Genomic DNA, 132,512 nt, shown 5'->3' on the forward strand with positions numbered 1-132,512 from the left:
TGAAATTAAACCAATAACGTAACGTTATTTTCATTTTGGTGTACGAACAATAAGATTACCTCTAGTTTCCGAAAAGTCAAATTGAATATGGTATTGTTTTATATACACTTACATAATTATGTTAAATTTTGTATATTTATACACATTTTTATTTTGTCGCATGCTTTTTTTAATTCAATATTGCAATTTGATTTTGTAAAATTTACCAGATTTTATTTGAATAGAAAAAAGAATGCTAGGTTTTAAATCCTTAGATATGGTCGCTACAAAGTCCAAGGAGTTGTGAAGACTTGATCTCATGCTTCATGGAGCCTCTAGTTTAAAATGTCACAATTTCAAATTTTCATTCATTCAGCCCTTTAAAGGTATTGTTACGATCAATCCCACGATCGATCCATTAATTTTGGCATGTCATTCGGAATAAGTTATTATTTCAGTTTAGTTATAACAAGTTGATGCATTCGTGATTAAGAGATCTTAAAAAAGAGAAGAAATTGATAACTGGTTAAAACTAAGGGAAACAAATAGAGATTTTAAATAATGTTGGTGATAGTTGTAAATTGAGGTGACACTTCATGGTTGACAATAAAAAAAAATCGTAAAATTTCTGAATCTTTTGGTTTTTTTTCAACAATTTTACATATATCCATCAAATGATACTATGAAACGTTCAACCAAAACTCATCGTAAATACCAGGACTAAATTTTGGATATACGCCTATATGATTGTTATGAAAAGATGTTTTTTATTACATCTTTAATTTCACGTATTTTTGCAAATGTTGTGAAAAATATAAGCCTCACTGTGCCTGTCCTAAAATATATAATTTCGGTTTGATTTATTGCATTCAACTGTCTAGCTAAGGGTTCAAATTCAAGGAAATTCAACAACATTTTGATTTTGGTCCCTTATATGACACTTATACAAGTTAAATTAACCTAGATACTATTCTGTCAAATTCTATCAAAATTGCATTTAAGGGCACTTTTTTACACAATTTTCTACAATGTAGTTATATTTACATAAACACACCAAAATGATTTTGATAAATATTGGAAGACATTATGGAATCAGATGGGGTTGGTACCAAAAGGACATTGAAAACTGGTACATTTTAAATTCGTGATAAAATGAGAATGCAATGACAAAAGACAACAAAAAGACAAACTCATACAAATTAACAAAAATCTACATATTCAATATTGACAGAAGACTGCATGAACGACACGAAAAATAACTTGGATGATCTCAGGCGTCCCGGGAGGGCCAGCAGATCCTTCTTCCTAAGTGTCAGTCGTGAAGATGTGTGAAATAAATGAATGGTAAATCGGCAGCAACTCTCTGATTGTATACGGTTTAAACTACTTCTTTTCCCTATCTTTTCTCGGTCGGTCAATGCTTAAGCAGGAAAACCCAAATGTCAAGGTTTAAATCGTTTAGTAATTGATTGTTTCAGATTTTGCAATGTTTGCAAATCAATGTTTATGTTTTCGGAGTCATCTTTTTAAATAACTAGCAATTATAAATACATTGTTCTACCCGACATACCTCGTAATCATTAAACATAGTTGACGGTCATATATATATAGTGCATATCAGTGTGAATAATTGACGACAATTTATTATTTGATTCACAAAATGACTTCAGTTGGGTATGTACTTTTTAAATTTATATTGACGTTTTTAATAAACTTTTTGTTAAGTTTCCCGGTTGACGCCTTTATATGGTGTTGATTTAAAGGAAATTGAATTACACATTTTTTTGGGGTGTAACAAATGTACATATGCTGTGGTAATTTGTTTTTTTTATAATTTATTATTTTTCTTCATGGATCTACAAGTATCAACATATATTTATATTGTGGCACAACAAGCAGACAAATGAAATAGAAAAAAGCATTATAAGCATTCTATGAACTAACACTTAGAAATCTATGGATTAAGTCTAGTAATAACATTATCATTAATATAGTTATAGTAGTGCAGGAAATATATATGAGCATACATATGGTATGGTATAACAGTATACAGATAATTTCAAATGCTCATATACATACATGTTAAATTTTAATTAATGACATTAGCCCAGGGGTTCCAGTACAAGTTGTGTTCTTCCACACTTAAGTATTTTGAAGAAATATGTTTCTCTAAAATCAAGTTTTCTTTTATGTAGTTTTGAAGACCTTTTATATTAGGTTTTATATCTTGCATCTTACATCTGTAAATAAAGTACTTCGTCAGTAAGATAACTTTATTTTTAATAAAGTTCAATTTACAATTTTCATAGAGGCCAAAAATGACAATTTTCAAATTAAGTGGAATTTCGATAAGAACCTTATCGAAAATCCATGAATTTAGATTGTGCCAAATGTCGGCTACAATATGACAACCCCAAAGTAAATGTTCTATAGTTTCAGGCTCTTCCTTGCAAAATGTACACAAATTACAACTAACAAGCTTCATTTTAAAACGTAAAGCATTTGTCCCTAAAATATAATGAATAATTCTATATTGAAACCAACATAACCTAGTGTTTTTTGAAACCTTGGTAACACACAAGTGTATTTTTTTCCAATTTTCTACAACTTTGTTAAGAATACCTTCCCATTTTTTTTCTGCTACAAAATCTGTAGGTAAGATTCCTTGATTTAAAATAGTATACATGTCCTTTGAGCCCTTTTCGGACTTGAAGTAAATATTAATATTAAAAGGTATAATAGCCTGATGTTTTTTTTCTCTTTCAGTGTTGATTCCAATATCTTGTAGCCACTTTTTTAGTGCTAATATAAGTCCATAAAACTGTAGAAACATGGATTTAAAATTATACATTATTTCAAAATTTTGATATGTTAATATATTTCCATGTTCATCTAACAGGTCGTTTACAGTCCATACCCCATGGTTTGCCCAATTTTTATAGTAAACGCTGACATTATCAATTTTGATATGTTCGTTATGCCATATAGATGTAGAAATGACTTCCTCAAAATAAAATGGATGTCTGAGTTTTGACATAGTTTTCCAGGCATGAAAAACTTCATCCCAAAATTTGTTTTTTGATTTTTTAGTAATTCCAAAATAAGCCAACTCTGTAAAATTTATATTTTGGGTGGAGGTAAATAATTGAATCCACTTAGATTTTGACTTTAATAATCTTCTAACCCAAGTTAGTTTTAAACCTTGAATAAAATTTCTCAAATTAATCTTTTTTAGGCCCCCTCGGAAGTATTCCTGACATAGAAGGTCCCGCTTGATCTTGTCAGGCTTATCATCCCAAATGAATGAATAAATTTTACTATTAAGTTGACTTAGCATATTATCATCTGGTCCTGGGATAGACAGGAACAGATGATTAAATTTTGATATAATTAATGACTTTATAATTGTTATTTTACCAAATGGGGTAAGTGACTGTTTTGACCATTTTTGTAATATTTTTTCTATTTCTTGTATTCGAGGAGCATAATTTAGATTTAACATTCTATCTAAATCAACACAGAAAGTGATACCCAATAATTTGAAGGTACTGAAACCCCATTTCAGTCCCCACTTTACACATATTTTGTTGACTATGTTTTTTACTACCTATCCATATAACATTTGTTTTGTCTAAGTTAATTTTCAGTCCTGATATCTCAGCATAGAACTGTAATATACGGAGGGATGCATCCAGCGAGGAAGGCGACCCATCTAAAATCAGTGATGTGTCGTCTGCATATTGAGACAAGATATACTCTGAATCGTCTATCGTAATACCCTTTATCTCCTCACTACCTCTTACCAAAATGCCTAATATTTCAGCACATAGCAAGAAAAGGTAAGGAGATAAAGGATCACCCTGTCTACAGCCTCTCTCAACACGGAAAAAGTCTGACAGACAGCAGTTCTGGGTGACGGTAGATGTAATATCATTATAAAATGTTTTTATCCAGTTCATAATAGAGTCTCCAAAATTTAAATACTTCAATGTTTCAAAAAGAAAGGCCCATGATATAGAGTCAAAGGCCTTCTCAAAATCAATGAGTAATAATATACCAGGGATATCATTTTCTTCTGTAAATTGTAAAATATCATATATAAGTCTACAGTTCTCCCCAATAAATCTACCAGGGATAAAGCCTGTTTGATCAGAATCAATAATTCTGTTTAGAACTGACTTTATCCTCTCAGCAATACAACTAGAAGCTAGTTTGTATGTTGAATTCAAAAGTGTAATTGGACGCCAATTTTTTAAGAACTGTTTTGACTTGCCTTCTTTAGGAATACATGTGATAACTCCCTGCCTCTGTGTGACAGACATTTCCCCTATCTGATAAGAATAGTTTATTGACCTCAAAACAAACTTTCCAATGTCTATCCAAAATACTTTGAAAAATTCTGCAGTAAAACCATCTGACCCAGGACTTTTATTATTTTTCATCCTTTTCAAAGCTTGTGTTAATTCAGCAAAGGAAATTTTACCTTCTAATGATTCTTTTTCGATATCATTTAATTTAGATGTCAAAGATGGTAATTCCCTTGATAGGTTTACTTTTTTAAGACATTCTTGTCTTTTGTAAAGTTTCTCATAAAATATTTTTGATTGTTTTAAGATTTCTTTTTGATTTTCTACTACAGTATTTTCCTCAGTAACTAGTTTTTTAATAGTTTTATTGACAAAGTTTTGTGTTTCTAAATTACAAAAGAAATGTGTTGGCCTCTCTCCTTCTTCAATCCATTGGGTTCTTGACCTAACATATTGACCTTTAACCTTGTTCTGTCTCAAAATTCTAAGTTGACATTTTTTGGCTTCTATTTCATCAAGAGTGTCCTCTATACTTACCTCATTTTCTAAATTTTGTATCTCCTCAGTCAGTTGGATTTCCTGTTTTGTCCTTTCTCTTTTTATAAATGTTGAATAAGAAATAGTCTTACCTCTAATCTCAAGAAGAAGGGTCTCCAACAATAATTGATCATTAATTGAAAAATCTATTTCTAAATTATCAATACAATGTAAAGCATCCCCTCTATGCACTGGAATTTTATATTGCTCGACTGTGTTAGTAATTTGTTGTTTTATTAGTTTTACATATTCAGGATCTTGAAGGAGAGAGTTATTAAATTTCCAGAGGCCTCTGCCTTTTATAAATTCATTTATTTTTAAAGTTAGAATCACTGGTGAATGATCTGACCTGTAGCTATTACCAATGTTTACATCACAAATGTCATCTATAAGGCTTTCAGAAATCAAAAAGAAATCTAATCTAGATTGTTTAAAGGGGTTTTTCCTTCTCCATGTAAACCTTTTAACATCAGGGTATATTTCTCTGAATGGGTCAACAAGATTCTTATATTCTTTAATTTCTAAAATTTTCTCTCTAGATCTTGGATTGTTTATATTTATATAGTTATGGGTATCAAGGTTGAAATTTTGAACAAGATTAAAGTCCCCACAAATAATACAGAGCTGATTTCCAAAGAAATCTATAGCTTCTGTTAATTTGTCATAGAAGCAGGGAGTATCAATATTCGGACCATAAACATTTATCAGAGTAAATCTCTTATCTTCAATATTAAGATGCAATCCCACCAGATTGCCATCTCCGTCTTTTTTAACTTTGTGTATTTTATAGTCAAAATTATTTTTAAAAAGTATAGCAACTCCTCTTTTGTTTGAAGCAAATGAATTGAAAACACAATGGCCTTTCCATTGGTTTTTTATCAAAACTTCATCTTGTTCTATAAAGTGTGTATCCTGGAGACAATATATATTTAAGTCTTTTGAATTAAGATAATCAAAAATATCTCCCCGTTTTTCCTTCATGTGAAGTCCTTGACAGTTATAGGACATTATTTTAATGTTTTTTCCTTCCATCATAATATTTGTTCTTCAACTGTGAAGTATGATATTTGTAAAAACAAAGGAAAAAGTAGTTCATGCGAGACATCAGGACTGATTTCATAATATTTCACTTCCTGAAAAAAATACTCATATATATGCCAAATACCAGAAATCCATGTTTTGTAAAAAATATATACATAAAATAAACAAACAAAAAAGAAAAAGAAACCCATTTAAAATATATAATATGAAACTAAGATATTTCTAATCTTAATGTAGATTTATCTGTGTTCTAGGGGAGATAACTCAATTTGTTTTAGATCAAAATTAGGCCAGACTAAGTTTTGTACTGATCTACATAATAATATATACTACATCTCAATATTTAAACACCATTTCTTACAAACTTATAATTAATAAATTAGGTTTAAACATTAAATAATTGTTTAGACAAAAGAGAAGAGATCACACAAGAAGCACCTCAAAACCACAAAATGTCCATTGTTTCTATGCTTCCTTATCTGATCTGGTCAAGTTTGTCTTATATGTTTATATCACATCACTACAACATGTAAGGTGTCACTTTTCATCTTTGGATTTGAATAAGCATACACAATTTGTTAATTAACTATAATTGAGATCAAAAACTAAATATTCATTTTTAAAGCTCACCTTAAGGAATAAATTTCTATCCCCTTTCGAGTATTGAAGGTACAAAATGTACATGTTTTATTTCAATCTTAATGTTTATTTTTAAGAAATGTAGAGTCTTTATATATAAAAAAAGCACCCCGCACATCCTCCAATTATTTAAATACACACTTCTTAAGGTGATCTTATAAATTCATACGCATTGAAATAGACTAAAGCATGCATTTTCTGTAATATGTAAACAACTGAACACAAAATGCGGAACGAAAGAAGCAAAAAAACAAAACAAATCAAATTATAACATATAATACCTATATGTAAGCTAAAGCATGCATACATTTATTCAATATAACAATAAAAGCTAAGAAAAAAAGCTAATGTATCAAATAAAACTAGTCAAACAAAATAGAGCAAAAATAAAGAAGCAAAATTTAAAATAAAATGTAAGCCAAATAAAAAAGCAACAATTTTTTTCTTCTTCTATACTTACTACATGAACTATCAATCTAAAGCCTGTAAATAGAAATCTAAACAATACAAATTCTTGTTTCAATGTAATATATATAATATTTTCTAGAATTCATTATTAAATTTATATCTTCTTATATTCTTAGTTAATTTATATACTCAATAGTATTATATATTATATATGACATTTTATATATATAGTAACCAGTTTTCATCTTAGAATAGTATACATGTATATACAAGTATATAAAACTGCAGTACAATAGTTATCCCCATGTAGACCATTCTTCTGAACTATCTTTACGAGTCTCTAATGTCATGTGGGCCCCCTTTGCTCGAATTCTTGTTTGTAATTTGTCCCTTTTTCTTATTTTGTATGCATTGTGCGAAAGTAAAAATCTCTCCTCCTTCATTGAAATTGGCAGATCATCAAGTATGCGTATTTTTTTCCCTTTTAAGTTGTGCGCGTTGGACATGATGAGTTGCTTATCCCCAAAATGCAGGAAACGAACAATGATAGGCTTTGGACCTTTCCCATGTGTAGGGACTCTATGTGCATTTGCAATGGGTATAGCATTAGCTTTTCTTTCATCATTATGCATGTCTTCACTGAAGAGTTTCCTTGTTATAGCATACACGTTCTCATCTTTTTTGGTGTCGTTTATACCATATATCAGTAGGTTATACTTTCTATCATGTTTTTCTAGTAAAACAGCTTGCTCTTTAAGGTCATCAATTTGCTTTTGTAACTCCATTTTTTGTTTTTCAAGTTTATCATTCTCTATGAATTGAATCTGTGCATCCATACCTTGAACACCTCTTTCGAGCTCTGTGAAATCATTACGAAGAGTGTTCAGCTCTCTGTTGGAGGTTTCGTACTTAACATTGAGCACATTTACATCAGCCTTCACCTCGTTTATCATACTTGTCAAGTTACGTTCAACTTTATTCAGCTGTGTAGAAAAGACAGTAACTTTCTTATCTATTCCCATAATAAGGGTCTTCAAATCATCAAATTGTTCTTGTGATGCCATGTTGGATTATAAAAGTACAATTTTATAGTTTTATCTGACTACTCGTACTGCACTACAGTACACTCAGCACGTACATGTATGTGTAACGGTTTATTTCTTCCTCTGGGATATTTTATCCTGAGGATAATTTGTCACGGTAATTTTTTTCCAGGCATGGTATTTCACAGGTAGAATTTATCCAGAGGAGTGAAAATCTATCTGTGTTATGCGGATAGTATGTACCGGTATATATTTGCCGTATCATATTTCACAGAACCTTGTGAAATATACTCCCATTAACTAGTATGTAAGTTACTCGCAATCAATATATACCTGACTTTAATTATAAAATGTTTCACAAAGGTAGAACAAATTTGCATAATTTATCAAAGGGAGGTAATTATGAGCAATTTATATTTTTAAAGATATTCAATATAATATATTCCTGAATCTATTTCATAGTGAAATTTTTTTTGACTCTTATTTTTTTATATATTCATTTATATATATAAGATGACTTACAACATAAGTTTTTAATAAGACAGATATTATTTCACAGGTAAATACTATCCAGCTGTTAAAATTGCCTGTGTTCCAATATATTGTTATGCTATAATTTATCTGATTTCCATATAATCAACAACTACATCTTTATCCCAAAACTATTTATATAGTTAAAAATATTATCATAATCAAATTCTTCCATTACTGTTAACATTAGTAAAGCAACTATATTTTTACCTTTACGTTTTAATTTATATTTGTACTGAGATCTGAAAACTACTCACTTTTACATGCATTCCACTTACCTTATTTAATCATGGTATTATTTCACAATTACCATCTTTGAAATTATTTCTGGTTTTCTTTCTTATGTTTAATGAAAATTTTCTTTAAAAAAAAATGTTATTTACTTGATTTTTTTCAGGAAATGTTCTCAATGATTATTTGTGCAATAATTCCCATCAAAATACTTTTTTTTATTTACAAAATAGGTCAAATTCAAATATACTTTTAATATTTCATAGTATTTGTAAAGAATAAGTTTTTTCTAATGGCTATTCAATAAGTTAACTACCCAGATAGAATTTCACGGCAAAGGAAAAAATATCCCAGTGAAATATTTTCCTCCGGATAAAAAAATAACAACAATTACTGTGACATTTTTTCCTCCGGATCAAATTTCACCCGGATATAATTTTGCTTTACATATGGTGTAGTTTTCTTTTATGTTGAGAATTGTATCGTTTATAATACCACTCTGGTTGTATGTTTAAAGAAAACCCTAGGTGATGCCAAGGACTGTATATATATTTTGTCTTTGTTTATTGTAATAATATAGAAAAGTAAAAAATTACTTCATTACTCGTAACGGCTTCGTTGTGCCCAGCTCATCTGCGGTGCATGGATATGTGCTTATATTGCCTAATATTGACGAGACAGTATATAGTTATGTCAATTCATTGAAACAAAATCATCTGTACCACTTATAAAGACTCTACATCTCCGTAATATCTAAAATATCTCAAAATGTACTGCTACAAATTTTTGTTCATGGGCGCAGCCATTGGGGTCCGCTCGACTTCTCGGCTATGGTAATTTGTTCTATGAATCTCATGTTACACAAATTGAAAGATACATACTCAATTATTTTACAGCCCTGCCCCTGAGGAAAAGGCTGCTGGAAGTAAGTATCGGTAAAACAGCTATATACATAAAAAAAAAATCGATATTTTTTTTATATAAAGACATGTTTATCGACCATTTTTTTTGTCTGCACAAGAAAATAAATGACAGAGTGTATAATAAAAGTATGAAAAAAGATAGAAAGAAATATTCCGTTTCTATTAACTGTTCTTCTGAAACTCTTTAGTTTATACGAAATTGTCAAAACAAGATGCAAACAAAATCCTATTTCAATACAAAATTGTAAATTCTACATAATAGGGTTTTAAGTTATATCGATGATATATTCCCCAATCAATTTTAAAAATAATCAAGTTCTGTTTTAGCGGTAGTACCTCCTCCTTCGTCAGAACAGAATGGATTAGTAAAGGATCAAAAACAGGCCGAATTCGTAAGGTAAGAAAGACTAATTGTCTGTTTTTGCTTCATTGGATGTTCGTTCTGTACCAAGTCAGGAGTAGTATGAAAGTTGTTGTCCATTCCTTTTGTGTTTGAGCTTTTAATTTTACCATTTGATTTGGGACTTTTCCTTTTTGAATTTTACTCTGAGTTCAGTATTATTTTTTTTTAAACTTTATTTATACTGCACGATTTGCTGCAATATAATTAATTTTGTTATCGTTGAATTATAGTCACATGAAATTGGATTATCCGACAGTGTTCTTGACATGATTTGAAAAAGGCAGGGTGCTAGTCAGAAAAAAAGTTAATTTTATGCGTAAATAATAACCACGCATTTTTTTTTATCGCTGTCACAGATAGAATCTTTTTTCTCTAAGAACTTTTTTTTAATAAACAGTAAATGACAAACTAAAATGATCTGATTCCAGTGCTCCTACGATTGATGAAGAAACAGTACGCAAGGCGTTGTTAGACTACGCAAGTGACCAGTGTTGCTGGGGTAAAGGAGCAGCACGAGATATGAAAATTGAAAAACTGGAGCCGTCTACTTCTTATCATGTAAGTAATATGTTTGAATAGTTTCTTTTTAACTAGAGAAAAACATTTTTGTTCCATATGTCCAATAATTTATTTCGTTTTTTTATATGTTTTTTTTTCTTTTTCTTGTTATACTAGTTGTTACAGAAAACATGTATACTATTATTGAACATATTAATTAATAATATGTGCGAAATATGTTCGCATTTCAACTGTTAAAGAATTCAAGAATTACAAACATGCCAAACTTTTTCAGTATATACTGGAGACATTCACAGAAAGCAGAAGAATAGTATTGGATTATGTACCACACTATAGTAAGCAATTAATTTTCCTCATATTTTTATTTCCCATTTATGAGCATTATGTTTTCTGATCTGTGCGTCCGTTCATCCGTCCGTCATTTCGTTCGTTCGTCCGTCTGTTCGTCTGTCCTGCTTCATATTAAAGTTTTTGGTCGAGGTAGTTTTTGATGAAGTTGAATCCAATCAACTTGAAACTTAGTACACATGTTCTTTATGATATGATCGTTCTAATTTTAATGCCAAATTAGAAATCCCCCCCATTTCCACGGTCCATTGAACATTGAAAATGATAGTGCGGATGGGGCATCCGTGTACTAGGGACATATTCTTAATTAATCTGAATTCAAGCCAGTTAAATCTATAACTTTCTTTACAATAATTCTTCTTTTTGATTGATTTTTCAATTATTTTTATAGTCGATGAGCTCCTTAACAAGTCTTGTTATTTTCCAACTTGCGTATATTTGTAGATGTAAGGTTATTTTGCTGATCATTAGAAGTTAATGCAACAGTTAACTGATGTTCAAGTGTCCAAAATGGATTAAGAAAATGAATGAGAGTAACAAACAAAAACGGAGGGAATTACCTGATCTCGATAGTGAGAAAAAAGTAACAACACAAAAATACTGAACTCCGGGGAAAATTTAAAAAGGAAATCCAAAATCAAAAGGCAAAATCAAAAGTCAAAACGCATCAAACGAATGGATAACAACTGTCATATTCCTGATTGTCCGAGTGCAATGACTAGGTTCGCTTCTCCTGCTAATCATGAATTACCCGACAAGCGATGCCACAAGCAGTAAAATTGTTGCAATCTCTTAAACTGCAGACGAATCATATATTTAAGATCTCGGTCTTCGAAAATATATCGCTTGTGTGTGGAGACATATACCTATGGTATCAGTCAACCAATTCGTGATGGTGACCGTAAAATACAAGAAGTTCGATTGAGTTCGCCTCATAAGTCTGTTGACGCAGTTAACGTATAGGATCACACAATTGTTATTGAAATCCGTATAGTTCGAACACTCGTAACGATAGCGGTATTTTTGTTTTACTTTTTTTCGTACATTTAGCAAATAAAGTTGATGGACCTGCAAATGGGCAACCTCCAGGACCATGGGAAATGCAAGCAAGAACCCCAACGATGTTTGAAGACGACTCGAGTGAAATTGCCATCCCACATACACATTACGTTAAAGTATGCATTGATATTTGTTAAGCAGAATATATCCGTTTCATAACAAGGGGACAAGAATAAAAAAAAAAACAATAAGGATCAATAATGTCTTTTATATTTCCCCCAGTCGTAGATTACCATAGCCGTATTTGGCACAACATTTTGGAATTTTGGGTCCTCATTGCTATTCAACTTTATACTTGTTTGGATTTTTGATCTAACTATTTTGATCTGAGCGTCACTGATGAGTCTTATGTTATAAGCCTAAAATGTTTGAGAACTATTTACACCACTGTGTCGATGCCACTGCTGGTGGTCGTTTCCCCCCGAGGATACCAACTGCGTAGAAGTCAGCACTTTGGTGTTGTAATGAATTACAATTATATGGTCATTTTTTATAAATTTACTGTTTGCAAAAGTAGGAACTATTCGAAATCCAATTTTTCTTATCCAAGGCATAGATTACCACAGCCGTATTTGGCAAATTATGTACAATTTTATACTTGTTTTGCTTTGTAACTATTTATGAGCGTAACTGATGAATAAAGGCAACAGTAGTATACCGCTGTTCAATATTCATAAATCGATTTAAAGAAAACAAATCCAGATTAAAAACTAAAACTAAGGTAAAACCATCAACTATAGGAGGAAAACAGCGAAACAACTGAAACCCTGAAGTGCATCAAAATCCTAAATGACAATGCAACGAACAATCAGTCAATAATTGCCATTTTCCTGACTTGGTACAGAACATTAAAAAAAGTGGTGGGTTGAATCTGGTTTTGCCGCTAGCCTAACCTCGAGTTTTTATGGCAATGTTAAATATAACACTTAAATGACAACATTACATGACAGGTTTACAAATAAATGCAAGAAATATTCAAGACAGAGAAATACACAAATAAACATTACAATATAACATTCAAACATGGTAATAGTAACCAGGCTTATAATTTAAAACACTATACGTGTGTTTCTTCTACATAAGACCCACCAGTGACGCTCAGATCAAAATAGTAGAGAAAACCAATTAAGTGTAAAGTTGAAGTGCATTTACGACTCAAAATTCTAAAAAGTTGTGCAAAATACGGCTAAGGTTAACTTTGCGTGGGATTAGAAAATCCTAGGTATTTAGAATAATTCTTAATTTTGTTGCAACTAGTTAATTTTTTAAAATGACCATACAATTGATGTTCATGTCTACACCGATGTAGTCACTTATCACAGAATAAAAACGAACATCACGTATAACAAACGAGGACAGAACATAAAATAGCTCAAAAGAACCATGTGTTTTCACCGATGAGTCTTATGTAGACAAAACGTATTAAATTATAAGCCTGGCACCTTTGATATCTATTGATTTCATGTTGATAAGAATAATGTTTTTTTTTCGTGTAAAACACAATTCTATCTCAAACATAACATTGACTCGGAATTATAAAAATCCGTTCAACATTCCTTTGTAGAAATTCTAAAATCATATCATTTTCATCGTGCATGGTGCAATACTATTATTTTCTGTCTATAGGGTTCAGAAGATACCTAGATTGAATTGTGTGTCTGAGTAAAAGACATTAAGTTGAAATTGTCTTTCTGCTTAAAATAAATTGAGATGTATTGTCGGTCTGCGTTTTAATGCTTTACGGAATCGGATTCAAAACTTTCGGGGGTACAGAATGTGCTCAAATCCCAGTTATTAATTTATCCTTCCATTCTTATTAAAAATATTTTCAAAAGCTGGGATTTATATAATTTATTTTGCAATCTTGATTAAATATTTGACACACACTTTCGCTCGCATACATATTGATAGTATCATAAACAATACCAGTTCTATATAAAGGCAACAGTAGTATACATGTGTTAAAAAGTCATAAATCGATTGAGAAAAAATAAATCTGGCTTTCAAACCTAAACAGAAGGAAACACATCAATCAATTATGAGAGAATAACAAAGAAACAACAGGAATACAGAAGTGCAACATTCAAATCGTCAACACACATAGAAACGAACAATTTGATAACAACTGCCGTATACCTGACGTTTTGCAAGTTTTGGGAGAAGAAAGAAAGAGAAAATAAGTCGTTTTTCATAAGTTTCCACTAGCATTTGCGCATTACGTTCATTGGTTGTGAAAAATTGTGTTTATAGTCTCATGAGACGACAGAAATGATTCAGGACTTCCATAATTAATGATTCAGGATCGATTTCGGAATTTACTATATTCGAATTGTGATGATTCCGAATATTTTCAGGACCTTCTTTTAGATACAAATATTTTGACCAAATCTGCCCCTCATAGCATGTTAATGTATCCAATAATAATAAATGTATCATTTATAAATCAAATGTCTGATGTCTTAATTGATCTCAAAAAGTAATGAATTATTTAATAATAATTTGCATTGCATTGCAGAGTTGTCACACTTGCGGGGCAAGCGGAAAGGTTGAATGTTTTGTATGCCGTGGAAGTGGACATGTGAGTTTGTATGACGATTTTATGGGGGTGGGGGGCTAGAATGAAATTTAAAAAAAGGAGTTTTGAGTAAAAAAAAGTCAGGATGAGACACTTTGTAAAAATAATGCAGGATGACAATTTTCGTTAAAAAGAGTCAGGATAAACTAATAAAAAAAACTTTTTTAACTTTTTGGGTTCCCGTGTCTACATGTTGCTGTTGTGCCGTATCATGCTGATTTCAAAGTAACTCTACCAAGTCTTAGAAGTAAACTGTTGTTTTATTTACAATCATACCACATCTACTTAATAACAAATATGGTGTTTATTTGGAAATGTATAATAGACAATCTTTTAAATTCTATGAATGAACAAGTTTTGGAACAAACCTTTCAAATGTTCAAATATACAGGTGAAATGTAATGGTGGTTGCAGTGGAAAAGGTGAACAAAAAGTTTATAGAAACAGCGCATGGGTAATGGAAAGGTGTAGTAGATGTAGTGGAAGAGGTGAAATAAGGTATGTAACATCTAAATATATTACTGGCTTATGGAATATATTGGGAAAATAAATGGTGAAATCCTGAATATAGAATTTAAAGTTTTACATCAAATTTGTTAATTAGTATAGAAAAGGTAGAAAAGGGGTACATGTATGTGCAAAGTTCAGTTGCTATCTTTTTTATATATCTATGGTGTCATTGATTGATTTAAAAAAAAAAACACAAAAGTAGAAGAAATGAAAAAAAAAATTGAAGCGTACTGAAGAAAAAAAAAACCAACGAAAATGTGTCGGAATATGTTTTCAAAAGGAAACAGAAAAGCTTGATTTTTTTTCACAACATGCTAGTATTTAGATATTTGGCTGTAAAAGTTAGAAATCGATTGCTAACTAACTATGAAAATAATTATGTTCACTTTGATTACAGTTGTAGCAGTTGTGGAAGTAGCGGAAGGAGAACATGTACCAGTTGTGATGGTCACCTCCAACTATTATGGTTCCAGAAACTAATCATTTCTTGGTAAGATGGTATAATAATATGACTAGTTATATTGGTTGGAAACATATTATAATAATATAAGTGTTTTACAACATTTGTTATAATCTTAGCACACTCTCTAAGTACAAATCCCGATAGATGACCACTTAGACCATCTTGATAAATACATTTGGCTAGTTTGGATTTTTATTATGTAACCGCATATACAGTAAATTAACACTTCATGCATTTCGTGCGTCCTAATACTGCAAGGCATATATATGCGTATAAGGATATATAAAGGCAACAGTAGTATACCCCTGTTCAAAAATCATAAATCGATTGAGAGAAAATATATCCGGATTACAAACTAAAACAAAGGAAACCACAATAACTACAAGAGGAAAACAACAGACACATTGCAGTATATCTTATTTTAGTTTATTCATTAATTACTATGTTACATGGGATTCACAGGCGCAACAATAGGGCTGAACATGTTGTGGAAAAAACAAGCCTTCCACCAGAGATGGTCGCTCATGCGTCAGGATCCATTGGGTTTGAGGACTTACAGCAACAGGTATATAATTTCTTAATTCCATTTGAATTATTTCCAAACTTTTGCATGCAATGGATTCAAAATACGAACAAATGTAAGTGGATCATTACAGAAGTACATCTTTTGACTGTTTGTCGTAAATAAATATGTTTCATCTATGCATGGGTGTCACTTTTTTTTTAACATGATATGGAAGGACAGTTTTACTAAGAATTATTTGATTTCAATAATAAAGGAATATTATAAAATGTTTTTGTTTGAAACATAATTAAAAACGTTTTAGAGGTAACCGTTATGATTGGATAATGCAAACATATTTCTAATATCAACTACTTCATAACTGAAGCGCAAAACCGAATGATAGTGATTGTGCCGATGTCAAATACATATTAATGGCTTATTATATTTATAAGAATTGATTGAAGAAGTTAATCGATGTGTAAACTCAACCGATTGATAACTCATACAAGAAACAAGGCTTATACATTCGTACGTCAAACACACGTTTCGTCTACACAAGTTCTGTCAGTGGCGCTCTTATAGTCATAGTTAATAATCATACTTTCAAATTATGATAATCTTAAACACTTTATAAATGAGTTGCGTCCAAAGCACTTTTCTGATTTTACATTCGCCAGGAGCTAACAAACCCAAAACACTGAAAGCCATTCATGATAACTTGAATAAATAAAGGAAATACTAAAGTAGCAGTATACCGCGGTTCAATAGTCATGAATCTAATAAGCGAAAACAAAACCGGGTTTTAAATCAAAACCGAGAGAAACACATCAACTATAAGAGGAAATTAACGGAAAAACAGAAACACTTAAATGAAACTTTAGAAGATATATCACTAAAACGAATATGAAAACGAGTAATACACCCCCCTAAAATATAAACTCTGCCTGTGTGGAGCTTGAACCTTCTATACTTAATAATTTCTAAAGTTTTGAACAGATAATTTATAATAGATAAAATTGAATGCGCAAAAAGTATTACACGATAAAAAGATAAAAAGATTAACAGCACGTACTTAACAAAATACTTGCCCTATTGTATAAACAGATACGTGTTAACTTATGAAACGGGGGATACGTTTTGAAGCCAAATAATACGACTTAATATACAACTTTGCTACACTTAGTTTTGTTTGGCGGATTGATAATATTTAATCATGTACAGGACTTTTCGTATTATCATTGAAGGTACTTCCATTGAAAATGTTTCCAGAACCAGAGATAAACTCTGCCTCCCAAAGACTTCTAGGGGGACACAGGTTTCCAGATAGACGTATATTAATGCAAGTAAGATTAACGTTTTGTTCTATAGATATAGGAAGATGTGGTGTGAGTGCCAATGAGACAACTCTCCTTCCAAATAACAATTTAAAAATTAAACCATTATAGGTTATCAACGTTTTATGAAAAATTCGATAATATATTGTTTGTTTCAAGTTCATATACGATATTTAATTAGGTTATGTACGGTGTAAAATGTAATGCGACTGTCATACAAGGAATACATAATTTGTTTTCAAGTTGTTTGATGTATTGTAGCTTTTTATTTTGCCATTCGATAAACAACTTTCCGTTTTAAATTTTCCTTGGAATTCTGTATTTTCGCTATTTTCCGTTTTAGATGACATTTCATACTTTTGTTGTGCACACATTTCTGTACTTTTATTTTATGTGAATAAATAATGTATTTAAGAACAAATCAAGAATAAGAGATTCTAGTCAATGTTTTTTTTATATGTAGCGTCACAAGATCCGCATCATTGCTGTTACCAAATGCACATGTATATACAAGAATAAAGACATGACTTACTACGTGTTTGGATTGGATAATGATGTACACGCACCTGATTATCCACAACAGTCATGCTTTGGATTTATTAATTGTCCAAAATGTAGCTGGGATTGCTGTCCCGAAGAAATAAGGGAAGATAGGGACTTTTTCAGGGAAGAATGTTCAATTTTGTAAACACAAATGAACATATTTTGCCATATCTGTGAAAGATAAAATATAGCTGAAATAGATGTAGATTTCGGTTAAAATGTAGTTTCCACAAAATGTCTTTTATATTTGATAGGAAAATATTTACCTTTCTGCTCTTGTTTCGTGTATCAATTTGTTTTGATATTTTTACAATTTCATCTCTTTACGTAACGTGTTAACTTATGCGTTGTACTGTTGTGTTGTGGTTTTTAATGCTGAACATTTGTAGATATGTCATAATAATACGACACGAATTCCTTATGACATTAAAGGAAATTATTGAACTTATGTATACCTATATACCAAATAAAATCCTATGTTAACGTGTGTAACATTAATTGCAACTTATCAACAAACCAACAAATATTTTGATCGATGATTACTGATCGATCACTTTCGCTATTTTGGGTTGTGGTGCCAAAATTTACCCATGGTGATCTTGATGAAAATCAACGCAGAATCATAGAACACTTCAAAGTAAGTGAAACGATAGAACAGTGTTCATTTTCACTTTTTTATATATATTTTCCAAGCAATTCCACTAGTTAAAATATACAATTACATACTTTATGTCAAAATTGGGGATTCTGATTGGTTTATACGAGGGAGACAATTCACTCTATCCCATGAAAAATACGCTATTACTCTTCAAAAACTTAAACTCGCTATACTAAATAGGGATAATGGTTATGTACAATGTAATAGACACCAATAACAGAATATTAAGTATATTAAAGTAACTTACACATAACTATAAGGATGAAAAAGCAGATTGTTACCCTCGAAAAGACATTGTCAACCGTGGCTTTGCCATGGGGTAACAATCTACTTTGTCACCCTCTCAGCTATATGTTTTCATATATTATTTTCTTTTATTTGAAGTATCTATTGATATTAACCATAAATTGTAAAGGATGTGTGGTATGTTTATTGCCTTTATTTGTTTGATTTTTTTTATAAACGTTGCACCATTCAAATTGCATTTTTGTGATTGTTTTTTCAAATTCACTACCTTAAAGCACGATAACATTGCAAATATGTCTATGCTGAAGTATACGCTTCTGAAAGCAAAATCAAGTATTCCTTGGAAAGGTGTATTTTGTATGTCATCAAATGAAATGGAATTAACTATTTTTCTTCAAATAAATATTTTCCGTTTATTTTTCGTCCTGATAACTTTTATAGGGCAATTTTTATGTAAAGAGCATACCCTTGTTAATGAAGTTCGCATACTGTGAATATAGAACACTTAAAAATGAAAAGACTGAGCAACTCGAACTCTTCGAAATCTGCCGAAAACTTGGTGCGATCTAAGATGCTCATAAAAAGAAGGCAGATCCTGATCGTGTTGCCAATGTAGGTACATAATTCTATATAAGACGCATTCAAATTCACTACTCAGCTCTCTGGATTATAACTCATGAACGTCTTTTGTAGACGAAACGCGCATCTGGCGTAAAAACAAAATTAAATACTGTTATCTATGTTAAGTTTATTTGTATAGAACTATAACTGATCGAGGTTTCTTATGAAACACGATTATAAATATTTTACCCAAAAAATATGTCAATGAAGAATATACTGAAAACTGGAAGTAATTAATGTAATGATTAACATGAATGGTCATCAAAAAATAAAATAAGTTTGACCTTTTGTGAACACAATGATGATACGGTGTTAATTTTACCAAAGTGATAAAGTAATTTATGTTGATTAATGGTTTAAAGACATGAGTACAAAGTGGTCACGCAGACTGATGATTTTTTTTCAAGTATTTGGAATTCTTTGAATTGCATCTATATATGGAGAAAAATGATATCATGTAGCATTTACTTCAAGAGATAGTTTTGATTAAAATTTTGTGTAAAATAAATCTATAAATTGGAAAATTTATGTAAACAACCGAACCTTTAATGTAAAAATTTCTATTTTGTTTCACAATATGCATCATATTTTACAACAACGATAACAACAACTTACCCTTTTTTTCACATTGATAAAAAATTCCTGATTTATATAAATCGATTGTTTTGTAACATTTGGATTTTAAGTATTGAAGGCACTTTTTTTGAAATTTGATTGAACAACACGTGTCGACAGCATACCAAATTTTACCAGTTAATGATATATATAGAAATAATCATTCTATATATTTTAGACATTGTTTCAAACCTAACATTGTATATACATGAGATATAAATTTACAATCAATAACAGGAAAAAATATCTTTCTAAAAAACAGTAAAAAAATAGCGTATGGAAGAGTATTACAGCAAACATATATTATATCTATCGTCGAAGAACACATGTTAAAAAATAACATTTTGAGGTACAATAAAGATACTTTTAGTATATAACAATCATTTAAAAAAAAGTAAATCCGTGTATTTACCATGTTTACTACTAGTGCCAGTTAATAATTTATATTTCACTATTATGAGTAGCTTTTCCAATTCAAATACAAAATTGTAGAGGGATTTTTTTGTTGATTTCAGAAACTGTTGCGAGTTTTTAACAGTTTTAAAAAATCACAATAGTAAATGCATGTAATAACGCCTGATTTACAGTTCTTCAACATGATTCGCTCAATTTATAAAAAGTGAAAATACATGCTAACTGGTTTTTTTAGAATCGTTTATAAGCAACATACATGCACAAATAAATAATAACACATTATGGAGACTTAAGACCTCATAGAGTATATATGACATGTACATCTACTTACAAGAAATGGAAATAGCATATACATATTAATGCCTTCTAAAAAGGAGTAGGTCCGGTAAGGACCGATTTTGACCTCAAATTTCAGGTTCATCTGACGAAAGATTTTGACCACTTTTTAAACACTTAAGTGTCTATTTCATTTGAATTAATAAGTTTATGTGAAAGATTTAAACTGATTGTCATTAAAAACGACCCGATTTAGGCTTTAATATGAAAAATCTATCAAATATGCCGAAAAATGTAACTTTTCAGATAGTTTTCGTCAAAAATGGAAGTGGCCGCATCCGTGTTCATCCTCAATCTTTATATATATAATGTATTATCATAAAATACAACTTACACTTTAATATTAAGGATAAACACGAATGCTGCCACTTTCGTTTCACACGAAAACCGTCTAAAATTTAACTAAAATGCTAGATTTGTGAAGATTTCAATAATTTAGCATGACTTAATGGTGCTAGTACCTGCTATCTGTGCATTGTATTGTCCAAAACAGCCCATATTTATGTAGCAGAAGCATCCTTCTGTACAATAAATAACTAAAAGTTTACATTTTAACAATTTTGTAAAACTGCTATATTTTGGGGCCAAAAAGGGGTCTTACTGGACCTACTCCTTTGTAAAAACCCGAAAACAAAAGTATTACAGCGACCACTAATATCGTATTATACTTTTAAAACATACTATGTTGTTAAGTCAAAAAAGGATATTGCAGGCAATGGACGGGTTGGGGTAATAAACAAAGACTGTTTGCAAATCTACTGACTAAGTATCATTTGTAAAGAAAAAAATAACCCTTATTTGGAAATTAAAACTATGCCCAAAGCTTCAAACAAAAACAAAACTCTCAAATACATTTTCTATTTGTCATCAAGTGACAACTTATCGTTGTGATGTGAAAAATTTCATTCAAGATTCAAGACAGACGTTGCTCAAAGAAAACTTAAAACAATAAAACAACATAAGCAAAACGATGAATAATATCATATATCAGAGCCATGATATCAAAACATCTACTATATATATGTTTATATATAATTCGTCTAAACATCAGCCCAACAATGTTAGATCTGTAAATTTGCTTTAGAAAATTGTTTGTTCTTCCCTCGGCAGAATTCGAACCCTGCAACTGATATATCGACGCGCTAGACCACTTGGACACGTAGGGCTTCACAACAATAAAGCGTCAGTTTCAATCTAGCGTTGTAATACAGTACATGATATTTAGGGCATGAAGATGGAATTGAAATAGTAATCATATATGAATGATTTATGAAAAAAAGATAACAACATGTAAGCTAGAGTACAACAGCAAATATAAATCTACATAATTACATGAGGACAAACACAGACTAGGTTACATATTTATAAACAGAACGACATAGAGACTGATAGTGTGGATAAAAAAACCTTTATGAATGTCTGTTGATTATTAATCATATGAAAAAATAAAAACCAGATTATTTTCTATGAAAAAAAAAAACTACGATTAGTTACTTCACTCAAAATTTATATACTTGGCATGAGACAACACTTATCGAATTGTATACTGCTACAACACAGGAATCAGTTCCTTTGAATTAAAAAAAACGAAACCCAAATTATCTTAACAGAATCATAAAAATAGGCAGACATTGTCTGTTCACATGCTGAACATTAAGATAAAACGAGGAACATGTTGAAGACTATTTCTTTTATTATAGGAATAACAATATTTTCTACTTGGAATTTCATTCCTATCATACATTATATGTTTTTATATATACTGTAAATAAAGGCAACAATAGTATACCGCTGTTCGAAATTCATAAATCGATTGAGAGAAAAAAACAACGGAACAGAAACACAACATTAAAATGTAACACACACAGAAATGAACTATAATAAAAAAATTGCTATTTGTCTGACTTGGAAATTGTTTACAATTTTCTTTTTACAATAACCAATGTGAGAAAAAAAATCAAAATCAAATACTTATATCATTTGGCAATGTATTACAAACAATACAATATCTATTTGGTAAACACAAATACTATTAAATATACAGGTTTCAACTTTTATATTTAATGCGTTTCCCTCAGTTTTAGTTTGTTACCCCGATTTTGATTTTTTTGTCCATGAATTTACGAGTTTTGATCAGCGGTATACTACTGTTGCCTTTATTTACAATAAAAACTAAACAATTGTTTTAATCTTGAGGTTGTTTAGAATCAAAGGACATTTTAAGCATTATTTTCTATTAAAAATGCCGCAATATGACTGAAAGAGGTTATACATGAAAACAATCTTCTAGTTAATGGGATTATAGACAATAGTGTATACTGTTTCTCCGACATTTTGTGATTGTCAATTTGTGTGCACTTTAATTACATATTTGAAAAATAATAATTATGAAATAACTTTCATTAGTAAACATATATATTAAGACAATATGCGCCTGTTTTCACATCAGCAATATGTTTTTCTTTGTAAACATGATTCCTAGTCCTTTTTCATTTTGTATCAAGCTTAAGAATTTCTAAACAAAACAACTTTTACCCTACATCGTGTAAATCATTTTGAAATATATTTAGTCCCACTTCATAAATCCTTAATTTGTAAATATTCAACTGAAGAAACAAATTAAAAATACCAGTAATCTCAAATGGATGGCTTCAAATTGTAAACTGTAAACCCATCTTAAATATTATAGATAAATAAGTGTCAGATACAAAAGTTTAATAAGGTATTAGGAACCAAGTGTATACTCTGTATATCACTTTAGTAACAACAAATGAACTGTTAAAATAAGTAAAAGTATATGTAAAGTTTTTTAACGATTGAAATATCAAGTAAATGATTAATAATTACACGCGGACAAAGGTTTTGAACAGCCGACACTTGACGTTTTACAGCGGCAGATGTCTTCCTACTGTTACGCTGATATGGCATTACGTTGTATATACCCATCGATAGATTTACTTTCTTCGTTTGCCACCTGAAGTGAATCTTCTGCTGATGAATATATCTGCCCAACATTACTATCTCCTGTATTAGAACAGGCACTTCCTTGATCATTTACACTAAATTCACTATTCAGCAAATAGTTTTCGGTGATATATCCGGACCCAAATGAGTTCTCAACTTTTCTTGTGTCATTTGACTCTGAAACATAGGATGCTACATTTTCCTCTTCAATCAGGTTACCATTTAGCATGTTTCCCTCTGTGATGTATCCTCCAAAAGTTTCACTTTTACCTGTCCAGTTATCCATATTTTCCGTTAAGTGATTTGTTCCTTTAAGATCTTCCGGGGCCGGTTCCATATTCAGTATTCCCAAATCTATGTCTCTTAAGTAACAAGCACCGTTCAAATCTTCTTGAACTCGTTCCCTGTTTGAATTCAAAACACCTGGATTCCTTATATCTTCCTCCTTAAGGTAACAGTTACTTATAGAATCCTCTTGATCTTGATCAATGTTATGTTCAATTACATCCTGACATCCTAACTTTTCTTTCAAATCATCACTATCGTGCCGATTTTCACAACCAGCTGTCATCCGTGGAGTTAAAATATCTAGTAACTTAGGGTTTTCCATGGCATCGAGACGATGGTATTCTACTACTGTTGAGCTACCTGAATTATCAGAAGTGAGTTGGTGTCTGGGTAATGAAAGGCCTAGATTATTCACGGCTTCTTTAGGAAGATAACCATTGCTTATCATACTTATGTCAGAGTCCTCTTCATTGGCTTCAGTCAAATATAACAAACCATCAGGTGCTTTATAATTCTTTGTGGAATCTATACTATAGTTTCTACTATTTTCAGTGGCTTGGAGGGTCTCTGTTTTGATATATGGTTGGTCCTTAATTGGCTGTCCACAAGTTTTTGACATTTGAACTTCTGGCTGATATACATATGGATCACTATCAGACCCAGATTCGAGCACAATATTTGCTGTAACATTGGACTCTTTTTCAACATGCTTTATATAACTGTCTGTATTTTCATTTTCTGAAAAAAATCAAATGTGGTGGTGAATATACAATGGTTGTAATAAAATAAGCTCAATCATATCATTAAACGTGTCAATATTTATATAAAACACTTGTCATTTTGATTGTTTTTCAATCTTATGTATTTACACAGTACAAATTGATTACATGCCTACTGCATCATACAAACTAGTCTTCTAATATAATAAAATTCAAACTTGAATGTTATTAACAGGATTGCAAGGAAGAGATACACAAACAGATACCCATACCAATACATCAATATTTTTTTTTAGAATACTGAAATAAGCATAGGAAAGTTTGCATATCCATTAATGTTCAAAACAGCAACCAACCATTATCCAAGGAATCCATGTTTACTTGAAAAACATAATGTATGTACAGGTGATTACTTTGTAATGCACTCATGTGGAATCAATCACATGATATACATGTTTACTTTATTACAAAAAAAAAATTGAAGATCAAATACAATAATAAGCATGAATATATTTTTTTACATTTTGTTTTGCCCTAGTGATTTCTTAAATTCCACTCTAGTAACGTACATAAAATATTTCTTTACTATTTTTATGGAGTGGAAAGATATAGAAAAATAGAAACCTGAAAATGACATGTCAATCCAAAAATTAGAGTGTGTATTCGTTTAATTACCACATAGTTTATGTGTGGGATATAACGTCTTCTCGGATTTTATCCTCTCATCCTCTGCACTCAAAGTTGACGGACCAGTGATGTTATTAAAAGCGTTTTCTTGTCTTGATGATGCAGTATCAGTATCTAATGCCATTTTAGAATATTCTGGGCTACATTCTTGTTGAGAACTTGTTTTATGATCGTCACTAGATTTTTGATTGCTGTTTACTCTTGTAGTTTCTTCTGGTAGAGGAAATAAATTTAATTTGTTATCTACTGCAGGAGATTGTAACCCATCTGATGCCAAACTACTCCTACCACTGTCTTTACTTAATTGCGATGAATATGGCAAAACCTACAATTGAAAAAAAAAAGTATTCCTCAAAGGCGTTTGCATCACTATTATTTAAGATGAAAAAAATCACTTAAATACATCTTTTGTGACAAAAGATAATACATAATGTCATTTTGCGTAACCACTATTGGGTCTTTGTGTATCGGGCATAATAAAAGTTTTTGTTTATTCTACAAGTTATGGTATATTATTCTTCAAGTAATTTCTTTTTGTTAGCCACTTACGTGTGCTGGCTTTCGAATTTAGTCCTGGTATCTATGATGAGTTAATTTCGAACAGTTTGTTTATTGATATAATGATGCAGTCCGCATTTACCTGTTTTACTATTTACACGTAAAAACGTCCAAGTACCGTACCATATAGTGTGGTATTCCAATGTTGTTTCTCAATGGTTTTTTTTATTAAACCATGAGATTGTTGTGATTGTTATTGCAGCAATTGATAGATTGCTATACCGGACATTTTTAACTGCTTGTTAATATTAGATTGCATTCCTATACTTATCATTATAAATAAACTCATCATAGATACCAGGACTAAATTTAGTATACGCCAGACGCGCGTTTCGCCTACAAAAGACTCATCAGTGTTGTCAACGGCTGGACCGAATACCAAAAACGCTAACTGTTAGCCGGACATTCTGTCAATTTTATTAGATTTTATATAAATGAGTATTGGAATCATTTATAATTTTGTTTTATTTAAAAATTATCATTTTGGTAATACATTTGACAGATCAATTATTAAGTATTTAGATTGCGATGTTCATTTATCAAACATAAAATTAATAAGAACTCAAACAATTTGTCTATCAGCTTGGGGCATGATCTTAAGTAAACATAATTAGTATACATAATTTTTTAAACAGTTACTTTAAATCATTATTTTATTTTTGATCTAATAGTGCGAAGACCTACATCTGAATGTGTAATCTCCATCGGAGAAGGGTTTGCCATACTTCCAACGAAATGTCAACTCTAAAATTATGAAATGCAAGTCAACGTGAATGAAATTAATGAAGTTAACCGGTTAACCATGAAGAGCAAGATTTGCTTACCCTTTCGGATCACCTGAGATTACCAATTTTTGGTATGGTTTTTGTTTTCTATATTTGTTGTGTAACTTTTTGCTGTTGTTCTTTTTTTAGGCCTTGGCATTCTCAATATTTATTTTCGACTTAACAGTTTGAATGCTTCTTTTGTATCCTTCGCTTCTCTTTTGCTTTTAACAATGTAATTGATAATATTTTGAAGGCATTAACTGAGTTTTACTATTTTTGCTACACTTAAACTTTAAAAGAGTTCGGACGTTTTATTTGGATTAGGAATTTTGATTAGGGACATTCCGTTTCGAATTTTTCTCGGAGTTCAATATTTTCTGATTTTACATTTTACCGAATAGTTGATTTTACAAATCATATGTTGATATCATGTCACAAACTCAGGTTCAACCCACCATTTTTTTCATAAAATGCCCTGTACCAAATCAGGAAAATGGCCATTGTTACATTATAGTTCGTATCTGTGTGTTTTACATTTCGGTGTTGTGTCTCTGTTGTGCCGTAGTTTTCTAATATTTGATACGTTCCCCCTCAGTTTTAGTTTGTATCCCGGATTTTTTTTTCTCTATCGATTAATGAATTTTGAACAGTGGTATACTACTGTTGCCTTTATTTATCTGGTGTTATATCCCCGCTCGGCACAATTGGGAAAATATATCTGTCCGTCTATCACTTATCTTTATTTTCATCAGTTGGTGCAGGTCAGTAATCTGCAATTATGTATATAACTTATCTAGTTGTACCAGGAGAACGCAAAATAACAAAGAAAATTTGATACCTACCGTATTTCCGATTGATATATTTATCTTTGGAGTGTCTATATCCAAAGGTCGTTTAATTTCCCTGATACCATGGGCTGTTCGCCTTTAGAAAAGAAATCATTAATTATCTTTTGTGTAAAACAATATGCACTGTTAATTTTACGATACCTGTTTGAATAACTTTTTAAATGTTTGTCTGAAAATTACAAGCCAAAACAAACAACAACAACAAAAATCTGAATAAGATTTAAAAAATTTATGTTCCATGAATAATATTTTGAAAATAATAAAATACATACTTATAGATAAAAACAGCTCCAGCAATTGCCAACATGAACAAGAAAGTTCCCCCTACTGCTATACTTGTTATTTCCGACGTTGCCAAGTCTGAAGCATAAAAAAGTTAGTATAAATACAATATGGACAACCATAACCCGGTACGTCATAGCCACTTTTAATGCAACGTATCTGTGCAATTAAAAGATCCCAGTTCGGTATACAGGACACAATTATTTAAACTAAAGATAAGACGACTTTATTGTACTTGAAAAATTAGAACCGCGAAAGCATGCCGTAGTGTTTACAGAGAAACTAATGTTGAGTCAAATATGGTCAGTTTTTTTGGTTGTTATTCTATTGGATAAGTTTTTGTGTAAGGAGCACAACCATATGAGTGAAGTCCGTATAAGGTGAACTTGCACATACGTAACAAACTAGATCAGATATGTAATCTTTATTCGATGAATCAGATGGTGCGTTCCTGTAGATGATTCGAAATTGAATTATCATAAGTAACTGGTTCATTAAATAGCCATGGGATTTTTTAAGCGTAATTTGAAGTATATGACCTGGACAGCGGTAAAGGGAAGTTACATACATGCATATAGCAAACAGTTGTTTATTTCACTTAGCTAAAAGAAAACTTCCGCAACCACAAGTGTTCTTCCTTTCACAAAAGTACATATGAAGTATATGTGCTTGAGTATTCATAAGGTATTGACATTGAATAGTGATTTCAATTCGATTGTATCTTAAGTAATTTATTATCTAACATTTATATACACATGGAAAAAAGTATTGCAACACTTTGATGGAATATAATAAAATATTTGTAACATAATATTGAAACATAGTTTATGATATCATGGGCATTAGAACGAACAATAAATGTATGAAAAAAAAAGTTTTATCTAATCACAATTTTAATAACAAAATGAAGTGTTTTTTGTACAAAAAAATGCATTTTACAACTTTGACTGTAGTTGAACTTTACAATGTCAGGCATTTCAAAATTAATCTCAAGATGAATGTTCACATCATTGTTGATCGTCAGACGCCAGAGAATTAGTTCTTTGTGTACAGGCTCCATTCAAACGGATAACCGCCTCTTAACGTCTTCTGATTCCTGCCATAAATTGATTCAATTGTTGCCAAGTTAGCAGCAACCATTAATGATGAAGGGCATTGTTTATTTCATAACGTGTTTGAACTGTGGTGTCCGTTCGTGCACTTTGCGCCCAATAGTGTCCCATATATGGTCGATATGGTTCAATTCCGGGCTACGATCGGGCAAAGGAAAATAAACCGAATTCCATTAGAACAATGGATCTTCCTCCACGATGCTAATTCTAACTTTGGCGAGCTCTGCACTACATTGGATACGGACAACTGTGTGTCTGAACGTAAGCAAAGGTCCCCGAAAAGGTCTTATCGCACGATAACCAGGAGCGATGAGTTGATCTCGAACAGTTCTTGTTTAAAGGCTCCTGCATGGCCACCACTTTTTTTTTTGGATTGTATTGTATGTAATGGGTTTCAATCTGACCAACCTTTATTATGCTTGATTTTCCCAAGTTAATGGTACAAAAGGTCTGCTTGATCTCGGAAGGTCTTTAACATCGTTTGTTGCCTGATTTTTATTCTCAAAACGACCTATAGTGGAATGGTGATGACCAACAATACTTGCAATTGTCACAGCGAAATACCTACTTTTCCAGTGCTGATAATCTGCCATCTTGCTGCAGTTAAGAGTTGTTGAGGACCCATAAAAAGGTCTCAATCACACAACTTTATAAACTTGGTTATTTAAAGTGTTGAAAACAATGAGGATAAAAAATATCTGTTTTGTTGTTTATGGGTACAGTAGCTGCATTTGCAGATAAGACATTATCGAGTCGATATTTATTGATTAAACTCAGGTGATATTTAGATAATGGTTAACTAGTTCTAATTCAGCAAATTATATCCCCAAAAAATAATGAGTGTTTTTTTTAATTTCAATTTCAATTTGGTGTTGCAATACTTTTTCCATGTGTATAGTTAAGAATTGTCATGACTTGTAACCTTACAATCATAGGTTGTTAATATTTTTTATAACGTGCACCAATGATGATGGAAAATAACAAAAAATATGTCTTCTATATCGTATCAGGGCTTTTGATATAATATTGACTTGAAAGACATCCATACGGTAAGTATGTATGCATACAAAACGTAAAGAAATCAACACCTTATTGAATAAGGTTTTTCTACCGGAGGTTGGTGGTTCTCTCCAGGCACAATGCAATCATTTAACAATAAAAAAAACTGACCGCAACGAAGTAGCACACTTGTGGTGAAAGTAGCATAAAAACCAATCAACCAATCAATCAATCATAATTTCAATTTTATCCATATTCGAAAGAAAATCTATATAGATGTTTCAATATTTTATTCTATTGACGAAATAAATATTACAGTCATTGAATAGCATTTTAATCTAATCACTATGATAGGTACCATTATTTGTGGGTTGTATATACACCATATCACTGTAATCACTAATTCTTCCATCGCCTGTTATATGCTGAATTTGAACACCATATGAAGTTCCCGCCTTTAGATTTGAAATTACCAGCTTAGATGGTTCAGTTGATGGAATTTCCAATACTTTTTGATCACCTTTAGAAAATTAAATTATACCAAAATACATAAAATAAGATATTACTTATATAAAAACTTAAAATACTTAAAAAAAAACGACAATGCCATGGCTAAAAATGAAAAACACAAACAGACAAACATTAGTACACATGACACAACATCGAAAACTAAAGAAAAAGCAACACGAACCCCACCAAAAACTAGATATGATGAATTATTCTTTTATACAAAATGTATTAGTCATTAGTTCATAATAAAACAAAAAATTATGTAATAAAAATACTTAACTCCAAGGAAAATTAAAACGGAAAGTCATTTATCAAATGTCAAAATTAAAAGCTATAACATTGTGGATTAAACCTAGTTTTTTATTGCAAGATAGACCTCAAACTTTTATGACACAAACAGTCACACAGAATTTCATTATATTGACAACATTGTGTGAGCAAAACAAACAGATATATAGATGAAAAAAATTTATAGTATAGCAGTCAACATTGTGTTATCATTTTAAGCTCTATAAAACAAATAACTATTTAAACGCAGGGAAACAACTGGCATATATACACTCAATAGAGTACATTGGCAAAAATGAAAGACAATAATACAAATAAAATTGAATATATTACATTAACAAAATGAAAGCATTACAGAAAACGAAACCCACCTGAACAGTCAGTGGTACCTTTGCTTGCAGTACACCATGTTACTTTGAAAAACTCAATGTAAGGGGAATCCCCACACTTTGGGTCTGGCCAATCAACTGTTATTCCGTCTTCAGGAAATGCCAGTACATCAACTTGAGTTGGAGGAGACGGAGCTGAAATTAAAATCTGATTTGTTTTTAATTTAAATACAATATGTAGACTCGTAAGAAAATTAAAGAGGCACTAGCTGTCAAATTCATGTTCACCGATTTGACAAAAGTTCTAACATTTGATTTATAGCAATGTAAAACACTTCGTTTCGTGTGTAGTTTATTCTAGGAGCCATACAATTCACTATCGATTTGACCTCTGATGACCATATTGAATATAGATATAACTAGATTAAGTAACTCGTGCAATTTTTCTAAGTCGGTTTATTTTATATCAAAGATTAAAAATATGTGTTTATCATCCTTTTTAACTGTAAAAGAATGATTTTTTTGCGGATTAAACCAGTCAATCAAATGATTTATCTTTATTTCACTTCAATGTTGACATTCTTTTTCTTTAAATACCTTTATACACACAATTCATGTGTTATCCATCTCTAGATAAGGGCTTAGATACAATGGGGTCGAATTATTCACATGCAAGTGAGTAGTTCCTTATTACTGTTTCTTAGTAGATTTTTGACAAAATTAAATCATACTGGTTGCTTACATCGAATAGTTATTTCACTATTTCCCTTTCATTATTAATTGAACGCAATAAAAATCTTATTTTAATTTTTTTCATATATCTATTAGCTAGTGCCCCTTGAAACAGTCATGCTTTTGTTAAAGATTAAATTTATTGATATCCTCCTTGTCAGTTCTATCTTAGTTTAACACATAACTGCTCGATATTTCATAAGGTATTGAGTCTAAAACGGATATGGTAGAACATTAAAATGCAAGACCGTTAACACGCAGTAAGCTTTTTAAAATCAGTAAAAATAATCAATTGTCCATATATTTTACAGACGCTATCACGAGTCGGTTGACCATTATAAAACAACCGTTTCACAGATGATATCAGATATGTTCCTGATGTCGTAACTACAATCCAGTTCCCTTTTCACGAATGTGAACAACCGAAATGGGCTATTTACTGGGTTTGTAATAACCTGAGCAACACGACGGATACCATATTTTGAGAAGAATCTTTCTTCCCTTCCGTTACATCTGAGATCATATTCCGTTTCTAATGGAGGTTCGTGCTGCTTTGTCTTTAGTTTCCTATGTGTACTATTGTTTGTCTGTTTGTCTTTTCTTTTCTTTTCCGGGCATGGCATTGTCAGTTTATTTTTTATCTATGATTTTGAATGTCACTTTGGGATCTTTCGTCCCTCTTTTTCATTAAAGATACCCAGATCAAAATTTAATTTAACTAGAATGTCAAATAGATATTTGACAATTTTCAGTAACATTTAATAAAAGAAACCAGAAAAGTTAACACTTATTTGAGTTTTGATCATTATATTTATGTTCATCCTGCTATCATAAATTCTGCTCTTAGATTATAAATGACACATTCAACAATTGCACTCTATCCAAATGTTTTGACAAAAATACCAAGTAAACTTATGGTCAGGAAATAAGAAAAGGTCAAAACAAACGCCCAACTATATAAACCCAAATGGAAAACAAACTTCTTACTTCTGACATTGTATTTTCTTATACTTAAATCAGAAACAGTGATTAAAAGCTTTAAACGACTTCCTCTTTTTAAAATAATCTTGCGGTATTAATGAAAGAACATTTTTCCTTTGAAAGACAACAAGAACATAACGATTGTTTTAGAGTTATTTGTGTGTAAGGCTTCCTTCATTAGCTAGTTGGTAGAAGATAGGCGAAAAATGCCAGCGGGACAGTGAACTCATTGAGATTTCACAAAACATCTTCAACCCGGCCGCATTTTTTGCGACTGTCTCAAGTCAGGACAGTCTGGCCTTTTTTCAGTCTTCTATGTTTTTATTTTCAGAGTTGAGTGTGACGTCAATTATCGCTGAGCTAGTCCACATTTTCTTGTTTAAGGCCTGCTGATGTCCGCTCCCAGGTGCGGAATTTCCCCCTGTGTTTAAGACCAATTGGTGGCCTCGGCCTGTTTTCTGCTCTTATGTCGTGTTGTTGACACATTCCCAGTTTCCGTTGTAAATCTTATATAAGGATACGAAACAAAAGTCAATCAATACGGTTTACACAGATATGAAATCAAATTTTACGGAATTTTTCAAAAGTTTCGTTATATATATTTCAGTGTTGAATTAGATTAGATTTCAGTGATTTTCCGTAATAAAATATTTACTCTTTACTAGATTAAAAATTTGAAATTGTCATTGGAATGAAAACAATTGTTAAGTTTATAGGATTTAGAGTACTTTAGGTACGTGGGAGATTTATTTCCCCGAGGGTATCAACAGCCCAGTGGTCAGCACTTATTAGTTAACTTGACTTGAGTTATCATTGATATGTTCATAATTATAAATTAACTGTTAACAAAATTTTAAAATCTTGAAAAACGAAGTCTTTTCTACCTCAGTGAAATATTACCTTAGCAGTATTTGGCAAAACTTTTAAGAATTATTGGTCCTCATTGCTCTTCAACTTCGTACTTTCTTTGGCCTTTTAATAATTTTGGATTCGAGTGTCACTAATGAGTGTTTTGAGGACGAAACGCGCGTCTGGTGTAATTGTAAAGTTACTGGTATCTATGATGAGTTTATTCAAGTAGATTTACATACCTAAACCTGTTAGATAATAACAGTCTTCCCATTTAAATCCTGAACTAACTTGGTCGATGTCAGACGACACACCAAACCTATACTTCTTATCAAACTCTAAATGGTCGATTGCAAGTAAGTTAGAATTCATTGGTGCCCTAATCCATTCAATATCAGTCTGAAATAGATAAATAGATACAATAGATAAATAATCTGAATAAACATTCGTCTGACATGAATCCCTGTAAAATTTTGTTATTAAGTCCTAGAATCAAGGAGGAGAGAGAGATTTATTTTCTATTCCATTTTCTTTAAATGTAATATATAAAGATGGTGAACTGATTCGATAAGGTAGGTTCAGGTACACCATTTCCCTAAAAATGACTGTAAAAAACAAATGATACTTTGTTACCTAAACCGAAATGTGCACTTTAATTTTACTGTATTTGTCCTTTTCAACCATCTTTTATTCAAGCGTCACTAAGGAGTCTTTTGTAGACGAAACACGAGTGTGGCGAAAATACCAATTGAAATCCTTGTATTTATGATAAGTTTATTAATGGTTGAAATAAGTTGTAAAACAATTTGATAAATAGAAGACTTACTGTACATTCTGTGTCAAACTGACAGTAGTATACAGTGTGGAATGTAATTCTCTCATCCTCTGTTGGTGTCCAACTTACACTTACAGTTGTATCTTTAGACGTATTCTTGGCCTCAACTATAATTCTACTTGGAGATAAAACAGCTGCAACATAAAAACTTATTGTACCAATGAACTCTTCATGATAGACACTATTCACAAATTGCTATTAACTTATTTGGTTTTTTTTTGTAACTATTAATTTCAATAATATGAATAAAACTTTTAAACTTGTCATTCAATTTCAACGGTTTTACTTTTCATTTGAGCTTTCTGTTTTTGATGGCTGATTTCCTTTCTCAATCTATTGATTAACATAAATAAAGGCACCAGTAGTATACCGCTATTCGAAAGTCATAAATTGATTGAGAGAAAACAAATCCGGGTCATAAAGTAAAACCGAGGGAAACATTAACTATAAGAGGAAAACAACGAAACAACAGAAACAACAGAAACACTAAAATGCAAAAAAACAAAACACCAAACGACAATGTAACACACAGAAACGAACTATAAGATAACAACTGTCTAGGCTAAGGTATATTTGCCTGGGATAAGAAAGTCCTTAGAATTTAGAATAATTCATACTTTTGCAAACAGTAAATCTATAAAAAAAAAATGAAAAAAAATAACTCCATAATTGATATTCATGTCAACACCAAAGTGCTGACAAACCATTGAATAAAAACGAACACGTAAATCAACCTAGGGAAGCACCAACGGCACTTCGCAAATAAGTTAATAGAAAGGCTCTGAAATAAGAAGTGAGTTAATAAAGACTTCTTTTAGTAAGAATAATAATGCTCACTGTTAGCTATCGGTATGAATATATTCGATGGTTCAAGCGAGTCTCCGACTTCATTTCTCGAGAAAAATGACACAATTACTCCATGTCTACATGGGAGAAGCAAGGATGTAAATGTTCTGCTGATGATAGGGTTAGTAGACAGTGTGCCATCCTCTGATAATACGGTTATATTGTATCCTAACATTGGACCATTCTGGTATGTTTCTGGCAAGTCCTTAAACAAGCACATCGAAATTAAATATTATCATAATGTACATTAATGACATCTATAAGTACAATTTTATAATTATCATTAAGCAGTAATTCAAAAATATCATCATTATGTAAATTAATGACATATAATAGAATATTGTTTTCTTACAGTTATCAAGATACCAAGCTATTCATAGAAACAAAGGTACAGACGCTGAAATGTCTAGCTTGCTTATTTTCAATCACAGTTAAATAAAAATGATGAAAACAAGTTCACATGAAACTTTCCAGACAGACATGTTAACAGTTTAATAATTTCATTTGTCAAATATATTTGACATTTTGACATAAACATTGATTCCTGACAACCTGACAAAAAATAAAATAACAAAAAAACACGTTTTTCAGAAAATTCTCAACGGAATGTTTCTAAGCAAATGTCTCTATCAAGTATTTTATAACTCCGGAAATTTTAGGAGCTAGATACAGATTATAATAATAAATAGCTCTAACGTCACAACTAAATAAAATATATAAAAATGGTTGGTAAAACGATGCAGAGCCAGAACCGACATTAACCTAGCCCTGAGAAGTGACAACTGAAGAAAAATTGAAAAAAATAACTAATGTTCGGGCTGAACAAGTCTTAACCAAAACATCTAGCAGTTGTCTGGTATTTCCTTCATTTGCTTTTATCATAAATGAGGAGGTAATAAGCACATGTGAACATTTCTTGATAATTGCAACAGAGGTGTATGTAGTATATTGCTGTCTTATCTGCATTTGCTTTGAAAAATAAAATGAAATACTTGTTCCTGTGAAAGCACATCATAATCTAATTTGATCATTGGGTGAACAATAGTTCAAATATATTATCATTATGTAGGTAAAGGACATATATGAAAACAATATTTTTTCTAACAATGATAAAATAACCAAACTAGGGTACCTACTTTCCAATACAAGGTCACATTACGATTGTTATTCCTACAGCCCTCAACTGAAACAACATAACTTCCTGGAAAAACTTCTGGTGGTCTTTCAGGGACTAAATAAGAAATACAATATTGAGACAACTATCAATCCGGTGCAATGCTATAACACAAACATTGTGTGGTCTTTGTATACGCAAAAGAACACCGAATGAGAATATACTTTAATGTAAGAAATTACAGTATGATGACAATTTTGTCATTAGAGGTAATGCGAGTGGGGCTCACAAAATAATACCCATTACATACCGTTACCAATGACAAAGTATATGAGTGTTAAAGTAAACACTCCATTTGCTTTGTTTTTGAATTACATATATGAGTTTACACGATAAAATTATATAATGATGATGCAAAAGTAAAAGTAGGTGTGTGAAAGTTTCACAATTAACCTTTCATCAGTACTTGAGCAGTTGCGAAAAAAGAGTGTAATAGAAAAATGAGTAGAGAAATGAACGAGCTAACGAATCAAAATACTTTAAAATAATAAAAATATCAAACTCTAAGGAAAATTCAATGCGGAAAGAACCTTATCAAAGAAAAGTATCTGTATACACTTTCTTACTGTCTGTCCGAGTTGTGGCGATGATAACTACTGGATTACTAGGGAATCCAATATCACTATTGTTTCCAATATCACTATTGTTTCCAATATCACTATTGTTTCCAATATCACTATTGTTTCCATAATCTCTATATTCAGGTCTCACCACAGTTGATATCTTATATTCTGTGTTCGGCTTCAGCCCACAGACTGTTGTGTTCAATTCTCTTGACTTTACTACCTGTATTGCATCATAACAATTTTGACAGAAATTTACTAGCACATCGTTCCTTTAAATTGTTACTTTCAGACAAGAAATTATTTCATAGAAAACCAAAAACCTTAAAATTCTTTGTAAAATTCATTTAATTTAAACACAATCCTTTTTCTTCATAAAGGTTACATGTAATCAAGATATTCCTATATGAGTATCTACACCACTAAAATATAAACCAAAGTCGGATAAGGAATTGAAACTTCCTTATGAAACTTCTTAAATCAAAAACAATTATGAGTACAATGAACTACAGGAAATTATATGTAAACACTAAAACTAGCTCAAATATTAATTTTGAACATGGAAGACCAAATTTACCTTTTGTCTTTCAAAATTAATGGGACTGTTATTAATAAAAAAAAACGTATGAGAAACCAACCCAATATCATTTAATATGGTCTTATATGAGTATAAAATATACATTTGACGAGAACTCAATCATTCATGCATATCTACCTTATCATCGGTCCATTTTGAAGTAATATGGATGATAAATGTCTTTTCCTTATCCGATGTCTTATGATTCCACATTAATGAGACACATCTACTTGAAATAGAAACAATCTCAATCATCTCAATTGGATTTGGTTTCACTGAAAAAATACATGAATACTGCTATTTGCTGTTGTTATCAATTGCCCATTGATATATTCACTAAAGATCGATGATAAACTCAAATAAATAATTGTATGATGTATACGTATAAATTAATAAATTAATCTTTTTTTTTTAACGTTATATGATGTATCGTATTGTAATATACATATTTTGACCCATTTGAATTGCATGTGAATACTGTTTTAGTTATCCAAAATATAAATAAACAAGAATGTGTCCATAATACTCGAATGCCCCAATCGTACTATCATTTTCGATGTTCAGTGGACCTAAAAATTGGGTGAAAACTCTAATTTTACATTGAAATTAGAAATATCATATTATAGGGAACATGCGTACTAAGTTTCACGTTGATTGGACTTCAATTTCATCAAAACCTACCCTAACCCAAAACTTAACCTTAATCGGGACAAACGTACGAACGAACGGACGGACGGGCGTACAGAACAGTAAAAGATAATGCCAATAAATTGGGTATAAAAATAAATAAGATTTCTAAAAGTCTACCGAAATAATCATTAGAGAGGAAACCTGCAATAATCAAGCCATAAAAGCTTTTATATCAAAATATAATTAAGTGCTGAACTGAAAACGTTCGTTTCGTTCTATAATTATGATCATCAGTTATCTAGTACAAATAGAGGGATACGAGGAATTAAATGTGATGCATGTTAAAGAAATTTTCTGTCACTCTTCCACAGTGTTCTATGATGTTTATGTGCGTACTTGTTTTCTTTCTATGTCAGGTTCTTGAATTATTATCCACTTATTTGCCCTGTTTAATAAGTTCTCAGTTTTTTATTTACGAAATTTGGTCATGATAATAAAAAAAAAACACCAATGATATCTGATACATATATTAGACCCAAAATTAGTTAAATGTTGACCCAGTGGAAATGTTCACTATCACAAGTGTTTTAATTTCGGTCTTTTTTAGTAGCTATGACCTTGAGCTGAGATGTTTTGTTTCTCAAACTGTATTATTATCTTCCGTATTTACATGTGACCATTATACCGTTGGTTTTCCCGTTTGAATGGTTTTACACTAGTAATTTTGGGGCCCTTTATAGCTTGTTGTTCGGTGTGAGCCAAGGCTCCGTGTTGAAGACCGCATTTTAACCTAAAATGGTTTACTTTTTAAATTGTTACTTGGATGGAGAGTTGTCTCATTGGCACTCACACCACATCTTACTATATATATATATTTATCGGACCATAGATGAATTATCACGTTGTGATTGGTTAAACGCCGTCACGTGGTGACCCCCTATGAAACCGTATGGGGTTAGTAAGTTTCATATGGGGTTCGTGACGCGTTAATGGCGACGTCATCTATTAATGTTGTTGTGTTTCATTGTTTATTTTTTAACAAAACGCCGCATAAAAAGTCCAGCGTCCGATAAACTCGTTATACGGTTAACTACTGACCCCCTACGGATCCATAGAGGGTGAATAAAATGCATAGGGGACTCGGCCTCCGGCCTCACCCCCTATGGATTTTACTAACCCTCTATGGATCCGTATGGGGTCAGTAGCGAACCATATAACTTATAATATATGATTACGGTCAATAATCTGCAATCTGTATAAGTTCTTGTTTATCGTCTGTAAAAAAGAACAGACTAACAAATTCTTTGTAAAATTGGGTTACAAATTTGGTGAGGATTTTTAAGATGTAAAACTAAAAACCTATACAGCAGTTGTCTTAAAATATATTTTTACAATCGGTTATCACAACATATCGAAAATTGAAAATCCATATGAAGGAGAATACAATAAAAATGTAAGATGCCAAGAAAGTATGTAAATAAAATATATTCATTTCTTTATGAGATATCTTATTTAATTGCAAGTTGATAAAATTTCTTATAACCTTTCTGAGATCACTTTTAAACTAAACAATATATTGTTTATAGTAGATATCTTACATATTTTTTTATAAGTTTGTTAGACATCTAATTTAGTTTATAAGACATCTTTCAAAGATAGCTTCACTAAAATATAGATTTGCAAGGAAAATATAGCAGTGTTTGTGATGATTACAGTATACTTTTTTTTCAGAAATGAAAAGTCTGCTTACACTCCAATTGTGTTAAACATTTTGCAAATTAATTTATTTTACCATATTCAGCTTGTTTAATCGTCATCCAATCTGTCTCCACTGAAACATTTCGCTTAGTGTTCTTTACACTAACTATAAAGGACAAACTAGATCGATCAAATAAATGAGGTCCTCCTCTTATCCATGTACAATTCAGTAAATTCTTATTAGGACAGGATCCACTATATGCACTGAAAATAAACCAAAATATGTATATTGAAATCTTTTTACTGTATTTACATTTAATTTTCTTATTCATAAAAATGAAAACCACAGGACGTTACATCAGTTACTGGGTAAAACTAGTTTACCCCGAACGCGTTTTTTTTCAAAATGTAGAGAAAATAGAAGGGGCAAATTTTCATTAACTTTTCATTTTGTCAATAACAAGTTGACACTTCTCAATAAAAAAAAATGTCATTTCTTAGTTTAATTTTAGTATTTTTCACTTCCTAGTTGACGTTTTTCAGTTTCAGCAGTTACCTTCAATAGGCTTCACTTTTAAGTTGGATGATGTTTAAAACATGTTCCAGAGAGAACTTAATTTAAAAAGGCCACTGTGAGTTTACCATCCTCTAATAATATCGTTCCGGTTAACACATAAATGTATGTAAAAAAAAACTAGCTGTATTCGAAACTTGGGCGCAGAAGTTTTTTGATGTCAATGCATCTAACGAACATTTGGGTGAGTTGTTGTATGTAGGGGACTTCCACTCATTTAAATGATTTATTACACAGGTTAACAAGGTAGTTCACTTAGTATCTTATATCTAAACTCACTGACTTTACTGATCATTGTGCAATTCATTTCACATTGGCCAATGGGTATATATTAAAGGTAAATGCAGTTAAGAATTTTAAGCTCGGAGGGTGTAACGAAATCATTACTAGTATAAGAAGAATAGTCAAATTCATACAAGTTCATATAACTTGTAAATAAAGACTTAAAACTGATAATTCGAGACAGGTGTGTTATGAACTATGTTCTGTTGCACTTAAGTGTTCCTGTTGTTCCTTTGTTTAATATTATAGTTGATGTGTTTCCCTGGGATTTAGTTTGTGGCCCTGCTTTGTTTTCTTTAAATCGATTTATGACTTTTAACACCGGTATACTTATGCTGCCTTCATAAGATACAGCAGCACAGACTTTTGGATTGAAAATACGAGGTATTTTCTAAAAGTGGATTTAACTTTCATCTGAAAGGGTATTAATCCAAACGAATGTATTAACACAAAGTCAATTTATATAGTTAACTATTGATTGTACTTACAGATATAAACTTGTGTCGATATATTGTAATTCACGATATTTCACACCCAAGTCCCAGCTACATTCCATTTTCTCATCCCAGTTATAAATAATACAACTGAAGTTTGTGACAGGTTCAGGAGGATCTACAAAAACAAATTTACACATAAACAAGTATCTCAAAAATCATTGATACTGGTGCATAGAAACAAGGCGTAAAGCTTTCAAGAGCTTTGTGAAAAAACTGGTTGATGATTGTGGTTAAGATTAAACAATTCAGACAAAACTAAAGCTTTCAAACGTCAACTGAAACTACAAAAGCTGAAGAAAAAAATTATCTAAGATGATTCTATTGAATAAAATTGTGACACATACTGGGTTTACCAAATCTGGACACTCTGAAAAAAGAGTCGTATGTTTACTGACATTGGCTAATTTACTTCTGACATAATTTGTAAAAGCAGATCAATGTTAAGAAGGTAATAGAAAACGATGTGTTACTTTTAATAACCATTTTCGGATTGAAATTCGAGTTTGAGTTTCAATATATTCGAAATAAAAAGAGCATTGCTTATTTTGTTTTCATATAAACCAATATTTATGTTTGAATAATCAAGGAAAACACACTGCTTATCGTTGACTAATCTTTAGTCTGCTTTGCTACGAAATATATTTTTCTTTTACTGTCCAATAAGAGGCACATGTTTCGAATCTGACATCATGGCCAATTTGAATCGAAAAGCAACAAAATTTTATAAACATTGCTAATATCAGCACCCAACTATAGTTTTTTAATGTAATTTTTTTCAGGTCGGTCCGTTTTTTTCTTAAATGAAAGTACAAAAAAAAATAAAAGGGCATCTGCTGTTTTGCAAAATAATAACCAAAAAAGGAAAATGGGAATTCATAAAAAAAATGGGGTACTTTCAAATGACCATTGCAAAAAAAAGAAGTATCAATTTTTGCTAAATACAAACTAATTTCCTCAATCGATGTTATCAAATTTTCTCAATTAAAGATAATGGATACGTTTAGAAAAAAAGTCGTATCCGTAATGCATTCATCCTAATATACTTGTTGCAAAAAATATAGACCAAAACATAAACTTTTATTATAAAAACAATAAATCATAAGCTGATTATATAAATCAAATAGGTTAAATATTATTCTGAAATTATCATGAATTGTAGTATTGCAACTTGAAAACTTGAGCAATTAGTGGTTGTGTTCTATAAATATTAATTATTCTTAATTTCTTATTCTAAGCATATTATTTTTACTGCATGCAGTTATGTCTAGTATAAGCTTATTTAAAAAAAAAATATATCTTGTAAAATTGAGATAAAAATTTTGCTGATATAATAAGCAAATGTACTGTTAAATTATATTATCATTACAGATTCTTAACCATTGGTAACATCTGCTTCAGTCCAGAAAGTCAGCTGTAAGTAAAACATTGAATTTCATAAGACTAGACAAATACACTATTTGTCTTCTGAAAATGTCGACATAGTATGTTATCGGTTTATTTGATCAATTATAAGACTCAAAATTTATGAAGGTGCACTAGAATCATATAACAGCCAACAAATATAATGTTTAACAATAAAGAAATGTTTTGTTTTGAACTGGCTATGCCAGGAATGTATTACCGCCATGAAAATTCACTCTCAGTCAAAATGTCTCAATCGTGAATAAGACACACTCGTTTTATTTAGATCATACGACTCTTATGTTATCTGAGGACCAAGGACCGCGACAAATAAAGTAGTGAGGTGAGACACAGACACAGTAATGGTGAAATATTTCATCATGGCGATCGTTTTACGCGAATAACATTACGTGTATTGGTACTTACGTTGCAAGATCTTAACGCTACCTACTTTCAAATGTTAAAGTTTGAGTTCCTGGTAAAGGTATTTAAAAAAATTACTTTTCATGCTTTTCAGGATTTACCTGCATTAGTAGCGCTCAAATTAAATTATTTGAAATCAAGGGACTTTATAATTCACTAATTGATAAATGTAGGTTTTGGTTTAATCAATTTTGATTTATTCACTACGTAGAGATAACAATGTACGAATCGAAATTCATTCGTTTTAATTAAGAAATAATTCATGGAAGCCATAGCTAACGCTCAGGATAAAATTCGAATATCACGGCCCAGGCCATGTGTAAATTTACAACAAATCTATGGCTTCCATGAATTATTTCGATTCTAATAGGACAAATAAGTTAATTTAAATACTGAAGCGAGGGTTGGTATGCCGTGTGTGGAGCTGTTCTTTTTTACTCCTTGTTAGATAAAGCTCACATATTCTCATACATCTTTAACTTGCATTAATTATTTCGTTAATAACCGCTAGAAAAAATATGTTTAATTCTCAAACCCAATATTTCCGATTTTTAATTTACATGTTTTCTCGTAAGCTACCGTCAAATCCAAAATTGACATTTCGTAAAGAAGGAGCTGCCATGTTGACTCGCTGAATCAAAGGCAATAGAATAGAAAACCTCAGAATTCCATTTTAATACAATATTATACGAACTTCGTTGGTTGCAAAAAACTTTTTATTTTTGTGATATTGACTCAATATTGTTTTTATACTGCAACTTAAATTAGTATATTGATATTTTTTTAAATCGTAACATAAATATCAAGCTTATTTGCATCCCTTAATGAACCCCTCATTGTAGAGAAAGTGTTCCATGATGAAATTGACATTGCACAAAATATACAGTGTTACTATATTTAGGAAATAAACAAAACTAGTTGCAATACATTAATTCTTTTTATTATGCATCTAAATAAGAATAAAAGTTCTGTAATGTTTTTTGTTTAATTAAAATTAGTAATACAATAAATTTGGCAAAGCGTTTGCAATGTAGATACAAATACATGTGGATTTACGTGGGAGGTATATTGTAACATCCATTATTATGTATATCTCTGAGTCTGCGCTAATTATAGATATATCGAGAATTTTCACACAGTGTTGTTTACAAAGCGAAAAAAGCACGTCATATTAGAATAATTAATAATGTCTACCTTAATGTTATCCCACCATATTTTTAATTGTTTTTTTTTATTTAAAACTTTCTTTTCTATGCATTTGCAAATTTGTACGCTAGTACTACACTATTTGTCCTAATAAGGCAGACAGAATAACCAAATTCAAAAGTCAACTTTTTCTTAATTTATCAACGGGGGAATATGTTTTTTGTTTTAAATTCTGTAATTATCGAAGCGCTTACTATTAAGATGGCGATACCAGCGGAATCGATCCCATGCTAGTATCAGAAATAAATACTTTATACATTTCGTGCGTCCTAAGCGTGTGACATAGTTTTGGGTAGAATCAGAATATGTTTGGAGGAGAATCAATTTGAAAATCATTCAAGTCAAACGAGAGAATACAAATGGAGATGACTCATTTAATATTGGATTTCCAAATTTGATGTCACCAAATTACTTTTACAATAGAAGCCTCTAATTCCGTTTCCTCCTAACTGTTATATACTGTAATATGTTTGAGGCATAACATTTACTATCAAAAATTAATGCAAGAAACTGCTATTAAACTACTTCTCAAAAATATCTGATGAACGATGAAACGTTACTAGTCATTTTAAATAGATAGACATTTCCTATTGAAGCATCTGTCATACTCACATTCAGTGTCAACATAGACTGTATCCACTGTGAAAAAGTTGGAACCGGGAAATGGATCGACAGAAACAGGATTCCGAAGGTTACATGAATACTTTCTCCTAAATGCTGTTGTCATCAAGGTACTATATTGCAGTGAAGCATTGTTTATGATAGTTGTTTCCGAAGCTAATACTTCTATATCAGTCCAGCCATACGAAAAGAATAATTTAGATGAGTTGTCTCCATTTTCAACAGTTTGTGATGTTAATGTACAAGTAACATTAAAAAATTCACCAATAAACAAATATGGTTCACTTTGGTCCAGTTCTACAAATAATTAAATGAAATATGCACAAAGGTTAGAAACGTATCAAACCATGTCTTGTATTTTATAATTTTAAGTTCTGGCTTGTAGATTAAACATATTTTATTGTTCAAAAATGACAAATGGACTAGACACAAGTTTTTGATAATTAAGATGCTGTGTGCATAATCAATTTTGCCGAAACTATATTAACAAGTTTACTACAGAGGAGCTTATTTCGACAATTGATATACAGCAGTTTTGAAGATCGCTTACATTTCTAGGGGGCTTGGATAATGAAACCGCTGTTTTTGTCCTAGATATAGCTTTTTTACGCATAATAACTTCATTGAACTCAAATGAGAAATATTGGTATGGGAGCATGACTTATTAATGATGTAAACCGTTGACTATGTTTATTATATTTAAGATAATAACACAATGTTGACTACTGTACCCCTATTTTTGAAACTTTAACCTATAAATAATAAATCTGTTTTTATATATATATAATGGAATTGTATGCGAATGTCATACAAATGTGAGGTTTAGCTGACAATAAATCTAGGTTTAAACCACCACATGCCAGGACCAAGTCAGAAATATTACAGTTGCTATCCATTCGTTAGATGTGTTTGAGTTTTAGATTTTGCCATTTGATATGGGACTTTCCGTTGAATTTTCCTCGAAGATCAGTACTTTTGTGATTTTAATTTACATAGCTTATCTGAAAGTGAGAAAATTTTAAAAATGTGAGTAAAATTAGCGCTAAACATAAGAAATGATGATTCCTGTGTATTAAACTTTCAAACTGTGACCCATAGAGCAATACTTTCAACTAATATATTAAATTAAACCATTATTCAAATTTCAACTTACCTCCTAACTTTTCTTCTTCTGTCGGAAAAAAAAATCCATTTGCAAAACCACAACTAACCATATACAAAAAGATAACAAGTTTCATTGTGAATCCTGAAATAAAATATATATCGAGAAAAATAATTAAAACTTAGTAGAGTTAAACTTATCGTTAGTGCCAAAATAACTCAAATAAATTTTCAGCGATAGCTTAAATTCCTCGTTGTTGGCAAAATTGTGTCTAAGCTGTCAAGGTACCCAAACCTTTAATGATCATATATAGAACTAACGCTAATTTTAAAAAAAAAAACATACGGATTTATTCGCATAAAACGTTGTTTTTTCATTATTATCATAGAACAATAGTTTTACTTCCTGGTCCAGTAAGTTTGGTTGTGTATTAAATCATAATTTGATAAACAAAAAAATACAAAATCATTATCATGTAACCTAGTGTCTAGTTAATTATTTTTTGTTACGGGTTATTCAGATTGTAATCAGGATACTTGGGTAAATAAAGTGGTATAAAAGACAGTAATAGCTGCAGAGTGGGGAGTTACGATTTTGTGCACGAGAGAAGTGTGCGTACGGAATTCGTGTTTATGCATACGTTTTGAGCATACAGTTTTGAAGTTGTAAATATTTTTACTGTAATTTTGTTAAGGAATTGGATTTATAATAATTTAGTAATGACTTTTTAATCGAGTTTGTGTTTATGTTCAGTGCATCATCCGATTTTGTCGTCTGTGTACAAGTGAAAGGAACGACCGGAAACTTATACACCAACAACACCGCAAAAACACGAACACAAAAAAACGCACTTTAGTTTTGATGTTTTGTCAGAACATCAAAATAGAAGAAAGTCAGATAAGTGGCAGAGGAAAAATCCTATGTTAAAAGAAATATGCGAAATCATACATGAGAAATGATCAGCTCATGAATGTTTTAAAAGTGGTCCTTCTAAATCATGGTCTTTTTCCTCTTATTCTTCAAATGTCAATTTAAGAACGTCACTGTAGGATAGGTACAATTACAAAAACAGCATTCATTAGACATGACACTCATCATTATGGTTCGTTAAATTTTTTTCTAAATATACTGCCACCATTTAATCAATAAGGAATTTATTTCAAATAAATGAAATATAAAGGGTAATAGATGTCCTAGATATTTCAGTTTTACCTGGGGAACTCTTAATTACAATTATGACAAAAAATACAGTTAATCGTTTCCTATTGTTAAATAACCGTTTTACAAATGATATCGGATATGTTCCTTACGTCGTAACTACAATCCCCTTCCCTTTCATGAATGTGACCTACCGAATTAGACTATTTACCGGATTTTTTTATCACATAAGCACAACGACGGATGCCAAATGTGGAGCCGGATCTGCTTACCCTTCGGGAGCATCTGAGATCACCCCTAGATTTTAGTGGGGTTCGTGTTGTTTATTCTTTAGTTTTCTATGTTGTGTCATGTATACTATTGTTTGTTTGTCTTTTTCATTTTTAGCCATGGCGTTGTCAGTTTGTTTGAGATTTATGAGTTTTACTGTCCCTTTGGTATCTTTCGTCCCTCTTTTACAAGATAATACCAGGTTAGTTAGTATTTGTGATAAAAAAAGAAGTCATAACCCTTACATTATTTTGTGTTCTAAAAGTTCAAATCAGTTTTAAATTGCTTTTATACCAAAATTTAAAAATAAATCTATTTATATAAATACAATACCCTATGCAAATGTCAAAGGAAGTGTTTATCTTATTTTATATCATTAAATATACATTTTCTTTATCAAATTTCGTGTTACTGCATCGAAAATGACATTTTAGAATGAAATAAATTTCATAACTTTTTCGAGGGAAGTCCGTTTTTTTTTAGTACAGTCCAGGTTTTGATAGAGTAATTAAACATAGTTTCATCGGGCTGCGATTTATATTTAAGTGCGATTACATTTTAAAAAAAAAGATTGAAAAGCATCAAATAAAGTACTTTTCAAAACCCGAAATCAATGCATTGTATCAAATTTGGTAATCATCTAGTACGTAACATGAACATTAGTAAAAAACGAAAATAAAAAGAAAAACCGAATTTCAAGGATTACTCAAAAAGGAAAGTCATCAAATGGAAAAATAAAAAGCTCATATATAGTAAAAAATAGATCATATTCATGAATTGGGACAGGCATTTCCTAATGTCGAAAAAGTTAGATAAAACTTGGTTTTATATCAATATAAACCTGTTATGTGTAAGACAGTCGCATAAATTGTAAAAAATTAACATGAAACAAATACAAGTTGAGCCATGCCAAAAGGATATTATCAAGCATGAGATAAATATGTTATTAAGAAAAATTTAACATGTTATTAATATGATAAACAACGTCAGCTCCTAGATTATAAACTTAAAGGTCGTTAATTATTGTCATAATCCTCTCTGTCATAATCATTCTTGACACCTTTTTGTTCGATTACAATTAAAATTAATTGAAATAAAAACCCACCTAGAAAATTATATCTAAATATAAAATTGACCTCGATATCATACGTCTTTATATATTTTTATCGTACCATCATATTAAATGGACAAAATGTTTAGCTGTCAAATTCATGTTCACCGATTTGACTTTAATTTTCATATTTGATTTATAACAAAGTAAAACATATATTCAAATTATAATACGTCTGAAGTAAACAGTTACGAACACATGTATGATTTATTTATCAGAATTTCGTGTGTATTTAAGTACATAAGCCATCTGATTAACTGAGATGACCTTCGAATGCTACCAACGGTCAAATAACCCGATATAAACATAAACAAAATAATACATAGATTGTGACCTCGTGGAATTGGAGTTTTAAAGATCTGTTTGATTTCATGTTTTAGGTTTAAAAAAATAAACGTTTTGGAATTTTGGGTTCTCAATGCTCTTCAAATACTTATCAAAGGTACCAGGATTCTAATTTAGTACGCAAGACGCGCGTTTCGTCTTTGTACTTGTTTGGCTTTATAACTATTTTGATATGAGCAGATGAGTATCATGTAGACGAAACGTTTCTTTCCATCGGGTATCACCAGCCCAGTAGTCGGCACTTCAGTGTTGACATGAATATCAGTTATGTGGTCATTTTATTAATAACCTTTTTACAATAGTACGATTTTTTCAAAATACTATGGATTTTCTAATCACAGACATAGTATACCTTAGCCATACTATTTGCACAACTTTTTTGAATTTTGGGTCTTCAATGCTCTTCGACTACTTTTTTGGCGTAATAACTGTTTTGATCTGAGCGTCACTGGCGAGTCTTATGTAGACAAAACGTGAGACATAACTCGTCAGTGATATTTCATTGCTTATTTTAACAAAATTGTATCTAATTGGCTGGTAGAGACGAATTTCACTTATTTATAAAATTGAACCGAACGAAATATTTGTTTTCTTCATATTTTGTAGCTAGTGCCCTTTAATGTGCTAATGATGTTCGTAATTTGAAAATGAAGTGTTATTTATTAAAAACGCACCTAGAGCGAAGTCATCTGTTTTATACTAGAAATACAAATTCATTATTAAAGCTTTCTATTTTAAAAAAATTATAAAAAAACATATATTTCACGAGCCTGACCAAATTTCGTGAATCAACCCAGAGTGAAAGGCGACCATTTACCAAGGTAGAACAGATCTGATATGTGTGTGTCGATTATAATGATAACGTATGATACCAATAGAAACCAGTTTCAATCGCCCACAATCAAGTTCGCCCTAGGCCGTTGTTATTTTGATGACTACGGTGCACTGTTTGATCGTGTCATGACATAATATAACAATGTTCGTTACAGATTATGAATCATTTTTGGTGGTGTTCGTGTTGTTTATTCCTTAGTTTTCTATGTTGTGTCGTGTGTACTATTGTTTGTCTGGTTGTCCTTTTCATTTTTAGCCATGGCGTTGTCAGTTTATTTTTGATTAATGAGTTTGACTGTCCATCTGGTATCTTTTGTCCCTCTTTTATGAATGAGATCAAATTAGAAAAGATACGATTTAAATCTGAAGGGGAATTCGATGTTTGCTTTACCATGGTTCACTTATCTGCATTTTTTTTACAAAACCACTGAAAATCAGAAGGATTTTTTTCCAGTATTTTCTAAAATGAATCTGATAGCTGTCCGTGTATAGTGTGTTAATTAAAAGACGTTTTAAGAAAGCGAAATTTTTGCATAAAGTCAATCCTTTAAAAGGGGCACTAGCTTAAAACATTAGAACATCTGTCATTTTCTCCCAACCCATTTTTACCAATAACCTTCGATTTGTTAGGGCTGGTCATTGATTTTATGTTTTTTTTGCGATTCCATTAATTCATGATATGCCAATAAAGTTAATAAATGCATGAATGACAACTCTTAATCCGATATAAAAAAATAATTGTTTGTAAATTTACAATTATAATAAAAAAAAAATCATTATGACCTCATTCATTCTTTAAGAAAAGTTCAAATAGATTTTCTATCATTTATTCTTTGTTTAATAAATAGACTAAAAGCAAAGTTCTGAAAGACGAGAGTCTGAATATGTTATAGCTAGTCTTATAATAATAGGCAGCCTAAGTGAAGAATAGAGTAAAAAGGTTTGAAAATTTAAAATACGAAATTGATGACCCCCATCCAGACCATCATATTTAATTAGTCATCATTTAACATCATATGAAGTTCCTCATCTGAATGCCATTCTAATATTCTGTATATCTGAAAACAGGTTAATTTGCATATTTTTTAAAAACATCATCGATATAAATGATCTTCAACCTGCGACTGGACGAGTGTACGGTGTCTCTAAGACGGTGTTCCTATAAATTAGACAAAAGTTGTAAAAGGTTCGATTTTCCAGTGTTTCTTTTCGACCGAAGGGTTCGTAATACTGTGAACATAAACATTGTAAACAACGTGCATTCTTTTGAAATTTGGAAAATTGTACCGATCACGCTTTTGCAAAACATACTATTTTGAAGGAAAAGAGTTGAAACCTATAGTGTACACACGTTATGCAAGGTAAACAGTGTGTGTTTCTTAAAAAAAAAATAGCCTTTTTCAGTATTATTAAGATCTAAGATTGAGATGTGATTTTTCCAATTCAAACAAAATGATAGCATATAATGGTCACGATGATTTAATGTTATACCATTAGGATGTTTGTTCATAATCTTCTGAAATGGCAAATTAAATGCCAGCTTGACATTTTAAAATACATGCACTAATTAGTTAACTTTTGGTCATGTTAAGATTTACACATTTATTTAAGAAAAACAAACATTATCTTAGAAGGTAACATGTACAAATTTGTTATATATTATCAATTGAACACTAGGTTAAATTCTGACAAAGCATTCGATAAGCAAACGCTATTCATTATACATAAATGTAGATAAACAATGTGATTTTTAAATCTACCTCAGTGAGTAAATGAAGTCAAAATAAGGCCGATCTACCTTTTTTCTAATAAAAAAGTCAAAGTGATAATATATGCCGGATTCGCCTATTAGATCATTAGATCTTGTTATTCACAATATAGTTTAATTTAGAAAGTAGTTACTTTCATGATTGAAATATTGAAGCTAAAGATTGAAAGATCAACCGATAATAATAAAATTTCAATGTCATTATATAAATCAGTCAACATTCGTTATTATGTATTGTAGATTTTATTAAATATCACTAGCTCTTAGTGAATACAAACAAGGTTGGCGTATTTCACAAACATGCACTGATTTATTTTAAAACTTAAAACACTTACCTACTTTTCGTTTCTTTTAAATTACCTAATGAATTACTTTGATTTCTACCATCCACATGTCGGATACAATTAACATCATTAAATTATAAAAGTACATGAGTTCACATCTACACTGTGTTACAGTTCATCATAACATCAACGCGATTACCTTCCTGGTAAAGGCGGAATCCAATTTACTAGAATAAAAGACAAAGGACGAACGCGGGAAATTTAAATCACTATAATAAAAAAAGTTTATTCTATGAAGCCTTGTGTAAACTGATGTTTACCTTTACGTCTTAATGATCATGGTGTTAAAGTCATTTATTCTGCAATTAGTTGTTTTTATTTCCTAAATATAGTAACACGGCTATATTTTGTATAATGTCAATTTTATCATGGAACACTGTTTCCATAGTCAGGGGTTTATTAAGGGATGAAAATAAATTTGAAATTTGAGTTACAATTTGAATAGCTATGAATTTATTTATTCAAATTGCAGTTTAAAAACAATATTAGGTCAATGTCAGAAAAATATCAACATTTTGTACTCGACGCAAAACTGGGGAAGAGCTCGGTAGAAACTTGCCCTTCCTATATGTTTCTCAGCCTCATACAAAAAAGTTGATATATTTCTGACATATTGACCTAATATTGTATATTCATCGACTAACATATCTCATTATAACTATGTAAATACATTGTTTTGTTTTGTTATGGTTATAGCACTATTGTGGGGTTTACTACGTTTTATGTACCACCGGTTTTGCAAATTTAAAATCAAATATATAATGCAGTAAACACTGAGGTTGTTAAATTTGGTAAAGTAAATATGATACAATTAATAACATCTTACAGACCAGTTTTAATCAAGAGCATTACGCTAGTTGCAATGAATTAACGTAATTTCCCATGTGAAATAAACTCGGTTATTTAACTCTTCTGACGTCATACATCAACAGATAGACTTTCGCGGGATTTTATCTTAAAATTTTTATTTTGTTGGTTTCTCCGAGCTTTTGTGCATTACTTCGTTTTATTATGCATCCGAATAGAATAAAAGTTATTTTGTCTTTTTATAGTCCAGACTTTTTCAAGAACGTAGTTTCAAAGCAAAGGTGAATGCGCTTAAACATTTTTTACAGTTTTCACAATCTCCACTTTAGTTTTATTAAAAAGTGCATTGTTAATGAAAAAAAATTGCATTCATGAATAGGTGTGTTTTTTTCTTTTCTATATTTAAATTGTTCGATTGGTTATGATATAAGAATTAACAAACCTCAAACCATTATTATGCCTTTTTGGTCTTCATTATGTGCGTTGCAAAAGATGTACAAAAAACTATTTTTTGCTAGTTTGTCAGTGAATAATCACTATACAAACCACTTAAGTAACGTCTGAAATATCCGATATCTGTACTTGACTGCACTGGTTTTTAACCGACCAGTCTGAATTGAATTGAATTTCACTCTATATTTCTTGACCCAAATCTTAACCATAATCGTCTGTACTGATTGAACTTGACTTTTATATTTGCTTTAAACGTAAGAACTCATACTCGACCAGTCTGAAACACTACTAACCCAATATACTTGACCACAAATGTCTGAACTATTACTTGACCAGTCTGAAACAGTCATAACCCATTCTTGGCCTGTACTCTACAAATTCTTTTTCCCCAGTCTGAACCATACTCGCACAAAGCTCTGAACAATACCCTGACCTGTCTGAGCCATACGGAACCAAAATAGCTTTTACTCAAAAGAAAAAAATGAACCGTTTAAATTACTTTCTTTTTATCTGACAACAGCCACAGTATATATCATATATAAAAAAAAATCGAAGTTTTGTTTACAGGTTAATTTATAATTATGAACATATCAATAATACCTCAAGTCAACACAGACGTGCTGACTATTGTGCTGGTGATACCCTAGGGGAATTAAAACTTCACCAGAAGTGGCATCGACCCAGTGGTTGTAAATAAACTCATTATAGATATTATGACTGAAATTTATTAATACGCGCATTTCGTCAACAAAAGACTCATCAGTGAAGCTCGAATAAAAAATGTTAAAAAAAGCCTGAAGAAAGGACATGCGCATCTTCAAAAAAATGTCTTGATGACGAAATGTACAATATAAAAAATAATACAAAGCCGATAGATGCATTTCTATATAAAATTTGAACAAAATTATGAAGGGGGATCTTCATGTTACGCACATAGAATTACCATACAGATTAGTTTTGCTTACCCTATTGAAAAATCAAAACAGTAATGATCCTCTCTTGAGCAGCAGTGACGATGTTGTGTCTTTCTCTGTACATTTAGGAAACACTATACTTTTAATATAATCCCAGTCTATCCTCTTTAGGAAACATTTTCATTGTATTATCAATGATGATACTTATATAAATGGTATCTGATGAGAACAAATACACCTTTGAAAACTAAATAAGGCAATTATTGTAGCTTGTAATAATTGATATATCATGTTATCATAACGAAAGAATAAACAACGGTGTCTTATAAAATGGTAAAACAAAACGCAAACATAACTTTTGTCTCGAAATTCAATGACAAAGACAAAAGTGTTTTTTAGTAGCCTCCATTTAAACCTTTTTTTTATTATATATAATTCTAGTGTTATTGAAACCGGATGGAAATATTTCAAGCAAGATTAGAGTGTCGGTATTTCTCGGTTGACTATTTCAAATAAACACGAATAAATGCGTTGGCTTATTATATGTCTACCAATGTGAAACTATCGCCTACTCATATCAGATCCAAGTATAGATAAACATTTTAATAAACTCATCATAGATACAAGGATTAAATAATATTTTTACGCCAGACGAGCGTTTCGCCTTAGAGACTCATCAGTGACGCTTGAATCAAAAGAAGTTAAAAAGGCATAAAAAAAGTACGAAGTTTAAAAGCATTATAATGACTGCAATTCATAAGCGTTTTGCCGAATAAAGCTAAGATAGTAGTATTACAAAAATTCTAAGTTTTTGTAAACAGTTAATTTATAAATATGACCATATCAATGATAATTCATGAAAGCACGAACAGAAGTGCTGACTACGTGGCTAATGATACCCTCTGGAAATTAAAACTCCATCAGCAGTGGCATCGACCCAGTGGTGTTAATAAACTCATCATAGATACCAGAATTACATTTTGTATTACGCCAGACACGCGTATCGATATGAACGGAAGTCAATTCCAGGCTTAAAATAGGGCACACAAATTTTCTGAGGGCAGTTCAAATTTCTAAGACATTCATTTTAGACAGCCTCTATTTCAGGATCCCCCTCTTGTATTTATATTTAATTGTTCCAATTTGGCAAACATGCAAGAAATATTTGCCTTTGAATGTTCAGTAAACAAAAAGACATCGATTTCTTACCATGTCTTTTTTTATCGCAAGTAATAACAGTAGGGACAAATTTTCTAATTATGTTTGCCCATTTTAACATTTTTTCTGATGCGCTAATTAGGTATTTGTTTGGGACATAAAAGTAAGTTATATGCCGTATTTGGCATAACTTTTTGGAATTTTGGATCCTTAATGCTCTTCAACTTTGTACTTGTTTGGCTTTATGAATATTATATATATATAGTCTTATGTAGACGAAACGCGCGTATGGCATACTAAATTATAATCCAGCTACCTTTGATAACTATTACATACATGTATTTTGTTAATTGTTTAAATCAATCAAAATAATATTTGGCACGAATGAGCTGACATATATCATACGATAAAAGAATTTATGCATATGACTTTTTAAATAAAAATACTTTACTTTCTTTTTGCTAATGTCCTTTGTCTATATGCCATTTGTGTTTCTTTGTTACAGATTTGTTTTGTTTTATAGGATTAATAAAGGCAACAGTAGTAATACAGCTGTTCAAATGAAGCTTAAGAAAATACCTGTACCAAGTCAGGAACATGGCATATGTTATTTATTCTTTTGATGTGCTTGAGCGTTCGGTTTTGGCTTTTGAATTATCCTCGGAGTTCGGTTTTGGCTTTTGTATTATCCTCGAAGTTCGGTTTTGGCTTTTGAATTATCCTTGGAGTTCGGTTTTGGCTTTTGAATTATCCTCGGAGTTCGGTATTTTTGTGATTTTACATTTAACTATACTAAAGGAATTGTAGGTAAAATTAAGTTCATGGAACACTCAGTTGATGTGTTATGCAAACGGGCTATGGTTTCATCCGGTGTATAAAGTTAAATACACCAAACGCGCGTTTCGTCTACACAAAACTCGAAAGGGTGATTGGAATTCATCCGGTCTATAACTTTCAATGACTTTTATAATGCTGTATGTACACATTACCTTCATAACTTGTCATTTATTTGCATATATAAAGGGAATATTTGTGTGGTATTTTTACTGACTAATTGTTTGTTTTCTTTATTTTTTAAATGTTTCTTTTTTATATATATATATCCATCATTGGAAAAGAAGAACACTGTTTACGTTCTATTATCATGCAGATGGATCATATCTGACACAGTTTTTTTTAATGTTATGCAATACATGTACTTTATAGGGCAGTTAAAGCACACCATGAGCTTGGATGACGTTACAGACAACACAGCCAGAAATAGCATGCGTAATCAGATGCATTTTCGTCTTCTGTAAATGGTTTTGGAATAGTATAATAAAATCTAACATAAAAACTTTGTAAAATGAACATTGTGTTGTTTTTAATTTTCATCACTAGAAATATAAGCCTTAATAAATGAAGGCGACAAAAGCTTAGAGCTCCCATGTTCAAATCTCTTACTGAAGCTACTTCATCCTGTGTTACTGATAGCACATAAGAAAACCCAGAGGATACAGATAGAAAATAGTCTTGTACATATTTTTCTTAAATGTTGACGAAAATATAATGAATACTTAAAACATCATTCATTCAACTTGTGCAACATATTAAACTGTACTTCAACAAACTCCATGTGGACACAATTTCTATTATACAAATGGTTATTACATTCGTAGCTGTTTCTTCGATTTTGAGATCATAATCATATACATCTCTCAAAACCATATCAGTTTTGGTGGGGTTCGTGTTGCTTAGTTTTTTAGTTTTCTATGTTCTATTTTGTGTTCTTTTGTTTATTGGTAGTTATCTTTTACGACTTGTGAGTTTGAATGTCACTCTGGTTTATTTCGCCTCACTTTTATAAAAGAAACCAGGCTTTCAGGCATCAAGGAATTAATTGATATGAAATAATCATACCAAAATATGACTAATATGTTGTAAACAAAGGTCAACGCATTCCAAAAAGTAGTATTTAGTTGAATTGGAAAAAAAGCCTCAAAAATTGATAAAAGATAACAAGCTTTAATGCAACACACTATTAATTGATATATGAAATATTCATAAGCCACATATGACTAGTATATTATATGGTGGTATAAAAAAAGTCAACACATTCCAAAAAGTAATATTTTATTGAATTATACCATGGAATTAAATCATTGAATGACATTTATAAAACAAGAGAATAAATTTATCAATGATCTCTAGATCAGGCATCAATCAACTAAAAACAATGTAATAAAAAATAATAAAAAATAGAGCAACACATAAAAACATTATGAATATTCACTGAAGTTGATAAATTTAATGAAAAAAACAACATGTGTACATCATAGATCTGACAATAAATCTTTGGTTTTTCATGGTTTGTGCATAGTACATGTACAAATCCTTAAAGTCAAGTAGGAAAAAAGGGGATTTGGCATTTCATACAACTCTCACAGGTTATTTTGGTATTTTATCTAAAAATTCGGTGGAATTATAAAATACATTTAAAGCTAAGATTTATAAATTTATATCAGACTATAGCATAGAAATCTCCTGTTAAAAAAAAAATCAGAAATCTATAAATATATTTAATGTTGGAACTATATTCTTGCATAGACTATTCCAATATAATTCTTTAATTTGAAAAAAAGTAGTCTCTTAAGACAGGTGGTGTTTAAATACAGGTTCAATTTATATGAAATGTACTACAGAGGGATCTAAAATTGGTGGTCTTTTAACACAGGTTTTAGCTTAATACAGGTGGTCTTTCAAGCAGGTTTGACTGTATATACATGTGGGGGAATGCACTGAGTATGAGAACTTATATCTTAATCAAAGTGCTTATAAGCAGGAAAGGGTAAAGATTGTGTTAATTTATCAGTGGGTAGTAAAATTTAATATTGCATTGTCAATAAAGCGTTGGTTGCAGTTAATTCAACTACAATTCTAGAAAATGGGAGATAACTCCAATTTTAAAGATGACTTTAACAATGACATCATTTATATTTTTAGAACAGATAATATTTTCCTCCACCTTGTAAAAGTTATGTAATTTTCTTGACAGATGTACCATCATTTTATGACTTGAATGACTGAGCATATATTTCATGGATAAGTCTTTGGAAATGTTAATCTAAAAACAATCTGAGCATCAGCATACATGGGAATTATTATCTGAAAAATATGTACTGCTCTCTTATGTATTCATCATAAAATGGACCTAAATTAAGGATTGTAAACCAGAAAGCTTCTTCATATTAATATTATAGTTTTGTTGATTAAGTATTGTTCCTTAAATCTTTGGATAATAGAAACTTCAGATATCACATTATTATAACTTCCCTTTACTGTATATTTTTTTATTCACAAATGTCAAAAATCTTTGTAATTTTTCATTTAAAAAGAAAACTATCTTTAAATCTGATTTATTTCTAAATAGGTCATTAGAAAAAAGTTAACACAGTTGATTGTTTTTAAAAACATCCGGATATATAAATCTATAGCTTTTCTCACATTGTCACACATCTGATAATGCTAGCTCACATATCAACATAGTGATACGAGAAGTACTGAGCTTTGGAGCTGAATATTATAGGCAAAGGAAAGGACATTAAATAAATACATGATCTTGTATCATTCTGATTTGCTTTGATTTGGTTTTAAGGCACTTCATTTTTATTTAAATTGAATGACATGGAAGGGTCTTACAGGGTCAGTAAGCATTTTTATACAATTTAAATAATATATTATAATATAGGCCTTACAAATATATTTGAAATAAATGCACTTAAATTAGCTACAAATACCAATAAATTTTCTGGACATTGTTTAAAAAAAATCAAATGTAAATAAAACCGATCATTCTTAAATCTTATTAAATAACATTGAAACAAACAATGACGTTATCTGTGCAGTATTAATACAATGCTCCGTCTAATGCATTGTCATGCTCAATATCCATAAAACATCTTCCATCTATTTATAAATGTAGAAAAACTATATATAGACTTTCAATTTAACTCATCATTTATTCTTTTTTGTAAGTTTTATACATATTGCAAAACCATAGATATTTAGAATATCTATATCTCCCTTTTTTTTTTACAGCTGATTGAATATTTGCAGTTCTAAAATCTTAAGTGAATTTGGTTAGTTGTAAAAATGTATATACAAATTTTAACAACACAGCACAGAAAAATATATAAACCATATTTTCAATTACTGTTTAAAACATAATTCTTGAATGAATGATGATGGACAAAATTAATAAAGTCAAAGGACTAATTGAAAATACGGATTTCTTTGGTGTTATTAAAAATTTGCTGTTACAAAATGTTTGAAAATATTATAAATTAAGGAATGTTTCTCCCCCATGCAAAGCCTTGATTCCTTTCACGGATTTGGCTATACTGTTTGGACCTTTTGGATTATAATTAAGCATTAAAATTAAATAGATCATATCATGGGGAACATGTGTACTAAGTTTCAAGTTGATTGGACTTCAACTTCATCAAAAACCACCTTGACCAAAGACTTTAACCAAAACTTTAATCTGAACTTCGCATTATCTTTTGCTTTGTATAGTGGACTGTGAAATTGGGGTCAAGACTTTAATTTTGCATTTAGATTAGAAAGATCATATCATGGGGAACATGTGTACTAAGTTTTAAGTTGCTTGGACCAAAAAAAATAACCTGAAGCAGGACGAACAGACAAAAAACAGATGCACAGACCAGAAAACATAATGCCCCTCTACTATGGTAGGTTGGGCATAAAAAATCCTCCAATTCCATGAAACAAAATATCCCTTTTGCCCAAACAAACATGAGGAAATATTAAATAGGATATTTTTGGGGAAAAAAGGAGTTCTGATTGTTTTGAATATTGTTTGACATTATTATAGTAACACTCTTTGAAAAGGACAGGTTGAAGAACACATTAAGACATTTGCTACATACAACAGAACGGTATCCAGGAATGGTTAAATACACTAGACATTATATTAAAAAAATCACTTTAATACAATAAGGATGTGTATATAAAGCATAACACTACTAACTGTAAAAGAAAAAAATATATCTTTATAATGCCTATCTAATAAAAACCTGAAAGCAAGAGTATTACAGCACACACATATCATTTCTGGAAAAAAGACTAGTTTATAAAATAGTAAACCATTACAGCCAAGAATAGGTACAATATATAATAGCTTGATATTCAATTAAAAAAAAGAGTGATGATCAGATCATTTACATGTTTATTTACAATGTTAAAAAGTAATGAGACCACACTGTCCCTTTATACATCTTTACAATAGTTTACCAGGCTTTTATGACGACCATAGACAGCTCTGATAAAACAATTTTGCACCAAAACAGTCATAATTTATATAAAATTAAAACAATACACATTATAACCTAAAAAGATAACAATGAAGCACTTGTAAAGGAAAAAATCTATCAACAGGAATCTTTTAAATGGAGATTCATTTTATTTATTTTTAGTAAACAAAATTTACCACATTTAATGTGATGTGTCAACTACATCTTATAGTGAAGGCCTTTTGATAACACAACATGCACTCATTGTAGCTTCCATATCTACTGAGATTATCAATAGTCATCACTAGTAGAAAAATGTTATGGCTCTGCACAATTATACTGTTCAGAGGTTTTGTGGAAGAATTAAAGAAAAGGTAGTGCAAGAACTTTTCTCAATATACTAACATTTTTTTTTACCATTTCATTCCATCAATGGAAACCTTTTCTATATTTATTTTTCATTAAATGAAAAATACTAAATAACGTAAGAGACATATATAATATATGAATCTGATAACATATTTCATATTGAGGGGAAAAAAGATGGAGGGGCACTTTATTTCAATCATTTCAGCTGACAATTCTGTTAATCAAATAAATTTTATTTTATATACACTATTCACACCAATTCCCATAATCAACTTGTTTATGCAGTTTACAGAATCTACAATTACAAAAGTAATCTAGGAATGCCATGTTAAATTACAAAGTTCATTCGTGTAAGTATGCTTTTTTAATAATTGACTTTAAGTCCTATATAATAACTAGTTAAACAAAATTGTACAATGATTAAGTCAGCAATTCTTATATCAAAACGAAAGAACTAATATCAGCTGAGGATCCAGGATTTTGAAGAAAATAAATGGATAATGTGTCAAAAGCCCAAAACAGTACAAGGGAAACCACCAAAATTCGACCTTGATCATGGTTTCGTAACATTTAGTTTACGAAAACTAAATTAGAGAACAATAACCAATTTTTGGACATGCATATTGACAAGGGTAAACCTTAATGCCTAGGGGAACCAAGCCAATCATTAGGCTTTGGACTTGTATACAGTCCATGCATAAAACCATTTGTTGACATGCTCCTAAATGTTTATTCTTTTGGTGTAACACCACTAATTCAGGCCCGGCCAGAAAGCACATACCAGAAAGTAGTACATATTTAACACAAAATAGTTCCTACGCATGAGTGTAACTTTCAAAATATGTAGAATATTTAGGTATTTTGGGTATCAAATGAAAGCTGAAGGACTGGTGATCATTGTAGAACACTTTTGGACCTTTAGTTTTGAATATTAAAAAAACTGCACCAAATTTTAAAAAGAGGGTACATTTGGTCTGTTTGTCAGATCTGAAGTACCTGTTTTGGTACATCTGAAGTTCCGGGAACCAGTTCTTTCTTATATGCCATGCAAGGTATGTTAATTTTTTCAGTACAAGACACCATAAAGTGTTGCTTTGAATTGCAATGATTGCCACTTTATTTGAACTTAAAATAAAAGAGGTGTGCCTGCTTGAAACGGAGGAATTTAACATAGAAAGCAATGGGACCATGAATTAGTGGTGTACTTCCTATTACAGAGAATCACCAGAAATCCAATTTTTAGAAGTTGTACCTATTCCAATGAAAATAAGTCAAATATGATGTTAGTAATCATGTTTCATCATCTTTTTTTGGTCAACCAACCTGCTTATGGGAAATTTAAGCTCTTAAATTGGTTTACTCAAATATGTTAGCCTTGTATGGTCATACAACATGCATTCAGTTAGGACTTGACTCCAAGTTCTTATTTTTGCATTTTTTCTGATTGAAATCCATAAAACATGTATTTTATGACTTGTATATGGAACAGAATAGCTCTTGGTCAAGATAATTTTCTGATTTTTCAAGATTTTTGGTTTTTCTTATGGTAGCCTTTTACAATCTAGGCAAATGGTATATACTCATATAAGAATTCTAAAATCTCACTGTGCATGCAATTTTGAACCACTTTAGCAAGTTATCTAGCTGAGGGATATATAAATTGCTCTTATTAATCTATGTTTTACCACAGAATTTAAGGTTCATACAAAAAAAAGCCTTTTTTGAATTTCAAGAAAAAAGGGGGGATAATTTCTCATTTATGTCTTAAGTTTGGACTAATATATTTTTATTTAATGAAGAACCTCTGATAAAAATATGACTATTAGTAAGCGCATAGCTTTCCTTATAGAAATTAATAAATAAAACAATGATATTGAGAATAAAAAAAGTATATTGGCCACTGGTAATATACATATGCAGTTTTCTTTGAATAACTCATATGTGACTACCAGTCCAATTTGAGCTTTGAAGTAATAAAATAGTCTTTGGACTAAAGCTTTATATGTTTTTTATTGCTTGAAATAGATCATAGAATGAAAAAAAGTAATGCTCAAGTCAATATAGCAAGTTTGGTTCTGTTATAGGTGTAACACCACTAATTCAGGCCCGGCCAGAAAGCACATACCAGAAAGTAGTACATATTTAACACAAAATAGTTCCTACGCATGAGTGTAACTTTCAAAATATGTAGAATATTTAGGTATTTTGGGTATCAAATGAAAGCTGAAGGACTGGTGATCATTGTAGAACACTTTTGGACCTTTAGTTTTGAATATTAAAAAAACTGCACCAAATTTTAAAAAGAGGGTACATTTGGTCTGTTTGTCAGATCTGAAGTACCTGTTTTGGTACATCTGAAGTTCCGGGAACCAGTTCTTTCTTATATGCCATGCAAGGTATGTTAATTTTTTCAGTACAAGACACCATAAAGTGTTGCTTTGAATTGCAATGATTGCCACTTTATTTGAACTTAAAATAAAAGAGGTGTGCCTGCTTGAAACGGAGGAATTTAACATAGAAAGCAATGGGACCATGAATTAGTGGTGTACTTCCTTTTAGGTCATATTAGTCTAATTATAATCTAAAACCAGTTTAAAACAGATTTAAAAAATACATAAGTGTTTAGGTTAATTAAGGGTGTCTGAATTTTGTATTAGTTTTTTTTCATAAATTAGGAATGGAAATGGGAAATATGTCAAAGAGTCAACAACCCCACAAAAGAGCAGAAAACAATCAGAGGCCACCAAAGGGTATTAACAGCAAGAAAACCCTGCACCAGAAGGTGGGCTTCAGCTGGCCCCTAAACATAAATGTGAACTTGTTCGGTGAAAATTGACGCCATACTTACCTCCAAAACCATATTGAATGGACTAGAATTAAAAATCATACAAGACTAACAATAGAGGCCCCAAACTTTAAACAGGTGCATAAGAGCAGTAGGGTTTAAACCATATTTTTCATTTGTCTTAATCGTCAAAATAAATGCAACAGAGAGATCTGAACTGTCATAGTTCAAATGTAGACAACATTCATGGTCCATGTGTAGCATTCATTTGATATGATACAGTGTTTGGTGTCAATAGACTTTTGCACTTTATAATTTGATTGTCCTTAATACTTTGGCCATGGTACAAAATGCATCAAAATATATCAACTCTTGTTACATGAATCGTATAAACTGAGTTTTCAATTTTCAAGGCTAGATGGCTATTTTATAGCTATTGCTCAAAATATTATGGCACTATAGAATAATAATTTTGAGCAATATCATTGTTATTCATGAAGCCATATTTAATATGGTCAAAAAAGCACTAAAAGTATCATGTCAAAAACAAATAGACAATATAAAATTTCTGTATTATATACAACAAACTTAATATAATTATGCTTTCCTAGAAAATCAATAACAAATATGAATGAACTTGATGAGTTATTCAAATATTAACATCAACTTAAAATAAAATATAACTTTTGTCAAACAAATGTTTACATAATTTAACTATATACAAAAAATAAAAATAATCAATTCATGATAGCAAATTATACAGCAATGTTACTTGTACATTTTTTTATATAAAATTTCATGTCAAAAACAAACAAAAAAACATTACAACTGCCATCAAATTTGCCGTCTTCAAAACCATCCTGCCAAATGTTAACTATATATGTTTCATATAATTGTTCACAAAATAAAAAAAACTTCATATACTCTTGATAGAAAGTGTGTACAGCATTTCAGATGGCCTTTTATATTCACAAATTTAAAGAACCCCAACTGATTTAATATTTGATAGAAAAACTTGAATAATGACCAATGAAAGTATAAAATGAGGTCAAGGAAGAATAAAGCATGTGCAGCTTACCATCATTCCAAGCATAATTTAATTGTATTCTTGATGTCTTACATTCTACACCTTTTGTCTCAAGTGAGACAAAAATTACACCTTTTGTCTAATGTGAGACAAAAATTCCCATATGACTAAGATTACAGATTGCAACCATTTGCTTTTACACATATTATATTTACACAATCATATTGGTAACTGATAATTAATGGAGGAGAGTAAAGGTTATCTTCAGATCCATTGAACAAGATGTTAATATCACCCCTTTTTTTAAAACAAAATATACAATTTGAAAAGAAAAACAAAAAAACCCAAAGCCAATACATATGTTTAAACAAAATTATGCATCATTATGACAGGCTCTTCATGTAACAAATATAATACTTAATTGCATATTGCAATAGCTCAATTAAAGCCATTTTAATATGATGATCCAACATGATAATTTACTCAAACAGTCAGACAAATATCTGTCACTTTGTTTGGTTATTTTTAGCTCAGATTAAATAAACTTTTGTTTCTATAGCACCTTTTGAAGTATCATTCAGAAGTAAAATCTACCAAAACAGGATTCTGTAAAAAAAAAAAATTGTATCTGCAATGCTTTTAGGTGTGATGGTAGATAATCTTGTACATATACATTTTCAACAAATTCAGAAAAGGGTTACACTTGGTCAAACTTATATAGAATGTCAGAGACTTATAATAAGTTTTACAACCTTGTAAACCCTGCCTAGTAATTCTTTAAAATATGTTTTTGTTTAGTAAATTTTTTACAGTTTTAAATTCCACTTGATTTAATACATGGAATTCAGTCAGCAATAATATTTACAAAGTATTTTATAATGATAGAGAAAAAAATGTGTACATATTTTGACACATCAATGTACTCTTCAAAAAGGAAAAAATCCAGCTTTCATTTTATGGTCTCCTATAGATATGACATCACACATTATATGTGAATATAAGTGTTCTTCATATCATTCATGTATGGTACCTTCTGGCTTCAAAAGAACAAAGAGAAATCTTCCTCATTTCCTGCATTGCAAATGTCTATTTTGAGAAGTTGATTCAGAGTCATTTTAAACATTTGATCCAGCTTACAACTTAAGATTTATTTTCATACAATATGCTCTGAATTACTATTAAAATTTAATGTATTGGTATATATTAACAAAAATAATTAACAACTAATACTGAAAATCACATATGGAAGGACTCAAATAATATACTTATAAGTTGTAAAAAACTCCACAATTATTGCTATAAGGTGAATGTAATATTTATGCTAGTGAATCTAAAATGAATCTAACCAACCAAAATGAATAGTTATCAAGTATAAAGTTCAAATACACTTTTAAAGGACTTGATAGAATGCTAAAAGTGGTTGCTAGATATAATCTAGAATCTGACCCCTGATCTCAAGTAAACAATATATACAAATTTAAGTATGTACATTTGAATGGAATTCTCTTTCTTATCTCATTTGTAGGAATGAAGTTTCAATATCAAATACACTTTTACAGGACTTTACAAAAATAGATAAATGTTTACCCGTGAATATTATTATTTCAACATCTCAAAAATGACCTTTGGTACCCTATAAGTGGAAATATGGGTTATATTTGATTGTTCCTTCTCTACAAAAATATGAAATTAATACTGTTACTTTTTCATAGCATTATGTTGAATATATCCATTGTCTAATTTTCTTTCTTCATGAAGTAAATTATTTGACTCACTAAATGAATTGTCTGATGGTGGTAATATATGGCCAGAATGATTATTTTCTGAATCTAAACTAATCTGATCATCAACAACAAGGCCCATATTGAGAAAGTTTTGTTCCGTAATGTATGCGGGACCACTTGAGTTCTCATTTCTATCGGTGTAATTTGAACATGACTCAAAGGACGATGAATTGTCATCATTTCCATTTTCATTATTAAGTTCTCTTCCTATGAAATAATCCCCAGAACTGTAACCATTCAAACTTTCTGCTAAACTTCCTGTAGGATCTTGCTGGACTGGTTCCCTGTTCTGATTTCTCATATCTATGTCTCTTAGGTAGTTACCATTGTTTAATTCTTGGCCAGGCACCCTGTTTGAATTTAAAGCACCTGGATTCATTATCTCTTCTTCTTTAAGGTAGCCATTACCATTTGACTCTCCTTGACTGTCTTTCAGATAAGCATCATTATATTGACTTGCACTATCTGGTCTCATCATTGGCTCATCACGTAGCATTGGGTTTTCCATGGAATCAAGTCGACGGTATTCCCCTTTTGGGCCTCCAAAATTATGCTGTCTGGGTAATAACATTCCTTGAGTATTCATGGCATCTTCGGATAGATAACCATTGCTTATCATACTTATGTTAGAGTTCTCATCTTTAGCTTCAATCAATGGTGATAGTACATCATGTGCTTTACCGTTCTCTTTAGAATCCATACGATGATAAGTTCCCGTCAAACCATGGAACTCTACTTCCGGGACTTCAATGTTGTCAGTTGTCTGGAGAGCCTCTGCATCAATATATGTGGGATTCGTCATTGGTTGTCCATCATTTCCTGAACTTTGAAGTTCTTGTTGATCAACATATGAAAAAGGATTACTTAAAGATGCAGAATCAAGCAAACCTTTTTCTATACCACTGGAATCTGTTTCAGAGACAACATGCCGAGTCCTTATATAACTATCTACATTTTCATCTTCTGAAAATAAAAATTATTTTTTTGTTACAGTACATGATAATCAATAAAGTTTTAAATTTAAATTTCTAATCTTTTCTTAATAAACAAAAGAATTTATACTGATATGTTTTGCCTGCTTCACCCTGATTGAATTTATGGTAAATGTCTTTAGAAAATTATTATACAATAAATGGGGAATGTGTCAAAGGGACACAGATGCTGCCCCTGCTTGCATATCATATAAAAACTTAAAGAGATATAACTGAAGAATGGCAAAAGTGAAGCTACCCAAAATTGCACTTGATCTGATTTTTGTGGTAATAGTTATTTGAGGCAAACTAAAGTTAGAAAATGGAAATGAAAAATTCAGCAATTTTCATTTTTACAAAGGGGCACAACTCAAGAATTGTAAGGTGACAACAACCAATTTCGAACATGATCTGTATTATGTGGTAATAAACATTGTGTACTAGTTTCATAATATTTTGTTAATGCAAACTAAAGATAGAAAGAAAACTAGAGGCTCTAAAGAGCCTGTGTCGCTCACCTTGGTCAATGTGAATATTAAACAAAGGACGCAGATGGACTCATGACAAAATTGTGTTTTGGTGATGGTGATGTATTTGTACATCTTACTTTACTGAACATTCTTGCTGCTTACAATTATCTCTATCTATAATGAACTTGGCCCAGTAGTTTCTGTGGAAAATGTTAGTAAAAATTTACAAATTTTATGAAAACTGTTAAAAATTGACTATAAAGGACAATAACTCCTTAGGGGGTCAATTAACCATTCTGGTCATGTTGACTTATTTTAAGGTCATACTTTGCTGTTCATTATTGTTGTTAACAGTTTATCTCTATCTATAATAATATTCAAAATAATAACCAATAACAGCAAAATTTCCTTAAAATTACCAATTCAGGGGCAGCAATCCAACAACTGGTTGTCTGATTCATCTAAAAATTTCAGGGCAGATAGATCTTGACCTGATTAACAATTCTACCGATGTCAGATTTGCTCATAATGCTTTGGTTTTTGAGTTGTATGCCAAAAACTTCATTTTACCCCTATGTTCTATTTTTAGCCGTGGCGGCCATCTTGGTTGGTTGGCAGGGTCACTCCACACATTTTTTCAACTAGTTACCCCAATGATGATTGTGGCCAACTTTGGTTTAATTTGGCCTAGTAGTTTCAGAGCAGAAGATTTTTTGTAAAAGCTAACAACGACGGAGAGCGACAACGATGACTGACACCAAGTGATGAGAAAAGCTCACTTGGCCCTTCGGGCAAGGTAAGCTAAAAATCAGCATTTTTTCCATTTGTAAAGAGGCATAACCCTTGAATGGTTATAGTGAAACCACCAAAATTCAAACTTGATCTGTATTTTGTGGTAGTTAGCATTGTGAATAAGTTTCATAATATTTGATTGTTCCATACATTGTGAAAATATATAGAGAGAATATAATATCATAATTACCGATTATTTTATCTTTTGAATATAAAACTTCCACAGATTTACTCCTCTCATTTGCATCCATATACCCATCTTCATCTGTCTTTCCATCAAATAACATTTTTTCATCTGAACTAGATGGATACGATGAAAGTGTGTTAATGGATATCTTCTGTGAAGACTGGGATTGTCGGTCACATCTATTATATTGTTGATTAACGTTTGGACAAGAGGCACGGATGGCAGGAGCAGCAATGATGTTCTGTGAGAAGGCTTCCTGTCTAAATGTGTGATCATGTTGTATTGTACCACTATCTAACGCCATTTTAGAATAATCTGGGTCTAGTGGGATATTTTTCTTATGATTGTGTTTGTTCTTGTCCTCTCTACACTCTTCCGCTACAGGAAATAGATCAGGTTTGCCATCTATTTCAGGAGACTGCAGAGCATCAGATGTCAAACTGAATCTTCCGCTGTCTTTACTAACTTGTGAAGAATATGGTATAATCTACAATAAAAAAAAAGTTTTATATTTTTAATCTGGATGAATAAGGTATGATATACAATAAAACAAAAACAAAAGCTTGATGTAAAGTGGTTGTCGTTTGTCTGTGTGGTTCATAGATGTTTCTGGTTTCTCATTTTTTACATATATTAGACCATTAGCTTTCCTGATTGAATTGTTTTACATTAGTCATTTGAGTGCCCTTTATAACTTGCTGTTTTGTTTGAGCCAAGGCTCTGTGTTGACAGCTGTGCTTGGCCTATAATTGTAAAAATATTTATACATTGTGAGTTGGATGGACAGTTGTCTCATTGGCACACATTACATATCTTCTTATCTATATTTTCTGTATATAATTTTACCAACTTTTATTGATTAAGTATAGTAAATATAAAAGGCCTTGTAAGTTCATCTTTCTTGAAATGTGGTTGTCCTGTATCTGTTCTAATTTACTACAATTATTGTAACTACACTGTTAACAAAGATATATATGTCTCAAGGCGTAACATTATCACAAACTGTAACAATTATTGAAAAAAGTCCTCTTAGTAGGGCAAGACAAAAATAACCTACAGCTGGTGAGTTTTTTTCGTGTAAGAAGGTATCTGAAGGTCAAAATCATAAAATTATACAACTTTTCAATTATAAAAGGGTCTCAACATAAGGGGGACCTGCTCCAGTCATGCTAAAGTGATTCCCTATATAATTAACCAATTTTTTTCCCACAAAAGGGGGTGGGGGCACCCCCTTGATCCGTCTATGCTAGGTACAGCCATGATGCTTGAAATTCATTATATTAAAGTTTTGTACCTTGTTCTCTTTTAACAGTCTAGAAATTGAGCTCTGGTCCCCGGATGAGCTTGATGATGACGTATTAGATGCTGGATCAGTCTATAACAGAACATTATATCCATAATTACAAAGTTCACATCAATAACCCATTTCTTAAATAAAAGATATTCAAGTTAGTATGAGTATTTAACCATCTAGACACAAATGATTGGTAAAGATGTATACAGAAATTATCAAATTCAACGCAGAAATGACCAAATGTGTATCATTTTATCTTACGGTAATATTTTTGTTTTAAAATAGATATTTTTGGGATGGTAAAAATATAAAGTTCAACTTTATTACAGTAAAGATCACTCAGATCATTATGTTTAAAAGAGAATGCACAATTAATTTTTTTTTTTATACATTAAAAAAAACAACTTCTTAATCGTTTCACATTCTACACAATGTATTTCAAAATTCCTTCAATAAGATTTCTTTCTACTCACATAACAGTGACTTGTATGGGTACAATTCTTACAAAATATGAGAATTGTGCAAAACCAATAGCTGGGAGCAATAATGTTGAGTGAGCAATAATTTTTATATATTTTTTAAACAATAGGAAGATGTGAATACCTACCATATTTGCTCCAGTTAGTTTTATCTTTGGAGTGATGATTTCCAAAGGCCGTTTCATTTCCCTAATACCATAACATGTTCTCCTACACAAAAGAAATCATAATTATTTAATGTAAAATAATCCAACCCTGTAAGGTGAAATTTCAAACGACTTCATTGTTTCTCTGTTGGTAAATCTTTTAATAAACTTGAGGCTCTCAAAGAGCCTGTGTCGCTCACCTGCTACTGTATTTACTGATGTCGGCCCTCTTGGTTGATAGGCAGGGTCATTAGACCTTTTTTTTTTAAATAGATACCCTAGTATTGATTGTGGCAGAGTTTGGTTAAATTTGGCCCATAGTTTTAGAAAAGAAGATTTTTGTACAATTTACAAAAATGATGAAAAATTGTTCAATATTGACTATAAAGGGCAATAAGTCCTTAAGGAATTGACTGACAATTCTTGTCATGTTGACTTACTTGTAGGACTTACTTTGCTGCTGAACATTACTGCAGTTTACAGTTTATCTCTATCTATAATAGTATTCAAGATAATAACCAAAAAACTGCAAAATTTCCTTAAAATATCCAATTCAGGGGCAGCAACCAAACAACAGTTTGTCCGATTCGTCTGAAAATTTCAGGGCAGATAGATCTTGACCTGATCAACAATTTTACACCCATTCAAATTTGCTCTAAATGCTTTTTTTTCAAAGATATAAGCCAAAATATACATTTTACCCCCTGTGATCTATTTTTAGCCATGGCGGCCATCTTGGTTAGATGGCCAGGTCATCGGACACATTTTTTAAAGAGATACCCCAAGGATGATTGTGGCCAAGTTTGGTTAAATTTGGTACAGTAGTTTCAGAGGAGAAAGTTTACGCACGACGGAAGCAGGACGATGAACGCGGGACGACGGACAACCAACGCCAAGTGATGAGAAAAGCTCACTTGAACTTTCAGGTCAGGCGAACTAAAAATGTGAAATGTTTTGCATTAAAGAAGCTGTTTTCTTATTTAAATCTAAAAGTCTGCTGCCCATATTTTCTGTCCCTAGAATATGCTATTGATTTTCTCCATAAATACTACTTAATATACTTGAGTAGTTTGGCTCAGAAATCAACTAAGAAAGCAATTATCTGTGATAATTTAAAATAATGACAACTTCTCTGAATAGCACCAGTATTTGTATATTGTATTTAATTGGATAATTTATAATTTCTTATTCTGCATGGTTTTTTTAAACAGTATGATTGCACAAAATAAAGCATATAAACAAAGTTCATAATACGCTATATGATTGGGTCAATTTGCTCCGACATGAATATTTCCTGTCAATTTGTTGTTTAAAAATACTGAAATAAAGGGGAAATGTGTCCACCATATTGGATACAGATGATCCCCTCCATTTTTGCATAAAAGGTAAAAAAGGGAAATAATGGCCAAAGTGATGCTATCTAAATTCATACTTGATCTGTGTTTTGTGGTATAAAATAGGCATTGTGTGTTGGTTTCATTTGATCTGTGTTTTGTGGTATAAAATAGGCATTGTGTGTTGGTTTCATTTGGTAGAAGCAAACTATGGTTAGAGAATGAAAACTTATTTTGGAATGTACAGACAGACAAGATGCCACTAGGACATAGGTATGGGAGGAAAGAGTTAAACTAATTCTGGCTATTTGAAACACTCTGCTTAATTTATTTGGCATTTTCCATTATATTGTAAGAGAAATATATTCAACCACCTTTTGATTCATTCATGAATTTAATATGTGAGGTTTACTGATATTTAAATGGATGCCATATTCATATGGATGAGGGCAGGAATTAATTATGTAGTACCAATAATATATATACCTATAAATAAAAACTACTCCAGCAATGGCAAACATAAATACAAAGGTTCCTCCAACTGCTATCCAGGTAATTTGTGAAGTTGCTAAATCTAAAAGAAAAAAGATAACAGAGATAAAGAATCATGAATAAAGACAAATATATCTGTACGCCATAAGGAGTAATCTTGTAAGGTTTGGTTCAGTTTTTTTGAGAGAAGGAGATTTAGGGGGGAATATTGAAAGACCAGCAAAGATGGACAGTAAGTAATTGCAAAAGGTAGTCATGGCCTTTTTAAAATGAGACTAATGAATGCAATGTCTGAAAATGCTGCATCTAAACAGTGCAATCAAAATATAAAATGCAATAAAACAACTAATGTGAGATTAAAACATTTTCTCTTATGACTTCAAAAACTAACAGTCTATGATATGAAGTATTAGTGGACAAGTAAAGATAATGTGACTCAGTGTTATTCCAATGGACTTTAAGCATCATGGTCCCATTGCTTGAATGTGATACTATCTGAAATAATTTGGACGTTTCTTTTCAGTATGAATTCGAAAACTATGATAGGGGCATTCAATAATCTAAACACCTGCAAATGCAATTTTTCAAAACAAATATGTATACATATACATGTAATGGGATCAGGGGAGGGGGGCAGGACCTTTTTCTGGACGTCAGGATCTTTGGGATCAGGAACACCCCCCCATCCCCCCCCTCCCCCCCGCCCCCCAACATGTAACATTTTGAATAACATGACCAGAAAGCGACTATAAACTAAATACTTTATCCAAACTCTATCCAAATAGAAACTAAAAACCTTTCTAAGCCAAATATAAAATAATAGCATAAATACCTGAATAAACAGCAGCCATGGTTTTCAAACAACAACCTTATACATTGGCTAATGAAGCAAGAGTAATAGCATTTAGCGAAATGTTAGTTCCCTTAAACATACAACTTTTTGCAATTGTGAAAACATGCAAACTTACCTGTGAAGTTAAAGGAGAGTAAATGTATAAAAGGAACTTCAGGTCATTGCCAGTCAAGCAGGTCAAATGGAATATGAAATGGGATGAACTCATGTGATGTATAAGCATTTACAAAACGGCACTAATATATGAAACAAACATGATTATGATTGTGAAATGAATGAACACAAAATATGATATGAATAAATAATCTGTGATATCCCTCAAGGGTTACTGTGTAATAGAAATATAACCCCTTTATCTTCTTCTGACAAGCAAAAAAACTAAAGTGGTGTGTTCATTTGGCTGTGCAAGATGTATAAAGATGCAGGCAAGTCCTGTCATATTGGGGACCTACAATCTAATTAGTAGTAACTCCTGGTATTTGAAAGTCAAATTTTGTCTAAAATATAAATCTTCAACCTTAGCTTATTACCTTTTAAAACATCTTAATCTAATTATCAAACTCAGTATCATAAGAACCCTAAAATAAATTGTCATACACATTTAAATAAAGACTTATCAAGGTGTTTAATCTGTATTGTACTGGACCAAGAATTATTACCAATAGACACAACAGTAGAGAATACCTCTGACATCTAATAACTATAATATTTACTATTATTTGTAGGCTGTATATACACCATATCACTGTAATCACTAATTCTACCATCCCCTGTTATATGCTGAACTCTGACACCATAAGAAGTGCCTGCCTTTAGATTTGGTAAAACCAGCTTAGATGGTTCACTTGTTGAAATATCCTTTTCTTTATGTACATCTATAACATATCAAAATATGTAGAAACAATTAAGTCATATATTATTGTACAAATAATTTAATATTTTGTCTAAGGTGGTACCTAACATTACAGGGAGATAACTCTGTAAAATCAGCTAAACGTTTTAATCATGTTGCATTGTTAAAGAAGTAAAGCAGTCCAATGATCAAAATTAGTTTCTGTCAAACTGCTATATAACCAATGAAATTTTTCTGATGAAAAAGTTGGTTCAAATTTTTTTATTTTTTTTTATTTTTGTCAAGTATGGAAGTAAATATGTTGTAAAAATTTTGTGAAATTTAAACGAGTCAAATTTATTTTAGTCAAGTTGTTGGGTACCACCTTAATTTACAAATCATAAATGCCATAGACTATGTAGTCAAATATAAGCATAAACAACTAATGTTTACAAACCCTACCCTACATTATGGATTTTTTTATAAAAGTTGTCATATTCCTTTTACTTTTTTGTTAGAATGCAAAACTCTAGATTGTCCAAAAAACGTTTTGCAATAACTTCTTCCAATTTTTAAATCAAGACTTCAAATATCACTTTGAATGGGCATTTCTCAATCATAAAATCAAGACCTTTCCAAAACAAAACAAAAATACATGCAAAATAACTGACTTGCAACCTTTATTTTACTTTGAAATAATTATTGTGTAGCTTTTACATCAACAACAATGTCAACAACGTGATGCAAATATACAACTAAAAAAAATTTTTTGCAGTCCTATAAATTTTTAAAGAAGTTTTTCTTTTACAAAGTTCTTTTTCATAAGGAGGCCATCACAGTATAGAAAACGTACCTTCACAATGCTTGGTATGGCTTGCAGTACACCAGGTAACTCTGTAAAACTCAATGTAAGGGGAATCCCCACACTTTGGATCTGACCAATCAACTGTTATTCCGTTTTCAGGATATGCCAGTACATCAACTTGAGTTGGAGGAGATGGAGCTGAAATGACAATCCAATTAGCTATTAATATTACTATAGTGTTATTAACTGGCTGTTTCTGTATTGGCACTGGTATAGATTCAAGGTTTGCTGTATTTGACTCGAGACTCTAAGGGTCGAGGGCCAATGCAGCTGACTGAGAATCTATACCAATGCCAATACAGAAACAGCCAGTTAATAACACTTTATTAAATAATCCAACTTTTTCAATACAAACTTGTTATGAATGCTGTATTACATTCATCACATGTGAATATAGGGCCAATATTTCCAATACAGACTCGCAATGAATCCTGAATTACATGCACAATATATCTTAACAGGTAATTCAGGATTCATTGCCAGTCTGTATTTGGAAATATTGGACCGGGCCAAAAAGCAAAATATAAATCAAGTGATTTATATGACCAGGACGACATCACCAGAATGACACATGCCGTTTTGGTAGTATTAGCTGTTTTAATTGTATTATTTGATAATTAGATTTATGGTCATTAGATTTATAACCATTTTGTATCATCAATTTTTAATTTCAAATGTCCTCAACATTTACTGGTACTTTGATGAGGAAGAGAAAACATTGTAAAGATAAAACTTTCAAATATATTTTCAGAAAATGATTTTTTTTATAGTCCCTACAAATGAGCATAAATTTTGTTGAAGTTAGAAATTTTGGATAGCATCACATTTGGCGTAAAAAAATAAACTTTTTTTTCAATGACATTTATCTCGTGGCGGTGATGCTCTATTTCCTTTATGTAATATATGTTTATATTGTTCAATTCATAACTAAGAATACAATCAAACTATAACCATGGTAATAATTGTTTCAATTTTATGTTTTCTGTATTCATTTATTGTTACAGAATTATTTGTTTCCTCTTGGGCCAAAAAAAAATATAAGTGTGGTGCCAGTTACCCTACCTACTCAACTAAATGAATGAGAGAATAAAATTCATTGTTTCATGGTACTCAATGAATTAATCCCAGTTGTTGCTTTATATCAAATAATATATTTTTTAAAAAGTTTAGCTGCTGTAGTCAGTATATTTAAACAATGCATTTTTAAAAAGAATACGTTTAGCAAGGATATCTTATAAATAGTCTATCAATGCATAGTTCTTTCTTTTGTGATCATTTATCTGTCTACTGTGCCATTTTTGCTTCTGTTGTTATTATAGTAAAAATATTTAACTTAAAATCAAAATGTTTAATAAATGCTCTGGATAAACTTGAAGAACTGGAAATGAAAGAAAATAATTTTTAAAAAGTGGTAAAAATATACAACAAAATCCCTTTTCTAAAGAGAGAAATTGTTTGGATCTTTGAATTGGGATTATGCAAATGTAGATTTCAAATTGTTTTTTGAGAAAATTTTCTACATGCCGAAATTTTAGACAATGTAGTATTATTTATGCCAAAAGTGTCAGCTTTGGGTATTGGTATCTATTCAGTTATCATTCATAGGGCAATTAACAAGAAACGCTGACCTTCTTTAGAATAAAAAGGGGTGTGTATAAAAATGCACTTTGCACATCAATGTTTTTAACTAATTGCTGTCCTTTATAACATAATAAGGGGCAAATCAAAAACACATTTTCTGTGTCCATACCAACTTTTAATTTCAAATGTCCTAAACATCAGCTAGGATGATGTGAAGAATCATTGTAGAGTTTCATGGGTTTAGTTTAAATTAATTCCAAACCTTGACATACCTATACTTTTTAAGTAGTAACAATCTTCCCAGGAAAATCCTGAACTTCCTACATCCATGTCAGATGATACACCAAATCTGTATTTCTTATCGAACTGTATGTGTTCAATTGTTAGTGAGGTGGAATTTACTGGTACCGTTATCCATTCAATATCAGTCTGAAGTATAGGATAAAAGTGAACATTCATAACTCAATGTAGAATTTTATTTTTTTTCAACACAATAAATTTTTATTTTTATTTACCTTACATTGAAAATGGTGCACTCTGATGCATTTTCAGACCATTGCATAAAAAAATAGATTTCATAGGAATGTTATCTTTTTTTCAGCTGGTAGGGTCAATCTTGTGATATTGCATATCAAAATAATATTAATAAAAAAGTCATGGTTAAGAATGAAAAAAAAAATATTGTAAAAAATTATACCCTTGTTGAAGTTTGTAAAGCATATTGAAGAGAAATAGGTTAGCAGAATCTTGAATTTCAAAGAAGTTCATTTTCATTTATTTTACAATTTAAAAGTTAAACATTTTTAACAATAAACTAGAGGCTCTAAAGAGCCTGTGTCGCTCACCTTGGTCTATGTGAATATTAAACAAAGGAAGCAGATGGATTCATGACAAAATTGTGTTTTTGTGATGGTGATATGTTTGTACATCTTACTTTACTGAACAATCTTGCTGCTTACAATTATCACTATCTATAATGAACTTGGCCCAGTAGTTTCTGTGGAAAATGTAACCAGAAGTAAAAATTACAAATTTTATGAAAATTGTAAAAAATTTACTATTAAGGACAATAACTCCTTAGGGGGTCAATTGACCATTTTGGTAATGTTGACTTATTTGTAAATCTTACTTTGCTGAACATTTTTGCTGTTTACAGTTTAACTCTATCTATAATAATATTCAAGTTAATAACCAAAAACAGCAAAATTTTCTGAAAATTACCAATTCAGGGACAGCAACCCAACAACAGGTTCTCTGATTCATCTGAAAATTTCAGGGCAGATAGAACATGACCTGATGAACAATTTAACACCATGTCAGATTTGCTCTAAATGCTATGGTTTTTGAGTTATAAGCCAAAAACTGTGTTTTACCCCTATGTTCTATTTTTAGCCATGGCGGCCATCTTGGTTGGTTTGGCGGGTTACGCCACACATTTTTTAAACTTAATACCCTAAAGATGATTGTGGCCAAGTTTGGATTAATCTGGCCCAGCAGTTTCAGAGGAGAAGATTTTTGTAAAAGATCTATAAAATTTACGAAAAAAGGTTAAAAATTGACTTTAAAGGGCAATAACTTCTAAATGGGTCAACTGACCATTTTGGTCCTGTTGGCTTATTTGTAAATCTTACTTTGCTGAACATTATTGCTGTTTACAGTTTATCTCTATCTATAATAATATTCAAGATAATAACCAAAAACAGCAAAATTTCCCTAAAATTACAGATTCAGGGGCAGCAACCCAACAACAGGTTGTCCAATTCATCTGAAAATTTCAGGGCAGGTAGATCTTGACCTGATCAACAATTTAACCCCATGTCAGATTTGCTCTAAATGCTTTGGTTTTTTGAGATATAAGCCAGAAAGTGCATTTTACCCCTATGTTCTATTTTTAGCCATGGCGGCCATCTTGTTTGGTTTGGCAGGTCACGCCACACATTTTTTAAACTAGATACCCCAATGATGATTGTGGCCAAGTTTGGTTTCATTTGGCCCAGTAGTTTCAGAGGAGAAGATTTTTGTAAAAGTTAACAACGACAGACGACGACCACGGAAGCCGGACGCCGGACGCCAAGTGATGGGAAAAGCTCACTTGGCCCTTCTGGCCAGGTGAGCTAAAAAGCCTATGTCTTATCTGTGGCAGAGAGGAAAATAAAAGCATGCTGTTTTATAAGATGTACAAGACCCTCCACTAAATGGTGCACCCTTAATTAACCTAAAAAATTTTGATAGATTACCTAAACCTATCTACTTTAAAAATTGCACCTCCAACATGGACAATTGCATAAAAAGGGTCTAAAAGGTTCATGTAATTTACATTCCAAAAACAGTGTCAGGAAATAATAAATAACAAAATTGAGCAATAAACTGGATCAACATTCTCATTTTAACGTCCAAAATTGGTTTTGCAATTCAGACAATTCTAAAAAGAAAATGTTAATGATAATTTGCTAATAAGCGTATGGTAGTTGCTGTAAAAACTTAAATTGATTGAGTGATTGGTGTTTGACCCCACTATTGTGCTATTTCATGCTTATAAGATTTTATTGACACAGAAAACCAAAGTCCCTAGCCAAAACCACACATCTTAGGTAGGAAAACTGACAAACTTAGTCAATTAAGATAAGAGTCCAGTGCACCCACAGGAACTGGGTTCAAACTGACAACCTCAGTTTTGATTAGCTCATGATTAAAGTAGTTCAAAAACTTGGACCATTGGCCCACCAAGATCCCATAAAATCTTTAAAATCATACTCATAAATTATGAAGAAAATATATAAAAACTTACTGTACATTCTGTATTAAACTGACAGTAGTATACAGTGTGGTATTTAATTCTCTCATCCTCTGTTGGAGTCCAGCTTACACTTACAGTTGTATCAGTAGACGTATTCTGGGCCTCAACTATAATTCTACTTGGAGGTAACAGGCCTGAAAGATCAAATTATTTTATCCAAATTAACAAATATCTGTATACTCTTATAACTACTATTATATATATTATTTTTACTAATCCATTCAAGCTTTGCAGGGATTAATTGAACAAGAGATCTATCATCTACCATATCAAATTCTATTGGCTTTATGACCTTCATAAACAAATGAACTTGTGTGAACCTTTAAAAGGATTTTATTACCCCTAATATGATACAAGAGGGGCACAAGTCTTTCTTATTTGTCTGTCAATCCATCTGTCCGTGTGTCTAGTATCAGTTAAGTTTGGATGCAAGATACATGAAACATTTTAGTTTCTGATGGTTTTAGTCAAATATCCCTATATTTTGTTTTATTGCCTTTTTTGAGTGTTCAAACTTTACTTTGATATTAATTAGGTGTTCTGATGTTAACTGTTAAAATGGGAAGCACATCAGCATGCTTATGTCTGTTGAAGACTCTTCGTTTGTGCAAAATGATGTTGTAAAAAACTTTTACTTTCGGTTTTTAAATTACATTTCCTTGAACCAGATGTTGACTTGACAATGGTAAAACATGGACCAAAAACAGAATATGTAAAATTTGTGTACGTTTTCAAAGCAAGACTGAGTGAAGTAACTCTTTTCACATTATTTCATCAACAATTTGCTTGAAATGAACGTTTGATACAGATATTAATGACAATTTTAGTGTTTTTTAAGAAATGTAGGATGCATAATTTAATTTCCCACCTGTGCACATGCACACACGTGTTCTAGTATGACAACATAGTTCTGACAATTTTTCATTTAAAACCTTTTAAATTCTTTTCATCTTATCACGTATTTCTTATACTGTGAAAGTACTTTAATTCGTGGGTATCAATTTTCGTGGTTTGAGCAATATTTATATGTTCGTGGGTTTTTAAATTCGTGGATTTTAGTTTTCTCAACAAAAAAAATAATTGAAAAAATTAAATCCTTTAGACACGAAGGTTACAAATAGTCTGTTTAGTGGATTGAAGGAAATTGCAAAGTAAACATTGACCCGTGTAAATCCTAGTCACAACACTAATTAACCCAAGATAAAGTGATCAACAGATTAAAGACCATGAAAGGTGTTAATGAGGCCATAAACATGTCACCTGAAGAAAACAGCAACATAAACAAATGCTATAAACGTATCTTAAATTGTCAAATGATTTTTTTATCATAATCAAGCCCAGCATGAAATTATTATTTCCCATGTGTACGAAAACTATGAGGATATAAAATGAACACTTTATCATACTAGCATATCAATACGGGAAATCTGACTTTCATCATCAAAAATATTTTTTATGAGAATTAAAAGATCAAAAGTTGTACAGTTTAGGTTGTTAAAGATTAAATGAGTATAATCTTGCATGCAGGTGTAGTTCTGTGACTGCTATTAAAGTATTCTCTGGTTTGGCATTATTTAATACATTCTTTAGATTACATCAGTCAAACCTACATTGGGACCTTTCTTGTCTTGATTTGGACAATGGTTGTTTTATTTCGTTGGACACTTAAATTCGTGGATACAGTCATCCACGAAAACCACGAAAATTGGTACCCCACGAATAAAAGTACTTTCACAGTAATTTTAATCTTTTTTACTGTAACAATTAGATACAAACCCCTTAAATGTAAGAAAATAACTTTGAATAGACCCATCAATTTATATGATGTCCAGTACTGAAAATAGTTTACCTGTCACCTGAACAGGGAGATTTCAGCTGTCCAACAACTAAATCACAAAGTATTGAAAGTAATTAATCATCATGTCACTTTTATGACTGGAAATGTGTGGGTGTTACAGGCAAAAGGTGGCAGCAGTCCTTTTGGGCCAATTACTGTTTTTCAGGGGTATCATTTGCTCCAATATTCGGAACTCATTTGCGTCAATTTACCTGTACACATATCTATCATAAATATTAATGATTACTATATATTTATTCTTATTTTTGCCTCAAAAGGTATCATATGTTAGGAGATATTTCTTCATAAAGACGAGTTTCTGAAGAGAATTGAATGACTTAAGCAGCATTAGACAGTCAATGTAAAGAGAGAGAATAAAACTTATTGCTTTGCTTAACAAAATATGCCAATATAGAAAATAGAAGTTTTTGCTCTTTATGTTTTAGCCATATATGTTGATGACACAGAGCTTTGTTCCCACCATGCGTATGGGCTTTACTATTATTATTAACTATTTTATGGATGTCATCCTTCAATGTTTGTGTTTTTGGACAATAAATAGAAGTTAAAAGCTACTATATACATTAAATTGGGAAGTACCCATGCAGCAGCAGTAAGAAAAACATATGTTTCAGAAAAGGAAACATGTGCCGTGTTACACTGCCGGTTCCAAGTCTGAACTAGAGGCTCTAAAGAGCCTAAGTCGCTCACCTTGGTCTATGTGAATATCAAACAATGGACACAGATAGATTCATGACAAAATTGTGTTTTGGTGATGGTGATGTGTTTCTAGATCTTACTTTATTCTTGCTGCTAACAATTATCTCTATCTATAACAGTAGTTTCTGTGGAAAATATTAATGAAAATCTACAAATTTTATGAAAATTGTTAAAAATTGACTATGAAGGGCAATAACTCCTTAGGGGGTCAATTGACCATTTTGGTCATGTTGACTCATTTTTAGGTCTTACTTTGCTGTACAGTATTGCTGTGTACAGTTTATCTCTATCTATAATAAAATTCAAGATAATAACCAAAAACAGCAAAATTTCCTTAAAATTACCAATTCAGGGGCAGCAACCTAAAAACGGTTTTCCGATTCATCGGAAAATTTCAGAGCATATAGATCTTGACCTGATCAACAATTTGACCACCTGTAAGATTTGCTCTTAATGCTTTGGTTTTTGAGTAAAAAGCCAAAAACTGCATTTTACCCCTATGTTCTATTTTTAGCCGTGGCGGCCATCTTGGTTTGTTGGCCAAGTTACCGGACCCAATTTTTAAACTAGAAACCCTAATAATGATTATGGCCAAGTTTGGATTAATTTGGCCGAGTAGTTTCAGAGGAGAAGATTTTTCTAAAAGATAACTAAGATTTACAAACTAGAGGCTCTAAAGAGCCTGGTCTATGTGAATATTAAACAAAGGAAGCAGATTGAAAATTGACTACAAAGGTCAATAACTCCTACAGGGGTCAATTGACCATTTCGTTCATGTTGACTTATTTGTAGATCTTACTTTGCTGAACATAATTGCTTTTTACAGTTTACCTATATCTATAATAATATTCAATATAATAACCAAAAACAGCAAAATTTCCTTAAAATTACCAATTCAGGGGCCGCAACCCAAAAACAGGTTGTCCAATTCATCTGAAAATTTCAGGGCAGATAGATCTTGACTGATTAACAATTTTACTTCATGTCAGATTTTCTCTAAATTATTTGGTTTTTGAGTTATAAGCCAAAAACTGCATTTTACCCTTATGTTCTATTTTTAGCCGTGGCGGCCATCTTGGTTTGATGGCCAGGTCACCGGACACAATTTTTAAACTAGATACCCCAATGATGATTGTGGCCAAGTTTCAAATAATTTGGCCCAGCAGTTTCAGGGGAGAAGATTTTTCTAAAAGATTACTAAGATTTACGAAAAATGGTTAAAAATTGACTATAAAGGGCAATAACTCCTAAAGTGGTCAACTGATCATTTTGGTCATGTTGACTTTTTTGTAGATCTTACTTTGCTGAACATTATTGCTTTTTACAGTTTATCTCTATCTATAATAATATTCCAGATAATAACCAAAAACAGCAAAATTTCCTTAAAATTACTAATTCAGGGTCAGCAACCTAACAACAAAATGTCTGATTCATCTGTAAATTCCAGGGCAGATAGATCTTGACCTGATAAACAATTTTATCCCATGTCAGATTTGCTCTAAATGCTTTGGTTTTTGAGTTATAAGCCAAAAACTGCATTTTACCCCTGTTCTATTTTTAGCCGTGGCAGCCATCTTGGTTGGTTGGCCGGGTCACCAGCCACATTTTTTAAACTAGATACCCCAATGATGATTGTGGCTAAGTTTGGTTTAATTTGGCCCATTAGTTTCAGAGGAGAAGATTTTTGTAAAAGTTAACGCAGGATGACGCCGGACGCCGGACGCCAAGTGATGGGAAAAGCTCACTTGGCCCTTCGGGCCAGGTGAGCTAATAAAGGAGTAAGGAAGTAATTTTTCTTTTAACTGGCGCAATTGTATGTTTTATTTTTGGCACAAATGATACCATCTAATTTTAAAACATGTGGCGCAAATGGAGCATTTGAGAAATAAAGTTGTGGCACAAAAGGACGCATTTTTGGCGCAAACAGATCTCTCCCCAAAAGGTTGAGTCAAAAAGATCAGGAATTATGTTAAATGACTGACTTTTAAGAAAGCCTTGAAAACTTAAAAGTAAATGACCATTTCATGCTTTGCCCAGCCGAACTTTTACCAGACAAAATACAAATGTCCGGAATATATGACATTTTGGAAGCCTTGGATGTAACATAGTTTTGTGACTTCAATATCTGAGCATATATTTACATTGATAGATTTCTGTTAATGTTCATGAATAGGATGTTTAAACTGTTATGATCAATGCACTATATTTTGTGTATCAAAAAGGTAGTAACAAGCCTTGGAAGATTTAGATATCAAGTCAGTAACAGAGGGTTTTGATTGCATTTTATGCAATCTTTAAAAATGCAATCTTTACCCAAAAAACAATTTGCCATTATCCAAAACATGTTCACTGTTTTCAGATTAAGTGCTTACATATATTACAAATGATAAAATTCTTGAATATTTCAGCAGAAACAATAATACTTACTATTTGCTTCAGGTATAGTTATCTCTGATCCTTCAACTGAGTTTCCTTCTTCATTCCATGAGAACACTGATACAATCACTCCCCTACTACAAGGTAGAGACACCAATGTGGATGTTCGTTTGTGAACATGGTAATCATAGTTAAATGATATCCCATCAAATACCTTTACTTTATATCCTAACATCTGACCATTTTGGTATGTTTCTGGCAAATCCTGAAACAAGCTCATTAGAAAATTAACTTGATCGATTGCTGTGAGACCAAATATTTACCACATGAATGAAATATAGAATACAAATCATAAGAAAAAGTTACTTTTATTAATTGCTTATAAATTTCTTTTCATTATTACTATTTACCATTTACCAATTTTCTTTTTGGACCAACTTGAAAATGGGCCCAGAATAAAAAATCTAAATACATGTTTAGATTCAGCATATCAAAGAAACCCCAAGAGTTCAATTTTTGTTGAAATCAAACAAAGTTTAATTTTGGACCTCAATTTGGACAAACTTGAAAACTTGGCCAATAATCAAAATTCTTAGTACATTTTTAGACTCAGCATACCAAAGAACCCCAAGGATTCAATTTTTGTTAAAATCAGACTTAGTTTAATTTTGGACCCTTTGGACCTTAATGTAGACCAATTTGAAAACAGGACCAAAAATTAAAAATCTACATACACAGTTAGACCCCAATTATTCAGTTTTTGATGAAATCAAACAAAGTTTAATTTTGGACCTTTTGGGCCCCTTATTCCTAAACTGTCAGGACCAAAACTCCCAAAATCAATTCCTACCTTCCTTTTGTGTTCATACACCTTGTGTTTAAATTTCATTGATTTCTATTTACTTATACTAAAGTTATGGTGCGAAAAAAACAAGAATAATGCTTATTTGGGCCCTTTTTTTGCCTGTTATTCCTAAACTGTTGGGACCAAAACTCCCAAAATCAATCCCAACCTTCCTATTGTAGTCAAAAACCCTGTGTCAAAATTTCATAGATTTCTATTTACTTTAACTAAAGTTATAGTTCAAAAACCAAGAAAAATCATGATCAGGTTGTACATGTTTAGGAGTAATCATCACTGCCTTATCAAAATTATATCATGTATATAGGTGTAAATACTTTTTCTTATTCAAAATGTGACAGAAGAAAAATAAGATAATCCTACAAGATTTTAGCACATACCTTCCAATACAAGGTCACATTACGTTTGTCATTCCTACAGCCTTCAACCGATAAAACATAACTTCCAGCAAAAACCTCTGGAGGTCTGTCAGGGACTATACAAGAAATAATATTTTTATTACACCTATTTTTTTTTACCAAAACATAAAACTAAATTAGAAATAAAAAAAAAATTAAAGCCTTATCAGTTCCCGTCTCATGTTGCAGGAAAAATCATTTTAGCAGTACAATGAGACTGAACATATTTACTTTATAAGAAATAACTACCTGCAAATTTAAGTATTGAAATTAAATTACTAGTATGTCAACTGGGATAAAACTCATACATAACGGTTCCAAAATTCTATAGCTATAGAAAGGCAGAAAAGGAGAGGGCATTGTACAATTACATATTCTATAGTGGCCCTTTATCTGAAAGATAATGAAAAGGAACACTGTTATATTTTTATAAATTTTTATATTTTCATCAGTTATTAGTGACATACTCACTACAAAGTTCTCTTTTATGAGATTGAAAAAAGCAAGAATTTGAACAGCAAAATTATTTGTATTTAAAGCAGATGTAGCAAATTTAAAGTATCTATATAAATAATCTTACAGTCTGTCTCTGTTGTGGTGATGTTGTTCACAGGTTCACTAGGATATCCAATATCCTCTCCTGGTCGCGTCACTATTGATATTTGATATTTTGTATTTGGCTTCAGATTACAAACTGTTGTTTTAAATTCTTTTGACACTATTTTCTGCATTAACAAAAAAAAATATACATAACACATATTTGACTTAAACATCATTCTTTCATTTCTATTTTGTAGTCAGTGAATTGATTCATAGAATTCTAAAATAAAAAATTCTTCATGAAACAAGTCAGGAAGGGTTAAGATTGAGTGAGGGATAGAAACAGACACTGTTATCAATACTTTAATAAATTATACTGATGCAAAGCTAGAGGCTCTAAAAAGTCTGTTTCTCTCACATAGGGCTATGGGAATCTTTAACAATGGGGCTATAATATTTATATCTGTGTTGAAGACACATTGGGCTGTTTTCTGCTCTTGTGTTGGTTTGATAAACCTTGGATACCTTCCCTGTCCCTATTCTCTATTATATGTCATATTTACCTTATTATCGTTCCACTTTGATGTCATATAGATGATGAATATTTTCTGCCTATGTCTTCTGTTGTGTACCCACTTTAAAGAGACACATCTACTTGTAATGGATGAAATCTCGATCATATCAACTGGACTTGGTTTCACTAAAATAAAATACACAAAATACTTAGTATCACCAGCTCTGCCAACTTATTTTGAAGCAAATGTGTGAGATTTGGAAAAAAGATCAAAGAGAAAAAACAAAAAAATTATGGAATATGCTGCTTAATAGGCATGTAAATGTGTGATTCTCATGCTTAAGGTGTGAGACTTGGCAGCACTGTATCCCTACTTGTGGAAGTCCTTTTAATGCTGTAATTTCATGTCAGATGCAGGTAATTCATTTCAATGAAAGTAAGTCTGGTACACAGGACACAATTTCCAACAATAAGTTCAAACCCATATCTGACCTTAAAAACTCAATTCTATTTTTTTTGTTGCTTCTTCTATGCATACAATATTTGAACTTACAGTCAAAATTTTATAACATAACAATCAATGTGTGGGTCTTATACCCTGTGATATTATGTCCATAGTGCATAGATGCCCCACTCACAATATCATTTTCTATGTTCAGTTCATTGGGGTAAAAAATCTAATTTGGCATTAAAATAAGAAAGATCTTATCATAGGGAACATGTGTACTCAGTTTCAAGTTGATTGGACTTCAACTTCTTCAAAAACTACCTTGACCAAAAACTTTATCCTGAAACTTGCACTGTCATTTTCTATTTTTCAGTGGACAATAAAATTGGGGTCAAAAATCTAATTTGGCATTTAAATTAGAAAGGTCTTATCATATAGGGAACATGTGTACTAAGTTTCAAGTTGATTGGACTTCATATTCTTCAAAAACTACCTAGACCAAAAACTTTAACCTGAAGTGGGACAGGCAGACAACCAAACAAATGGGTAAACCAACGAACAGACAAACAGATACAATGACCAGAAAACATATAGGTGGGGCATAACCAGAAAACATAATGACCCTCTCCTATCTAGGTGGGGCCTTACAATGGGATGGGACAGATTTAAATATCAAAGTGTGTGTAATCACTGAAGGATAAAGATTGCTTTTATTTATCAGTGGGAAATAAAGTTATATATTGCATTGTATAGAACACTGGTTGCATTTGATTCAACTATAATTCTGGACAAAGAAAGATAACTTCAATTTTTGAAGATGTCTTTTGTGACTTGAATATCTGAGCATAAATCTCATTGATGTTTTTTTGGAAAAATTCATGGATAAGATGTACAGAATGCTATGATCAATGCACTATATTTTGTGTATCAAAAAGGTAGAGAGAAGCCTTGGAAGATTATTAGATTTCAAGTTAGTATCATAAGTCCTTGATTGCATGAAATGCAATCTTTACATAAAGAAGTTTTGATAGATATAGGAAGATGTGGTGTGAGTGCCAATGAGACAACTCTCCATCCAAATAACAATTTAAAAATTAAACCATTATAGGTTAAAGTACGGCCTTCAACACGGAGCCTTGGCTCACACCGAACAACAAGCTATAAAGGGCCCCAAAATTACTAGTGTAAAACCATTCAAACGGGAAAACCAACGGTCTAATCTATATAAACAAAACGAGAAACGAGAAACACGTATATATTACATAAACAAACGACAACTACTGTACATCAGATTCCTGACTTAGGACAGGTGCAAACATTTGCAGCGGGATTAAACGTTTTAATGGGCCCAAACCTTCTCCCTTTTTCTGAAACAATAGCATAACATCACAACATATAAAAACATACGATAAAATATCAATTAGCAGACTTAACTCAATCAAAAAACGTATCATTACACAAAGAATTATATCAAAATAAATTAATCTTACATGTTTGTCTATTTTCAGCAATTTCAATAGATATGTTGTTAAAAGACTATTTTAAATAACAATTATTAAAGATGATTTAATGGTCTGATAATTTCTAAAAATGTTTAATTTATTATTCTTAAAGTTTAAATTAGATTATATAACAATATACTTTTATCAATATACATTACAGCTGATTTCATCTAGTGTGCAGGCAAAGCAAATATCTGTGGCTAGCTTGCTTGCTAGCTGAAGTCATTATAAGTTAGGTAAACTACCCTCCTTAAAGAGTAGACTAGTCTGACATATAACCAATCTATCTGTCTATAGGACTAGCTATATAGGCTATTTCCAAAGTAGAGTAGTATACCTTACCTAAAAATAACTTCACTGTTCAGCTAGCAAGCAAGCTAAACAAATATAGTACACTTTCTTGCACACTCGATGCAATCAGCTGTAAATGTAATTTACATTTTAAAAATGCCAGATTTTGATTGAATAATTCGAGGAAGATCATACTCTATCCATGGTTCAGTTGGAGACAATTAATTATTTATAATGAATGTCACCCTTTTCAAAAGACCTATCATTGAATTAACATCAACAATTTAAAGACAATACTCAAAATCTACAATTTGGCCTTAGACCTTTGTCAGTGTGTCAAAATAAAAGATACATCTTGCTTAACTGTTTTTTTTATCAAATAACTGTCAAGTTGTTATGTACATGAACTCATACTGAATTAAGTTCCCAATCTAAAATTTTAAAGACAATAATGGCATAACATTCAGTATACATGTAATAGATTAAATAAAAAATAGCTGATAGGTGATAGAGCATATTGTTACCTCTTGAAACAAACATTGTCAACCTTGGCTTTGTTCAATCAACCTCTCGGAAATGTGGTATTTATATAATGTCACACATTTTTTTAAGAATAACATATAAAAGTACTAAATAATAAATAAAGATGTTTTTTCCCCCTGGTCACACTTATGTTGTACTGCTACATCACTGTCTCTGGTTTGGTGGAGGGTTTGGTGGAAGCAAACATGTTTAACTCTTCCACATCCTGTAAATGACTGTTTAAAAAGAGAGGCGAAAGATACGAGAGGGAGAGTCAGCAGCCTGTGATTCACCTATTGTCGTTTGTTGCTGTATATAATATTTGTTTGGCATTTATTGTTTTGCACATACATTAGACCATCATTGTTGTTTGAACTGTTTTAATTGGTCATTTCAGGGCCTATTTTTCTTTGCTGTATAGCCTTTGCTTATTGTTTAAGGTCCTATGCCTATGGTGAGCTATAATTGTAAACTACTTTGTAATTTCATTGGTTTCTGGTGGAGTTTATTACTTTCTATGGCAATCATAACACATCTTAATTTTTATATACAGTGGATTCTTTATTTTTTTTATGGATACCATTTTTTTTGGGTTTCGTGGGTACAGATAAATCATAAATTAAAATGTTTCACAAATAACATATTTTTAACTAGGCTATGTATACAGTGATTGGCAAAACCACAAAGTCAAATATCAACCAATAAGCAAGTTTTCAGCAATCCACGAAAATAAATGAACCCACAGTTTGAGCATTACCTGGACCCCAACCTATTTCAAAGTTCTTAATTCTAAAATCATAAATCCACAAAAAGAAGAGATAATTTTGTAATATGTTATAAAGACAGAATCCCTAAGTCATAGAGTAGAAAAAAATCATGAACATCGGTACAAAAATTTGATTCCTTCAACAATAAATAAACATTTATGATCGTAGCTTGAAATAGCTTTGTACAAGTTTAAAATCTGTTTTAAAATTGGTTTTGCTAATGGCTACCATGTTCCATTATCCGCTAGTTAATTATTAGTTTTGTCATTTTTTTGTTATATACAAAGAGTGGACATGTATGTTAAAAAAAGATTACACATACTTATTACAACAAAGAAAAGAAAAGAAAAGACAAAATAAATGATTTTTTGTCAGGAAAAAAGCTTCACAATTTATGATGATATTAGCAAATTATTTTAACTACAGAAAGATAAAGGTTAGTAGCATTTATTTATATAATATTTAGTCAGTAATCAGTTAAAGTCATATGAAACAAGTGACTGGTGAAAAATAATGTTTATCCAATTCTTAAACCAATGCATGTATATATCATAAACTAAGTCTTATGTTCATGATTTTATCAATTTTTTTTTGAAAATATTATGATATAATCATAATTTTTTTCTCTCTGTCTGTTATGATTTAACAAATATGGCAGCTCATTAAATGCTGTGTTTTGACTCCCAATTTTACCGATTGTCACCTTATAGTAAACAATCAACAAAAAAGCATGTATAATGAGCACATGTTTAACATGTTCAATCAGATAATAGCTAGTTTATTTCAGTGACCAATCCATGCGTATTGTGGTCACTGGATTTTTACCAGGAGGGTTACGCTCGGGTCATTATGCATACGGAAAATATGTTGGTGAATTGCTTCCTGGAAGCAAGCAATTAAAAAAAGAAACTTCTTCTAAATGTGGACAAATAAAATAATTTTCTTCAGAAAAAATATATGTACATAAGTTTAATAATGAAAACTATCCATTTTGTTATTAAAAAAAAACATATGCATCATTTTTTTTAATTTAAGGTTTTCATATGACTTTAAGACAAATGATGACATTTTACCCGATGTAGCTTGTTTAACAGTTATCCAGCCTGTCTCCCTAAATACCTCACGCACGGTGTTTGTTACATTTACAATAAAGTCCAAAGTAGATCTATCAAATGAAACGCCTTCTCCTTGATTTATTGTACAATTCAGTAAATTCATATTAGGACAGCTTCCACTCCCATAACTGTAAGATAAAAATATATACCCATGAGGATATGTTTTAAAATAGTTTTTAAGTAAGTATAGTTGATTTTCTTTCTGAACTAGAACATATACATGTATTCATAAATCAATAAAAAAAATATTGTTAGTTACATTATAAAAAACTGGTAACAGCGAATGTTTTTGAGGTCCAAGATCATAATTTTAAGATGACTATTCAAAATAAAGAATTTCCATTAACTTTATATTCTTTACAGTTGGTTTAAAATGAGTACAATGTACTATGAAAGTAACAAGTTCATTATGGCTTATATGCAATTTAATTGTATAAACTTTATGCCCAACTGATAGGAGAAGCAATATTAAGTATTGGTTTTCATCGACATTAATATAAAAATTTTCAACTGTTGAACACAATTGCAGCTTTGATAAACCCAATCAGATAATTAGTCTTCAAGCCATAAATATCCTGCCATGAACAACAATATTCATTACCACTATATTGACCTTAATTTGAAAAAAAGGGAAAGTTTTCCGGAACCTAGTGTCGCCTACTTTTGCAGTTCATCACAGCTCAACATAAATGAGGATTCTGGACATTGCAGTTGGTATTGACAGCATATAGGATCACTATGTCTCGCATTTTGTAAGAAAATCATTAAAATTTGCCTTAATTTATCTTTTATGATCAAGTTAAAACAGCTAATTAGAGAAATTTATATATGACCAAACTTTATTGTTGAGTACTGTTATCTAAGAAATGAACTTGAGACATTAAAGACATTAGGAATCAATTAAGTAAAATGATTGGATTTGTTATACTCTCTCTGGAATGTATACAGTTATGTCACTTACTATCTGAAAAATCAACTCAAATACAAATAAATTATATTGATGTAAATAGAACCAATTATGTACCAGTAAGTCAGATAATACTTATGAATAAACACTTTAATACCCTCCTCAAAATATCTTAACTCATCTATATGACATAATGTAACCGCATCATTGAAATTTGAACATCAACATTTTACTGTAATTATATGTGAACATGTCAGAGTGACCAGGAAGCTTATATACTACTCAAGATGCAACCTTGCACTAGTGATATGATTGTCATTCAACCAGCAAAAAATGATTTCATATTCTTAAAAAAATCCTTCTTAACTTAATCATTAATTTTTTTGGGTGTATTGTCTTCATTTAACAAATAATCACTTAAAATAACATATGTATATATATCTCCTCGATAAATGGTTGTTTCAATGTATGTAGGCTTACATATGAAATTTGAGGTCTTCTCTTCACATGTTTGATGGATGCCATCATGACTAATAGTTATCAAAGGTACCAGGATTATAATTTAGTGCGCCAGACCCGCATTTCGTCTACATAAGACTCATCAGTGACGCTCATATCAAAATATCTATAAAGCCAAACAAGTACAAAGTTGAAGAGCATTAAGGATCCAAAATTCCAAAAAGTTGTGCAAAACACAGCTAAGGTAATCTATGCCTGGGATAAGAAAATCCTTAGTATTTCGAAAATTCAAAGTTTTGTAAACAGGAAATTTATAAAAATGACCACATTATTGATATTCAACTGTTACAGAATATGTGGTTATTTGATATATTCCTTGTACTTAACACAATCCTATCATGCTTGCTACCTCTTTCATTAATAATCATGACTTATCATTGCCAGGAGCATCACAATATAGGAGCAAGTAGACAAGCAAAAATTGCTTTCTGTTTCTGAGCACTTAAATTTATCCTTTTTTGTAGTTAGGACTTTAGCACAATCATAAAGTTTTTGTACACTAATTTGTGGACAGTTCTTTTTTTTCAATCCTGGTGTTGTCTCATTTTCTTTCAGAAATGCTATTTAATAACCCCTGATGAAATCTTTTAATCATATTGTATACTGTAAACTCAGAAATTATTGCGATGGTATTCATAATGTTGCAAAAATGCAACAGGTTTAAAATCACAACAATTTAAAATCCCATTTTGTATTTTTTAAATTTTTATATAAACTAAACATGATTTTTTCACAATAGGACAACAAATAAAATATATTGCAATAATAAACACATGCAATTACTTCTGAATTTACAGTATTATACATTGCACATAAGTATTTATTAAATCTTCAATACAAATCCCCTAACCTTCACATATACATATACAAATTAACTAACAGCAAAACACAGAAAGCTGTCAACTAAAAAGTTAACTGTCTAGCAGCTAGTTATGCAAATACTTTGTTTCATGCAGACAGAATACAATAAAATACCATCTAATTCTAGCATGAGCTTCAATAAATGAAAAAGAGTTTAATACTTTTGGTATCAACACCACTTTATCAATTTATATTTTTTAGGGCCACTTTATGTGTTGCAAAAGGACAATTGATAGCAATTAGCATATTAAACAAAGGACACATTATAGACAAGAATAGAATTCATTACAAAATTCTGTTTTGGAGATGGTGACTTGTTTGTAGATCTTACTTTACTGAACATTCTTGCTGTTTACAATTATCTCTATCTATAATGAACTTGGCAAAGTACATTTAGACAAAAAGATTTTTGTAAGAATTTTCAAAAATTTACAAAAAAATGTAATTTCTGTAAATAAACTATTATCACAGAGATAATTAAAATAGCAACATTTTAACATGCAAGTTTTGCAAATATTCAAAGTCAATGAACCATGACTGAAGGAACATGGCTAAAAAATCTCCATGGGAATGAGATGTGCCAATACTAATTCAACTGTATACACAGCTACTTTTGCATAGGTACTATTTCTGTACTAAAAATTTGTAGTACTGGAAATCTACTTTTAATATTCAGTACTATTTTGTTACTCTTAAATTATTGTAATATTTAGGTACCTGTATTTTACAGTACTTTATTTGTACTTAAAATTTAGGTACTACAGATCTTTGGTTACTACCGTTATATTTTCAGTATTTTGAAAGATTTCTATTCCAAATCTCTTAAAGTTATGATTTTCAAGCAAGGAATATTGTATTATTTCTGTACCTAAATATTAAGTACAAATCAAGTACTGTAAAATACAAGTACCTAAATATTACAATTATTTTAAAGTAAAGAAATAGTACTTAATATTAATAGTAAATTTCTAGTACTGCATTTTTTTGGTACAGAAACAGTACCTATGCAAAGTAGCTGTGTACCAAATATTATTGACGTACAACTAGTGGTTCCCCATAAACCAACCTTATAACAATTTAATATATGAAAACTTAGGGTTAAAGTTATAAAGTCAATAGACCATGATTGAGGAGGCAGGGTCAAATAATCTCTGTGGAAATGAGATATGTGAATGCTTATACTAATTATCATTAACTTACCGCTAGTGGTTCCCTATAAACTGACCCAATCACAAACTAATTCATGATAACTTAACAAAGTTTCAAAGTCAATAGACTATAACTGAGGGGGCAGGCCCAAAAAATCTCCATGGTAATAAGATGTGTCAAAACTAATACAACTGCATACCAAATATCTTTGACTTACCACTAGTGCTTCACTATAAGCTAGACCTAATCACAAACTAATACATTGTTGACGCTGCAGATGCAGGCGTCATCATCATATGGTGATTACAAGTTTTCTATACTTTTCAAAAAGAAGTTTTCCTGTCTATTTTGCTCTTTAAAAAGTTTAATTTGAAATTTGTCCTCATGTTACACAAATTTTGTGTCTGTGTGTAAATAAAGAATAATTTTGAATTGACAAACAAAAAATGAACGTCAAGTCACATGGCAAGAGACCAAAATAAAAATAAAAACAATGCAGGGTGTATAGATGTAACCAAACAAACATGAACAGTGCAACTTAAACTGCGAAACTAGTAAACTAAGCAAGCGTCAAAAACAATCACAATCACATTCTCTCTCATCACCACATGTATCAAGAGTTAAAAGCTGTAAAAATAAACCCAATACCTAAATATTTAAAGATGTACCAATTTCCATCAAATATTCATATTCATGAAAATTGGAACATTCTAATTTTACTCTTCTTTTTGGGATAATGAAAGATTTACACAACACATGTTTTTTGACACTTACTTTTCCTTACTTCTGTCTGATCTGAAACAAGAACCAAACAAAATGTAACCTTGGTAACAAAAAATAATCTTGATGTATTATACTTGTATGAAGAAAGCCCAATTTAAAAAAAAAAAATTGTAGCTTATTTTAAAATATTTGACTGGTGGATCAATTAAATAAACCACAAAAAGAAGGAGAAAACCTCAAATCACACTACTGCAATAAACACGTATCAGCTTTTATAAAAAAAATTCACAAATTTCAAATTTGAGATTAAAAAAAAGAGTCATAACCCAAATGTATTTTCTTTTTCTAATGATTAATCTATCGATACCCTTTCCCTAAAACTAAATTACGTAGTGGAATACAATTGTAATTGGTGTCCCATACCATTTTTTGTTACCATGCCACAATATGAAAATCAACAAAATCATGCAAATTTAACAATGACTTCAGAATTACCCTTAAAAATTTCCTTGTCTTTGTTGCCATTATATTTCCGTTTTATCAATATTTGACTTTTATGCTTTGTGTTTGTAACCCAAATTTCAATTTTGAATTTGTTTTTCAGCAATAAAGCAAAATTGATATATCCTATTGGCCATATACATGTGGTTAAAGTTGGTCTTTGTGGACAAGCTGTATACAAGTTACTGATTGTTTTCCTGCAAATTTAATTAACATTGTATCATATAATGGATCCACCATACTCTCCTCTATGGAGGATTTATTATTTTTTTCATTTTATTTTCAAAGTAATTTATCATAATATGCTCAGGAACAGACCTATACATTGAATTGAATGATTCAATGGAGTATATTCTAGTAAAATCAGTTATGGCCTCTTTATCAAATGTAGCTAAAAACCAAAATGCAAATTTCAACCAAAAAGCAAAAGTTGCCAGTTAAAATTTGTAAGACCTTGAAGACTGTACTTTACAAGAAAACCTATATAATTATAATAAGTATCAAAGTAAATTATATGTGTGGTTGATCTTTTCTTAAAAAGGCGGTTTCCAACCAAAGATTAAGTGGCGTTTCCAACCATATGTCCCCATGCAAATGCATAAAATAATCGTCACTGTTTACATTGTTCAAGCGAAAAATAATTTCAATATTCATTTACAATTTGATGGAGTAATAGAAATTGACCATTTTAAGTGCTAATGTTTCTAACTTCAAATCAACATATACTGTCATTTAGATATACAGTTCACTTTTGGCAAGCCCTGTCTTGTTTAATTTCTTCAAAATATCAAACTTGATATATGCAAAAAAAACTTCAGCTGTATTCATACAAATGGTGTAGCTTATAAGAAAAATATAACATTTCATAAAGTTATGTGTTATTTCAGAACTTTAAGATTGTTTGTCAGAATACAAATAAATTCTACATGCAAAGTTCAATGCTAAACCTTACTACTTTGATCAAATTGATTACAACTTCTATTGGAAAGAATGCAATAATTGTGTCACACAAAACTTCACTAATGCTATTGAATGTGGTTACACAACTGCAGCTCTTTAGAAAGATAGTCATATTTTGTCAGAAGATAAAATGAGCTTTATCATGTTGTTAATGTCAGTTGGTCACTAAATTTGTATGACAATTATTCTAAATCATAATTTAATGATTTTATGAAATCCGGTTCACAGTTTCAAATTTCAAGTTTTCATTATATTAAAAAGAATTAACAATCAAAATAAGAATCACCTAAATGAAGTTAACTGTTGTACCCGGAAGTTCCTTATAAAACAACAATCGAACCAATAAAGGGTAATGGGACTTGTAATCGGATCTATGTCTCCCAAGATTTACCTGTAAATCATTGTTTTGGGGGATATTTCTGTATTTAAACATAACATTCTATGTTTAGAAGACCTTTAAAAATTAATGAGATTTTAGATAGAAAAAAAAATGAATTAAGATGAATGATCGAGTTAATAGTTAACCCAGAAATATACTTTATTTTTAAAATCTTACTATAAAGCTTTTATTCTAGCTTCCAAAAATTATGAATACTTTATTGGTAACTAGAGAAGTGAAACCATTAGCAATTTAAAAATATTGATGGAAAGTATAATGTCATAAAACTGTGAAAAAGATGTAAATAAACCTAAATTAATGACAGGATTAAATAAGCTGGACAATGTCAATGAAATTCATCCTGAACAAAGTTAGACAATGCACTCATCCTTAGCAACAAGGTCATAACAGATTTGACAACACAACTGACTGTATTGACGGTTGACCCAATTCTTATTTCTCAATCTAAAGCATTCTGGGTAATAATTGTTTAACATCATAACATTTTAAACAATTGATTGTTAATCATAATGTATGGTGACACATCATAAACAATGAAAATTTAAAAAAAAAGCCAATTCTACTAGTGAAATAGACTCTAGTGGACTTTCATATAGTTTGTCAATATATATAACAATATTTATTTATTGCCAATTGTAGCCAAATAAAAAAAAAATCTGTAGTTTTAATAAGTAATATACATACATTTGCAATGTTGTGTTGATATAATGCAAATTAAAATAGTTCACACCCAAGTCCCAGCTACATTCCATTTTCTTATCCCAGTCATAAATAATACAACTGAAATTTTTAACAGGTTGAGGAAAATCTACAAATAAAAAAATAAATATTTATTCATATTTATATACAAAATCAATCACCTTTTAACAAGTAGTTTACTAAAATATTACATGGCATTTCGATAATTAACTGATGAAACTATAAATAAAAATAAAAAAATACTTTTTGGTTGCAAACTTTTAACTTACCATACAGTATCTTTAATCCTAATGCGATTTGTTTGGAATGATAATTTTCATTGGTTGTTTACAAATATTTTTCAGTGCTGGAGTCAATGTTCTACCAGCTAGTATCTAAGTAAAGCCACATACAGTTTGAATTCTGAATTTTTATTGGTATGTAATTTTTCAGAAAATAGCAACATCTTGTGCCTCAAAATCTTCTTTTTGTCAATATTTAACCATTCTGAAGTGTATGAAAAGTATAATTCTGTGTCATGTTTATTTCTAACATTGGAGTAACAACAATGATGTCACTATGTTTCGATGTTTAGCCAAAATATTTACTAAAATAGAATTTATTTTAATATAAGGCATTAGAGTGGTAATTTCATCTTTGACTTTGTAAACCTATGATATATTGTCACAAATGTCCATTCATCTACATATAATTCTGCTGCTCCTAGTTAGCTAAACTCAATTTTTGACAGTAAAGCCTGTGTTTTAAGAAGGACAAGTTGAACATACAATACAATTATCTCCTAATTTGCCTTTAGATGACCTATATAATTGGAGTTCAGGAAATTAGAACTATTTTAATATTCAAAGAGTCACCATTGTCCTGATTGTAACAAACCATGACAATTTTAGTATATTTTGTAAAATTGATATATTTTCCTTGTTTTGTATCAAATTTTAAGTCATTAATAAGGGCATACAAAATAACAACTTCATCTTTTAATATGCAATTATGTATATACGTGTACCTATAGAAAAAGACTGTCTTCACTGAATATTGAGTACATTTGTATTAAGACAAGAGTGCACACGCTGAAATGTCTCGCGTTCTTTACTGATCATTGTTATTATGTTGATAGACCTAAATATAAAGCTTTATTACAACTGTCACATAAACTCAACATTAACCAAGAAAACGAAACATTGATCAATGAACCATGAAAATGAGGTCAAGGTCAGATGAACCATGTCAGACAGACATGTACAGCTAACAACTCTTCAATACACAAATAAAGTTGACTTATTGCTAATAAATTAAGAAAAACAGACCAAAACACAAACACTTAACACTTAGCAATGGACCGTGAAAATCAGGTCAAGGTCAAATAAAACCTACATTACAGATACATGTATATAGGTCATAAAATATTTCAATAAACCAAATATAGTTGACTTAATGCATAAAGTATTAGAAAAATAGACAAAAACTCAAAAACTTAACTTTGACCACTGGACCATAAAAATGAGGTCAAGGTCAGATGACACCTGTCAGCTAGACATGTACACCTAAAAATCATTCCATACACCAAATATAGTACACCTATTGCATATAGTATAAGAAAAACAGACCAAAACACAAAAACTTAACTATAACCACTCAACCATGAAAATGAGGTCAAGGTCAGATGACACCTGCCAGTTGGACATGTACACCTTACAGTCCTTTCATACACTGAATATACTAGACCTATTGCTTATAGTATCTGAGATATGGACTTGACCACGAAAACTTAACCTTGTTCACTGATCCATGAAATGAGGTCGAGGTCAAGTGAAAACTATCTGACGTGCATAAGGACCTTGCAAGGTACGCACATAACAAATATAGTTATCCAATAACTAATGATAAGAGAGAATTTAACATTACAAAAAATCTTAACTTTTTTTTCAAGTAGTCACTGAACCATGAAAATGAGGTCAAGGACATTGGATATGTGACTGACAGAAAGTTCGTAACATGAGGCATCTATATACAAAGTATGAAGCATCCAGGTCTTCTAACTTCTAAAATATAAAGCTTTCAAGAAGTGAGCTAGCACCGCCCGCCGCCGCGGGATCACTATCCCTATATCGAGCTTTCTGCAACAAAAGTTGCAAGCTCGACAAAAATCAATCTCCATTCTGGGACAGATCCAGCCATTTTGAAAGGGTGGTGTTATATCTGTATATTATGTAATGTTTACTCTTCTCTCCACAGGAGCTGGAGTTATAATATATTATCAACCAACCAAGTTTTACATGGTAGCAGACCGTGGTTGCGATCCATCAGAAAAGCTCAAAACAATTCATACAGAATTAAATATCCAAACTTAGAAAGTCTAAAGAACATTGAGTTAATACTCTATACGGATGCCTCATATGCCAATTTATCTGATCGTGTTTCAAGTGCCGGTGGATATGTGATATTTCTACGCGGACAAAATGGAAAAAATTGCCCAATTTCTTGGTCTTCAAAGAAAATCAGACGAGTTGTTAAAAGTACTCTAGCTGCGGAAGCTTTATCACTTGTTGATGGACTAGATGCTTGCTATTTTGTTAGGAGCATTCTTCAAGAAATGATAAAATTAAATGCAGGAGAATCTATTCCAATCAATTGTTTCACAGACAACAAATCTCTGTGTCAAAACATTCACTCAACAAAACTTATTTCTGAGAAACGGTTGTGTTTAGATTTAGCTAGCATCAAAGAAAGTGTTAGTCTTGGTGACATCACAGTCACATGGATTAAAACCAGCAGCCAGATTTCGGATTGTTTAACTAAAGCAGGAGCTGATTTCCATCCTTTGATCAAAGTTCTCAGTACTGGGAAAGGACCATGAAATTGAAACCGAACATTCAAATTGACAATGTTAAAAATTTAGACATTTGTTTTGTTTTCTTGAATATTTTAAATTCTCGCATGGAATAGACCATTAACATTTCAAGTTTTGCCAACAGACAATTCACTTTTAGTTTAAAGAAAGATGCGGGAATGTGTTTACTGTATATTATGTAATGTTTACTCTTCTCTCCACAGGAGCTGGAGTTATAATATATTATCAACCAACCAAGTTTTACAGGTGGTTCCTAACCCAAGACAAGGGGGGGTCCAATTACATGTCCCCATTCAAATGCATTGATTGTCTAAAAAAAAGGGGGGTTCATTACAGTTTAAGGGAACTTTGTGATAAAGGGTATACTGTTTGTCCACAGTGGAATACCTTTCACTTCATGATATTATCAGCATTACAAACAAATATTAAAAAGCAGAAACATCATGGTTTACTGAGCCTCACAAATGATTAAAAATAATGTTGTAACAATTATAAAAATAAATTGTTTAAATATTACACCAATCATTGCCAATATAAATGTATAATTTAGGTCTGTTAAGTAGCTTTAGCTTTGATGCAGTTAAAATTTATAAGTCGATCCAAGATGTTATTCATTTACACCCATTTCCATTTTTCAGAGTTACATACCCTGTCAGGGGAAGGTAACTGAACTTTCTCTGAAAGACATTTAAAATCTGATATTTAGATAAAAGCATTGTTGATGTGGTTCATAAGTGTTTCTCCTTTCACATTCTTTTAAAAAGGTTAGAACGTTGGTTTTCCCATTTGAATGGTTTTACACTGGTAATTTGTGGGGCCCATTTATAGCTTTCTGAACTGTGTGAGCCAAGGCTCTGTGTTGAAGACTGTACCTTGACCTATAATGGTTTACTTTTATAACTTGTGACTTGGATGGAGAGTTGTGTCATTGGCACTGGTACCACATCTTCCTATATCTAATTACTAGTAAAATTAAATACATGTACAGTCCATCTTAAAGTTTAAAAGTAAGTTCTGTTATATTTCCATGTTTAAAATTATTTTTTTATCAAAACTTTCATTTTGCCATGTCAAAAAGAATGTTATCTTCCCCCTTACTCTGCCTGGTCTGTTTCGCTCTCTGTGTCACTTTTGTTTCTCATTAGACGAAAAAAGAGAAGGACTTTCTTTAAAGACAATTATCAATGATTCTATGATTGGCTGATAATTTCTTTTGAAAAGTTTCATTTGTCATAGGTTATAATATCACAAGATAGATAAAAATATAATGACAAACAAAAGATTTCTTTCAGTGGTTTAAGAAAAGATAAAACAGCATAAATATGCCTTGTCTAATTTTTGACCAAAATAAAATATACAGCATTTTAAAGTGTTTTTTGCCTGCCAACAAGTTAATATCTGCTTATTTTTTGGGAAACCCTTAATGGCCTTTGAATATAATGAAAGCATTAAAAGTAGAAGAGGGAATATATCTGATAAAATTCAGGAAGCTAATTTAAAATAATTTATCTTTGTATGAGTTGAAAAGGTTGTTTAATTACTGTTCAGGTAAACTATCTGGATTGCATGACGATCATGTGTCATCAATAGTTTGCATGTTGTGTCAGAGATTATATTATTTATTTGTGTGTTTCTATGTGATGATTGTTCTGCAGTTTTTGCTGTATTTCTGTCACACAGTTATGTCATTTTAGAGATATTTTTTAACATTGTCATAAAGTGGGAGGTTAAACCAGATTCAACCCACCATTTTGTTTAATGTCCTGTACCAAGTCAGGAACATGGCAGTTGTTATCAAATAGATTGTTTATATGTATGCTGGTGTATGTTTTTGTTGCACCTTAGTGTTTCTATTGTTCCTTTGTTTTCCTCTTAAAGTTGTTGTATGTGTTTCCCTCAGTTTTAGTTTGTAACCCTTATTTGTTTTCTATCAATTGATTTATGACTTGAACACCTGTATAGTATGGTTGCCTTTATTTAGTATTTAATCTTGGTATAATCATATACTAGAAAAAAGTATGAAACTTAAGATAAACAATAATAGATCAAAAATATTAACTGGTGCACATTGCATAATTTTCAATTGTTAAACAATCAAGTTTTAAAACAACAAATCAATTAAATTCCAATTATCAATATTATGATTATAGATTTGAAGTACTGCCTCTTCAAAGTTAAGTAAATAGTACTTGTACTAGAAAACATCTATATTGTCCTTTCTAACTAATCCACAAGTATATATTGGTTATATACCTTTCTGTCTAAGCATTAATTTATTAAAATAATCATTTCAACACGGATAATCATAAAAAAAAAAAATAAGTCTCTGTTATTTGGTCTCTAGTGGCATTAAATATTTGTCTGATTAGCAATCATATCACCTTTTATTGCCATTAGGACATTATAAGCAGAAATAGAATTTGTATTATCATATTTCTAGGTCCTGAGCCATTGATATAATACTTAAAGTTAGTTTGTTTTCTGTTTAGTATTAAATTTATATTAAAATCCATTCTGTTACATCTTGTGATCAATTTTATTTGGCAATCACCAATGGCAGTCAGCATGTTAAAGAACATCAGTTGTTCGACCTGTTAGGCCGTGTTCACACCAAACGCCGTGTAGAGTAAACATGTTTACAATTAGTTTAGGTGTAATACCACCATTGATTTTTCCCTATTAGTCTTTGTTAAATTTGCACTTTACAAAAAATTGTGCAGAATTTATCTTTGTTTCAAATAAAGAAATACTTGGCATGAGTAAAGTTTTATCCTGTCCAGTTCTATAGAAAAAGTTTCACATAACATTTCATTGCATATAAGAAAATAACCATCATTGGAAGTTAACCAATCAAATTTCTCCCCTTATTCTATCTGTGTACAAGGTTTAGTCACCATGTAACCTCAAGATTACAAAATTTTCTATAGAAATCACAAATAAAAAATAATGGTGTTTTGAAATACCCAAGACTTATGTTTATGACACAGAAATAGTTTTACTGCAATAAAATGTAGGATTAATTACCTACAACGGTCAAATTCAAGGGAATATTTTTTTAGACCTACTTTCGTATGCAACCGGATGTGCCGTACCATGATTTGGTGGTATTACACCTAAAGAAGACCTTTTTGTTCAATAAACTGAATATGACTTTTTCCCTTTATAATACTGGTTATTTCAAGCATTTTTGTCAAGTTTTGTCATAATCAGTTCAATAGTTTGAGAAAAATCTAGTATAATGAAAGACGACATCTACAGCGATTCGAGCAAAATTTCTTCAACAAATCCAAACCAAGCCGCATCAAGATAGAATAGAGTGTGGACCAATAAATGATCAAATATCTATCTTATCTGCCTACAAACAGTTGAAAATGATACACAAGATGATTTTAGGAAGATAAAATACCACTAATTCTTCTTTAGAAGGTCTCAATGGGTCAATTTATACCTCTCATTTCCTCAAAATTTCAACTTTTCAGGCCAATAAATAAAAATATTGGGGTAACTTTCACTCATTTATGGTAGAAATGGTATAAGAAATGAGTATTTGAAGCATTTTAGCAGTATGAACAATCCATATAAAAGTGTCTCCAAGGAGGTTTCAATAAGTCCTTACGTAAAATTAAAATTTACGCCGCGTTCCAAAGAGGGACATAAAAGGCTTCTCTTTTAGTGAATAACTTGTCGTTACAACATTAAAAATAATTTCATCTACTTATAACTATATATTTATTGAAGTATTACCTAGGAAAATGTTATATCATAGCAAAATATAAGAAATAAGGAGAAAAACCCCTACCCCTCCAAAAAAATAAATATATGCACTTAGTATGGCTTGTTCTGTCAACTGAATATTCATGGTACAGTCCTATTTCAAGACAATTTTCTCATAAAATGTGTTTTGGAGACTCAATCCACTCAGAATATTTCCTTTAATGTATTATTTCACTTAAATAGCAAGAAATTTTAACATATGAGATTACTCACAAGGCCATAGGTGCATGAACAGCTTCCAATATTAGGTGTAATACCACCATTGATTTTTCCCTATTAGTCTTTGTTAAATTTGCACTTTACAAAATATTGTGCAGAATTTATCTTTGTTTCAAATAAAGAAATACTTGGCATGAGTAAAGTTTAATCCTGTCGAGTTCTATAGAAAAAGTTTCACATAACATTTCATTGCATATAAGAAAATAACCATCATTGGAAGTTAACCAATCAAATTTCTCTCCTTATTCTATCTGTGTACAAGGTTTAGTCACCATGTAACCTCAAGATTACAAAATTTTCTATAGAAATCACAATAAAAAATAATGGTGTTTTGAAATACCCAAGACTTATGTTTATGACACAGAAATAGTTTTACTGCAATAAAATGTAGGATTAATTACCTACAACAGTCAAATTCAAGGGAATATTTTTTTAGACCTACTTTCGTATGCAACTGGATGTGCCGTACCATGATTTGGTGGTATAACTCCTAAAGTGTAGTGTACACTGGTTTCACATTACATTTGTTCACATCTATACACCTTGTTTAGCTACCTGTACATAAGATTTGTTCCCACTTGTAAACTATATGTCATTTAAATGTTCATTACGTAGAACTGAATTCAAAATTTTGGGAAAATTTTTCTAGCGGTAAGGGAACAACCATTTGAAAAAGGGGGTGGGGGATGGGAATGGAAATATTCCGATCCCCAATTTGATAACAAAAAAATGGTCATACAGATGATAAAAAAATATTCTGAATCAAGAGTTTTCCCATACATTATAGTGTTAAATATTGAAAAAAAGTATTTGATCACCAGCATCGAAAAAAAAGGAATAAAAACGTACACGCGAAAAAAAATCTGAGTCAGATAAAAAAAAAATAACCCTCCCCCCTTTTTTTTTTAGGTTAAGTGGTTGCTACTTTATGAAAGCCATTTTTATAATTTGCAGTAGTTTGAATATACTAGAGATGTCTCGATAACGCATTAGAAAACGTTAGCTGCAACAGCGTGCTTACAGCCGAAAAAAAAAAGGATTGAGATATTAGGGATCACTACATTTTTATCTTTTCTGTTCGTTTCAAATGGTATTTCTTCTACAAGGAGTATTTGGTAAAGGAATAGGGAAACGTTTTTTTTAAATTTATTTTACGTGTTATTTAACGGAACTGAGATACTAGACAAACACATCATTTACCTCGCACATTTTTTTTAGTCATGCATGTATGCGTGAATCGTTTTTTGAGTAAAGACCAGTGGCGAATATTTCTGTGTACGTCAAGTCAATTCGGGAAGACCTTTTCAAACAAAATCCAAAGACCACCACCCCCACCCCTTGCCTTTATGTTTTAAACTCGACTATAATAGCTACCACCCGAAAATCAATTGGTTGCTGCCTTATGGGTTCGGCAATGATGCTGATTAGAGTCTTGATTAGGGGTTAATAAAGTACTTTAATTTTTTTTAACAAAAAAAATCTGTAAAATTAGACAACTAATAATTATCAAAAATATCAATTTTACTCAAAAATAGTTTCCTCCTTAAATATATATACGATAAAACTAATGTTCTAACTGCCTGGTTTTGTGTACACTTAACCTACACAAGGCCTACATTGACTATCGACTGTGTGTAGGTAAAACATGATTTAAACTACATGTAAACATTGAGTTTTATCAATGGGAACGCAATTGTGTTTAGTTTACGTGTGAGTTACACTAACACAACACCGAATTTAGGTCAATGTGAACACGGCCTTAGTCAAATGTGTTTTGTTTAAATGTACTTTTTCACTTTTTTGGTCTTTTGGAAAATGTTGTTTGTGCTGTATTTAGACCCTTCTACAATGAAATTCGTTTTACATGCACACATATAAAGATTGCGGTTTTTATCCAACGCAATCATAGGTTTGAACAAAGTTTTCAATTTACTTAAACCCATATATATTCAACTGAAATTAAAAGGTTGAAGGGATATTAGAAGACATATTTTATATTTATCTTTGATAATAACTGAATAACATGTTGTTAGTCTTTTATAATAAAAGTAAACTCTGTGTAATAAGTTTCAATAGTCACTGGGAACTAATAGCTAACATTAGATATTAGGTTTAACCATAGAGCTAAGTATTGGTTTTACATTATAAAAAAAAAAAAAACGAAAAAAAAACACTTTGGCTTTGTTCAGCACGATTGTAGGATGTCATGGGTTTCATAAGTGTCCAAGCTTTTCAAAGCCGGCACTATTTTCACTTTTGTTTATCACACAGTCTTGTAGAGAAAGCAGTGTACCAAATAAGAATAATGTGTCCAGGAAGGGTGACAATAAATATTTATGAAAACTTTTAAGCTAGCACATTTTTTTGTAAATCTTTTAAATGTTAAATTTGTAATAAAAAAAAAACCAGTGCATTTAACTACCACTTTATAAACATTATTTTTAAGATCATGCATGTATTAAGACTGCTGGAGATTAAGCACCCATCAATTATAAAAACAAGGCATTAAAAGTGGTGGTACAGTAGTCGGTGTCCAACAGATCCTATAAGAGATCACACATTACAACTCATTACTGCCAATCTGCTTACCAAATTTTATTAATATGAAGTTACTCTGCTGAGTAATACATGTACCAGAGAAAAGTGTGACAGAAATATTTGTTGGATTAAATGACGGACAGACAAGATGGATGCAATTGAGTCCTAACTTTAGAACTAGTGTATAAAATGGCTAAATTATGTATTCTACACATAAAACATACTGGTATGCATATAAAGTATAAATTATTCATTAAGTTATATACAATTAGTTCAGGCCAATGCTTTAGTCCCATCTGGATTCGATTTGTATGTAACACCTCCAACAAGGCATTAATATATATATTACCTTTATTCCTCTAAATGTAGATAGCAAGTTGATTTTATTCTCTGACTTTAAAAATAAATTCTGGTAATGTTATCAAACATTAAAAAATTGAAACAACACCTACATTTCACAGTAAAGATGTAATTTATTTTTGTCTAAAATGATTTTGTGGATGAAGAGGAGAAGTGGATTGGAGTTCATTCAAAATGCGTGGAAATCCCCCTAGTTGATGATCAAAATAAAAAAGCCTCTGCAGTGGACTAACCTTAGTGCTATACATGTTTTTAAACAAGTTAATCCTGCTATATGTTAAACAAAAAATTCAAAATACAAACCTATTTCTCACCTCTTCTTCATACAAATATAGGAACCAATATAGAGGGAGGTTCTTACAGAGAAACCTTCAAGTATGGTTAACTCATAGAGTTTTCTTTTTACAAGTCCTAATGTTGTGCATATATATGCCTTGTTGGCCTCCCCTCCCCATCCCCCAGTCTAAAAATAATTCCTGGATTTTCATCTTATACTCACATTCAGTTCGTACTGTTGTGGCATCCACTATGGCAACATTTTTCCAGACATTCTCTGTAAAGTTAGGATTCCTCAGGATACACTGATAAGGAGTATCATATGTTGTTGTCATCAGTCTACTCATTCTTATTGAAGTACTGTTGAGGATAGTTATTTCTGATTCTGGAACATCAATGTCATTTCCATACGTAAACCATAATTGTGATGAGTTGTCTCCATTTTCAACAGTTTTTGAGTACAATGTACAAGTTATATTTAAGTATTCACCAACAAACAAATATGGGTCACTTTGGTCCATTTCTACAATTATATAAAATGAACATATTCAGAATAAATTTTAACAGGAAACCACAAAAATTCTGCTAAAGGGTAATTAAAAGTTTCCAATTCTGTTGTTGTTGTTAGGCCTTACTTGAATACCTTTAATATATTTATATTCAGATTTCATTTTTTTTAATCATGTTAATATTAATTAATCATTTATCATATAGGGAACTATAATTCAGTGTGTATACATTTTGTATATTTAGTAGCTAACATGTACTTAGCTACTTGTTGCAAGGGAGGCATGTGCCTTAGGATAGATTTAAAACTATTTCCAATCTTTCCAAATCATTTTGAACAGGTTGAATAATTTTATTTCAGGGGACAGATAAGGTTCCTAAGTACTGCTTTTTTAAATTTCCACAAAAATCACACCATTTTCTATTTCAAAGTTTCAAATAAATCAGTTTTGTGAAATTTAACTTACCTCCACAACCACAGCATACCCAGCATGCAAAACCGGCCTGTACAAACCCATACAAAAACATACACAGGAAGATAACATACTTCATTACAAGTCCTGAAAAAGATATTTTTCATTGCTATCAGGTAAATTGAAGTTATCTATAAAAAGTTTTTACATCAAAGCATAAATGTAAGTAAAATCTACCATAAAGTCCTGAAACTATATCATGTATATTATTGGGGTGAAGTATGTTTGCAGCTTTTTAACTTTACAATGATACATGTAGGTGTTAATTGTATGTATAATCAGTCAGCTTTCCAAAAAATATGAAAGTTTCAATCCTTAGTACATTAGTACATTGTACATGTTGTATTCCACTAGTGATGACAGAAGTTTTTACATGCAAGATGGCTGTCACAGTTCTACAAAACCTTTGAAAGGGCCTTTAAATTCATTTTAATGTTGTTTATTTGCTTCTCCATGCTTTTAAAATGCTATACCAATGGTGAAATTGATTTTTTTCTTTTAAACTGTGAACAAAATTGCTATTTTAAAATTTCAATTTGGGAGCCTCCATGGGGGAAATCCCCGCAAATAGTGACAGTTGGCAGGTATGCATCAATCCCATGTCCTTTATATTAAATGAATCTTGAAATCTGAAAGTATTATTTTTTTTTTTTAGTTAACTGTTTAACTTATTTGATTGTCTGATTCATTATTTGCATTAGCTATAGGCAATATTCAGCCCGTATGTTTTGACTTTAACTTCTGTCATCAGTTATGAACTTGACAAATTTAAAGCTGCAAAGGTTGGATACCTAATAATTTATGGATAGCTAAAGGATTTAATTGGTATCTTTTTAAAATTTGGCTGCTGTAAACGACTTTTAAGTAGACTAACTATGATGGTGGCCAAGTGTTCCAAGTACATATAGTTCATTAAAATTGACCACTGAGGCTGTGAGTTTAAACAGGGCTTCAGATTCAGCAAGGTGTGTTTGACTGCAACAATCTTAATTAATTTTACAAAGATTTTGGTTGACAAATAATGATCATGATGTCATGATAATATGTCATGATATTATATTTCTGGATAATTATAATGTCTGACAGAAAAATCTCCATTTAAACCAAACAATTCATTGGCTTAGGTTTACTCTAATAATTTGTAGGTTTGTTTGATTACACACCAGTATGTACATTTTGTAAATTCAAAGGTATTAATTTTTCTGTTCAGGGGTCATTTTTCTGAATGAATGACTGAGTTATGAAAGACATTGCTAGTATCACATAAAAATAGTTACAAATGTGTTTATACAAATTAACCTTCTTACATGTGTATTAGGAATTTCCACTAGAAAAAAAGAATAGGGGGCAAGAAAATTTAAAACTGCTTTTCGTAAATCGTTGGAAACAAAGAGAAGGCATAAAACAAGTGAAAATATGTTCAAATCATATGCAATATTTTTTTTACAAATATTGATCCATTATACAGTTATACATTGTACATTGTATATGGCTCAATATCTTTAATTGTTTTCCCATAGGCGATAATGATAACGTTTTTTCCTGTAGCTCAGTCCATATCGTAAACTTGGATATGTATGATAGCTCGTTTCGAAGCTGTGACATTTTCACATATGTGGTTAAATTTTCGGGGTACGAAGTGAGATTACTTTTTCCGTAAATTAGCAAACCCCGAACATCCTTTTGTGATGCGGCTCCTTGTGGTAAAATATCCCCTTTTTAACACAATAAGTTCTTTGAAAATTTAATACTTTGAACACATTCAATAGCTCCATAGTTTTTACACATTTATTCTATGTTCCTCTACTTTCCTAATCACCACAAATAATTAAGTTCAGTCATTTGTTAAAAATAGAAACATGTCCAATATCACTACACAGAGATTTTTTCTTTACACGTGACTTTTGAGTTCCTCATTTCAAGGCGCATTAGGGATGTTGTCCCATATTGCAATCCATAGTTCTGATTTTTCCAAATATTTTTATGTGATCTTCATCGGTATGACATTCTGAATAAATCTGTGTATTTTTGTCCATTTCTGAAAAAAAATAAAGTTGTTTCAGCACTATAAGGCAATGACACTTTTATCGCTATATTTATTTATTTTGAATACAAAGTGTATGCATAATTAATTTCTTACAGTATACCTTCACTAGTCAAAAGAAGGACAAAACATCTGAATGTAACCTTAAATTACAACACACAGACCCTGTTAAAGCATTCAATAAAATTTTCTGGTGCCTAAAAGTGCATTTTGACAGAGAAATTATGCAAAAATGAAGATTTCATAAAAAAAACACCAAAATACTTAATTATTCCAGCTAGTGGAAACCTGGTATTTTATACTGTAGAAACCACTATAAACTACTGTAAAAGTCATTTGAATCATATAATTAGAGTGCAATGAAGTGCAAATTTTCAAAACTTGTTCTTTCACATAATTGTATTTGAGAAAAAATGTTTTTTACATGTATTTCAGTGAAAATCTTTTATCAGCGAGATATCGGCATGAGGTTTTAAAGGAAACGTTGTGACATCACACGTAATATGGCGTCATTAAATAACGACATATCAAAATAATGCTTATTATAGTTTGCAGTGTTACATGAGGAACAGTTGCCGCAAGGTTTAACTTGAAATATGGAGTCGAAAAGATCAGTAACCAAGCATTTTCATTTAATGCCAAGACCATAGCAACAGTTTTCATATCAGTATATTTTTAACATACCGACTGTAATTTGAATTGCATAAATAGCATAAATAAACAATTTAGAGCTTGCCAAATAAAACAAAATGCTTACCAGTTATTCAGGACCTTGTAAAACCTCTAGTTTGTCATCTCAGGTTAAAAAGTAATGATATGTCTGGAACTGAAATAAGACAAAAAAATTACTCAGGCTGTGTTATTATTTGGTTTAAATACATAAGTATTATTGAGAGAGCAAAAATCAAATTCTTGAACGTTTTATCGCAAAGAAAGAAAAATGCTTCTCCCTTGTGGCTTATCAACCTTCATTTAAATCTTTTATATTAGAAGCAACGAGTGGTAGCTAACTAGCTTAATAGTTGAAAAGGTGCAGCAATGTTTTTTTCGAAAGGTTTGTTGACCCTCCCCCTTTTTCACTGAGAAAAGACAATATCTTGTGATTTGCTAGTGTGCATTACAAATAATAATTCATGATTTCTTTAATACATGTACATGTTTGTCTGTTTATTAACTGCATATGATATCTACTGACTGACCATGGGTCAAATTATTGGATAAAAGCACATGATGATGATGTATTTCACTTTACTCGTATGGAGTGTGTTATCTCCCTTGATTATCAGTTATTCCTGTAAACCGGAGTGATAATTACATAACAAAGACTGTATTGTGTCATGTTTACTTACAGATAAAACTATTATGTTAGTTCATGCCTTTTTCAATTCATAAACAAATTCCTTTCGGATCTCTCGGGGGTGTAAACAAAGTTTGAATTGTGCCTAAAAAAAGTGTTCAGCCCCGTGCCTGCAATGCTTTCTAAAAGCGAAAATTTCATTGAGTATCTGCTGGTATTTATCTATAATGGTTATCTGAAATCATCTGGGATATCTAGGTATAAATAAAAAAATACTTACCATCATTTTCACAATTTTCCCGGGTGTACAAGGTGAAATCATCCATAGATCACTCTGGAAACTTCTGATTTATCTTTTTGTAAATTGGCTCAATATCTTTAATTGTTTTCCCATAGGCGATAATGATAACGTTTTTTCCTGTAGCTCAGTCCATATCGTAAACTTGGATATGTATGATAGCTCGTTTCGAAGCTGTGACATTTTCACATATGTGGTTAAATTTTCGGGGTACGAAGTGAGATTACTTTTTCCGTAAATTAGCAAACCCCGAACATCCTTTTGTGATGCGGCTCCTTGTGGTAAAATATCCCCTTTTTAACACAATAAGTTCTTTGAAAATTTAATACTTTGAACACATTCAATAGCTCCATAGTTTTTACACATTTATTCTATGTTCCTCTACTTTCCTAATCACCACAAATAATTAAGTTCAGTCATTTGTTAAAAATAGAAACATGTCCAATATCACTACACAGAGATTTTTTCTTTACACGTGACTTTTGAGTTCCTCATTTCAAGGCGCATTAGGGATGTTGTCCCATATATATGAGGGGGGATAGGACCTTAATCGGGACTCCGGGATCGGGTGTTTTTAAGCTTGGGATTTCGGAATTGACCCTGTCGGGCTCTGGGAATTCTTGTTTTCAAATTTCGGGACGTCAGGATTTGCTTTATTTTGCCGCAGGATTTCGTGTTATTAAACCCGGGATTTTCAGGATCAGGACCCCTCCTATCCCCCCTCATATATCTAGAGAGAAATATAGGTCGGTCAATATTCACAAAGCATGTATGGTAAAATATTATTTTAAAAATATGATATGTACTTGTATTGTAAATAACTTTGACAAGTTGTCTGGATCGTCTGTTATAGGCGGAACAGTACAGACTACACTTCTAGAGTAAAAAAAAAGTAGGCCTAAAGTAAAAAGAGTAAAATTGTATGGACTTAGTAGTCACTTACCTACTTTCGTTTAAAAACTATCACTTTATATTTAATTATAGATAACTTCGGCCAATCTGCATGGTAACTTTACGACTGTTATTGTGAAATACGTAAACATTAAAGCATGCCATTTAGTTCAAACGTGGTTATTTACACTTCCTCAACTCACAAAATAAAGGTAAACATTTCTCGGAAATGGCCGGATATATAATAAAAGACAAACCTACCTGGAGACTGAGCCTGGAGAATGTTCCGTGTTTTGCCTAATTATTTTTTTTAATTTTTGGAGTGCTGTTTGTTTTTTTCCTTTTTTCCCCACGATTTTGATTCGTTTACCTTAGAATTATGTGCTGTACTGCTTTTTGATATGCTTAAATTTATTCAATGCTTTTCAATATATTACTACAAACGCTAGTAAATGAAAAATAACCCTTTTTAATCTAATATATATGATGCGGATAGTTGCAACTGATTATGATTATGATGAACACTCAATTCACTTAAATAAATCCGTTCATTTGTGATAAAATCTACAAGACTTGGCTTATTTTTTTCTGTATTGTAAAGCCTTTTTTTATTCAACGGGAAAAACGATGACATTTATGATAAACTGGATCAGATCTAGGTGAGAGCTAGAGAGTGAAAGAGAGAGAGAGAGCTCCTGAGAGCGAGATACTTTGATAGATAGACAGAGATTGACAATTCAAACAAAGAAAGTACTTACGAATACAGATTATTGACCTCGTTTCTCGACTAACAGAGCAACAGTGACGATGTTGCCTCTTTCATCATATCATTAGGAAACGCTATATTTACAATACACTTTTAATATTATCCCAGTCTTTCCTGTTTCCGTTGCATTGTTATTGTTTAACGAGTGCTGATACTCATATAAATGTTATCTGATGAGAACAAATACACTTTTGAAATATAAATAAGGAAATTATTGTAACTGATTATAATTGATATATCAAATTTAAATAACGCAAAAATAAACAACGGTATCTTTTGCATAAAACGATAAGAAAAATCTCAAACATGATATGTGTCTAGAAATTCAACGATAAAGACAAAAAATTACGTAGGCTGCGTATCTGACCTTTATTTAGTTTCCTATATGGCACTGGCTACGGTTACATGGAAATGTAACAATAATTAAAATATTATTGTTACATTGGAGACTAATTGCCGGAATGCAAAGTTGTGAGAGGAACCGATTAATTACGAATGTAACAATAATTACTGAGGCTACAGTTACATTGCGTTTTTGTTACATGAAAAACAGCAATGTAAGCTAGATTTATTTAACTAAAATCTTCTATATTGCTTAATTCTTTCATATGTACTAGACAACACTTGTAATATTTATAATATTTATTGTAATATTTATAAATAATAAATATATATTATTCAACAAATGGTGTATAACTTGCTTTGGCGGATCGAAAATGAGGGGGGGGGGTCCGGTGTTGGAACCCCCCTTTTTTGGCTAATCAATGCATGTGAATGGGGACATAAATTTGGAACCCCCCTTTCAAAATGGCTGGATCCGCCACTGACTTGAACAGTTTTACGTATTAACTTTTTTTTTTAAAAGTTTTCATATATAGCTGCACACCTACTTTTATTACTGTCATTATATTTTGAACCAATTTGATTTAGGGTGAAAAAATGAAAACTTGGGATGCGTTTTAAACGAAACTGAAACAATATCAAGACATAAATATTATACAGCTATACAACTTGACGCAAATTGAAACATCAAAAGCAAAGTTTACTAACTGTAACTTAAATACTAAGAACTTCTGTATGTACACGGATCCGTGGATGACGTAATTTTAGTCATAAAAAATGTATCGGACTTTAAAAACCACTTTCTGGATTTGTAAAAATTGTCATTGTAAATATAAAATTACAGTAAATAAATTGTATGTAAGAAAAGTTATGTATTGTAGATATAAAATAAATGTCTTCAACATTTATTATTTAGTACATATTACTAGTCCCATCGTGCATTGCTGTTTTTCATGTAACAATAACGCAATGTAACTGTAGCCTCAATAATTATTGTTACATTCGTAATTAAACAGGTCCTTACCCAACCATGCATTCCGGCATTTACTATCCAATGTAACAATAATATTTTTATTATTGTTACATTTCCATGTAACCGTAGCCAGTGTCTTCATATATAATATCAGTGGATAGAAAGTTGATTCTAATATTCTAGTATTAATAGAACTGGTTGTAAATATTTCAAGAAATGATTATAGAGTGTCCGGTATTTCATGGGTTGAATATTTCAAATAATATATGAATAAATAAATTGTCTTCATTATAGGTATACCAACGTAAATATTCGCCTACTCAAATCAGAACTCATGCAGAAAGAAAGACATATTAAAATAAACAGCTAAATGTGAACGGAAAACAATTCCTGACTTAGACTAGGGCATATTAATATATCCAGTGTTAGATAGTCTTATAAAATAGGCTAAATAGACAAAAAAGCAGAAATACTAAGGCTTTTTTTCTACCTCAGGGTTTTGGTTTTCAATGCTCTTCAACTTCGTACTTATCTTGATTTGGCCATTTTAACGTTCGAGCGGAACTGAAGAGTCTTTTGTAGACGAAAGGCGCGGCTGGCGCAAATATAAAATTTCAATTCTGGTATAATATGATGAGTTTAAAAAGTATAGTTCTACTAGTATTAAAGTATTAACCGTTTTGTCATAAATTGGTGTCCGTCATCTTTTCGTTTCCCCGCGCCGTTATTTTTCTATCTTTTGCATTTCCCTGAAACTAACGAGACCTCTGCCTAGCATCTTCTACTCTGAAAAAAGGCTAGTTATTTTGAGAGTGACGAAACCAATTAAGATGCCTTACAAATATTCTTAAGTTGTTTTTTTTCTTTCAAGGGGCACACAAGTTTCCATTGACCCCTATGCAAAATAACACTTTCCGATTCTTTTGTCTTATTAAATAACACCAAATAGTTGATTTTTACTCCACTATATATTCACAATTGATCTGTGGAAATCTGTCCTTAAATTCACAATTGATCTGTGGAAATCTATCCTTTTACCAAATTATTTCATTTCATCTAATTAGTCAAAATTTTAAAAGTGACCAAGGGGTCTTTATTGGTTTTAATAGAACGAATTTTCAAATACGTTATGTTATCCTGGGGCCGTGTCAACGAAGCTGTCATAGGACTAGGACATGTCTTAGGATGGTCTTAGTACACGTCTTAGTCCTAAGTCAGGTTAAAGAAAGTTTCCTAAAATCAGATATGTCCTAAATTTGGTCCTAAAGTTAGGACATGCAAATAGGTGTCTTAGGATAGTCATAAAGATTAAAATGTCCTAAAACGTAATAAAAACAACAAATTTGGCAAAAACTCAATACTAAAAATACATATACAATATTAAACTATCATACTGTTATGAGAATTAAATTAATACAACATTTGTTTTTCATTTTTTTGTTGTTAAAGATGTAATTGTATGAAATTAAATTATTTCGTGCTGCCTTTTTGAAGCCTAAAACATACAAGCATTAAATTAACATTTTAGCGACTTACTAAAAAAGATGCAATATTAATTCAAAAATGCGCAAAATATTTTTTTAAAATACTCATTCGATACATGTAATGAAAATCAAATCGAGTGGATCTAAGGACAAAACTAGTTCATCGACTAAAATTGCAGCACGAATAAATATCGCATTTTTAAAACAATTAAAGTTTCGTGACTATCTACTTTTGTTTTCGTATTAAAAAATCATTTATATACCTTTTATCATATTATAAAACAACTTTATTTATTAGAATAACGTTAAATCTTTAACTTTTATTTTGCGTTAATTGTTTTCCATATAAAAGTCCCCCTCCCTCTCTTTATACATGTAGATTCTAAAATACTATTAAATCTATGTCATAGCAATCTCAACATATTTTTTCAATTAAAAAAATGTGTTAGGATGATCCTAGGACCATCGTAGTTATGACTGTCCTAAGACAGCTTTGTTTTACATCCTAAGACATGTCTCAGACACGTCCTAAGACCATCCTAAATAACGTCCTAAGACATATCTTAGGACATATCCTAGGATACTTTCATTGACACGGGCCCTGAACAATAGTTAAAGTGTCTTGTTAGGTTCGTATTTTTTCTCTCTAGTGAATTGATCACAGGCGTTTGTACGGAAGCCGTAAGAGGGCACACACAAAATTATTAATATTTGTTTAGTTCGAGATCACGATAAAACATTAACGTTTTACCGAGATCTCGATAAAAAAAATATAACATTATCTCGAAAAAAACGAAATCGTTATATAGATCTCGGATTATTCTATTGTTATCTCGATTTAGTAAATTGAGATATCGGATTTACATATCGTTATCTCGATTTAGCATATTGCGGATTTAGATATCGTTGTCTCGATTTTTTAAATATCGTTATCTCCATAAAACAAAACTGTTATATCGAGATCTCGCATTATTATATCGTTATCTAGATCTCGAATTATCATATCGTGATCTCGATTTATTAAAACGAGATCTCGGATTATTCAATCATTATCTCGGTAGAATATATCGACATCTCGATAAAAATATATCGTTATCTCGATAAAACGAAACTGTATTTCTTTTTTAGAATACGTCATTTTGATATTGTCTTTAGAATACGTCATTTTGATATTGTCTTTAGAATACGTCATTTTGATATTGTCTAACACATATTCAAATTGATATCAGAAAAACAAATTCAAAGCACTGTTTAAAATATTTAACTTAATTCATTCATTTATTTAGTTTCGAAGATTAACTATTAAATACCAATTTAACGTATATTCAAATATTAAGGTGGTATCCAACACCTTCACTAAAATTTATTTGGCTCGTTTAATTTTCATAAAATTTTAACAAAGTATTTACATTGACCATTTGAGAAAAGTATTAAAATTTCAGAAAATTTGAACCAACCATTTTATCAGAAAAAATACACTGGTTATATAGCATTTTGACAAACACTAATTTTAATCATTGAGAAGCTTCATATTTTAACAACACAACGTCATTAAATCGTTTAGTAGATTTTAAAGAGTTATCTTCCTGTAGTGTTTATAGGTACCACCTTAAAATACTTAACGTCATCTTTTTTTTTGTATTTTCACGTTACCTTTGCTGTTTTTCATCCCATATTTATAAATATAACAAGTTTATTGTGCCGCATCGACCATATGCGGGGTTGCGGAGGACCTAAATTAAAATACGCGAGAAATTATAGAAATAGCCAATTTGAAATAATGGATTGGATATTTTGAATAATGGAATGGACTGCTGCAACCCTTCAGCACCTAATTACATACATACCTTAAAAGACATATAGTCAATATGTTTCGCAACACCTATATGATGATTAATACAGACCCTTCGGCCCTTCATACACTACATGAAAGCTTATAAAAAAGGGGATACAATGGTATAATATATTGATATAAAGCTTTCGAATGAGGTATAATGTATATTTGGAATTAAGTGTTGAAGGGTCGCAACAGTCTATTCAAATAATCAAAATATCCATTCCATTATTCAATATTGTCTATTTCATAATTTTCACGCGTATTTTGGCATTTATGTCCTCGGTAACCCCTCTAATGGTCATTGCGGCACATATTATTTATAACCATTTTGTTCCTTTAATAATAAGCTTGCAAATGGTGTATAAACAGTGGCGGATCCAGAAAAAATTTAGGGGTGGTCCCAAATGAATACCGAATGGTATGAAAAAGGTTAAAAAATACCTTCGACATTATGGAAGATCATGAATTTGGACAACACCATGCGTAGCTGCGGTATCGTAGCTCTTTAGGTCCTTTTGTAATTTTTTGACTATTTACGGACCTAAAGAGCTACGATACCGCAGCTACACCATGCGATGCACATATTCCTAGGTAAAGGAATTTAAAGACATGTAAAACTGATTTTTATTTAAGACTCTATACAATATCTTGCAATCTAAAATAGCACAACATACAACTGTCATCTGAATAAGGCAAGCTGTAAAAAAGGTTTAGCTAAAATGTTCCGAATCGGTAAAAATAGTTTTACGTAAAATTGGTCAAAATTTACTAATTTAACAAACTTAAGAGTTGTTTATCAGGTCATTCAACATCATGCTTCGCTGGGTTTCCTTGCAAAGTTATCTATAATAATTTGTTTTATGTTTAGTTCCAATTAAACTGTAGTGCACAAGCATCAACGCAAGTCCGTTTAAACGCGATTGTCTCGTAGTTGTTCTCAGATAGGTTTTCAGAAGTGATAACTCACTGTTGGATCGCTCACATTTGCAACTCGTCACCCCATGGTAGCTATGATTTTTAAGATAACAGAAATAATTGGAAAGTCGGTTTTGCAACATTCTTTCAGAGCACCGGCTACAGTTTCTGGTTTTGAAAGTATTGACTCGCAAGTCTTTTGCCACAAACGCAGTACGGAAGGCATTGTAGATGGACTCGGCAAATCAGTATGGTTAAAGTCTACAAAATGTTTAATTTCATCAAATGTTGCGCTTTGTACAAATGCCGGTACCTACTTCAGTGCTTGAATTGCTGTTGATGTTGGGGAGGGGAGGGGGGCTCAAAGGGATAGATAAATAATTTAATTTGATTCATTCATAATGATTGGTTTTTTTTCAAAATGTCCATAAATGAAATTTAAAACCGAGACTCCGTTAGTTGGAGAATGCAATTATATATGGAAATTTCACTTAAAAATACAAAAATAATTTGTATTTCCCTTTCAAAATAAGAAGTCAACTTCTTCATATTGACGAGCTGTTTTGACAATTTAATTACATGTATGCAGGTGAAACGCATTGATCCGTATTCTATCAGTGTGACACCTCCAGGTATCCATAACCAATTAGTGCGATGAAAGGATTACTCATGTTAATTTGTTAATTAGCTAGTTATTGAAAAAATAGACACTTTAAAAAAAAAATGGAGGTTCGTCATGGGGGTGGTCCGGTGCGCCGTGGGACCACCCCCTGGATCCGCCACCGATAAAGTTTTCCTTAATTTGTGGCAGACAGGTCGCAAAAGTTCATTCCATTGTTCAAAATACGCTATTTCATAATGTTCACCCGTATTTCTATTTTTAGGTCCTTCGTTACTCCTCTAATATGCGTTGCGGAAAATATTGACTATATACCTCTTGTTCCTCTATTATTAGAAATAAGCGGACTATATTCCGCAATTCGCGGCTCCTAGGAAATTTCTTGTAGAGTAAAGAAAGGGGGGACTGGGCCTTTATGAATAAGAGGTTGGTAAGTTTTCAATTACTTTTTTTTATATTTAGGCTTCTTCTTAGGAACATGTTACTTTATTTGCGATTTAGAGTTCTAACGCAAACGATGCAAACGGGTAAGCTCGCACATATTTTGATCATTTCTTTCAAACATATACGTTTGCAAAGTTTACATAAACTTTGACAAACGATGCAAACGATAGAAATGCTTCTGCAGTTTGTCGTTTGTCGGGAGTTTGTTAGTACACTCGCTACATGTGTTTACTTCAACCTGATTAAGAAGTATTTGTCATGTTCTACGTTTATATGCTGGTGATGTGGTTTTACTAGCTAACGATGAAAAAGAATTACAAATTCTGTTAAATGCATTAATTATATGGTGTGGAGATAATAGTATGACCAGTAATTCCAAAAAGTGTAATATTGTGCATTTTAGGACACCTTCTGTTAATAAGTCGCATGTTGAATTTGAATGTGGGAATGGTATCATTGAATATTTTACTACTTATACATATTTAGGTTTAGTTTTAAGTGATTTTTTAGATTATAATGTAACTGCTAAAGCTGTTGCAGCTTCTGCAAATAGAGCGCTTGTCCTTGTTATAGCCAAGTGCAAAATGTTAGGTGGTGTTACTCATAATGTCTTTTCAAAATTATATGAGAGTTTGGTGCTTCCAATTGTTGAATATGGTGCTGGTATTTGGGGTTGTAAAACTTTTCTTTTATAAATGCTATTCATAATAGAGCTTGCAGATTTTTTCTTGGAGTGGGCAAATATACTCCAAATGCTGCAGTTGCAGGGGATATAGGGTGGATACCTATCTTTCAAAAACAATGACAATGCTTAATTCGACTATAGTGCCGTTTGAACAATATGAGTTCTGCATGATACTGCTACCTCTAAAATGTTTAGTAAATATGTCGAACAGTGGCAAGGCAATTTACAATCAGAGAAAGCTTTATTTGGTAAAGGTGGTAACAAACTTCGTACATATTTTCTATTGAGAACAGTTTTGAAACGGAAACTTATTGTAAATTAACTCATTATAGATACCAGGACTAAATTTTGTATATACGCCAGACGCGCGTTTCGTCTACAAAAGACTCATCAGTGACGCTCGAAACCAAAAATATTAAAATAGCCAAATAAAGTTAAAATTCCAATGCCATTTTCGCAAAGGAGTTCTTTTGCCAAATTTCTATGAGGTGTAGCACCACCGTAAGAATAGAAACGGGGAGATTTGAAAAATTAATTTTAAAAGATCGAGTCTGTGATAATTGTATGAATATTTTAGAAGATGAAGCCCATGCAAGTTATTTTATCGTGTCCTTTATATGACGATTTTAGAAAAAATCTTATTTTAAATAGACATAGTTCTAAATGTTTTATAAGTTGTAAATAATGTTACTGTCAATATGTTTTATAAAAGATGAGTTCTGTATATAATTTTTAATGTTATAGTCTCTTGTTATTCTGTACAGAATGACTCTCCTTTTATTAGCTCACCTGGGCCGAGGGGCCAAGTGAGCTTTTCTCACCAGTTGGCGTCCGTCGTCGTCCGTCGTCGTCGTCGTCGTTAACTTTTTTACATTTTGAACTTCTTCTAGAGAACCACTGAATGGAATGAAACCAAACATGGCATGATTGTTCCTTATGAGTTGCTGATCAAGTATTGTTACTTTGTAGCCAAACCATCACCCAAGATGGCTGCCAGCGGGGGACTTAGTTTAACATAGAACCCTATGGGAAATATTTACAAATGACTTCTTTAAGAGAACCACTGAATGGAATGAAACCAAACATGGCATGAATGTTCCTTATGAGGTGCTGACCAAGTGTTGCTACTTTGTAGTCGATCCATCATCCATGCTGACCACCAGCGGGGGACTTAGTTTAACATAGGACCCTTATGGGAAATATATACAAGTGTCCTCTTTTAGAGAACCACTGAATGGAATGTCACCAAACATGGCATGAATGTTCCTTATGAGGTGCCGACCAAGTGTTGCTACTTTGTAGCCTATCCAACATCCAAGATGGCCGCCAGCAGGGGGAATTTTGAATGAAATAAAACATAGCCTGAATGGTCCTTTTCTTATGAGGTTGTGTTGTTACTTTTAGCCAAGTTTTATATTTTTTTAAATGATTTCAAAAAAAACAAGTAGAATCAGGTGAGCGATACAGGTTCTTGGGAGCCTCTTATAGTAATGTTGTATTTTATATTATTGAGAGATGTGACTTAAATAAAATATTGAATTGAATTGAATTCATAAAAAGTCTGTTTACCATCAACATGTGCATGCATAATCTAATTAAGATATTGATCTACATCACGTACCCGGTAATTAGTGATCAATATTTTAAATAGATTGGTGCATGCAATATTGAAAGTTCAAACAGGGGCCGCATTGCTTTCTAACCAAAATTTTTTAAAAGTTGTGTCGCGTTTGTTGTTGTTTTCTAAACACTACAAAAGTAGAAACAAATTTAGGAATAAATATGCAAAAAGTCGTTACGAATTCCCTTTAGGCTAAAACTTATTCAAATCCGAGATTTCATTTATTCTAATATTCTTAAATTAATGATTTCTTATTTGGCAGAAACTACAAAAAAATAGAAATTATCTGTTCTGACTTTAAAACACTGATTTAAGATTTACATTCTTTAACACAAAATATGATAAAATATTTTATGTCCATTTTTAAATAAAAAATTAAAAAGGGAAGCAGAAACCTTCTTTTTTCATAAGAGGCCTTGCTTGCCAAGAAGTCTGAGTAGTTCGTCTACTGTAGTCACTAGACAGCCAATACTGAGGTTTTGAGGGCGAACCTAGCCCGTGAGGGGGTTCTCGACTCCAATATTAATTGATTTGGATTGTCATTTTTCCTATCAAAGGTGGGTGTTTTTTCCCGTCTTCCTCCACCAATAAAATCTGACCGCCACGAAATAGCCGAAATGTCACGCTTAATTAAAAGTGGCGTTAAAAACACCAACTATCAATCAATCAATCAATCAATATTTTCTATTTTGAAACTATACGATGTTTGTACAAACTTTTTAATTAATCAACCTTTTTCGTAACTACAAGGGCAGATGGCGGATTGGGGGGGGGGGGGGGGGGTCGAATATGTCGTTCATCCTTGGATAAATTTTGAGGAACGAACGTCTTACACATATATTATCCAGTATAATTTGAATAAAATTGAGAAAGGAAATGGTGAATATGTCAAAGCGACAACCACCCGACCATAGAGCAAACAACAGCCGAAGGCAACCAATGGGTCTTCAATGTAGCGAGAATTCCCGCACCTGTAGGTGTCCTTCAGCTGGCCCCTAAAATATGCATAATAGTACAGTGATAATGGACGTCATACTAAACTCCGAATTATACACAAAAACTAAAATTTAAAATCATACAAGACTAACAAAGGCCAGAGGCTCCTGACTTGGGACAGGCGTTAGTATGTTATAAATCAAATATGAGAATTTGAGTCAAATCGGTGAACATGAATTTGACAGCTAGTGCCCCTTTAATATTTTATATTTTTAAGAATGTAACAAAAAAGGGCCACGTTGGAAAAAGGCATATGACTTTCATGGCAAATCCTGAATTAGGTATCAACATTTGTTTTAAAATAAAAAAAAGAAGATGTGGTATGATTGCCAATGAGACCACTCCCCACAAGAGACCAAATGACACAGAAAAAAAACCAACTATATAGGCCATCGTACGGCCTTCAACAATAAGCAAAGCCCATACCACATAGTAAGCTATAAAAGGCCCCGAAATGATGTACGGTTTACATGTCTGCTACTTTTGTAATGGTTTCTGGTGATACTTGATCAAAATTTATAAATCAATATATCTATCCTCTACTTATCTTTTACTTTCTTACCATTTAACGATTGTGACCTACCAAATTAGACGCTTTACCAGATTTGTAATAACTTAAGCTACACGACGGGTGCCACATGTGAAGCATGATCTGGTTACCCTTCTGTAGCATCTGAGATCACCCCTAGTGTTTGGTGGGGTTCGTGTTGCTTAGTCTTTAGTTTTCTATGTTTTATCTTCTGTACTATTATTTGTCTGTTTTTCTTTTTGTTTTTAGCCATGGCGTTGTCAGTTCATTTTCAATCTATGAGTTTGACTATCTCTCCGGTATCTTTCGTCTCTCTTTAAGTGCTATTTATAATTTGAAAAAAAATAAAAATTATTTCCATTTAAGAAGTCAGAGCTTATTTTGTAAATGAGAAATTCCAAATCTTTTTTTTTTTTTTATTAAAATCCGCATGTGTTTATCTTATGAAACAAAAAGTTAAGTATGTCTTTTAAATGATGAAAATGACAAAGAAACCGAAATTAATCTCTTACTTGTAACTGTTGTAATGTGTTTACTTTTTTAGTATAACATAGACGATCGAGTATAGAACATATTTTTTTTATTTCCAATTAAGGGCCCACAAGGGACATACAGAGCATACATGAATAAGGAAAAAGAATATTGAGTTGATAGATAAATAGATACAAACATTTTTTACATACAGTAACAATACAATTACTAACTCATATTTACTTTAATAAATTTACCAAAAGCATTAAGGACCTGATTGTCTTCACAGTTTACTTAATAAATAAATTTATGCTGATTATCAAGTATAGAAAAAATTGGAATACGTTGGCAAACAAAGTCAAAGAGAGCATATTTCAGTATATGATATTAATGCTTAAAAGGACAAAGAACCACCCTTCCTCAAACTAAAGGACAAAGAAGCACCCCTTCCTCAAACTAAAAGACAAAGATCCGCCCCTTCCTCAGACTAAAAGACAAAGAACCACCCCTTCCTCAAACTAAAAGACAAAGAACCGCCCCTTCCTCAAACTAAAAGACAAAAAAACACCCCTTCCTCAAACTAAATGACAAAGAACCACCCCTTCCTCAAACTAAAGGACAAAGAACCACCCCTTCCTCAGACTAAGAGACAAAGAACCACCTCTTCCTCAAACTAAAAGACAAAGAACAACCCCTTCCTCAAACTAAAGGACAAAGAACCACCCCTTCCTCAAACTAAAAGACAAAGAACCACCCCTACCTCAAATTAAAGGACAAAGAACCACCCCTTCCTCAAACTAAAAGACAAAGAGCCACCCCTTCCTCAAACTGAATGACAAAGAACCACTCCTTACTCAAACTATAAGACAAAGAACCACCCCTTCCTCAAACTAAATGACAAAGAACCACCCCTTCCTCAAACTAAATGACAAAGAACCACCTCTTCCTCAAACTTAAAGAAAAAGAACCACCCCTCCCTTAAACTAAAGGACAAAGAACCAACCCTTCCTCAAACTAAAGGACAAAGAACCACCCCTTCCTCAAACTAAATGACAAAGAACCACCGCTTCCACAAACTAAAAGACAAAAAACTACCCCTTCCTCAAACTAAAGGACAAAGAACCACCCTTCTTCAACCTAAATGACAAAGAACCACCCCTTCCTCAAACTAAATGACAAAGAACCACCACTTCCTCAAGCTAAATGACAAAGAACCACCCCTCCCTCAAACTAAAGGACAAAGAACCACCCCTTCCTCAAACTAAAGGACAAAGAACCACCCCTTCCTCAAACTAAAAGACAAAGAACCACCCCTTCCTCAAACTAAAGGACAAAGAACCACCCCTTCCTCAAACTAAATGACAAAGAACCACCACTTCCTCAAACTAAATGACAAAGAACCACTACTTCCTCAAACTAAAGGACAAAGAACCACCCCTTCCTCAGACTAAAAGACAAAGAATCACCCCTTCCTCAAACTAAATGACAAAGAACCACCCCTTCCTCAAACTAAAAGACAAAGAACCACCCCTTCCTCAAAGTAAAGGACAAAGAACCACCCCTTCCTCAAATTAAAAGACAAAGAACAGCCCCTTACTCAGACTAAAAGACAAAGAACCACCCCTTCCACAAACTTAAAGACAAAGAATCACCTCTTCCACAAACTAAAAGACAAAGAACCACCTCTTCCACAAACTTAAAGACAAAGAACCACCTCTCCCTCAAAATAATGGACAAAGAACGTAGTCTGAACCACCCCTTCCTCAAACTAAAAGACAAAGAACCACCCCTTCCTCAAACTAAAAGACAAAGAACCGCCCCTTACTCAAACTAAGAGACAAACAAAGAAACGAAAGGAAAAAAAACAGAACTTGAATAGGATTATATAAGCAAAGATCGACAACCACCGACAAGATTCTTGACATCGTACATGATTGTCATGCCGGGTAACAACTAGTTATTTTTGACGACCGTTCAAAATTCACTAGATATTATGTTTAATATCTTGATATAAATAATATATTGCACATTTCATTAATAATGACACCATAAAGATTGTAGAAATATTTTCGATCAGTGTACAACCATATAGAATGTAGAAATATTCGATCAGTGTACAAGCATTCAGATTATAGAAATATTCGATCACAACCATACAGATTATAGAAATATTCGATCAGTGTACAACCATTCAGATTGTAGAAATATTCTATCAGTGTACAACCATACAGAATGTAGAAATATTCGACCAGTGTACAACAATACAGATTATAGAAATATTCGATCAGTGTACAACCATACAGATTGTAGAAATATTCTATCAGTGTACAACCATACAGAATGTAGAAATATTCGATCAGTGTACAACCATACAGATTATAGAAATATTCGATCAGTGTACAACCATTCAGATTGTAGAAATATTCTATCAGTGTACAACCATACAGAATGTAGAAATATTCGATCAGTGTACAACCATACAGATTGTAGAAATATTCTATCAGTGTACAACCATACAGAATGTAGAAATATTCGATCAGTGTACAACCATACAGATTATAGAAATATTCGATCAGTGTACAACCATTCAGATTGTAGAAATATTCTATCAGTGTACAACCATACAGAATGTAGAAATATTCGATCAGTGTACAACCATACAGATTGTAGAACTATTCGATCAGTGTACAACCATACAGAATGTAGAAATATTCGATCAGTGTACAACTATACAGATTGTAGAAATATTCGATCAGTGTACAACATTTGACATCTGAAATAAAAATCATTTGAAAAATATCGTGTAACTCCTATAAAGAATTTGTTAATCGGTCTTGTTGTTATTCTATGAGGCCCCTCATGGGGGGGGGGGGGTCCTAGTAATTGTAAGCGATAAATTTGTCCTTGTAAAATATGTCCGGGCGGACCCATATTCCTAGTATCAAATGTCCATGGCTACAAATTTTACTAGTAAATATAGTCTGATGTTAGTAATTTTTGTCCCCAGACTAATTTACCTAGGAATTTAAGTCCATGTCATTAATATTCCTAGGTAAAAATGTCCATGTCCTTTTTTTTTTTAAATCTGAAACATATAATTCATTTACATAATTAACATTTTTTTAAGAGCTGTGTTTTTATATTTTTGATAAAATGTAAGTAACCAGACTAACTTTCTTAGGAAATCATGTCCGTGGTATTAATATTAATAGGGCAAAACGTCCATGTTTTTTATAATTTAAATTAAAGGTTATTTTTAACCAAACTAACTTTTTCAAGTACCTTTCATGTATTTTGATTTTGTTAAAGAGTTATGTAATAATATATGAAAAAAATATGTTTCCAGACAAATTTTCCTAGGATATCATGTCCATGCTATAATTATTCCTAGATAAAAACATCCATTTCATTTAATTTCAAAGGTTTATTTACATAAATGGTTTAATATTGTTTTAGAGTTATGTATTAATATTTTTTAAAGTTATGTCCCCCGACAAATTTTCCTAGGAAATCATGTTTGTCATTATTATTCCTAGATAAAGACACCCATATCAATTATTTTTAAAGGTTAATTAACATGGCTTGTGTTGTTTTAATATTGTTTTAGAATTGTGAATTAATATTATGGGGAAAAAATTCCCCAAACTAATATTTCTAGGAAATCATGTCCATGTTCTTATTATTCCTCGGTAGAAACGTCCATGTTTGTTATTTTTAAGTGTTGTCTTAATATTGTTAGAGATTTATGTATTTAGATTTAAAATAAAATATTTCCTAAGACTAATTTTCCTAGGAAATTTGGTCCACTTTCTTTATGTTAATTGGAATTTATTATCAAAACTTTCAATTCTTAACTAAGGTTGTATATTCAATAGTTTTCATCATAATATAAAAAAGATTTGGTAAAATTGTTTCTAGTAGAGATTTTTGTTTTTAAGTTGTATTTAGACTTATTTTACTAGCTATGGACTTATTTTCCTAGGAGAATTTGTCCTAGGACTTTTATTCCTAGTAGAATTATGGCCATGGACTTGATTACCTAGGAAAAAATGTCCGGCGGACAAATTTTCCTACCGGACCAAATTTACTGTTACATAATCACATAATCACCATTTTTTTGCCAATATTATCACATAATCATTAAATATTTGCTTATCTTTAGTAATCAAATAATCATAAACTAAAAATACAGTCCTAGGTAATCAAATAATCATGAAATATTTGGCTTAATAATCAAATAATAAAACGGCCAAGTAATCACATAATCAAAAACCCCATGAGGGCCCTCTTCTATCCATCTAACATAATTTCATCATGTAAGGCAAAACGCATAAAAAATATAAAAATCGTCACTTAAGGGCAATAACTCTAATTAGAAGTCGCCGGAAAATTTTTGAAATTTTTCTTAATTGTAAATATTGTCTTGCTGGTCATTTTTTGTTCATTTGAGTTATATCGATCTATTCTATGATAAGTTTCAAAATATCAGACAAAAACGCAAAAAAAAAATGTACAAATCGTCATCAAAATAATTTATGATAACTCTAATCGGTAAAGAACTTACCCTTCTTATCATTTATTTTTGCAATTAAAATTTTCTTTCTGTCTCTTACTATAGTTTTCAAGATAAAAGGCAAAAATTTCAAAAAGGGTTAAAGATTTGTCATTTAAGGGCACTAACTCTTACGGGAAATCGTCTGACAGTTTTGATGTAAATGAACTAAAAATTCTGAAAAATATTACACTTTTCAGATTTCCTGTTTTTGACGGTTATTAGAATAATAGACAAAACTTGCATTTTATCCCATATGTTCTATTTTTAAAAACGTATACGGGTCACATTTTAAAAATTAAACACCCTTCTAATGATGATTGTGGCCAAGGTTGATTCTATTTTGCAGTAGTTTCAGAGAAAAAAAATCACATAAATTTACGACAAAAAAATTGTTATAAATTGACTATACAAGCAATAACTCCTATTAAAATGGGTCATCTTTGGACATGTTAATTTATATGTAAATCCCTTGTTGAACATAATCATTATTAAAGTTTACAGTTTCTCTCTATTATAATGGTATTCAAGACAATTAACAAAATCTGCAAAATGTCCCTAAATAACAAATTCAGGGACAGCAGCACAACAACGTCAATGTCTGATTCGTCTGAAAATTCACGGCAGATAGAATTTTACCTGATATACATCTCACTCCTTGTCATACCGCCCATGCGAGGGCTGAACAGCCAGTAAAGGTCGTAGAAAACTTCCAATAGTAGTCCGCGTCAGATTTGCTCAGCCTCTAAATACTTCAGTTTCAGAGAAGTAAGCCAAAAACTGCATATTACCCCTATGTTCTATATTTTAGCCATGCATGGTGGTCATGTTGGTTGGCAGTCGCGGTCGTCGGACACATATTCTTTCTAGATACCCAATGCTGATTGATGCACAATAGTTTCAGAAGAGAAACGTTTTTTTATAAATTAACGGACGTCGACGGACGACGGTCACCAAATGATGAGAAAAGCTCACTTGATCCATTAGCAAGGTGCGCAAAAAAAGAAAAAGAAAAAAAGAAAGGGTTATATATACCATTATAAAATATGAAATAAGGAGATGTGGAATAATGCCAAGAATCCAAATGATTGGAATTGAAAATATTGTTTTTAAAAATAATTGCAGATCACCGTATGGCTTCAAAAAAAAAGCTCATACCATATACGGGTACTCAACTTTCTAAGACCTCGAAATGACAAAACTTGAATTGAAACAAATAAAACAAACAAGCACCATAATCTCTGACAAAACAATAAACGAAGCATATATATTCGACAAAGAAAGGTTACATACTCATTCCAAAGGACAGAGTCCACTTTATCATTATTTTCGGTATGAAAATGCCACGAAAAAGTAAAATCACAAAAATACTCCGGGGAAAATTTGAAACGGAAAGTCCCTGACCATATGGCAAAATCAAAAGCTCAAACACATCAAACGAATGGATAAAAACTGTCATATTCCTGACTTGGTAAATGCATTTTCTTAGAATTTTACAAAATGGACAATTTGAAACGGAAAGTCCCTGATCATATGGCAAAATCAAAAGCTCAAAGATCCTCAAACACATCAAACGAATGGATAAAAACTGTCATATTCCTGACTTGGTACAGGCATTTTCTTAGAACTTTACAAAATGGTGGATTGAACCTGGTTTTGAAGCAAGCTTAACCTCTCACTTGTCATGATGACAGTCGTATCAAATTCCATTATATTGACAACGATGTGTGAATAAAACAAACAGACATAAGAGGTAAAAATGTTAAAAAAATACAGCAACTACCGTTGTGCTATAATTTTAATCTTATCATCACTAAAAATAACACCAGATAAATATGTAATAAAGAAGAACAAAATGACATATAGATCAAGCATATAAGCAAAACGTAAAGACAAGAATACACAAAACTCATTGTTCGAGGTAAATGGTCAAAGAACTGTCGTACAGTTTGCTCTTAAGACTGAAAGACTGATGATGATGATGATTGATGCTTAACGTTCACCATGATCACTGCATGGTATATATTGAGATACATATTCAGGACGAAGTTGTATTGTCATATGAATATTTATCCTGCTTTGTACTAGACTAACACGCTGAGTCGTATATTTAACGTGCTAGCTCACATGCAACTGCAATAGTATCAACAGTTTTTCAAAACAGCAAAGATAATGAATAATATAAATAAATAATTGTGTACATATGCCAAAGGGAAACATGATGCAAAACATAATTATCTATTATTTCATAGCAGTTTAGAGAAAAAGAGGACTTTGTGGCAAATAAAACGAATATTTTTGTAGGAAATCCACCTAATTTGATAGAGATTTTTTTCATAAAATTTGAAACATAGATTACTCACTTGTTTCTCTATGGTGTGCTAGTGTTTATTCAATGCAATGCTATGGTGGAGCTGACCAGAGGGTTGAAAAACGTCACTTGGTCATTTTCAATTTCAAATTGCAGTAACACGTACATTGCTTAGGCTGAGGATGTC

At 31.3% G+C, this 132,512-nt stretch overlaps 3 protein-coding genes across 4 annotated transcripts; 1 reads left to right on the forward strand and 2 right to left on the reverse strand.

Annotated features, from left to right (window-relative positions):
* Positions 1-9,560: 9,560 nt before the first annotated feature.
* On the forward strand, positions 9,561-18,385 carry LOC134706756 (protein SSUH2 homolog). Its single transcript, XM_063565991.1, has 11 exons — positions 9,561-9,641; positions 9,967-10,036; positions 10,471-10,600; positions 10,836-10,896; positions 11,960-12,084; positions 14,484-14,546; positions 14,935-15,041; positions 15,451-15,543; positions 15,979-16,081; positions 17,266-17,364; positions 17,819-18,385. The coding sequence occupies exons 3-11, from the start codon at positions 10,562-10,564 to the stop codon at positions 18,041-18,043; spliced, it is 915 nt and encodes a 304-aa protein (XP_063422061.1). The 5' UTR covers positions 9,561-9,641; positions 9,967-10,036; positions 10,471-10,561; the 3' UTR covers positions 18,044-18,385.
* A 4,078-nt stretch (positions 18,386-22,463) lies between these two features.
* On the reverse strand, positions 22,464-46,268 carry LOC134715842 (uncharacterized). The gene is made up of 16 exons (XM_063578345.1): positions 46,182-46,268; positions 45,020-45,325; positions 41,369-41,492; positions 40,119-40,288; positions 37,835-37,971; positions 37,123-37,342; positions 36,519-36,613; positions 35,374-35,587; positions 34,528-34,670; positions 33,944-34,100; positions 31,182-31,334; positions 30,371-30,532; positions 27,892-27,979; positions 27,614-27,695; positions 25,435-25,771; positions 22,464-24,778 (listed from the first exon to the last, which is right to left on the reverse strand). Exons 1-16 carry the CDS (start codon positions 46,264-46,266, stop codon positions 23,700-23,702), a joined length of 3,552 nt encoding a protein of 1,183 aa, XP_063434415.1. The 5' UTR covers positions 46,267-46,268; the 3' UTR covers positions 22,464-23,699.
* Positions 46,269-63,499: 17,231 nt separating this feature from the next.
* On the reverse strand, positions 63,500-114,612 carry LOC134715849 (uncharacterized). 2 transcript variants are annotated; one of them, XM_063578366.1, is made up of 18 exons: positions 114,539-114,612; positions 109,245-109,337; positions 108,494-108,793; positions 98,238-98,361; positions 91,492-91,661; positions 86,938-87,074; positions 86,415-86,559; positions 85,817-85,911; positions 84,626-84,839; positions 79,633-79,775; positions 77,117-77,273; positions 75,252-75,401; positions 74,280-74,441; positions 72,708-72,795; positions 70,870-70,951; positions 70,263-70,343; positions 68,972-69,455; positions 63,500-67,511 (listed from the first exon to the last, which is right to left on the reverse strand). In XM_063578366.1, the coding sequence occupies exons 2-18, from the start codon at positions 109,327-109,329 to the stop codon at positions 66,463-66,465; spliced, it is 3,666 nt and encodes a 1,221-aa protein (XP_063434436.1). In that variant the 5' UTR covers positions 109,330-109,337; positions 114,539-114,612; the 3' UTR covers positions 63,500-66,462. The 2 variants fall into 2 exon arrangements, with proteins under 2 accessions (XP_063434436.1, XP_063434427.1); XM_063578357.1 differs by lacking the exon at positions 114,539-114,612 and adding an exon at positions 113,833-113,983.
* Between the last annotated feature and the right edge of the window lie 17,900 nt (positions 114,613-132,512).

Source organism: Mytilus trossulus, chromosome 1 (genome assembly GCF_036588685.1).
Source record: "Mytilus trossulus isolate FHL-02 chromosome 1, PNRI_Mtr1.1.1.hap1, whole genome shotgun sequence".
NCBI classification, from domain to species: domain Eukaryota; kingdom Metazoa; phylum Mollusca; class Bivalvia; order Mytilida; family Mytilidae; genus Mytilus; species Mytilus trossulus.

What these genes read in the sequence shown, in the direction of transcription:
- LOC134715842 (XM_063578345.1), bottom strand. Translation starts at nt 46,266, where the DNA reads ATGAAACTTGTTATCTTTTTGTATATGGTTAGTTGTGGTTTTGCAAAT. An exon ending in GATTAAACAAGCTGAATATG is followed by an intron (nt 37,972 to 40,118) that starts GTAAAATAAATT and finishes GTATTTTTTCAG; the next exon opens with TGAAACCAAATCCAATTGAG. An exon ending in TATACAACCCACAAATAATG is followed by an intron (nt 27,980 to 30,370) that starts GTACCTATCATA and finishes TTTATGCTTCAG; the next exon opens with ACTTGGCAACGTCGGAAATA.
- LOC134706756 (XM_063565991.1), top strand. Translation starts at nt 10,562, where the DNA reads ATGAAAATTGAAAAACTGGAGCCGTCTACTTCTTATCAT. An exon ending in TATGCCGTGGAAGTGGACAT is followed by an intron (nt 14,547 to 14,934) that starts GTGAGTTTGTAT and finishes TCAAATATACAG; the next exon opens with GTGAAATGTAATGGTGGTTG. An exon ending in AGTGGAAGAGGTGAAATAAG is followed by an intron (nt 15,042 to 15,450) that starts GTATGTAACATC and finishes CTTTGATTACAG; the next exon opens with TTGTAGCAGTTGTGGAAGTA.
- LOC134715849 (XM_063578366.1), bottom strand. Translation starts at nt 109,329, where the DNA reads ATGAAGTATGTTATCTTCCTGTGTATGTTTTTGTATGGGTTTGTACAG. An exon ending in CACCACAACAGAGACAGACT is followed by an intron (nt 85,912 to 86,414) that starts GTAAGATTATTT and finishes TTTCTTGTATAG; the next exon opens with TCCCTGACAGACCTCCAGAG. An exon ending in TTACTACTTAAAAAGTATAG is followed by an intron (nt 75,402 to 77,116) that starts GTATGTCAAGGT and finishes TTGTCATTTCAG; the next exon opens with CTCCATCTCCTCCAACTCAA.